The sequence below is a fragment of the Lottia gigantea genome (genome assembly GCF_000327385.1).
Source record: "Lottia gigantea unplaced genomic scaffold LOTGIsca_19, whole genome shotgun sequence".
NCBI classification, from domain to species: Eukaryota; Metazoa; Mollusca; class Gastropoda; family Lottiidae; genus Lottia; species Lottia gigantea.
Window position 1 is genome coordinate 1,463,414 of NW_008708358.1, and position 144,179 is coordinate 1,607,592.

A 144,179-nucleotide genomic window follows, 5' to 3' on the forward strand; every position below is an offset into this window, starting at 1 on the left:
ATTTATATGGTATTGAAGGTAACTTATAGACTGACAAAGACACATCACTAACCGCCTTTATATAAAAACATTATTACAATTTTTTTTTTTGCTTCACGGAAAGGACAATTAATTTTATCTGAGAAAAACGTCCAGTACATTTTCATTCATTTATAATTTGCCCGACTATATTTGGAAGTAAACGGAAATATAAAGGTCACGACGAGATTTACAAAACTTTATTTTGTTTTAGCAGATCTCTTTATTTGTTACATCGGCCTGTGCTTTACATAGGAGTTTATATAATCTCACTCTTAATACAAATACTGTCATTATTGGTTTAGATTCTAGCCTTGGTCTCTATTAAAAAGCAAAAAATGACTTTATGATATTGAAAATTGCAGAAGACTTAAATTGGTTTTGTTGTTAGTTCCATGTCATATACAGTGGTCTACTATTGTTCATCAAAGCTTTTTAAAATCTTCAAAAATAATATTTTGTTCATACGAAATGACGTTGTTCTTCCTAGGAAATATATACTGGATTCTGTGCGTTTTTTTTGTTTTTTTTGTTTTTGTTTTTGTATGACGATTTGTTAACACTAAATTTGATATACTGCACTTCCGGTTTAGGTACGTTTTGGCTTGAGACATCACGGCCCCATAGATCTTATAACGTCAAAAAGAAACACGTAGCTCATGACTTTTAAGTCTTTAAGGTCTTCAATGATTCAATGATCTGACATTTATCTGGCTTTAAGGGATGATAGCGATCATTCAAATACATTGTTTTCTTACATTAAAAAAGAATACTATGGTATTTATTAGATTTATTGTAGATTACCGGTCTAGATTTTTATGTTCAAAACTAAGTACTAACTATGATATCTCCGCCATATTTCTTTTGCATGAACACATTTTCACATTGTCACATTAGGAAAGTTTCGATCATTTTCTATAGATTCAGCCATTCCACTGCCCTAATATACTGATATATTGAAAAATTATAAAGTTACATAATGAATCTGTTATAGTCAGCAGCTATTGAAAGTTGCTGTGATAAATATTAAATGTTCGACGAATGTAACAATTTGTTCTGAAGCCCGAGGAATGGAGAGAAGATCAAATCTAGAAATGATTAAAAATTAATTCAAACTAGAGAGATTAATGGTATGATAGCACGTGAACAATAGATAATATATACTAATATATATTTAGTTGACTGTCGGTATATAGGTTTATAGGATTGAATCATTTTTTTATAATTCGATTATCATGATATGTCGTATTATGCATCAAAAATAATTCAATTACATATTCTGTCGTGTCAGGTTTTTTTCTGAATATAACTTTTATACGAGGCAACATAGTAATGCTTACAGTTTTTGAACCAATTACAGTTATTTACAGAATCTACTCTTTGGTCTCGTTCATTTCCAAAATCTTTTCGAGGATAAAATCCTTTCGGACGCTCCATACGCCTATGCACTTCCCCCTCCATTCAGTCAGCCTGCTCTCAATATGTCTTGGGAGGCTGACGCCGCCACTGCTAACAGACCCGGAAGAGTTATGTGTTAAAGCGGATAATCAGACAACTTTATCTCTTTAAAGAAGGATTACTTTAGACTGTTCTAATGAGGGAAAGGTGTTTTTATTAACTCAACACTTGAGGTTAGAGAACACCTTGAAATTATCGTACAAAACAGACTTCCGTTTCAAATACGACAGACGGTGAACAGACGTTACCGGATATCTCACGTGCGCATCCTGTCTATTACGTAATTAATTCTTGTGTTCTCTGTATGCATCTGTGTGTTTTCGTCACTGTTTCCTGTGCTGTATAAATTGACCAGTTGTTTGAAGATGTTTGAGGAAGTTGGCTCGGGTTGGTCTATTTTATTGACACGGGGTGAAGGATGAGAGCGATCTTGAGATTGAAGATGATGATATAACATAGAAAAGGTCGATGGAGGTCTATTACAGAATTGATGAATCTCACCCACAAAGAATACTTAATACTCCACTTCTAGTGAAGCGTGGTCGCCATTTTCATTCAAGTTTCTCAGCTGACTATTGACTAGTCTTTGATGAAGTTTATGCTCTGATAATGATTAAATGAAAGATGTTTAGCCAAGACATCAAAGAGAATGAATGAATTTTGAATCAAATATAATTTAGCTTATCGCATACGATCTGTAGATCCTTGGGAATTTTAATGAAAAATTTAGTGATTGTATGTAAAGACGCAATGACTTTCAGTCAAAATGAACCTTTGAATTAGGTTTGGATACCAATTAACGTTGTGTTCTGAACATTTAATTTGATGGATAATAGAAACGTGAATGAATATAGGAAGTTCTACCATTGTTCATATAGGATATACGTTCTAAGCTGTTTTTATCAATTAGCTTATGAGCCTTAATTGAAGTACCAATGTCCTGTATAACGTTGAAAATTCCAACTGGAAAACGAGTCGTATGTCATGTTTTTTCCAATGTACACTCTGTATTGTTTGCTTTCGAGAGATCAATTAGTAAAAAGCCACAGGAACGTGTAGATGAAAGACTCTTATACAGTTGATGTCGGTTTGAAGTAGAATGTAGAAAGAGTCATTATGGACTTAAGATTGGAACGTGTAGGCGAGATTTTCTTTGAAAGACCCAGATGTCCTTATTCTGAACAATGAAGATTCTAGCCCTATTAGTCTGCGAAATAATACCTTTATTCTCGTTAAGTGCTGAAAAACGAGGCGTAAAATCCGTTTTAATTTCATTAATGAATACAATGTATGAATCTGCTTGCTACAACAAACTAATTAAAATTAGACAAAAACTTTCATTCTGTATTCTTATTACCTTTTAATAATTCCAAAATTAAAACCAATTAAATAGCATTATTTTTAGTGGACCTGATAAACTAGTCAAATGCTACTTGAAAACGACCACTTGTTCGCGTTCCATAATCTCATTTGATTGGCTGGTTGTTATGAATCAGACTGAAATTTATATGGAGAAATTTTAAGACCTACATGGAACGATTCATTAGAACAAACGAAAAAGACTGAACGAAAGGTTAGCCTAGATTTATTAAGATTGTTTGCTACACGCATCATCAGTAAGATATATGGCGTCAGGTACGTAAGTATAAGGGGAAACGGCCCCGAAAAAATGGTTTGCCCCTGAAATGATTCTGACAACGGACCAATTCCATAACTACAACAACACACCATGCACCATTGCCCCTCATGATATATTACTTGCCGCATCGAATCATCAAGTCTGGCTACGGGTCTGTTGATATGTTTGCTATAAATATTCACATATATCGCACATAATATGTATGGTCTATATTAAACAGGATATTATAAATTATAACATCATGCTGTTTTGTTATAATTTGTTGTGTGAAATTAAATATGTTCATATCCGCTGTTTAATTGTCCAATCAGCTTCGTTTCTGACAGTTTAAACATAAAACAACGGAAATTATCCTAATTCTTGACGTGATTCTAATGTTCACTGTAATTGGCTGGTTAATTTTAAATACCGGAAGTGCAATCAACCAATGTTAGTGGGTGGTATTCTACACATTGGCAATATTAACTTTTCAACATTGTATTTTATTCATTGAAAGGAACCATGCCGGACTGATACTCTATCGTCTTCTCCACTTTTTCAGATGGGTGATGTAACAGAAGCTTCGAGGATAGGCATAGTTTCAGCAAAAATAAAGAACCCAGAGCTTGTAGCTTACTGCAAGCATCTCAATATGGCGTCTTAAAGCACCATATATGATATTACTTCGATGAGACACTTTTCAAATTGTTCATTGGTGCTTGAAAAATACATGTATTTCATAATATGTAATTTGTATAAAAGCATACTTGATCTAATCGATATTATCACCATGCATTGTAGAAGGCGAAACATAATTATAGAGATTTACTATTTTTGAAAACTCATCTTTCTTCATCATTCTTAAGTCAAGCATAATTCTGGCTATATTGCTGCCAGTGTAACAAGGTCTTATATCATATTTGTACTTGTGGATGTGAAATCCAAGCTGGAAGCTGTGGCTGATTGGTAATGATAAGAACGGTCTAAATAAACTGACCACAGCCCATTTATCAACATAAACCATAGGAGCTCATTAACAGTTCAACACAAAAACTCCATTAACAGCGTCTAAAATTACATACTGGCCTTCTCAATGAAAACATGTATGTTGTACGCATGAGCGGTTATATTTCTATCAATGAAATTCAACGTATTTCAACTTTCAGTGAACCCAATTGGACGATTTTATTCATTAATAAATTTTATGAATGGATTAATTATACACAGCTGTAACACGTGAAAAGTTCTTGACATTTAAAGCCACACTATGACGCATTCTTTGAGATTCATACTTGTGCATCTGTCTACTTACTGCCTACCTGTCAATGACATAGACCTGCTATATATTGGGCATGCTCCAAAACTGTATTCCAGTCGCTATTTGGCAGGATGGTGGCTGGTCTACACCATCTGACAACTGTCAAAATATCCATCAGCGGATGGAATAGAGACAAATGTTTCGGTCTAGCTCATTTCAGGAACACCTGATGTCAATCTACTATACAATTGGTCAACTCTGCATGCCTTTCGAAGCGTCCGCATTGCTGATTCTGTTTATTTGGTTATTTATTGGGAATGACCCAATGTGGCTTTAAATAGTAATCATTGTATTGTTATTTCCACTAGAAGGTAATATAGAGGTTATTTACATTAATGTGTAGGCGGAGATGGAATTTCTACCAACGTGTCGAAACGTATCAGTCGACGGAAGTGGTCATATCTCATACAGTGCCGACTCTCAATAGTATTGTCCGTGGCATTTTTCTTATCACGGTTTTGAAATATTCATTATTATAATCCAGATTTATATACAGATATATGGATATTTGTGCGCATTCGGAAGCGATTCGAATCAAAAACATGAAAAATCTTTTAAGGTAACTAAGCTTCAAAATAGTAGGCAACTAGGCTTCGAGATATTAGGCAACCAAGCTTCTAAATGTTAGGCACACACGCCTAGAGGTATTACTCTATCAATTTTGATTACAATAATAGACAACTCGGCTTGCAAATATTAGGCAAACAAACTTCAAAATATTAGCCAATCTTGCTGTTGAACTGGCCAATCTGGCCACATATTCTCGAAACGATCTTAGCACTGGGATGTCCTAGAATCGATGTTAGAAGAGAAAAACCTAGAACATCCTAGCGCTAAGATCGTTTCAGGAATACGTGGCCTGGATCCCGATCGCTCATAATTAAACTGGCTACCATAGTAACCTATTAGTAAATAATTAAAGCATTTAAAAAGTCAGACACACCCTGAACAGCTGACAGTAATGAATTAAATCAAATTAATTTATATGTCATTATTACAACTCACATATAGATGCCATATAAAATTCACAAATTATATTTAATTTTCATATTCAATTTGTGAAATATTCCGTGGTATGATATTATGATATAATCATTATAACATGATAAAAAACATTATTTGATGAGTATTATAAGTAATAAGCTGCGTCTATTATGGAGATTATTACACTCAATCGGCCTCCTACACAATCCGATTGTACAATATTAATCCCGGCTTAATAGCAGGGAGGCTTGATGTCGTATTTACGAACTAATGGACGCGATGATTTCTTATGTTATTTATCCAGTATTTTGAGTCAAATCATTCAAGATTATAATTTATCACAATATTTTTATTTCAATAATAGCTAAAATACGGTGGCTTGTTTAGGACATGTTAAAAATAAATATGATGATTTAATTTCAATAATCCTCTTTTTTTTAATAAAATATTAAATAAAATTATATCAAAATTAAAGAAAATATAAGCATGTCCTAAACAAACTATTGTTCCTTATCATTATTGGAAAAAAAAAATTGAAATTATTGTCCTAAACAAACCGCCGTAATTAAGAAATTATTTGGTTCGTATATATGATGTAAAACTCAATGCTAATTATATACTTAAGCAGATGTTTTGTCAAATGGTATAAAAATGTGACCATCTGTTTGATTTTATTTAACCCTTGGTGTCGCGCACCACAAAATAAAATGGCGTTATTGGAAGTTATCAGTATCCCAGATGTAAAAAAAAACGTAAAAAGCTTCCATGTAATACCCCGAAATTTGAAAACAAGGGATGCCGGGTGTACGTTTAAGCTTTGTGGTGGTTTTTGGTTGTTTCATGTTCTAAACGATGTAGAATATTTCACAATCTGTCCAACTTTTTGTAATCAAGGAATTACAGATGTTGATACACAAGTAGAACAGGAACCTTTTGGATCTCGTTAAAACTTAACAGCTTAAAGCTTAACAAGTAGGCCTATAAGGCCCTTTAGTGACTGTTCTATGGTCTACATGATGTTCAATAAAAACAATATAATGTATTTTATAATGAATAGCATGTAAAAAAAATGAACTATTGTGAAAATAAGATAAAATCTTCTGTTTTATTAATTATTTATAATGTTCATTCATTGGAACTTGACGAATAATGAACGAAACTTCTACATTTCTAAAAGCTAACAAAAGAGTTAAACTGGTTGTTTTACTGTTTTAAGTACAGAGCATTTATATAAACGTTTTCAGCAAAGGGATTTTTAGGGAAAAGTAATGCTTAAGTGATCCTTATAAACTATTGGAGAAAATTGGGTTCCTTAAAAAAATTTACCAGCACTATTTCGTGAAATGAATTCTATCGTGTCTAGATATTTAGATTATCATTGACTAAGTAGTACTAAACTCTGGGAGATAGACTCATTTACGAGACTATCTCTTGTGCGAACCAGTAAATTTTTTCTCTTTTGATTCTATTCAAACACCTACTCCATTAATAATGTTTACAATCTAGCAGCTAGTACTACATATATTACTAGTGCCAAATAAGAAGAGATATACCTTTGGACAAGTCATTTACAAGACCAACCCTTATACTTTCAATATTCTCTTTTCAATATTCTCTCTTGGGATTCCATACAACCACCTCCTCCTCCCATGTATATTAATAATGCTTACAATCTAGCAGCTGTCATATATGAAATATTCAAGGATGGGAGGTTGCGGTTGAAATAGCATGAATATTTAAGCACAATCAATATTATGAGTGGGCCAAAACTGGTCGTCATCTTTTCATCTATGGTGGGATGCAAGTTTCAGCCAATGGGATAGCACCACGAAGTATCTATCCATTTGAAACGAAAGAATATGAATTAATTTAAGACAGAATTTCTTTCTTTGTCTAATTGAATAACATTTTAACGTTTTATATCTGTAACCAATTCCTGCCCACGAAGTTAAGAACTAAATGCTCTGCCTACAGCTACTTAACTGCTTCACAAGGCCTGATCTACTGGGCAAGGTTAAAGATTAAACATAATCTCTCTTTTATTCTTCCTCTTCCATAAAACCACGACAACTCGTCTATATAATCCAATCAAAACTTCATTCAAGAGGGATTAACGATTAATACACTTGAAACGATTTAGATAAAATTGGGATTAGGACAGCTTAAGATGCATTTGCAGGGTAAAGGGATGTTTTCGCCTAAGGTTCGGCTTAACCAGCTGATAAAGTCCTCAGCTATCCATTTCACTTTTCAAAATCAAAATCTGACTTCCGGTTCCTCTTTAAAGGTTCGATTCTCGTCGCTTATCGAGCGTCATTTACATTTATATGCAATTAACAACGATCTTAAAGTGACCATAGTGTTAACTTCCACGGAAAGCTTTTGTAATATAATGTTAAATAGGAACGGAAGGCTAGGTTATAATTCTAAAAGGCACTACGGATAGCCGAAATTGCTTAATCAGTTGATCAAGGCCAGATTTTTAGGACAATATCCTTTAAAGTCATGTTTTGATTCTCAAAAAATGCCGTGGGTGGCCGCAATTCATTTCTAGCATAATGCAGTAAGTAGCATAAGTACACGATTATATTTCTTTTTAAGAATTGTACAATAAGAAACAGTTTCTGAAAGCGATTAAATCCTGGAATTACGAGACCACAAGTCCACGAAATGTTTTAGAATTATATTAGCTATTGAATATTGATACGTGGCAAGTAGGTGGAAACTCAATGGAAGTACTTCATTATAATTGGTGACAGATTTAAAAAAAAATATACGAAAAACTATCGATGAATGAATAAAAAAAAGTCATGCATAATATATATTTTTTTATAATTTTAGTCAATAAAGCCTACACGTTTATAAAAATCAATGTAAAATATATGATAGCAAAATGAGGAAAGGGTATTCGTTTCATTCACTTTGGTTTCTAGGGAGGGGGAGAGGGGGGGGGGGGGGGTGGAGGTGAGACTGTAATGTTGATTTTAACTGTAAATTTCTGTTAATGTAAATAATATTCCTTATAACCCACAGAGTCATGCAAAACATATTACACTTTTACTTGGGCATGGTATTCCGCTTAACAAAAGTGCTTGAAAATCTCAAATAAAACGAAAATCACTTGCTGAAACGATAAAAAAAATTCAAATATTATTTTTTAAACAAATAAATAAATAAAAATAAAATTGATCTTTTCACTAGTTTAGTACTTAATAACTATAGATCGATCAAAAAAATTTTCTCAAACTAAGTTATTGTGACGTCTTTTCAGGATAGGTTCAAAACAAACGATTTAATACGATATAATAACTTTCTATATTTAATAATGCTTTTTTAAGCCCAAAAATAAAGAATAAAATCTAACTACATGATGGATTGGAGGCGCAAAAGCTGCTTTAAAAATGCATGATGATATTTTGAGCATTCATTGATAATATAAGAGGCGGTGTAAAAAACTTCCTCAATTATTTTCTAATTTTAAAATTGACATCTAAAGAGGTAAATGGCATGAATTGTTAATGTATCTTTAAATATCACCTATTCCATAAACAAGTCCCTGTCAAAACCTTCAAAAAAACTAAATAGAAATTAAGTTAAAGGACAACGTTCGTACGTAGGCCTAATATGATTATGCTTCTAATTCTGAAATTAAAAATATTTTTCAGAAAATCATAACCTGGTCACATTTTTCAAACCTGATGGTACCTCTCTTCTGAGGAGTCCAGTACTATACAACTTTTATTCTCGATTTTGCCATTCATTGGACTAGATTTTGATTAACGGTTTTGTCTTGCTTGTACGAACTTTTATTCTAGAATCATCTCTGTTTTATCTTCTGTTCTGCACAGACCTTAATTACAATGAGACATAACAGTGCTAATTATAAACTCTCGAGCCACACCTGTAGCCTACATTCATCTATAACCGGAAGTGACGTGTCGGATACTGTAGGTGTTAGTTACTATTCTTAATAGAAAACTGTCATACCGGTCTGTTACTGTAAGAGGAAAAGCTACAAAACAGTTTGCGTGCACAATAGAGAAAAACAACAATAACCAAAATCCACTCTACCTTTTTACGTGTCAATTTCAATAAAACGAAAACAACAGCAACAACATTAGTTTGTGGTGTTGGACAAGACTAATTCCGCAGTCATTTCGTTGCTATCTATCTAGTATTTGCTTTAAATTGATTTAAAATATTTATTTATTTTTGTAGTAGGCAATATTCTTTCTGAATCGTTTTATCTACCTTGTTTTTAATTTATTGATTCAAATAAATCATTTCTTTCACTTTATGGTGGCTCGTGTATCTTATTCAGTTTTTCAATAAACATAAAATAGACATAAATATTGAATATCTATTGCTCTATTATATTATTTAAAAATACATTTCATTTATTGCTAGTTAGAAACCCACGAGGACAGGAAATATACAATTCATAAATCTCTTAAAACGAGAATATAAAGGTATTCCTAGTTATGAATATATTACCATATATGGATATAAATATTAATAAAAATCACTGTGTTTTTAATTTTATTTATTCATGGTAACAGGTAGACAGTTGATGCAATATACGAGAAACGATCCCTGACAGCTTCTCAGATGGATGATCTTTCTGAAACATGAATCTGAAAATATGCTACTTGTGTTGACATGAATTCTTAATCAATACGGATTTGCCTCATCAATGGATGATTGACCTTGAAACAGTTCGATAAGAGGGACCCAAGTCGGCCATTCTAAAAGCACGTGTTAGGATTTTCACCTTAACGACTTCTAGCAACTAACAGCAACTAAGAGAATCTGATAAATCGTAGTACGATCTGAGCACCCTGACGATATATTTAGTTGCCGCTTACTATCAATTGTTTTCATGTTGAAAAACTTGGAATTTGTATAATATCTAGCTCGGAATATATAACCATCCGTATGATTGATATGAGCGTGTCTCTCCTGTAGACTGCAATGGATCCCATACATCAGGTATTTTTGATCTACGACCAAAACCTACGATTATGTAATCGCATTGGTTAGTCATTTTCCGATATTAGAGAATCGATTAATGATATGATTTCAATCTTAATAAGAATCGAAGTTGTTCATTAAGTTTTTGATACGAGCGTTTCGATTCATAAAATTATTTCAAATGCATTTTCACAGTAGGTTACAAAGGTGTACGGCGTAAATCTCTATTTCATTATATTAATTAAATGACAAGATATGGGTAAAGAAACTATAATCATGTGGTCTACAGATCAATGGGAGATGATAATTGATAAAAACATGTTTTATATTTTGATTGATTGCCTCACTTCATCTCATTCATAAAACCCAAGTCGACAATTTAATTACCATGACTTTCACGTGACCTTTTCCATTCATTACCAATTTTGGTATCGGATGAATATTTTTAAACACTTTAGTTTTCATGAGCTGCGATGATAACTTGTTAATTTGATAAAAAATGATAGAGCAGCTGGTCTTTGAAAAAGATCGCGTTCAATTACCCCTTTACATCAGCAATCTAATAAAATTATCACAATTTTTCAAAAGGAACTATTTTCTATGATGCGCAAAAAGACGCCACGATAAAACCGCAAATTAGTGATGTTCTTGTTTCTGATTGGTTGAGAAATAACAACAAACAAAGATAGGGGTTAAAGGTTAACATTGACAGGCAGGATACGGGATTGTGAATGAATAGACGGCGCGTGCTACAATCGATCGTACGGCGAGTAGAAATAGGTCGATTATCTCTGGCCGAGTAGTAGTGGTGGAGAGGTCTCGCGTTCTTCCTTCATTAGTTCTAACATAGCAGATCAACATGGAACCGTTATTCATATCTCCTCTTGGATTGGAAAAAATTCTGGAAACTGAAACAGCTTTAGTTCAACTCGTAGATTGTAGATCATTTATTCACTTTAACAGAAGTCGAATTTTAACATCCGTGAACGTGTTCTGTACACCATTGGTGAAAAAACGGAATCCGAGATGTCTTCCATTAGATGTTATTATGTCCAAAGAAGCAAAGTGTTGTTTATCCAGACCGAATTTAACCACTGTGATATTGTATGATCAGGATTCCGACCAGTTAACCGCGTCGAATGGAAGCACAGACTTAAATCTTATGTATAAAAGTATGGTTCGATATTTTGGAAATAAGAAAATTCTGATCTTAACAGGTTTGTGGCATTTTATTTATAGATTTTTAATATAACAGGTCTCTATAATCATTTTAACGTCTCAAAGTGCCTTTGCTGGCAAAATATGATTTGCATATTTTAATACCTTATTTTGCTAATCACGACTGCCAGGATCGAATCTGTCAACTCAACATCCCTTTTGGAGAGTTTACATAACTTAATTATATTTTCTGATACATTTATTGGCAGAAGTAATATTTATAAAACAGAATATAAGATCTGTCCAAATAAACGCTTATTGCCAAATAATACATACGCATGCATTTGATTTAAATAGAATTCAAACAATATTTTTACATCAATTGCCAACAAATGGAAATTGATTTTGGCAGTTGGCCCTACTTTTTGGGCCTTCGGCTGCATTCGATATAGCTCACTTCAATCACATCTCCTTTAAAGGAGACTAAAGTATTTAAAAAAAAAGATTTTACACTGTAAAATATTCCGCAATATCTTGGTATTGCCCCATATTCTGACCAACAAAATACGGCAATGTACTCCTATACGATTGTGTTTGTTCTTTGTAGTGTCTTAATATCGGTCAATTTCCTCATTGATTGTTCCTGTGGTCAAATAGGACCAGGGGGTAGCCTAACATCCATCCAATCGACCCTTTGTCAAATATAATTCACCTTAATTCATTCAACCATCCGGTTTATTTGTTTTGGCTTGAACAAGTCGGTCAATGGCCCATTTTGACCAGTATTTGTTCTTGTGGTCAATAGAAAAAATATCAACATAACTTATCGTTGTTTGACCATAAAACTAGACGTATAGTTCACAAGCTCGTGTTCATCAGAAATCTCATAAACCACAAATTTTGCCTCCAGTCAAATATCTTCCTTTTCTTTCCCCAATTACCACCAAATTTTTCTTCATACATCATTATTTGCCTCCAGGCTGCGTTTTCTTATTCATAATTGCTAGGATCTACAAGCGGAAGGGCTGGTTTATTAGTTAGATATGATGAGAAATTGGAAGCTAGTTTTTTTTTCGCACTGAATGCCGCTCAATTTCTTTATGATATATTGAATATTTTTTAAACCGAAAGATATGGTCTATATTAGTTCGTTTCCGCTTGACACTGTTCACAAAACCTGAAGGTGCTTCAATCGGAAACGTAAATAACGTCAAAGGTTCAATCCTTACATATTACCTATTTTTAAATTTTCTACATCTTTTCGCCCCTCCCCCCTTTTTTATATCCTATGGGTCAGTTGAACAAAAACCAGGGCCGTTTCAAATTTTAAACCAAAGATACGATCGAGATACCAATCAAATAACTCGAACTTTAAGTTAATTTTTAGCCTCGCTGATAATTTAATAACAGATATGATGGTATGATAACAAAATATCTAAATATTCATACTAAAAGTATTTGCGTCGGACCCGTGGTTGTAGCATTGGGTAACAGGTATGTGGCTATGTAACCCCTCATCAGGATGGTATTAATATACTGATTGATAAATTCATAATCGGGATTGTTATAATCGTTTAAACTCATTGAGAACCGATTGGGAGAAACTTTATCTATATATATATTTAAGGTGCAGAAAAGGAAGACGTAAAACTCTTCAATTTACTTCAGTTGAAAAAAAAGATAATTTGGAATGTTAACAAATATTTCGACATGTTACATTTTATACATAGTAATAATAATAGTAATAGTATTAAAATTCGGCAAATCGACAAATATCATATTTGAGGGTTGTTAGAAAAACGATAAAATTCCACATTTTGAAAGAGATTAGAACTTGTTATAAATATAGCTTGTAGTATCAGTCTCCCACGTTAACTATACAGAATAGATAAAGTCTACTATTTACGTAGGTATAGATAGATACTAAGTACTGGTTATAACTCTATACATACTGATATACACCTACACGAATATTTCAACTATTTTATTTTTACGTTTCATCTGTCAAGCTTTTAAACAATATTTCATCCGCTTGATATGGTTTTTAATAATAATATCAATTGAAAGAGTTTTATGTGGACTTTCCTGAAAGGGGGGATATAGGGATGCCCATTTGACGAACACAATCAGACGGGGCTTTGTGTGGAAGGGAGAGAATTCAATTTTCAATTTTAGAAGGCTTTCAATTCAGGATATTTTCCTTTTCCGGACGTTAAGATTTAGGAATGCTTATCCTTAAGGAACACGTATCTACTCTACTCGTCGTGATTCGACATTCTTGTACCGTATGTTTTCAAGGATGCATACAAAAATGCGAACATCAATAATTAGGGAGTGTTAAGGATGGTGGGGGTTATTTTAATTAGTTTCATCGACTTGAAAATTATGTGGGATTTCTTATTTAAAAAATTACTTGGCAAATACCACGATCAATTTAAAATCTTTTTTCACTAAACTAATATTGTGAAATATACTTTGAATATGCAGTGATATGATTAGAGAATATTTTTTATTATTAGAATAAATGACGCTAAATTGTTGGACATTACCTGACAATGAGGCAAAAAAAAATCCGCGAAAAATTCCATTTAATTCTTAATATATAACAAATGACATACGCCCGTCCTCTGTGACCGTACACGCATGTGCCACGTCTGTAAGAATATTTAGAGGACTGTGCCCCTTTCATTATAGATTAATATTTTATAATAATACAGTAAAATATAATAGTATACATCAAATTTATATAATGTATAGAATTATTGATTGAAAATGATGTTAAAGATGGAGATTCTACACTCCAATCCTGGCAGACGTGACAATAGAGTTATATATGTATCAAGGTAGATGGCCTACTCCTTCCAGTCATATCGACTCGAAATACAATATCTAGATAAATTATAACTTATATTCAGTACAATTACAGTCTTTTTATTATAATCACTGGTCAAATTTATAAGGCATCTTTGAATTTCAACATAATGAAGAGGTTGCGTACAATTGTTTTATTCTTAAACAAAATCCGATGAAACAATTGAGTGTTTTTTTAGTTTCAGAATTTGCAAATGAAATGTTAAATTGTGTACTCAAATAAACCCACCGAATTAGTATCTTGGACGTACAGAGAGCTGAAAATATTGCTGACAAAACTGGAATTTCAATTGACGGTATTTTCACGCGGTTGGCTTCTGATTAACAATGTTATTATTTGGTGCACATGAATGTAAAATGTTTAAAAAATATATCAGTTAATAACTCAGAATAATTCACATATTTTAAATCGACTATCAATTACAGCAGGCTAATGAATATATTATTCTATATATTATTATACAGTTTCATAGATACCTATAATGTACTACACAATGAAATAATGAAGTTATCTATTGTACTGAACAGCTGTTATAGATCTTAGTCGTAGTCTATCCCTTCTGTCAATTTCTGAATTTTCTCACGTAAAATCTCTATATCGAATAAATTCTCGATCTCGATCGAGCACACTTTACACAACGTATGTTCTTATATCAGATGTACAAAAGTCATTGCTTTAAGAACTCTTTTCGCCAGGGTTAAGATCTATGCTATAGGTGTGCCTTTTTTGATGCAAACCTTACGTTGCAGCATATGAAATGGACCCCGGATTGTTGTCTAGTTTCAAGTCCCATCGAACACCATGTGAAAACAGGACCGGCAGAACAACAACCATCTAAAAGTCACATAGTAAGCAAACAAGAAAAGAAAACAACGGGTTTGAAAGATAAAAGAAACCGTTGATGACAGGTATCAACAAGATATAAAGCCGCTTTGAAGATACCGACTCTCTACGATAATCCCATGGATTGAAAAACAACCGGATTATCGTTAATCCACTAGTCTGGGAATCTGACCTAGACAGGAAACACTTCCTGAGAAAAAACGATAGAAAGCCCAATCTTCCTTCCGGTGTTGGGTATGTTTCCGGTAACAGTATCTGATCTCTTGACCTTCACCTCACGTGAAGAGCACGCGAACGGAAATGACTTGTAAAACCACTCGACAAGAAAATTAAACAATACACTGTGTTTGTAATGTTTAGAAATCTGCACTTCAAGATCGTATTCAATTTCTACTACAAATTAAGTTTCTTTTAAATATTGTGTCTATACCCGCTTCCTCTACTGTTCAGCCAAATTTCTATGAGGCGAGACCATACTAAAATTATACAAAAATAGGACTCAGTAAACGCACGACATTTGACCATATAGAGGGAAAAAAACAAATGATCCGGGGCAAAATTGCTCCATGTTACACTTCCTTTCGTGTTAAAAAAAAATTTGGTTTAAATTCCTGTTATTTTCCATCGCCATTGGAAACATTTCGGTGTATGGCTTCCAACTATCTCTTAAGATTTTACAGATTAACAACGTCCGGCATGCAGCTTCCGTTTTTCATTTGAATTGCTACTATTTTCTCTTGACATTGAATGACTTTTAACTACTATTTTAGATTTTAAAACAGATAACAACGATCTAATAACACTCTTTCCTTGTATCTTTCAGGTGGATTCACGAGATTTAAACAAGAATGTCCAGACCTGTGCACACCTCATCCGTCTCCTTTGGGAAGTCTATCACACACCTCTAATCTCGGAGGGTTAACTTTAAAACTGTGTCGAAGTCTCCCAGATAATTTCAATGACAGACAAGTAAAAAGAGCTAGAATGACGGTAAGTGTCCTCATTAAATCATACTTGGTTGAGTGTCCGAAATGTGCGCGATGCAATTAAATTTAGCAATCTGAGTATATGGCTTGGATTCCTACCGATATTGTTTGTGTTTGAACTTAGATCACCCGTAGGAATGCGGTTTCTTACAGCTTACAGCTGTAAAAGGTTTTCAGAACAGATAGAATACCTTTCTGGACTAAGCGCAATAAACCTAATATATATGAACATATTTGATATATCAGTAATCAGTCCAATTACCTTTAGATATAGTCCGAAAAAAGACGCTCGTACTATCAAATTGGCTCAATCAAAATATAAAAATCAAGGTTATTCTTTTTGCTCTTACAATGATTCTTGAGCATTGATCTCTGAGCAATCTGATTTGTTGTGGCAACTATCTAATGAACCAATCAGCGTTCGTGATATTTTCTTCCTGATACACCAAATGTTTCACAATCGCAACTCTGGAGTCTGTTCGACGTGTCCTGACTATTAGTTCGGACTCTTTCGGGCTCATTTTAAATGACAAAGATCGTGTTCAAAGCCTTTATGTTTGATACTACAATCACGATATTGATCCTTTTGTCCCTGGGGCTTAAAGTTGTTTATTTATTTTTGGACAAGTTTACCTTAGTTACCTAGTGTTGTCAACATTAAAGTTGCAGTATGCACAATTTTCATTATTAAAAACGTTGAAAATTTTACGTGAAAAGATTTCCCAAATAATATACTATTTTCTTCTATGTATCTACTTGGTCAACTTGAAATCTTTTTTAAATGGGTGATTAAAATCAGAGTGGACTAATTGTTAAGCTAGCAGTTTAAACTAATTTTGGTGTTAGACCTTTTACTAATATTGTTTTGCATTATCATTAAACAATCATGTTAAAGTACTATTTTGAATTTTGATAACACCAATAGTTATCCAGTGTTGCCGGCATAAACTATTAGCCATAAATATGATTAAACTGTTGTTACTAGTTTAAAAAAAATCCTATGCCAATAACCTCCATGAGAGATAATGGCCATTGTTTATTGAAAATCGATCCGGTTTTTCATTAAAGTTAAATATAGTGCTGATAGAACATTACACTATAAACTAGTTAGAAAGAATTTACATTATACTTTATATATCATACTTCTACTTCTCATGCGTTTTAATCATGCATATATCATTATCACTTGAAAGTTCAGCCATTGCGATAAGAATACAGATCTGATAAGATTGTTCATGTTAGGTCTGACTTAGGTTCACCTTTGACCTTATTATGTCATTAATTATTTAACCTATCAAATTAAAGTCATTGTCCGAAACTGAACTCTCTGTCATTCCCATGTAACAATAAGTATTAGGATAGGTTCCGTTTAAAGGGAACGTTCCTTCTTGTCATGCTTTTAAACTAAGTAAGACGCGGACGTAAGAGAAGACACGAAATTGAGGCTAATGCTCAATCATCAGAACCACTCTCTCAGAGACAGAGTTATCGGATCTTGCAGTATCTAAAGGGTAAAGGAACCGCAAGGACCGACAACTGTGTATGAGAGAATGCCACAGAACACGACCACCTTTAATTTGTTTAGTTGAATTCGTACTCCAAGGATTTCTCATTTTCATAATTGAATTTCATTTCACACGTCACATTAAACAAAATCGCCTCATCAACAGACATTTTGAAAGTATTTTTAAATCGATGACATGTCGACAGGCGTTTCGTAATGAATTTCACATTTTGTTTTTATTTAGAGTAAAAACATTCATCATCATCTTTTTCTTTCATTCGACACTCTCATTTCTCTTGTTACATGTGTACAAGCTGTCGACTGTAAATGGAGGTGTATACGGGCTGACAAGATGTGACTATCGTAAAAAAATTTCTAATTAAAGGGGGGGGGGGGGGGAGGTGTGTACCCACTTTATAAAAAAAAGTACGGTCTCCATTTAGCCAGTAATATCTTACTTTGTATTAAATAAGCCAACACAATTCTATGGTTTACTACTCCTTAGTTTTATTGTACACAATGTTTCAACAAATCTACATCGTCATCAGCCCGTTATTTAATGTGATCTCTACCCGTAAATGTCGCTTAAAGGATTAATTTGTATTAATATTGTGAAATGATTGTGGTCTTTGTATTAAATAAATGTCATCAGAAGGAGTAAGGCATGCTGTGGGAATCCAATTTTCAAAACTTTATAAAAGATTTTGAAAATGTTGTTTCACCATAACATTCAGTTTGAACTTTGCTTTTAGACTATAATATAGATATGTAAAAATACACTATTTAAATCGGAGCATACGCGTACTTTAAGTTATTGTAAGAGATGATATTTCTGTTAATTTTAAAAACTTTGAATATTAGATTGTTATTACCCGAGTTAAAGTGGTCAACTGTCAATAGATCGGAAAGAGTTTTACTATTACTGGAAATTTTGTCCATTTAAACACGGAAAGGTGATGAGTCGGTACACTTTCGAATATCCGTTTCCGGGCAGATGTCAGGATTTCTTTCAAACAATACTGACGTTTACATGCGTATACATACATTGTTGCACGTGGAAAACTTTACGCATTTCATATTTTCTCACCCTGAAGGGTTCATAAATTGGGAGAACACAATGCACTGTAGGGGGGATTGAATCGATGAAGCAACGACAAAGCGTTGCTATTCTGCTTCCAATTACATAAAAAGTTTCAAACCGATAGACTAGACGTTTCTCTTATACAATTCTTCCAGACCTGCTTGTCTGACAAGTTGAAGCCGAGTTTGATAGATAGGCCAAGGACCGGATTTAATCGAACCTACTGATCGTGATATCACTAAGGAAAAGAGAAATACTCTGGTTTATTTTATTGATTGGTTAGAAGGTGTGTTTTTGTAGTAGTTTATTTGTGTACTGGTATTGACAACTTGGTCGGATTTGTTTGTTTTTGAGTAGAAGAGAGCAAGTGTTTACTTATTTTATCAATTTTGACTCGAATTTAAACAGAAATTGGTGAACAGAAACACATGATCTAACCACAATCTGGGTCAAATGAGGAAAAATAAACAACTTTTAACCTCTTATTGACCGCAATGTCTTTATATTATTTTTACAAAATGTTGTTTGGTTTTATTATGCTATTATATAACATCACATTGTGACATATTAAAAATATTCCTTAAAAATATTATTATCGATCACAAGAAGCATTTGGTTTAATGCCATGGCATGGTTTTGACATTTAAACACCTGATGTCACTCTGTTTGTAGAATCGTCGATTCTCTCTTTCAAACTACGGGTATCACACCCTACTCCCAACATCTTACGATGAATATTCCATGTATCAGGATATGAATGAACTATTATCATTATTTCGTTTCATTATACGGACATAGAGATCATACCTGTAACGGTTTAAAATTTTATAACGCCTTCAGCAATTCTAACTGTAACTATGTAACAAGCTGTGGTCAATGAATCAGTGATCACAGCTTTTAACCGATCCTTAATACACAGTTTGAAAGTTGTAGTAGGATATCATAAAGCCACGTGTTTCAGTTACTAATCTATAATACCAAGGTGAGGTTTTCATTTCAAATATGTTTCCATGTTTACGTGAAATCTCACCTACGCTTTAGTAGGGAACGTGCATCTACGGAAGTTGATTGCATCTCAAATACTTGTGGTCATTTCCGGCTATTTCCGTTCGATTGTCGTTCTGTCTCCAACCCTATAAGGTTTTCATCTTTAGTGTCAAAATGTGTCACAGTTTTCACCATAGCTCTCACCTAAGCTCAGTGGATCATGATAAATACAATGCATTTTTTATATTTACACTGCTCATCAACTTCAAATAAGTGTCGTCATTTCCGGCTTTGTTCGATTTGCTTCCTTCCCATTAAAACCATTTACACAGTAAACAAACTTGTTACAAATAATGGTAGCGTTCAATCAATGATTTATAGGACCTATATTTAATCTTCATCAATATAAATGAATGAACATTATTACTTATCCTATCCCAGTTGACTGTTCAAATCTAACGTAATCGAATACAGCCGAACCTTATATCCTCCTCTTTAATGTTACAAATTTTTACACCTCCGAGTTTGCCGTGGGAAGTTGTAGCATATTTGACTCTTCTAATAATGAACGACGTTGGTAGTGGTTTTTCAAAGGCCAGTTTCACGTTTTACACGTTCGAGAATGTTCGTCAGTCACCTATAACATAAGCGTAGGAAGAAAACAAAAGTATCTTGCTCATAATGCTTGCTGTAGGAAGTTGAAGCATACTGGACACCACTGCATGATGATAGACGACGCTGGTGATGGTTTTGTGATGGCTGGTTTCTGGATTTTTACACTGTCGAGATTGAGTGGCCGCCATGCACGACATACGCGTAGGAAGATGTTTTAAATTAAAGCATCCGAATGCATCAATATTAACGTGCTGTAGGAAGACAAGACGTACTTGACAGATGTTGTTGATGGATTGTGTGAGGGCTGTATCAGTATTCAAATAATGTAAGGTTCATTTCGCCAACTGATGTTTCCGTTGTTTTCTGACTTGCGTTTTAATGATTACAAGTAACGTTTGGCAATCGACTGACAGGTTTCGTAATGTGCCGGGTGTGTGCTTCACTAACTTGATGGTGAATTGTCAACTCAGCTTTTCCATATTGTTGAATATGAACTATGCAAGATACATTGTTAAGGGGGCAAAGACCAGACCAGGGTACGGGGGGTTTTTACGCATAATTTCTCATTAGAAAGTTGAAGATGAAGATGAGTAAAACACAAAATTTTATTTCTCATTTTTCAAGTAGGAGTTTATCGGTTTTGGTTACAAATCAGTTTCAAATTTCACAATAAACAACACAAGAGACGGCAAGACATTTATTGGGAAGGTCATTGACTTTATCACATGCCTGTCACCCATTGACTAAATGTTAGATGTAACACGGCCTTGGACAACCTTGAACGTCAGGCGCTGAGTCCGGTATATCACTTAATACAGACCTAAATCGTGTTCGTGTTCGGTTATTACGTGTAAAAGTCCAGTATAGCAGTCAATACAGACCTAAATCTGAAATATTCTGTTAACACGTGTAAAAGTCCTGTGTACCAGTCTATACTGACCTCGATTTGAAATGTTCGGTAATCACGTGTTAGAGAGTAGTTAATTCCATGACTTTTATAATAATGAGTACATTTGTCCAGACTATTTTTTTTATGAAATATATAGTCTCCAAGTTATACCTTGTATAGAATTTCACTTCTGTTTTAATTTTTCATGTACATTTCTCACTTTATTGAAGAGTTTCACTTTTTCCTGGGGATTACTTGTCTCTTTAAATGTTGATTTTTAAGATAAAAGAATTTCAATGTTTCAATTGATCAATGAAAAAGTTTCGATGTTTCAGTGAAAAAGTTCACATTTCCATGTTGTCAGTTCGATTATACAAAGTTTGTGATGAAGTGTGCTAAAGGTCAGTTTTCCATGAAAATGTGATTTCATCATAATATGAATAATACATCAATTTAGTTAATCATTTTGTAATCGGAAAATCAATTCCTCAAGGAATAATGCCAGTTGTTAGGATGATTATAAACAAAACAACTCCATTGCCTTAAACCTGTGTCATTCTTCTCTTTCATTGATTTGAATATAAATATTTAAACATCCTTGACAAGCCTAGTTCAATCCCTCTTTCTACCATTATCTGTTTTCTATTGTTTTATATATCTTGATAATCTATTGTCTCAATCCGTCTTCTCTCGAATGAATGTACATTGAATTTGCACTCTGAGATGCCGTTAACAAGTACATTAGAGCAATTTCCATTGAAAAATGAAGATATAAATGCTCTTCAATACCCACGTAATCTTTCTGGGGCCAGGGGGGTTTTGGAATTATCCACATAAGTTTGTTTGAATGTACTTTTTGTAAGTTCACCGAAAAGATCTCGTCATTTATTTTGAAATCTGGTATGGATTACTTAGTAGATTTAAATATTCTTGTGTGGTCTAACAGTCTTGACGTGGAAACAAAACTCTTGAGTTCCACAAAATCGTGATGAAACACTAGTCGTTTTAGTTTTAGTAATATATCAGTGTTCTCGAAGGTCCACAATTGTACACTGTATGTTCTTGCTCTTTCGATTAGCTTCTTCTTCCCATGCTGCCACAGCCATTTAGATACTCCATTTCTACCCAGTGGTATTGCTTGTCAATTTACATTGTAAACGGCCAGACCGAGACAGTAGTATGTAGGTATTCGACTAATTTCCCGACTGAACTTGTATTTTTATTAATGTGAACAAGGTGTTGGACTTATATATTGAAGGGACATATAATGTTTTTTTTTTAAATACAAATATAAAATGGTGACATTGAGACCAAGTGGGTGGCAGGAACGATTGTTGAAGGTACCTTGTGACAGCTCGAAAGTTCCCTGAAAGCATTAGTGGTAATACCTCATGATCTGTTCCCTAATCCTCCATTGTGTTTAATACAAGATTTCAGGTTCATTTCAGTGTAAAACATTGAACTTGGTTATCATGACAAAGAAGGAATTTTACTCAAAATAAAATCATATATGTATAGACAGAATGCTTTTCTACGGCTTTTATTTTTTCATTGGAAAGTTAATAAATACCACTGTTTTATTAAGAAATCTGGAAAACAAAGTCATAATATTATCAAATTACATAAACAAGAGAATCTAGTGGTTAACACCTGTTTGTTTTGAACTTAAAATAGTATCCAGTAATTACCTTGCGGAAGAATTATAAGGTATTCTCAGATATATTGGTCTGTAATTTTAGTAACGGGATGATACAGCTGTGAAATATAAATAGATATATAAATTAGTAAATAATAAGTCAATAAATAATTCGATAAGTAAGTCAAGATAGAAACAAATATAAAAGTCAATATAGTTAAATTGGTTATAAAAAACAAAAACAAAACAAAAACAAAGTAGCAACTGCTGTTCCCTTTCGAAAAGCGAAAAGAGTAGATTGTATATTGAATCTTAAAGCAATAGTATTTTACTCAAAATAATGGGAAATCCTTGTATAGTCGAAAACAACAGTGTTGAACACAAACTCAAAGACCACTTCTTTTCTATTTTCAGACGCAGCCAGTTGAATTGATGCCTTATCTCTTTCTTGGAGACGCTTTACACTCAACGATGAAAGATCAACTTCTCGATCTTGGTATAACCGCCATTTTGAATGTCTCTACTTCCTGTGCAAACCATTTTCCCCAGGACTTCCGGTATAAGATTATTCCAGTAGAGGACACTGCCAGTGCAGATCTGCACTTCTGGTTCAAAGACGCCATTCAATTCATAGGTAATTCTACTATTCTGATGTTAATTATTGCATTTTTTTTTAAGTGAAATTAAAGCGAAATAATTATCTACGTAACTCGGTGAAGACACTCTAACATAACTGACAGAAAACAGGTTTTGATTGTGTTTCTGGACAAAGGAGCACTTGTTATTTATTTTTTAAATTGTTTGTGACAATCGACTCGAGTATAAATGGACAGAAATAAAAACTATTGCTTCAGTTGTTGGACACGGAAGCTCTTGTACATCAATTGTTATTTACTTGTTTGTTCTATTTTCTATTTGTAGAAGAAGAAAAGAAAGATGGCGGAAAGATTCTGGTTCATTGTAAAGGAGGTGTTAGCCGATCGGCTACCGTCTGTCTTGCCTATATCATGTACACCCGATGTGTAGGACTTGAAGACGCTTTTGACTTTATCAAATCACGTCGTGACAGCATCTCACCCAATGCGAATTTCATGATGCAGCTTTACGACTACGAGAAATTGGTTGTGTCTCATTCCAGTTCATCCCCCTTATCTCCTTGTAGACTTTATAACCCAGTCTTATCTAGTTCATCAGATAGCAATAGTTCTTCTCGCGAGAGTAGTGACGACAACGAGAACGGAAGTGACATCGAATTATCTAGTGTTCCAGCACTGAGAATTATGGGCAAAAAGTGTGTTTCCACTTGAAGAGTTGTGAGTTGATAGAAGTACTGGTATAATACAGACTAATTTCCTAGTAGACTAGAATGACCAGTACAATATTAACATTATGCAGTATAGGGCAAACGGTTATTATGTGAATTAGGATTACTAGAGATGATATCAATGTGGTATGAATGTGAATTAGTGTGAATCAGCTTAAACCATGGACCCATTATAGTCATTGCATATCGCAATAGAAACACCTGGCATTACTTAGCTGAAGGTCGAAAACCGAAGGCCTATTTCACAATTTGTTAACCTAAGCATCTTTTCATCTGATTGGTCAGTCACTAAATCCAATCAGACTTCTTAAGATATTTAAATCTTTCATCTTAGGTAAAATCTTGTGAAATATATCACCAATAGAACAACCGTACATTGTTTGTCTTTAGATTTTTCCTTTTGCAAATAGTTTTGAAACTTTTATGGGTGTCTCCCTGTAAATCCCATAATTTATATGGTAAACATTTTTGGTAAAATTCCACATTCAGACAAGAAGGTTTTTTCCTCTAACTTCAAACTTCTGATTTCACAGTCACCGTAATTAATTTACATTCTTAATTTAGTGACCTTTGCCTGACTTGTTTTCATAAACATGTTCTATCGATCTGTTCTTGATTATATTGTTAATTAAAATATCGAATTTATCAAAACAAAGTAATTATTCATACTATTGAAACCTATCTCGTTATTCTATTAAGTAAATACGGTAATTAAATCGTACATATTCTATCTCGATTTAGATTCCTATTATGTAATAAAACGAAAATTTAAAATTGAGGAAGAAACAAACAAGGATATTTTGCAATGATGAAAACTTGAGAGCTTGTCTATCAGCTCGTCCTTGGCCAAGTCTCTTGGCTTGACGGTTTAACAGTTGGTTCCCCGACATTAATAAAACCGTACTTCGCATAGACACAGACAATGAGAGAGTGCAGTAGTAAGAGTGTGCCATAGGATTTATATGTTTTGTTAACTTTGTTATTGTCATATTTGTATGAAAGTTGTTATATCTTTTATAACATACAGTCGAATTTTGTATTTCTACTGCGTTTGAAGAACGATATATGTAGGAGCATAGTCTGATTTATTCGTTATGAAATGCTTCTACACTGGCAACAGTTTGGATATTATGATTAAATGGTTTTTTCTTTTTATATAAGGACAAGGACAAAGGCGCGTACGTAAATGTAGTGTGGCATTATCTGGAACACAATGCAGATGGACCAATTACGACCATGTCCACATAACTTAATTCATTTCACCTATATAAATAATTGCAACATATCTCCTTACTGTGTCATTCCCTACTTTATACAAAACACTATAATTGGCATTGTCTCTATAGAATTTGGACTGGATAATAGTGAAATTACATTAATAACTAACTTATGTTTCTTTATTAAATATCGATATCGGACAAAGGCGCGTACGTAAATGTAGTGTGGCATTATCTGGAACACAATGCAGATGGACCAATTACGACCATGTCCACATAACTTAATTCATTTCACCTATATAAATAATTGCAACATATCTCCTTACTGTGTCATTTCCTACTTTATACAAAACACTATAATTGGCATTGTCTCTATAGAATTTAGACTGGATAATAGTGAAATTACATTGACTGGATAATAGTGAAATTACATTAATAACTAACTTATGTTTCTGTATTAAATATCGATATTATAATAATCAAATGTCATTTTCCTCAAATTGGTATGATCAAAATTGCTCAAATATTGCGAAATACCGCCAGACTAATTCTATTGAGAAACTTTACCAATAATTGAATCTTGTTGAATATGATAGATGATCCACTTCCGGTAAACTGTAGTCAAGATATTCCATATCCGGTTTTAAGTGTAGTCTTTAACATCAAGTACTTTAATTACTCTACTTTCAGTTTGCCATCATATGACATCGGAATTGATCTTGCGTGATTAACATTTTCAGATAGACAATTCTGAAGGCAGGATAGAGTGAATGTCATAGTTTGATGATGAACTGTCCCACACAAAATAATTATGTTTACCTCTAAAGAAATGTATGACTGCAGTGTGTTGATTTTCTGAGGTAAAGATGACAACAATGTAAATTATCGAAACGTTTTGTTATAATCACATTTAAGACGTTATAAAGTTACACATACCATTAAAATGTTGTTATCTAACAGAATTAAAAGAATGCATGTATTAATAAAGCCAGTAATCTAATGTAAATTGTCGAAACGTTGTGTATAAATACATTATAGAAGTGCTACTAGTGACAGTATAAAATGACAGAATTAAAGAAGTATTTAGGCAATAATGTTAATCGTCGAAACGTTGTGTATAAGTAGAAGTGACGGTATGAAAGTACAGACTGGATGATGTGTAATATTAATGTATGTTTGTATAGTTTTATTTATTTTTTACTGTTGTGTTAAATTGTACAACAACTTCAGGGACTTGTTGAATAATTGTTGAAATATTGTAACCTTTAAAACAGTTTCCATGGCAACTATTTCATATTTTGTTAATTCCATGTGATGTAATAAAGGTTGAAATATAATAATTCTCTTTGTTGTAATTAGTATCGTATATTGCCTCAAGCGGAAGACCTGGTAGGACTATTGCTTTAAAGCTGAGATCGTCCTTGAAAGTTTCTGGAAGTGTACTTCTCACTAGATATTTGCAATCACTATACTGTTCATAAACTTACAGAATATCTTCATTGTTGTTGTTTTTTGAGAAACAACCGGATACTAAGCTCATCGTATTGAAATTATTAAAATTGAGGTTTCGTTTGTGCAGGTGACCAAAACGGGAATATCACGTTGGACACCAAAACAATGCTGACACGAATCAACTGAAGATTCATGGTGTCACAAACAATCCTTGGATCGACCGCTTAACCAAACCACCCATCGATTCAATTCCCCCAAAACACACCAGAATGTTGCTGTTATATACCTATATTTGCTATTAGAATAATACGTGCACCATGCGGGCTAATGAAGAAGATCAACGCCATGCAGGGTGCAATGAGGGAAATTTTGCCAGTTCTGCTCTTTTTCGATTTCCAACTGCCGAGGGATCTTTGTCGTGCACAGTCTGTAGCATACTGGGTAATAACATTGTGGATTTGTGGATCAAATATACTGTTGAGCGAACATACCCAAGGCAAACATGAACAATGACGAGCGTGTTGTAGGGTGAACGGCCTCCAATTCTCCACGATGTGTACTTCTTCTGATGTTTAAAATATGACTAATTATAATAAAGGTTAAACCCAGCTATGGAAAATGTCAGGGGTACAGTGATCGGAGATTAGAATCTTGTTATTGTTCTTTAGTCTCCTTGAAAATATCTCCAGCAGTTTGCCTCATTATCTAATTGATCCGACTGGAGGAAATATGTCTACCACAACATCATTTGTTTTACTCTGAATATTAACAGCAATGTGCTAAACTCGAACTTGCTACGAAACGTACAGCTGTTGCACTATGATTTAACATTACCAATAATCGCTACGCTCGTATGCTGTAAAACCAATAGATAATGAAAACAGAAAGCACGATGCAGTGTGTCATGAGGGAAATTTTACCAGAACAGTAGCCTTCTATTTGTCGATTTGAATTAGTTCAACAAATGATGCTTCTATTGAGAATTCCTAATTCTAACACAGGTTGGTTCAATCATCTTATTACTATTTTTACTTATTATTATTAGAATATTACCAAAGCTATGATTTCTATTAAACAAAGAAGGCTGACAACTACAAAAAGCTACGAAGTGGGGAAGAACAGATAGTATAGCCGTCGCGGTACTAGGACTCATATTTATATTATATTCGATTGAGTGTAAAAATCTCGCAAAATTCCTCCACAAAACCTTTTAAAATTTGGACAGAAAGAAAGTGTCGAACAAAAGAAGATGCATGAAAGACTTAATGAACATGACAACTCGCCATTATTCTTGTCTACGGTATTATAACATTACTAGAACGTGGGCGAAGCAAGATAGACAATGATAAACCTATTCCAACCATTTCAAACAAAAAAGCTTTGAAGAACGTAACTGTACTTGGGTGGAAGTAATTTGTCACTAAGTACTTTGTTTGAGCAGCAATTTCTATGTTAATGAGAATATAACGAAATAAAATTAAACGTCCTGCCTTTCTGTATATAACGAATTTAAACGTGTTTTATACTGCCGGCCTATCAAAACGATTTGCCCATATGCCCCACCCCTAAAATGTGTAAAGGTGCCATGAGAGTTGCTTAATTATGACCCTAATTCTTATCCGCAACGATGCTACCCCTGCCGAAATGCAATCATTGACTTCTACTTCTTCGCAGAGATACATTCCCGTATTTATCTTCATCTGTTCATCTGTTCATCTGTGAATTCAGCAGGTCCACAGCCAGACTTGATTGTTCTGGGGGAGGGGCAGATAATATATCCAGAGAGGCAGTGGGGTATGGTGTTTAGTTGCAGTAATGGAATTGGTCGGTTACCGGCACGAAATTCAGCTTCCCTCACGACAGTTGGACGTATTATTTTCGCTATGCAAAGTTAAAAGTTGGTCATTGGATAGATCTCGTCGCGAGGTCATGCTTTAACAAGAAATAGATTCTCTTGATTAAGATTTCAGTCGTAAGAGATCATATATATATATGAATAATATTAATCTCATATAGAAAAACAGAAACCGAACAATGGTCCAGGAAAAATCCAACAATAGATACGAATGACAATATTATTCACAGAGAGAGGGATCATATGAACATTTGCAGTTTTCAGAATTCAAAACAAAATAATTAAATTTTGACAATAAAAATATGTTTACCAAGAGGAACATTAGATATCACACAAACACCAGCAGAATCAGAACATCGTGGAAGTTTATCTAACCATTTGAAAGAGTGGTTCCTTAAAAAGAAATCCAAAGTGACATATAACTGTAAATTGACCCTAAAATGGACTTTTAATAGTTTGTCTAAATTTGTATGTCCAATCAGACGTCTGTGGTTCCTGCAAATCACCTTAATATAAGTGATCGCGAAGACCTTATGTGATACAAGCATACTTTGCGATAAGTGACGTCATCAAATGTGGTGGAATTGCAGGAACTACAGCCTATTCTAATAAAACAAAGCAAGTACAAAACATACAAACAGCAAAACGAAACCTGAAATCCAAAAAAAAACAGCTTGGCGATAGTAGCTAATGAACTTTTCACATGAGGAAAGAAACCTATTCAAACCTTCTAGTCAAACCCAGAAACAACGTGGTAACTTGGAATGACGGAATATCCAGAATTATTCATGATACCTCTATGATATTGCCTGCATGGAGACTTTGCCTACTTTGTTGCAAGTCGGTTGTGGGGTACTAGTAAGTATATGTCAGTGTTTGTTTTGCAGGGGTTGGGAATAACAGACTCACGGCGCCGGGCAGATCATCATCATCTAATGTTCTCGCTAATTACTTTGGCTATTAGATTCTTCCATTAGCCTGCCATTTCCAATACTTTTGCCATCGGGTATTTCATTTGATTTTCTTGTTTACTTTCTCGGTATTGAAATGAAACTGACAGAACTGTGTGTGTTCAATGGTAACTAGGAGTATTGGTAAATATCCTGCTGTTTTTAATCTGTACAAAGATTGACAGGGAGTAGGTTGTCGAAGGTTGACATGGACTTTTAGCATGACGTTAATGTCTATCTCAAAATCAGCTGGTATACGGAGAGCTAGTGCGTGTATATCCACAAATCCACAACATAAGATGCACTCATATCAATTAGATCTGGGGTCCCACTCTCCAAAAATTACCTAAATTAAATCCAGATTTTAAGAAATACAGTTATCTGATTGGATAACAAAACAAAATTTAAAATCGATTTTACTGATTGACCAATCAGAACACTGAAATCATCTCAAGTTAGGTTTTTGAATAAGGCCCCTGTTAGAATGGTACAACTGAGATATCGAGGATCCTTTCTACCAGCTAGTCCGTGGAAGAACCTATATGACCTATGAACCTGTTAAAGGTTTTTACCCGACTTTGGTCACCCTGTCACAGCAGGGTCTTTAGAGATTATGAGTTAGTGTCCGTTAAGTGATTGTCTGAATAAAATCTTGTGGTGGAATCCTACTACCAGCTATTTCTCAGCAGAACCACATTCCCCAAGGCTTTTTCCACCCTTTCACAACAAGTTCTATTGGGGTATAGTCCTTTACGGTTCTTTGACGTTTCATTTGCTCATCAATCACATCTGAAGATGATTTGTCTCCTATAAAATGATTCAAGATGCACTAAGAAAGTGATGCAAGCTGACTTACATGGACCGATTGTTGTAGGCTATGTATGTTAATGTGATTGAGAAGCATTGCACTCGAAACATTTCTCCAGGCAATAAAGAGTACAAGAAGTACTATTAATGTAATTCGGAAGGTCTCTGTTCACTGTTTAATGTCAATGTTGGTTGTATTTTAATAGTGGATCTATGAGCGGGGGTGATCTGAAACTTTCCTACAATATACATCCTACTCACTATTATTTTCTATTGTCTGAAGATGCTAAATAAATGGCTTGTAGAAAGTTGAATAATAATGTTGTTTACCAAGGTTTTTGAGTCCCACAAGGTGTTGTTTTTAAATACGAAATGAGCAAGAGATAGGTTATGCCTAGTTCACACCAACGGCGAATGCCGCGCTTTAAATCGGCGAGCAAAGCGCAATCATTTTTCGTTTACTTTTCCAAAAATAAAAAAGTAATGTTACGCTCTGATAAGCTCTGATACGAATTGGTTACGCTTTGGGGACGAATTATTTCCCGATTTGATCAGGCCTTGTTACGCTTTAAATCACGCTATGATTAGCTTTATTAAGCTTTGATGCGGTTATGACGCTTTAAATCACGCTCTAATACGATTATCAAGCTCTGTTATGAATTGTTAAGCTCTGTTACGCATTGGAAAATTTCGAGATCGCCGATTTCATGCCGCTTTTGATCAAGTGGTGACAGACCGTGAAGACTGGGGTCCCCGCTTTGAATAAAGATCTGTTAAGCTTTCCTACGCTTTGAGTCAAGCTTTGCTGAACTTTGTTACGCTTTGTTAAGCTTTGATACGTTCTCGGCGCTTTAATCAATTCGTGACAGTTTAACAGTTTAAAATTTTTTGGCACTCTTGCCGGAAATCCAGCTTTGCTCAAAGCTTTCCAACGATCTATTACGACCCTGGCGCTTTAGTCGAGCTTTGTTACGCTTTGGTACCGTTTTGTACGCCGCTTTAAAGCGCCATCAAAGCGCCGTTGGTGTGAACTGAGCATTAAAGGGACAGAGATAAAACTACTTCTGGTTCCTCTCTATTGAACAAAAAAAAAAAAAATAACAAATCTTCAAGGCCTGATATATACCAATGTTTTACCAATGTTTGGATTTCAGATTCCGGTTTGCGGTTATGATCGTTAGCACTTTATTTCTTTATTTATGCATTTTGAAATATAAGAGCTAAATGCCAAGTTGTAATGCCATCAAAAATAAATGCAGAACGTTGACGGAATTGGGCTCTATCTACTAAATCAAATACATGCCTTACTATTTAGACGACTATTTTCCGTTAAAGATAATAGCTATAACGATATAACTTCGTGTACTACTATCGTATCGCTCTTTGGAATGAAACTCTGACCAATTTACAGAACAAAGAAATACTTTAATATTCTGATTTATTGCATATATCCTATTTCTTCTATATTTATTTCAGAAAGGCAATTAACATTTTTTGGGAAAAAGTGGAGTTAAAGTAGTAGCAAGTTCAGCTCTTAATATTTTCTCAGGTGTGCAGATAAATTACAATCCAAATGAAACAAGTAATTTTTAATTTTAAAAGCAGCAGGTGTTTGCTGGAAAACAGATGCACATGATATCCTTTAAAAAGGTGTTTTTGATACATTCTAGAAATGATGAGAATTCCAGAAGAATACAACAGAATAATACTTGTCAGTGAATTGTGAATTTCATTTGTATCGCCCAATTTTTGACTTAATTATCACTGAATCGTCCTCATTTCGTATGCATTAACTTTGATAAAAAGTAAAAAATGGCCTGACCACTGAGTTGTAGTGGCAAAAGGTTCTTACTAATCATGGGAGGAAGTGATTCATCACGCTAGACAGCTGCCCCCCCCCCCCCCCACCCCTCCAATCCCCTCTTCCTCTCTCTACCCTTATTTGTAGATCAGAAAAGAATACACTTATGATTGTCATGAAGGAAGAATTGCGACACCATGATCTTGAATAGTGAAACCTCTCTAATATCTTTCAATAACCTGTCTTATAAAGGCTTCACCATGGCGTTTGTACATTTACTCGGTGTGACAAGAAACACTTGTCGTTTGATTGTGTCAGTAAATTTTGTCAACTCCGATAGATTGATGTGCCGCCCCCGTTCTTATAAGAAAAGTTAATTGTTTAAAGGAATTCAAGAAAGGTTTTTTCGTCTTTACAGGTCTGTAAGTTGTGTATCCACTGTTTTATTAAAACTCTGCTCAGATTGGAGACATATTTAATGACATACACTGCATGACCCTTACGTTACACCCCACCATCTGCATCAAAAATCAGAAACTATGCATCCACTATATCTCGTGTCAAAGACAACCGATAATTTTTTCAATTTCAAAAAAGAGGCACTGACTGGGAAAAGGCTATATGTAAACCATTTTAAAAAGAACACTATTTTAATGATATACAAGAGATTCTATTTGTATTTTGGCCCCATACTGTGGTCTGTAAGAAGAATAAGCGAAGAATAACAAAGATTATGGAGAAATTATCTGATTCTATTCGAAGGAAAAAACCAGGTTAACAAACGTCAGAGAGATTTAGAACAAGATGCGTAGGAGAAATGAAATGTAATAAAAACACACTTTTCTCTACTACACGATACACATTGTCTACTAATACTCCCTAGAATACAGAGAAATACGCTGTTCCAATAGTCCAATAATCTTGGTGATAGCGTCAAACCTCGGAAGCACCGGCCGTTGCATCGGAATTTTCGGATCTTGAGGAGGGTTCAACTCAGGGCACCGAATCAGTAGACTTGTTACCAACTGAGCTATTGCTCTTGGTTTGTTATTTAGACTTTGCTAGCCAGGGCATAGAGCAACCATATTTGCAATCTTTTCAACACTTCTTAATTTATCACACTGCAAAATTTGCAAAATATAGTATCAGATTCTCAACCAAATATACAAATAAAAATTTAATCAAGTTTTAAGACGATTTTCCGAAACTGAAGGGTTTTGTATGATAAAAAGCATGCTTATCCTAATTGGCCAAATTAGCAGCATTATAGTATTAGGAAGTTGGTGTTCTGTAACCTTCTTAAAATGATCCTTTAAAGCATTCCCACTTGTTTCAATTTGATATTGACCATTTATATCGAAATTATCAAGTCAGAATACAATACCAGGTCCACCAGCTAGCGTTTTGTTCTTATTATAACCTTACTAGTCAGAATGTGTTTATACTTCCACAAACAAGTCTATAAGGAAATATTACGCCCTCTGAATATTTTGGCAACTATATTCTGTTCAGAAATTGTGACATTGCAACATGCGCTTGTCTTTCAAATTTATTGTTGTTTTTTTCTCGGTCCTAAATGATAGAATCGTAACCTTTGATGGAACTTAACAATTACCTTGACATTTAAAATCGGACAATTTTCATCATTTGATATCATTTACGTCTTGTCAACAAGTCTTTCATTTTAGTCGCAAGCTTTGATGTACACCATTAATTTAGTAAATAGGTAATTGTGGTAGGAACTAGGAAGATAAATAGAAGTTCTATAGGATATTGAAAATGTTAGTAAACTCTATGGTGAAACCTACAGTGAGATTCTATTGATCAAACCTTCTACTATTCAACACCGGAATTGATTTTTACAACATTCTATCGATATTCACCAAAATCAATGTGAAAGGAGGTGAAAACGCGCTAGTCTCGAGAAAGGATTCAAGTAATTTTCGCCCACATTCGTATGAGTCATCGCTAAATTTACTATGAGCGGATCAAAAGCTAGGCGGTTCATTAAAATGTTAACATTGGATATATTATATAAATTCTCTATAATAAAAGACTAGAACATTAGGGTAATATGATCGTAAAAATCAGGTTTAATAGAGCTTTCAGTAATTCTATTTACTATGTAGGTGATACAATGATCCGGTGCACCTATTTAGATATCCCGGGGAACTATAAATGGAAGTCCATATAGGTTAGAAAAAGGTTTATTCGGTCCACAGTGGTTTATTAAATTGATTGTAAAGAACCGATCACAATCATATGGTATACTACTACTGCAATGGTGATCATCATCTGATGATATTCCGTTATTCAATGTAAACTCTACTATATATTCGAGTAGGTATCAGTCCAAAAAAAGATTGTAAAGAAGTTTTCTTAAAATTTTATGTATATCGGGGACACCTGTTAGCATCAATTTGCACCATTCAAATTTTCAATCAGACGTTCCTGTAATTCCACTAAAACTATGTGTTTGATGACGTCACTAACCTTGAAAATTGGAATGATGCTAATTGATACTTACAGTGTCCCCTTTAACGGTAAAGCCAGTGACGCATTGGCCACAAACAGTGCCTTCCATGGCTGCAGTGATCAAGAGTGTCGTCATAAGTATATCTCTTAATAAATATATTACTGTTTCAGATGTAATGTCTTAAAAGGGGTATCTCTTTTAACTCAACTAAACGACTTAACATACTTTAACAATAAAGGAAACTGCTAATTCTATAGTTTATGCTAAACTAGGCTTAGTTAATGCTTAAATCCTTTCGGATATAAACTTTGCAACTGTGTCACTGTTAACCTTCAATAATCCCAGAGATATGTTCTTTTTGATCTGCAGGATCACCCCAGAGCAAAGCTGATATTACAAGAGTAGATATGTGTCAATCTATAGCTAAATATAAAGAAGTGAAATTAAGTTAGAGTCGTTGTCGGAACCTGTCGTAGGCGGAAAGATGATAATATTTTCTTTCGGGTGATTTGTTTTATATGGTCTCCTTAACGATTGGTTGAATGATTGCTCGTGGGTTAATCACTAAGATACTAATACCAATTTCCCAGCGTCTTTGTAGCAATACTTGCCTTTTTATACGGTTAAAAGACAAACATTTAATATGCTGTCCAAAATTTTAAGTATATTTAAGTATTGTTAAAAAATTCTCAATGATATGTAACATAGGTACCACAAATTTTCATTTTATTTTTTATCAAATCAGCAACAACTTTATAGTGTGTATATTGAATATATAGTCTTAACGAAGTGGATTGACAAAAACAGATTTCACATGAAATTGTAAACCCTTTAATTAGAATAAATTTATGTATTGAGCATTATTTCAACTCTGATATGAGAATTTGTTGTTATTATAGAATAAATTTCAAACATATATAGCGAAATATGTATGTTTTCAATGCCTTGACATTTAGAAAGCTACTGCAGTGATATGCTTTTATCATTAGCAGCTATCGTGACAGAGACTGTTAGACACAGTTCACTTTTTCTGTGCTCTCTAATGGACTTTGATAATGTTTGTTTTATGTCATGTAATAAGTAAATTTCATGTCAACTTGAATGTCCGATATTAAGTGCAAAGTGAAAAGCCTAAAGGTTTTGTAAACTTTGATATTTGATAACAGTGTGCGTTGATTCCGTGTCCCCGGGCTCGACAATATAATTATTAGGTAAATGAATATAAAAGTTCAACAAAAATATCAAAAAGTTATAACCTATGTATCAAAACAACCATATTAATGTTTTAACTTGTGTATCAAAACAACATTATCAAAACAACCATATTAAACTTTGAGCCAGTGTGTCAAAACAACCATATTAATATTTGCACTTTGGTATCAAAAACAACCATATTAACGTTTGAACCTGTGTATCAAAACAACCATATTAACACTTACACTTGTGTATCAAAACAACCGTATTAACGTTTGGACCTGTATTAAAAGTGGAGAATATTGCTCCCTTAACGATAGTGAGACAATAATAGCATTAACCGACATTCTGGTGATGTAAAATGAAATAAATGGTTTTTAGATTTTGTTGATGTGTTCGAGTTCGAATTTACAATGTACTTACATCTCGTTACATCTCAAATTTCTCGTTGGGAAAATTGAGGAAGATAAACAAACACTTTAATGCTAATCTGACATTATTTTTTAGTAAGGTTTTCTTAGATACTAAACACTTTATTTATTATTCTGTATTTACATTTTATTTTTATTTTTCTGCTAGTCTTTTGGTTTGATTGTGAATAATCAATCCGGAATGAAAATACAAGAAAGATATCAGCCATGTGGACCCTCCAATTCTGTCGCATCAGTGGTTACAGTTATGGGGTAAGAATGCCCTTATTGTCAGCGAAATAAGACACTAACGCTAACCAACCCCCCCCCCCCCCCCCCCCCCCCCCACCCCCTCCCCTTGCAATTATAGGAAAGAGTAAGGCTGGCAATAGTATGACAATGAGCAACCGCCTGCATCATAACCAAGAGTTAAGTTCAGCAGTAGGCAACTCCCAAAAGTCCATGGTTCAGTGATGCTCCATGGTTAAGTGATGCTTTGTGCAATCTGACAATAGTATAACAGTGTACCACTCTCTCCTACTAATCTAAATTTCCGTGATGCAGTCTGGTATTTTATTTTTATCCGACTTATATAGACCTACATATAGTTTAATCCCTTTAATCTTGAAGAATATTCATCCCAGACATTCAGCATTTCCCACCTAATTCTAGTCAGAATCATCATTTTTATAGATTAATTATCGCCATGGTAACCAAATCGATTTTCCTCGCCCACGCAAACGGTAATGAAAAGCGACTGGGAATAGGAATTTTATCCAAGGACGTTTGTGTAATATCGACTTTTCTCTGGCCATTCGCTATAAAACTGCTGAGTTATATTTAAAGCGAAAGTGTCAGAGATGGCAAACACAACACAAGAATGATCATTACGTTAAGTGTCCATACCAGAGATCCGTGTCCCTTTATATATTTGAACATGGTTTCAGTTATAAACTCTAGATTCGTGAATAGGCCTAACCTCCGCTCTGAAGTCTTGAATTTGTACGAGGCCTACTAGAAAGAGCAAACTATGCGTCTCTTCATCATGTTTAACACTCTAACACAGCACAATATTTCTACCATAGATATCCTACAATAGTCTATTATTGCATATCTATGATCTTTACCATGTTTATTATTCATCTACATACGACGATGAATAGAACGTATTCGTGATAGGACAAAATGACGGGACTGCACAAACTATATTGGTTTCATATTATATCCAAACACATAGTTCAAATGAAAGATTCTATCTAAATTCTAATTAAACATTAATAAAGAAAAAGCAATAGTGCTTTCTATGGGGCCTATAATATTGTTGTAGACTACATTAATGAGTTATTATAATATAAATTATTGGACTACATGCTGATAGTGTCTCCGAATAATTCGTGTACATGTAAAGGTAGATCATCGAATTTTAGCTTTGAATACAGACCACATTAATAATCTCATTTTAATCCCGCTTGGCCATAGAATTTGTCCGTTAAGAGTGGAAATGACAATTTCTTGGATTTTCGAAAGTAAAATCTGCAAATTAATTACACGGTAATTGAATTACAACAATCAATGGCTATAATCAACCTGTAATCTATCAAATTTCGACATAGTGTTTAATTTCTTTTCGATAGTAATTGTTCGTTTCCTGTTTTTAATCCAATTAAGAAAATTTAGTAGAGCCAAGGGGAAATAACTCTCAAGGTTTCCATTGGCAACGTTTGTAAATAATCGATAGTAAACATTTTGCCAATCAAACTGTCATTTTTGCTTTGTAGTTGCATCAAATCCATGAGAACTGAAAATATTTTGTTGTAATCATGTCTGAAGTAAGTATATGTGTAGACTGAAGATATTTCGAAAGGAATTAATGCTTTAGTATTGAATTATACTTGAAATTGAGAGTCGTGTATCGCAGGTTCTGATAGTAGTGCACTAGATGCAAAAAAGGTTGATAATTACGCTATTCAATAGGCTACATTTAGATCTACAGGACTTTGCCATTTTGTCCTGCTGACCTGATTAATTTTGACATATTGTGTTCCATTTCAAAGATAGTAAAATATGAGGTTCAAAATATATGGATGATAATCTCTGATGTTTTGATAATTAAATGATTCAAAAGCCTTTGATAAATCAACTCAACTGTTTAGACTTTACACAATACCAGTAGGCATCATTAATATGTTTCCTTGTCAGTGGTGTATACCACAATGTTTAACAGTAATCACTTAGTGAAAAAAAACCTACTAGCCTACCAAAAATGTAGATCTACTGGTATGAACAACTAATTGTTGCATGACCTTTTAATTACAGGAAAAGAAAGATGGGAAGGAAGGAAAGGTGTCTATTGATGACACGGCCTTCGAGGCATTGGAGAAAGATTTCTCGGAGGTAGGTCTTTATAATTGATTATCAAATACTTAGAAGCAAAGTTACATGAAAAATGAGAGCTTACATTTTCTGTTTTTTTTTTAATTCTATTGAGAAAGTTATAATATTGCTTACTATATACAACAAATTATCGGAGAAGCTTACCAACTAGTTCTTTATTGATGTAGTGAAGTTTTAGTTTAGCAAATGAAATAAGCTTATAAAATGTGCTATGTTTTTTCTTAAGGTTCTATCAGAGTTAATGGGAGATAGAAGTTTGGAGAAATTTAGAATTGAGTATGAAAAACTTCATAAAGCTTTAAAGAAATCACATGAGAGTGAAAAAAGATTGATGCAGAAATGTCGAGAGCTGAATTCAGAGATCGTTGCCAACTCAGCCAAAGTTTCTACAGCTTTAAAACTCTCTCAAGAAGATCAAACTACCATTGCTTCCTTGAAGAAGGTAAAAATTTGATTTTATTATTCTCTGGATCCTGTGATTAATATCTATATTAGAAATGGTGTAGTTCCATCGCTGGTTTAAACACTGTAATATGGTGTAAAACATTTCACATGTTTGATCTAATACTGTACAGATTTCGAACCATGATAATCCCTTAAACTGTCTGTAATAAACTGACCATAAAGTGTTTGTGAATAGCACAGTACTTAGAAAGGTCTGGTAATATCAGTTGGTATATTTCCATTTCAACAAAGTTTTGGTCTGAAATCACAAGTCATATGAAATCAAATGTATCTTTTATATTGGGCTGAATGAAAGTTATTCTGTTTGTATTGATAGGAAATAGAGAAAGCGTGGAAAATGGTTGACACGGCTCATGAGAAGGAAACTAGAGGAAGGGAGACAATTCAATCATTAAAGATGGAAATAGCTAATCTTAGTAAACTAGTAGAACAAGGAGCTGGATTAACTATGGGACAAGAACACAGGTTAGGACAGTTTCTTTTATATTAGATTCAGTATTATATTTTCCTTGAATAAGTCATTTTTTCTCATTAATTCAGTTTAAAAAGCTGCTTATGTATATACAGATAATCCAGGAATTTCATTGCCTGTTTTATTTAATCCAAATTGTTACCCACTTTCATAATGTAATGATGCATCCAAGTATTTTACAGATAGGTCAATTCTAATACTACATTTAAGAGTGTGACTGGGATTGAAAATGGACATTAACAATGGGGTATTTATTTATGTTTTTTGTCATTTTAGTGTGAATGAATTATTAAAAATTAAAGAAGATTTGACTAAAGAAAGAGATGAACAGTTGTCAGAGATCACTAAATTACGTGAAAAACTAGCTGACTCTAATCAACAACAACAGACTCTAGAAAAAAGCCAAGAAGAAGCAGAAAGCCAAATTGCTGAGGTAATTGAGTTTATATTAGTTAGCTTGTAATACTTGAACGAACTCCAACATTGAAGCTATATCATGATTTATTTTTTACACTATCACTTTTAATATTTTGCCAAATCTGAATCTTGTTGAATTTTGTTTCTCAAACATTAAAAATAAAATAGATTAAATTTATCACTCGTAATATTCAAATAAAATTTCAATGAATGACACAAGAAATCAACGTATATGTCGACGGCAAACTATGTTGTGTTGAAGTTACCTTACATAATTTATTTTTACATATTTTAATCTCTATATTTGATGTTCCTTGATTTTATTAATTTTTTTTGTTACGATATTTTCAGCTCAACCAAGATATTCAGAATAGAAACAATGAAGCTAATAGAGAATCTAGGAAGAAAGAGAAGATAGAGAGAGAACTAAAGGCAGCTAAAGCAGATCTTGATGCTAAAGTTTCTGAAATTAAATCAATGCAGAGTAATATTGATAGACAGAAACAGGAAAATACTAAACTAGAACAACAACTTAAAGAACAGCGGGTAAGATTCACATTAGTTTTATTTTTTTATTTTCAATAGTACTGAAGTCGCATTTTTGAATTTTCAAGAAATTGTAATTCTGTGTTTTTAAGAAAATTGTGAGGAGACTTCATATTTGTTATACTAGTATTTCTCTGTATATTATTGTCTTCCCTTTTGCATGTTTACTTGTAGGATCTACAGTTTTAACAATTTATATATAATAAATAATATATCATATAAGATTAATCTAGATAAGAATTTGGGTAGTTTGCTTCAATGAGAACAAAAGTAATTGCTGTGCCCTGCCCTGCTCTAAAATATGAAAATTTATCTTTTTTGCTTTCAACAATTTTAATACAAGATCAGTACGTGTAACATACATTGATTCTTATTTAGATATTGTCTAACAAGCTTAATTTGTAATTTCCAGGTATTAAATGAACGAGCTTTGAAAGATGGTGAGAGTTTAAACACCAGGTTACAGAAACTTCAGTCTGATAATGAACAACAGATTATGACTGCTGATGCTCTAGCCACTGAAAATCAGGCACGAGTTGCAGAATTAAAGGTGAGATCACTTTCTAATATTGTCACAAAAAGTCAAAGGTCAGTTACATTGAAGACATTAAATATACATCAGAAATGTATGTTAAGTTCTAAATATTTACCATATCATGCTATGAATAATGCGTCTGTTGGCACATCTGCTCTGGCAGATAATCAATTTAACAAAATAGAAATTGTAAGCTTATATTAGACTTAGAAGGGAAGAGGTGACTTCCTGGGAAATACCCTTCCGTATTTGATCCACAAGCTCAAAACTATGGCTCCATATCAATGAATCCATTTAGCTTCCCTACCATCACCAGCCAACTTTATTCTGTAAGCTTATATCTATTCATCAATTAAATCTTTATATTTTATCAACTAATTATTTTATAATCAATTTATATTTTAGCAAAAAGAAGAGGAGGTATTAGGACTGAAAGCTGAAACTCAACGTATTAATAAAATGAGAGACAATATCAACCGTAGATTACGTACTGTAGAGGAAAATAAATCAGAAATAGAACAACAGAAAGAATTATTAAAAGGAGAGATTCTAGGGTTGGAAAGAGGTAATTTTTTCATATGTTGAAATTTACACCATTAACCATAAAAAGATATTGGCTTGGTATACAGTTGGCTCTATTATAAATCTGGGTGTTCATATAATTTCTCTTCTACTCGTTTAAATCGTTAAAATATTGACCTCAGTTAGATGCTCTGATTCATACTCTAATGTCTCAATAAAATGCTTATGAAGAATGGACATGTATATTCACTTACTATATTGTTTCTTTTAGAGTTGGATTCAGCTAAGAAACAAGGTGAAATGGATCGTAAGGCTATAGATGATCTGGTTCGAGAAAGAGATATTCTAAATAAGGTAACTTTTTTCAATTTAGATAATCCATAAATTTGTCGAGTAAATTTAGATCACTGCAATAAAATTTTATCAAGACACATTTTATGATGCCATTTCCCTATGATTTGTTTTTAGTTAAAACACACAGAAAATATTCATGAATTAATAGGGTTTGATGTTTTGATTTCAGCACTTACTGAAAGCAATGAGTGGAACCCAGAAACAACTACATCTAGTAAAACTTCATGAACAATCTAAGAAGAATTTAGAACAAGAAATCTATCAGTATAAAGAAGAGGCTCAGAAACAGAGAAAGATTATTTATCAACTAGAGAAAGAAAGAGATAGATATATCAATGAAGCCAGCGATCTCACACAGAAGGTAAACTTTTATATCATACTGGAAAAATCACTACATCAAAATTATAATTCAGACTCCTTGTATATTGTATGAATATTGTTTAGATAAAAAGATTAAGTCAGTAAAGTCAATAGCTATGTGACATTTAAGCTGTGAATTGGAGTATTTATGTAAAATGTGATGTTTTGTAGGTATTACAACATATGGAAGATGTAAAAGTAAGAGAAATGCAGATCTTTGATTATAAAAAGAAGATAGCTGAGGCTGAGACAAAATTAAAACAACAACAGAATCTGTATGAGGCTGTTCGTAGTGACAGAAATCTTTACAGTAAAAATCTTATAGAATCTCAGGTAAGTCTGCCTGTATGTTAATTCATTACATGGAGTGGTATTGGCTCAATTGTTTCCCCATATGCTATGTTAGTAGAAAGTATAATAATCTGAGGTGCTATGTACTACAGGTTGTTCACGTTAAGGACCTCTCAGAAGTTGAAAATCTAAATAAGAAGGCTTATTGAGCTGTGCTGGTAAAACATCTCTCAAATTACACACTTTGTGGTATTACCCATCTTTAGTAGCCGAAGCTGTAGCAAGTGGAAAAAAACCTTTCATTTGACTTGTTTTGTAGGAGTGTTTTATTATTTCATTTCTTTATTTAAATACTTTAGGATGAGATCACTGAAATGAGACGTAAATTAAAGATAATGAACCATCAAATAGATCAACTGAAGGAAGAGATACAGGCTAAAGAGGCAGCCCTGGTGAAAGAACATCTGGAACATCAACGTGTTGATAAGGAGAAAGATACGCTGAAGGCTGAGTTACAGAAGATGAAGATACAAGCATCAGAGAGTAAAGCTTATATTGAAGCTCAGGAAGCTGAAGAGAGAAAATTGTTGAAGATTATTGCTGAAGCTGATGCTGAACGAGTCAGACAGAAGAAGGAACTTGATCAGGTAAGCATTTTATTCTTTTCTATCTTTCCTTAATGCCTCTTGAATTAGAGCACTCATTAGTCCAATCAGTGCAGAAAAGAGGGCAGAAAACTCCATTTCATTTCAACTTATAATCAACTCTGAATTTGTGCTAAATTTGATTAGCCTGAATTTGGGAAAATGACAAATAATTGTGAAAATTTAACACAATAACCTGAGGTATAAGTCATGTGATTATTATTCTAGGTTATAAGTGAAAGAGATATTCTAGGAACTCAACTAGTAAGACGTAATGATGAATTGGCTCTCTTGTATGAAAAGATTAAAATACAACAGTCTGTATTAAATAAAGGTGAAATACAGTATAATCAACGTATTGAAGATATTCGCGTTCTTAAATTAGAAATTAAGAAATTGAGAAGAGAGAAGGCTATCTTACAGAAGAGTGTTGCTAATGTTGAAGATTTAAGGTAAGAGTGGTCTTTAGATTTTATAACTCAGAACTCAACAAGTTGACAATCTTTCTATGTACAAATATGACCCTTAAGGTTGTTGACCATGTCAAAGTGTTAGTATGGCATGATAGTTGCCAAGAAAAATAGAAGGGAATAGATTACTTTGACCCATTGTGAAAATGATACCTTTCTGTATTTTATATCTGATGATATATTTAGGTTGTTTTTTAGCCCTTTAAAACATAATGTAATTCTTTTTCATTTTGCTGTTTGCTAATTGAGAGTCCCCATATATACAGAGTTTGCATTCAATTGTATTCAATTCACTATGAATGTTCCAAATAAAATTAAGGTGTATCGTTTTCAAGTTTTGTACCATATTAGAATTTTTATTTGATATTTCAGACGTGAAGTGTACCATATACAACGAGAGTTATTACGAGAAAGAACCAGGTGTAAGGCATTAGAGGAGGAATTAGAAAATCCCATGAATATTCATAGATGGAGGAAACTTGAGGTAAGCTGACTCTTTCTGGTATTTTGGGGAGAGGGGCTTTAGCCAGTTAGCCAAACCGGCGTTTATTTTCCAATAACTGTAGTTTGTCACATGACAATAAGGCGTATGAATACATCGAAAACGAAAACAAGGATTGACCCAAGCTTTTTTTTACCTAGAGTCTAATCTAATTTTACAATTTATTTAAATTTACAATTGTTGTTAATATTTCAATGGAATAATGAATATTTGATAATTCTATCATCCAAATAAGACTGTTGATTTATAGAACTATATTGTTACGGGCCGGTCGGTGAAATTGATTGACAGATATCGGTGAATTAAGCAACAACAGTTTCGGGTATTTTTACAATTAAAAAATAGAACATTTTAGGGTATTTTATCATAAAAGATAAACCAATGGAAATATAAGGAATGAATGTGGATCTTGTTATGGGGAAATAAATGCTCGTTTATCATGGGACAAGACAAATGACCCGGCGAAGATCCAAATTCATTCCTTAATTCTTTATGTCAATGGTTTTGGGGATTTTTTTATATCACATCTCTTATCTTAAAATCCTATGCTTGAATGATTTAACTTCTGCACTCAATATTTGACCTTAAGGAATGCTTTTATAGTCTACTTTGCTAATCAGTAAAACAATTTTAAACGTGTGAATTGTATTTACAATTTTTTTTATTCTGTTTGTAGGGAAGTGATCCAAGCACCTTTGAAATGATCCAGAAGATCCACACCTTACAGAAGAGATTGATCCAAAAAACAGAAGAGGTAGTTGAAAAGGAATTATTAATTCAAGAAAAAGAGAAATTATATTTAGAACTTAAACATATCTTGGCCAGACAGCCAGGACCAGAGGTAGCTGAACAACTTCAAATTTATCAACAAACATTGAAAGAAAAAACAAAACAAATGAAGGTAAGGTGCCTTTCGTGATTTATTGATTACCATTGTAGTATATATTGCTTTCTCTCAAGTTTTAGAGAAATTTTTATAAGCTGACAATATGGCTATACACTACCCTGTTGAATATATTAAAGATGATTAAGTAATAGTGTGGCGAGGAAGAAGAAGAGTAACTCCTCATATGCACTCAAATAGCTTATTAAAGGAAACAAACTATACCCCGCAATATATTTTCCTTGTACATGATTTTTATTTATTTTTTTTAAATATGATAAGATATTTATCTTCATGTGTCTTACGTTTGAAAAAATCACTTTCCTTTTTAAACCAATACCAATTTTCTCTTAACTTAAAGAGGATATTTATCTACAAGCAGTTTTTATTTACATTTTGTGTTAAATATTTTGTAGTTATTTATGTTCTTGCATATACTAAACACATTAATCTTATATTTCAGGCTATGGCATCTGAATTAAATATGTATGAATCCCAAGTAAATGAATATAAATATGAAATGGAAAGAATTGCCAGGGAGTTGCAGGAAGTTAAAAATAAATACTTTTTGCAGAAAAAGAAGGAACAACAGTCCAAGTGAGTAGAATTATTGTTTATCTTTTTGTGTCAAAATTTAACATCTTGTCATGTAATTATTTCTTTTTGTTCAAAACATGTATGTTATATTTTATAATATATTTTTTTTAATGATTTTTTCCAATAATTTTATGTTTTTCTTTTCAATTCCTGTAAAAATATTAACTTGTGTTTAAGAAAAATATGAAAGAAAATGTAAATGTCACTTAATTATTTCTAATGCATATATTTTGAAAAAAAAATATTCAAGTATGATTGTCGTGAGGCTAATTTCATTTCAAATTTTTTATTTCATGTGTTATTTCTTTCAGGGAGAGAGAAAGAGCTATAATGAATGCAGGAAATCCACCAATACAACCTCAGAGAACAGATGCACCACGTTTTACTGGCGGAGGCTTTAATCTAAAGACTGCAAAATCAGCTGCTTAATTTCTATTCTTTGTCTTCTTTCACACTTTCGACTCAATTTTCTCAGTAAAAGAAATATCAAAGGATTGTCATTTATATTTCCATAAAAGTGTATCTAAAATTTTCAAATTTTATTACTCCTGAAACCTTTCATTGATGTGTATTAACATTTTAAATATGGAAAGGAATTTGGACTGACTTAAAATGTCAAAAAACATGTAAAGAACTTGTGATTGGGACAAACATGGTTGGAAGTAAACAGTCATATGTCTTATCATATTTAAAGCAGACCATTTTTCTTTCATTTTAATGAGGAAAAATAAATATAGATAAATTCCTCGACTCACAGAGTTTGAAACATAACCTAATTCAATCAACCAAAATTATTGTTATAAGCAGTTAAAATCTTCCAGTCTGTCACTTCCATCTCGTTCTCACAGCATTCTAAAGTTTACTCCTATTTTATGTTTTTATTATATTGTATATTTGTATAAGGACCACTGTGATATCAAACTAGTTTGTAGAATTGTAAAGGCCTCGAAATGGCAGCCAATGACTTATTTATTCTGTGATTTGTTATAATAAATATTATTTATGTGGTAAAAATAGCTTCATATGAAATATTTTTGCCTCCTAATATCATCTCTAACCTATTTTTAGCGGATATATGTTGGCTTAGAACTACTGATTAAAGTGGTTATAAATTACAGGCTTCAGACAACATTTGCTAATATTGACTTCATTTAATGGAGTTGTCTCCCATTAACTCGTCTTATCGAGGTTGTGGTTGACTGATGATTACAGATTTTACTCTTTATGACATGTTGTCTTAAGTACCAAACAACTTTCTGTTCTTCCCAAAACTTCGAACGGTGTGATTCAGCGTTCTGCCGAGAATTGACAAAAGTCAAGACGCTATACACAATTTATTAATCATAAAGTATTTTATTTATTTAAAAACAATCAAATTTCAATATCACAAAGAAGGTTATAAATAAAAATAATAAATACATTTACGGGAAATTTATATGGTCGTTTGACTAGAATACTCTTGGGAACATTCGCGTTGTCATCTCAGTATTTTCCAAAAAAAAAATATATTTTTGAGAATAATGTTTTGGAAAATCAAGTTCTGTGAGTAGATTAAGGAAACGTTTCCATTTAAACTTTTACCATACCTCCCAATAGGTAAGCTCTTCAGTAACGTATCAAATCGATACCTTAGTGTCACAAAGTGTCCGTACGTTTCACATAGATAATTGCCTGAATCAGAATTTATCAATCAAGCCTGTCGGGAGAAATGTCCGAGAAGTCTTAACGGTGACGAAATTTCCATTATTGCACACTGGGTGGCGGATCGATTCGGGTGACGTAAAACTGCATTTCATTTAAATTAACTCATGGTCATCTTTGTCAAATTCACATTTTCCTACCACTGTTCAGAAACCCTGATGTCCTGACAGTTTCTCCACAACGTACTGCCACCTTATAAGCTCATTATCTCCAGAGAAGGAGTGCAGAATAACAACTGTGTGCCGAGATAAAAGTTTCACTTGAGAAACCTTAGTTAAAAGAATATGTTATATTGCTTCAATATCGATTTTAATATTAAAAAATCCGGTATAAAGTCTTTTGATATCATCTGGCTTATGTTACTTTCTATTCGCATCAGTTTGACAGAATATTCGCGTATTCCAAAACACTCTTACCACTAGCACTAGTCATTTTTCAAAGTCATACGTCGGTGAACCACTGTAGAGATATGCAAGCATTATACTCTTGGATCATTTTGTCAATGTGATATAACACTGAATGGCTGCCGAGCCAATCTGGAATATGAGTAACGCCAACAGAAACACCCAAAGAGTATCTGATAATAAGTTCCGGTGCAACGGAAGATCCAAAATGATGATTTTCACAGAGAATGATGATTTCCTATTGGTGGGTTTTTATATGGTTCGTCAATAGAAGTCTACTTTGATTGCCATAACAGATAGAGAAACGCCGAGATGGAACTCATTAATGTATGTCATCGAGACGGGCATTAGAAAAACATACCCAGAGTCTTAAACTGCGCCATGATAAATGTCAACAAGTATAGATCAAAATCCCCACTTCCTTGAATTTAGAAGAACATTGACGCTGAAGTAACCAATGTAACTGTTTATAATACTATTGAAATTGGTCAAGTTAGAGGAATTTCTTTTTTCTCTGGTTCCTCGTTTTGATCTTTCCTGAAAAAAACATGAAGCAAGGCATGAAATATTTGCCAAGTCAGCAGCCCTAATCCCAATGGCCTGGTGTCGACCTTCACCCTTAATACCCAATGTCGACGTTGGTGATAATATACTGCTCTACCAATAAACACTACACTACGATCCATGGTTGAATTTTCCGTCCGATGGTGAAATATAATTATTTAGTGTGCACTACTAGCGTGTAACTTGACTTTTCACTAAATTATTTAGTTTACTTAGAAGAAAAGGTCCATCAACCTACCTTTCTCTATTGTAAGCCACAAAATCATCGTTTAATTTCATAAGATGTTTCTGGATTTCGTCCATTTCCTGCATTACACAATTAACAGACACTCAACATAAAATACATATTGTAATACACGCTATGAAGTTTTGGAGAAAGGATTTCTCAACTACCGATGTTGTACGTGGCCAGACATGATACCATATGGGCTTTAACATTTTCTAAGCTACAGCACCCGCTTATTGCTTTTATTTAACACCATCAATGCGAACTGAAATACAATTGCATAACGAATTTGATTACTAACCGTAGAAGACTGAGACAGAAGCTCTCCGGCTCGTCTGGAATTCTGTTTCGCCAGTCGTTTCTTCTTTTTATGAAGGGGTTTGGTTTCAATGATCATTTCTTCTAGTTCATACGTAGGATCACAATTTAAATGCTCTTTCTGAAATAATAACATATTGAGAGCATTGCCTTCATGACCCGGATTACTGCCTGGCATTATATGTTCGTGTTAAAAATATTGGGCCCTACAATTTCCCGACAACGGCCAAAAACATATTATTGACTGGGGATACTTGAAACCTCCAATCATCCTCTGTTCCAATATCTTTGCGTGTTCAATGTACGCATGTGTGAGTTATCTGCATGCATTTTCAGAAAGTGCTTCGCCTTTTGACAGAGATAAAGTCATTAGTAAGATATTAGGACCCAGTGGTGCTTTTAGTTTTTGAAATCAAAGTCAAAGAAGTTTGATATAGTCCATTATTTGTGCATAATTCTCCTATCTTTGCATCTTAAGTAATAGTACAGCTGATATGAATAAACTTACTGAAGGCACAAAGGCTGGTTTAACTTCTTTATTTAAGACTTTATTAAAATCTAAACTCTCCATAAATGGATGATGTTTTAACTGAGCAAGCGATGAAATCCTGTTATCAGGATCTAATTCTAATAACTGAAATACATAAATAATTAACAACATCAAATGGAACGACCATAAATCCATAGAAAAAAGATAAGGGGGTAAAACTAATTAGAAGCAGTAAAAACTGAATTAAAGTTATGAGTCAGCCTTTCATGCGCTATGAAATGAGTCTTTGTGCTCGGAAATTAGTCCGACATCGTCCTTTGTGATCTGAAATGAGTTATGACAGCCTGTTGTGATCTGACTGAACAAGGCCATCCAATCTTCACTTATTTTGAATTGAAAAGCTCATACCAAAGGAAAAATTATCCATATGTAAATGTAAACAGGAGTTACCCAAGAGTTTCTATTTCGTTCAAAACTTTTGACTTAAAAGATCTTACCTGTTTGAGTAAATATCGGCAATTTTCTGATTGGGAAGATGAAAAATGAGGTTTAGTTGTGTTGAAAAGAATCTGAACTTCTTGTAATAATGTCGAGGAGTGAATGTCAAATGGCCTCTGAAAGAAAAAGGATAACAATTGAAGTGACATCTGCAATGTGACCCAACTACGTAACATAATAAGACGACTGTTCCATAACCAGCGGTGATAACTCCTGTATAAATACAAATAGCAGAAAAATGACTAGAAAAATTCCAAGTTTAAATCCACGAGGAATTCGTCTTATGTAACAATTTAAGAAAGAAATGCCAATAACATTCATAATCTATGAAGAATCTCTCCCAGAGCAGAAACAAAGATTCAACATTTCAATCACAGATGCAAGATGAAACAAATCTGTCAAATAACTTCCAGCGCACTTAGAAACAATTAGCAAAAAAAAAGATACGTCAAATACACAACTTTTCCAATTGGAGAATTCCGTTACGAAGAAATATGCTTTTCTGGCAATCAAGTCTCTGACTCTTAAATAATGATGGAGCATCGCGATAGTAAACAGCCAACACTGACCAAGTGGTGTCTTGTTTATATTTGAGTCTTGTAACGAATATACCATTAGCGGTATCTGGACTATCAAGAATGTACACCCAACTGCATTGTGGCATTGGGTGTTCTGGACAACCACCACATAACTTATCACAGTAGAATTAAAGTACAGTAAGGTATCATATCTGCTAGTGTCTATTTTAGACAGATATTGAAATACAAAATATAGTACATACCCTTCCTTTGAGTAACTCGTAAGCTGTTATACCTAACGACCACCAATCAACGGGATAACTGTATCCCAGGCACTCATTTAACGCACATGCAAACACTTCAGGCGCTGAAAAGTGGAATTTTGAGACGTCTATAATATATTTGTGAAATGAACATATTCACCTTATCTATACCAGAGCTTCTGGGGCCATATTCATGAAACGCTAAGATCTGTTTCACAGACATTCATCATATGGAACTGAGAAACTGTTCATCTCATGAAGGCTACTATTGTCGATCTTAATTTTTTCTGATGATGACTAAAAGCAAAAGAAAATATCCGACTCGGCATTTTAATCAAATTTGATCAAAAGAATATTTTCGAAAAAACTCCTCCAGTTTTCCAAGTTATATTAACTTTGTCCATATCCATATTTGCTTTTCATATCGGACAGATTTTTAATCTGTTATACATTCAATAGTCGTAATAAGTATTGTTCTTACCCATATAAGGCTTGGTACCAGACATTGAAGTAGCTAATTCTCCCGGATTGAGCACTGTGGCAATATTAAAATCTGTTATATGTACATGGCCTGAAATGGATACAGTTGTCTAAAATACCACACATTCGCCACAACATTGATGTTTGTATACCCCCCTTACACAACACCATTTTACTCATGTGAGCCTTATACACCCCCACCAACTAATAATTCATACATATTATGTCACTACGCAATAAAGGTAATTCTTTTAGTATGAATGGTCTGACCACTATATGAAATAACAACTCACCTCCTTCGTCTAGTAGAATATTATCAGGTTTGATATCTCTGTAATGAAAAAAAAAGAAGATGAATTCGACACATTTCTCTTTTTTCTTTCGCTTAAATTGGAACGCTGAAACCAAGAGACATCTGTGAATACATATTAGTGTAACAACAAAATCAAGAAAAGAAATAAATAGAACAGCCAGTAAAATCTGTATCAAGACCGAAAAACTTAGCCCGAATTTTCATCAACAAACACGACGTCAAAATGAATTATCTTGTCTTAGACAAACTATTACTCCTAGAATAGAGTTTTCACTTACAGACTTACGTGATTTTCAAGAAAATGGAAAATTGATAGAAGAGGAAATTCAATTTACCAAGAAGTTAATTCTTTATGTTGGGGGAAATTACTGGAGTATTTATTTACGCCCTCTCTCTACTGACATATTAACCCTTAGTTCTATACTAAAACTAGAACAGTGCAGCCATTTTGGGTTTTATTTGATTAGAAGTTTTTTGGCACAAGGTTCGAACTCAATCTATTCAGATAGCTTTGGTATATGTTATACTCTTTTTGTCTATTTGGGAAAATCAATAATGGTCTGAGAGAAATCTAAATAGGATCACTTCTACAGCAATATAACAATTCTTGTATCACCGACCCATGAAAGATTAACATCCTGAAAAACCTACAATTTTGCTCTGATAGATAGTTAAAGATGAGCTACTATACGCCATTACAGTCACAAAAGATTGACCTATACCTCTCAAGCACAAATAGATTAATCGCGTTAAGAACATGCCCTGAATGGATTGCGAAAATCTAATGTTCAAATGATCCACATCGACATTTACAGAAGCTAATAATGTTGCCATTTAACTGAGTAAATTAGTGAAAGATAATCTACTAAAATGGTCCAGACAAGAATTAATAGGTAATCAATAGAAGTGTATCCTGGATAATTCATTTAGATTTATCCTACTTTAACCTAACTTAATGTTAAATCAATCGAATTCAACTGGGCATTTTGGCATAGGGTCCTTTCGCCTGTCGTGTTGGGTAGGTTTGCAATATGGTCAGGCTCCGCTGGTCCCTTTAAATATTGTATGGAATATTAGAAATGTTTATTGATACCTGTAAATCTTGAAAAATGTCAAAGGACGAATGTCATCAAGGGCGAACTGATCTGTATTCGGTATTTTTATACGTGAAAAGCTTTGAAATTTATAGCTTGTTTGAGCAAAAGTTTTCAACCGAAGTAGAAGAAACTTATTAAATAACTGAAACGTATTTCCCCCCTGGATTCCTATGTCAGTGTTTCGGACTATCAATTAGACTAAATTGACAGAGTTAAAGAAAATGTGTCATAAAGAAAGGCTTAGATCAGATTAAAAATGTCTGGACCTTGTCCTTAATACTGTCATCTTTAATTCAACACTAGATCAATCATACTCGACAAGATCAAGGGAGTTCGATTGCTTCTTACTAATATTGGACTGCACAGGAAGTTCTTATTCATCAGCTTCTCTCATATAGACAGCAGTGTCTACATCGTTTTGCGGATGTACAAAATCATGGTAGAGAAGACCAAAGATTCCACTTTGTTTGAGGAGAGTTCGACGGCCTACAGACAGAAATCTGGATAGGATTGGAAATGAAGGGCTCTTACTCCCGGTTCTCTCACATCAAAATATTTTACAATTTGAGTTTCTCGGTTATAACTTTGAATACAGTAGAGTATATACAGCCTCTTACAGGAGGCAAGGGTATATAGGGTGGTTTGGATATAAATTGCTGACTAAATATAATAGAAAGGAAGCTAAGGGGTTCAGGAAGCTAGTCCACTTCCGGTTCCGTCCCACCTAGACAATAATGCAACGTTTTTTTCTCTTGATAGAAAAGACAAAGTGATTTGTAATAGATTCGATTGGAAGTTCTCACCCTTTTGATTTTTCCAGATTACGTGGCCCATGGAAGCATTTTTTCTGTGTCGAGAGACTTTGGTATTGATAGTGAAACAGTAACTGATGCTTTATAAATTGAAGTACTTCGAATGTTTTTGTTAACCGAGGTCCCGTGTGCTACCGGCAGTGCACGTTAAAAGATCCCTCGACAGTTGAAAATCGAAAAAGAGCAGGCTAATACCACTGTCCTGGCAAAGTTTCCCTCACGGCACCCTGCATGGCGTTGTCTGTCTTCATTAGCCCACATGGTCAGAAAAGTAGGACGTAAAACTCCATTCATTTCATTTTCGAATGTTTTTGTAATATATGTTTTATAGAAAGGTCGGTCGAAGAGTCGTATACTGGGTGTGACAGACATGTACCTGATGACTTAACCAAGAAGTAGGTTCACCTAGGATTCAAGGAGATTCCACACCCAGAAATTTATCACTTATTTATGACTTACTTATATTAAATGAAAAATCAATTCATTGTTGAAAACCGTTCTACTGTCACGAAGGTTTATAAGTGATTATCATAAATATAAGGCAATCCTTAACACATCTTCACAATGTCAAACTCATAAGAACTATATCTTATACTTTGACTGCAAAATCCACATTAATTGTATCACAGGAGTTTGTAAATGCAGCGATTTGATTGAATTGTACGCTAGCGAATACAGCCAATCGTAGCTGCTTTTTTCACGCGCAACAAAATTTTCTTTAATTCGATTGCTTTGATTGGCTTACAATCCAATCAAATCGCTGCGTTTACAAGTTCCCTGCTGCTATTGCAGCCAAGGTATAAGACGTTGTTCATAAAGATTTGACATTGTGAAGATGTCCTTTATAATGAACCTAACAAGATAGTCTCATTTTGTTCAAACGATTAATTGAAAATTATAGTTATTAAGTTATTGTGTCTAACAAATTAGTCATTTACAATTATATACTAATATTACTAAAATAGTACTTAATTGATATAAATTATAGATATATTACGGTCAATGAATTCAAACAATAAGTACAATAGTACTTTCGATCTAAGAATGGGTTCCTGTAATTTTTAAACACGAATACTTTTTCTCGTACAGTCAAGTCCTTTTACTTAGCATAGCCCGATCCAGAATAAACAAGAAAGAGGTAGGATTCATTTTCACTTGAAGCAGTCAAAGAAACAACATGCAGTATTTGGTGATTTGTTAAAAACTAGAACTGTGAAAAGAAAACTGTGTTCGGAATAATAACCAATATTTTTCTGAAGTTTATAAGGCTCTAGAGATTCATAAATCTTCTCTACATTCATTATAGCAATCTTTAAATTTCCACTAAAACATCGTAAATTATACCTGAAAATATTACTAAAGTATGCTGTTTATATCTATGTATCTCCTTGATCAAACTGAGTTTGTTTTAAAAGCGTTAATTAAAAAGAGAGTACTAATTGTTAATCAAGCAGTTTGAACTAGTTTTGGTGTTTGACTTTATAATGGAGACATATCTCTCTACAATTCACAACAATAATTGATTCCATAAATAATGAAACACGACAAGCCAACTTTAATATGACCATATATTATTTCGTTACAGTTACTTCAATTCACATAAATAAAATAATTAGAATCTTTGATTTCTAGAAAATTACATCTTGAAACAATTATCTAGTTACGTTATGTCGACCAAATCAATTCTACCAGAATCCTTAATTTTATAACCTACGTAACCTCAATTAAACTTGATGGATGTAGAACGTAACTGTTAAATTGCCGCCATTTCCGCCATTTTGTCTATTATTTAGGTCGGAGTCAGGCCATTAATGTAATAAAAAGTCCACGAATTATTTGTAACGTAGGCTATATTTCTCTTCAATTGTATAAAAACAGCGATGCCATTAGTTCACATTGTAAGAAATTTACTGATCAATCTATTCTTTTGTTCTGATTTTAATCCGAGACGCAAACCATGGAATGCCTTAAGTAAATTGCTGCCAGGTGACTGGTCATGTTTCGTGGTCCATTGAGTGAAATGAAACACATTCTACCTGTAGGCCTCATGATAAGGCAATGCTATCTCAGCGGATAAAGAGACGTGAAGTGTATATAATGTCGTTATAGTAAAGGTTCCCTCACACTATATCGATCAGCAGTTGCGTATGGTTTCCAATAAGAATAGCGATCAAACGTTTCAAACGCAAATCTCTTGCAACTGAGTTGTGAGTTGCTTTAGTATTTATGATCATTTTTATTATTCGCAACCATACGCGAATAATCGCCTCAAATAAACGCACGAAACTCAGCTACGTTTTCAACTTGGTATTTCTCTATGACAATTTAAATCACTCATGGTGTTTATCCGGCATATTATCTCATTATGCCATTTCCCAGTCAAACAAGGCTGGATAGCTATAAATTATGCAACAGGGGAAGTCATTTCAATGATATCGTCGATATCTCGCCAACTCGTTTCCGGTTCTCATTCCTTTTCCATGATCCTATTGTTAAACTAATCATATTCAAATCTCGTTTTAAAATATATATATTATAATATAGACATATCTATACACCTATATACACCAGTATCGGCACGCTTTAGACAAGACATAATGTCTCTGTGCTCGGTGCAGGTGCTTGGTACCACTATACAGTTGAGGAATAGTTTATGGATTTGTACAAGGAAGGTAAAAGCCTACCTCTTGGTCTATAACATATTAACGCAACATGCAGTACGAAAAAAATAATTGAAAAATGTTTTGTGATATCTTGGTTATAATGAATTTGACAACAACTGATCGATATATAAAACAAAAACTCCTAAGCTTAATGGTTTATGTTCTATTTTCATGTTGTAAACATGTTATTTATGTATTTTAATTAGAAAAGATCATGTATAGAATTCATTTAATTCTATTATACTACTATACATAAATTTGTTTCTGAAGACACATCATTAACCTCTTATTTTCAAAGGAGGTTTTCTAAACCTTTTATGTGTATGGGAGACATTAATTACTTCTAGTTACACTATTTCAAATTCCAGTCTGATGTCTGTGGTTTCTGTTATTTTTCAATGGCTTGTAAGACTGTGTGGTCATCAAATACATTGTTTCAGTGGAATTGTAAGACCCACAAAATTCTGACTGATGCATAAAACGTTTAGAAAATCTCTTTACGACCCCCTTAAAAGCCTTTTTTCTTTTGTCAGATCGTACATCTTTATCGCAGATAGGACACTAATACACAACAAAATGTAACCTCATCCATCCAGAGTAACCTCATACATCCGTGTAACCTCATCCATCCAATGTAACTTCAAGCATCCGTGTAACCTCGTTCATCCGTGTAACCTCATCCATCCAGTGTAACCTCATACATCCGTGTAACCTCATCCATCCAATGTAACTTCAAGCATCCGTGTAACCTCGTTCATCAGTGTAACCTCATCCATCCAGTGTAACCTCAAGCATCCGTGTAACCTCGTTCAGCCATGTAACCTCATCCATCCAGTGTAACCTCAAGTATCCGTGTAACCTTGTTCATCCGTGTAACCTCATCCATCCAATGCAACCTCAAGCATCCGTGTAACCTCGTCCATCCGTGTAACCTCATACATCCGTTTAACATCGTTCATCCGTGTAACCTCATCCATCCAGCGTAACCTCAAGCATCCGTGTAACCTCGTCAATCCAGCGTCTGAAATACGTTGCACTATATCCATAGAGAGTCTAAACTTATTTCATGTACATCGTGTACAAATCCTAACCTCACCGCATTCAGTGACATTCAAAACAAAACTGTGTTACTGTATCATTTCGATTGATATGAAAAAAAAAATCAAGATGATCACAGATTGGATATAATTGACATCATTTCCACACCAGTAACCATAATAGACATATAGATTGACATTTATAACCTTTACTACATCCTACTTCCTGGAATAGTCCAGACCGGATGTAAAAACCAAGATTTATGTCACATCCGAAGTTCTAATGTTATTTATCTCAGTACTTGAAGGGTAAATGCTCAGAAATGGCAATAAAAAGTATCAATTTGCAACCAGCAGAGTTATGCGTTGTGAAAAAGAAAGTGTTTTCTTTGACTATTGGACGAATTTGTATTAATGGCGCGTATATCTAGAAAACATTGCTGTTTTCAAGCGAATGTGAAATATTCGTTTGATTTCTTTTATTCACTGTCTTATATTCTATAACCTACGATCATCTCCATAGGGATTTCAGATCTGTGACTCAACAGACTGCTGCAAATGATTTTTGGTAATTGAAACCAGATCCCCATATAATTCATAATGTAGGCCAGAGCAACGTGTCATTAACATATGTATTGGAATTGGAATTGGAATGGTATTGGAATCCCAATACAGTTAACTTAAAAACACTCATGTCTTAACACAGCCCCTTGGGGATACTGTCATATACAGCTAACTATGATTCACTTTCTCCAGAGCATTGCATTGAATTCAACTGAAACGAAATGAATGGAATTTTACGTCCTACTTTTCTGCACTTTTTCTATTTCCAACTGTCGATGGATCTTTAACGTGGACAGCCTGCAGCACACGGGGCCTACGTTTATTGTCCCATCCGAGCGACTAGACGCCTTTTCTATGCCAGCCCTTCTTACCTGCATCAGCCGTTTAAAAGATCTGGTATAGATATTCAATCAGAATCTCAATCTTATTGAGGAAGTCTAGGGTTGTGTATAAAGAGTCAGTATGTCATTCGTGTTTGAGATCCTCTCACACTGGCTGTAGACCAAACTCCAAAGGTAATTCCTAGAAAAAGCAGTCAGAGATTCAAAATGTCATCTTTTGAGTTTTCAGATGACCCTAATTCCATGTTGTGTTAACCAAATAATGTATACCCTTAACATTGGCTCTTGTGTTATCAAATTGGTAACCGAAGGATGATCTCTGAGATGTACGATTTCGAATTTCGAAAAGATCAAAGTTTCAATATATTTATTTCAGAATTTAAAAGGGCAGCATGTTTTTTCTTATTCGATTCGAGTATTTGTTCCCGTGTAATAAACTCCAAAGATCAGTATGTCAACTTCGGGTTTCAGGTCACCCCAATACCAGCTTGTGTTTACCCAATAATGAAAGAGTTGTACGATTGGTCACAACCACCAGTTCCCCTATTGAGAAAAATTAATCAGTTTCCTAGACTATTTATCGACAAATCCCCAATCAAGGCCTTTCATTAAAAAACCATTACACTGAGTATAAGTCGGTGAATTGGCGCGTTCGATGACTGTAGCCTTGAGCAAACACATCTTTTCATATCCCGTTCATTTCAAATAATCTGTTGAGTAGATAATTATTGGTGGAATTGAAGTACGTGGAATCTCTTCAAAGTATACCCAGCCCCTCTTCTTTAACTGGGTATGTGTGCCAGCGACATTAAAACAGTCCAGTCTCCTACTCCTCATGACCAATGAAATATTACTGATTGTTCATTTTAAGAGGTAAATTCCGAATTCTGAATGTCAACAAGATCGGCGCATGCTAGTCAGTTCATCATATCAGATGGTATAGCCGAACAATTTTTTAAAACGTTTCTTCCTATTTACCTGTAGAAGACTTTTACTTATAATAAAACACCTATATATATGTTAAATAAAAGGAAAATACAAAAACCCATCAGTGAAGAATAAGATAAAAAAAAATTTAATCAATTTAGAAAAAAACACCAACTAAATTATAAACTATCTTTGATTTTTAAAATGTTATAAAAGATAAAGGTTAATAGATAATTAGTAATGTTCTATTAGAGATCAAGCCCTAGGGATATTCCCTTATGTTCTTACCAGTCAATCCATTAACATACAACATATCAACCATCTCTTCATAAAAACAACAACAATTCCATCGGGATCAGATACTTGCTATTCCTAAAATTATTTGTACAGCGAAGTAATTAGCTGATAACATTTTATCAGTTTCATTTACTATCGAAGCGAAAATAGTTTCCAACGAACAGAAAAACGAACGCAAAATTAGATGTTACATTACAAGTCCGAAACTTACTGATAGTTCCAATCTGTTGTTACTTGTTTCCGATACCATAGAATGCCTATATCACGTATTTATAGTTTTTAAATCTTGAATAAATATTGTTTAAATCATCTTCTGATAGATATATTTACTCTTATATGCCTATATACCATCTGATAATTATCAAAAATGCAGAGGCTAGTAAGGATTATCAAGTATCTGGCGTCGTGTGACAGACATTTGGTGAATAGGAATCGTAATTTATGTGAAATTTTAAGTGAAATTTTTGAAGTAATTTTCTCGTCAGCACAGTAGAAAAAAACAGATAAACAGTATCGATAAGTTAGAGACACCCCATTTATGAAATATTTTTCAAAAGAGCCCTTGGTTACAATCAACAGAGTCTTTATATGGCTTTCATGTAGTGACAAAATTAAAATCGCTAATGACATACCAAAATAAGAAATGCGGTTGTATTGAAATTATTAAAATTTAAAATCTTTTGAGAGCTTTTATCTCATAAACGCAGACAACCAAAGATAATTGACTATTGAATAATTCCCCCGAGATCGTATGGCTATAAATGAATAATACAAATATTCAAGTTGCCGTGAACCACAATCATACCCACTGAATAGATAATGTCGAATCACACCATGTAAGTATTTCTCTTATCTTATTTGTTCCACATTACAATTTTTATACTTTAGAGATTTACCATTTCACCAAGTTAATTCATCATAGAAATATTTCTTCATCGAAGCAATCATTACAGAGCAATGGAAATCATAAAACAATCGAACAAGGCTATTCTTTCAAAAAACAACAAAGGGCATAATATATCCTACATAGTGGGAACCCTAGCTTTTAAAAACCTGAAATTGAAATAATTGTAATGTGGAAGGTGTAATTACTCATGTTTTTCAGAATCAGAAAATATACTTTCCCCAAAGAGAATTCAAAAAAAGATTTTGCGAATAACCGAAATGGAGTTTTTATTTCCGAGTAAGTATTGACAGGATGTCAACAAATGAGATGAATTTTCTCCACAGAGAGTTTAGCAATCTGTTTGCAAGAACTCGAAAACAACATAATCTGTTCATATGTTTATCTACATGTGTGTTTCAAAAGGAAATTCAAAACCAACACTTTCCCCAGAGACTGTTCAAAAGAGTTTTGAAAGAGTCCGAAAATGATAATTTTTTTTTTTACCCAAAGGGAGTTTATAAATGTATTTTCAATGACTCGTAAATAGAATAAATTCCTTCAAAGTGAATTCAATAATATGTATTCAAAAACTCTGAATTGGAATAAATTGCCAAGGGAATATAAGAACGTGTTATCAAGAATTCGAAATATGTCCCTTGTCACAAACCAACATAGACTTTCAACAAAACAATAAAAGTTAATTCAAGCTATAACATATGCTGACCGATTCATATGTATAGCATTCTTCACCAGCCGTCTCAATCTTAATCCCATTAGATTTTCATGGTAGACCTTAACTCTCCAGAGTTTCTTTTGTAATCAATTTATTTACCGAATCATGTTCTCATATACTTGTTTATACCAAGATAACAATTTCTATTTCATTTTAAAAACCAAAAAAAAAAAAAATTCAGCCCTCAGACAAACTTCCATTTCCCATGAGTTGTTCGTTTGACATTATCTATCATTTTATATTTAGATAACACTTTTAGATCAAACAAATATTGCTTTTTGTTTCTAAAATGTAATCCATAAGAGGATTATGTTTAATTTTAATAGAAACCGAAGATAGACGTCACACGGATTCTTTCGAAGTTTCACTTTGAGGAAAAGATCATACTAAAGAAATCCGATAAAAACTGTGCATTTATAAAAAAAAAAAAAAAAGTATATTGAAAAAAAAACTGCATAATAAAAAGAAATAATTTAGTTAATTTAATATTCAACTTAATAACGGTTTGACTAGCCGATATCGATTAACAAAAAAAAAATGAATTATATTTGAATATATCGGTTGTTTTTCTTTTGTTTTGTAATTCATTTTCACAAAATAACAATACAGCGGATATTATCATTTTTTCCAAAAGAATATCATTAATCTAATATCAATATCCACAAACACTGAAATCAATGCCATAATTCTTTAAAAAACACGGTAGGAACGTTTGTCATTATATAACATCCTGAATGATCCAACTGAATGATAACTATTATAACCGCAGTATATTAATCAGATCAAAACTTTAACTTTCGATTGTAATTTGGCAGGTTTTAAAAATAGTTTGCGTGTTACTAAATTTATCGGGCACGAACTCTGTCCATTTTTATCATGCTTCGGGACAAAGACTAAAGGCACGCGGAGCTTACTACACGGCATTTTTAATTTCTATTTTAATGTAACCAGAAATCACGATTTCTTTGATAAAATGAAGGCTTAAGCTAATTGGTGGCTTTGTATCGGTGAAATAGTTCTCTAAACCACCAAACCGGCGTGCACAACCAAACACCGCACATCAACTAATAAAAATAAAAATCCGTTCAAGCAGGACAATTCCGTAAATCAAAAATCTCGTCCAAAGTATGGCAAAATCGAGAGTAAAAGTTGTATAGTAGTGGACTCCGCTAAAGAGAAGTACGATCAGGTGTTTCGAAAAGAGTAACCATGATCTCAGATATAAGGTATCTGCTCGCTGTATCAAAAATGTAAAAAGATACAAACCTGTGTAAAATATGATTTCTTTGTAAATAATCCAAGGCAAGTCCAATCTCACAAATATACAATTTAACTTGATCTTCAGAATATACCACATCTTGCTGCATATGATATCTTAAATCTCCCCCCAACAACAGATCTACTACTACAAACATATCTTCTTCATCTTGGAAAGTGAACCATAAATTAACTAAGAAAGGGTGATCCAACGTTTTTAAGATATCTACTTCTCTCATCACGTTTGTAACGGCGTCTTTTTTCACACACATTTGTTTATTCATATACTTCATAGCAAACATTTTCTTTGTATCCTTCTTCTGTACAATACATACCTGAAATAGCAAAATAACAAACTTATGGTGTAAGGTATTTATGGCAATCAATCTTCAATCCAGATTTAAAAAGACTAAATTTATTGCCGTTACAAGCTTTAGAATTTATCTGTATTATGAAAGTGATTTTAAGAGGGCAGTATTACATATGTAAGTACATAATTTTTGCGGCCATTTCACACTGTGAACGTTGACAATAAAGTAATTGGTAATGAAACTGCAATACGGCAAATCTTATCCAGTCAGCTTATAATGCGAGAGTATATTGTGTATGCCCTGATTGAAACCGGAAGTGCATTCGGGAACCACAGTTTTAAGAATAGGTGTGCGTAGCTTGATTGGTTGAAATATGTTTTGGATAATTTAAAAGCGATTTCGTTCATCGTTGACTATATAGGAATTTTACTCAACTACCACTTTCATAATGAAATCCAATGCCCCCTGCACAACCCGGCCCCCCACCCCCTCACTTATGTTACCATGTCATGTAAAGCAAATATTCAGACGACTATGTCCTTTATCCAGTTAACCAATGGCTTATGTTTCCTTTCCATTGCAAATCGGTATTCAAAGATTGTTTTTATGACAAAATGAGAATGATTCAGTTAAGATTGTGACTGGTCATTTACCAAAATAATGAATGTTTACTGTTATATAACCCACCTATTACTGTATCTGTAACATATTATTATTGTCATTTATACAGAAATATTCCGCTTCAAGCCACAATCCTTCTTTTTATAATCGATAGTGTTCAACAGTTGGTAATGAAGTATTTGTTCATTAAGATTTTACTGTTACTTTTTTTTAACGTAAAGAAATTGAAAGACAAATCACCCGTGTTTGATGCCTCATCGGAGTCAGGGCCACGTCTTTGATTATCTGATTCCCTCAGTACTGTAGTTCTGATGTTCAGAATTGCCATTAAAATGCATGCATATTGCATAGTGCTATTGAGCCTGCCAAATCTGGTCCCACCCGTTCCTTGGATATGATATACGTATGGGATATATCGCGCCGATATCCCATCCGTATATCACGTCTGAGGAACCGATAAGGTCAGATCTATCGGGCTAGGTTCTATTCATATTCTCACACGATTTATGATACAGAGTTAACAAAACGTAGCAAAACAAAAAACCTAATTTCGTTGCCCATCTGGAATGATGTTTTGGTTAGTGGTGTCGCCATTGTTTGCCTTTCTAATGGGGCTAATCCGGGAAAGATCAATTCCAAGAGGTTTGGCTAAGGACTAGGCCCGTATTCTAGACATGATCTTAGGGTTAGGATGTCCTAGATTCTCATCTTCTAACATTGATTCTAGGACATCCTAGCGCTAAGATCGTTTCGAGAATACGTGGCCAGGTGCTAGACAGGATCCTCGGGAACCGAAGTTGCTATCCTTGTAAACTATATTTCTTCAGATCATAATGCGCAATGATTGGCAAATTGAATAGAACGACAGTGACGGCTTGAATAAAAGGATCGAGATTTGACTCATTCAGGAGAATATGTCCAAGGGGATGTTGATGATATATATGCAATATAAACATGAAGTGTGAGGAGCATTTTGCTTTGAAAATCAACGTCTCAATGACTCTGTGCTTTGTTCAACATATGAATGGACTATGGGTTCATTAGTAGGGTTCTATAGAAAGACGGCGGTTGATCGAATGAAAATGATGAGATTTGTTTCATTCGATTATCGCGGTGTAATTATAAACTTATTCTATGTGGTTACACACTTCATCCGCTCCTAATAGTACATGGTTTCTCAATGAAAGAGCTCATCTGGCCCAAACCCTCTTCTCACGCGACCGTGTTTGTCAATAGATCAATATGGTTATTGGATCTCCCTGAAAGAAAAGATTGTAAGCCGATGAACGGAACGAATATAAAAGAAATTTCATGGAATTCTATTATATTTACAGCTCCATGTATTGGTATTTGCTCATTAGACCGCCTCACCTTTTTACAAAGCATTCAGAAGAGTAGAAACATGAAATAATTCGCCTTGCCGGATGTGAACTATCCCTTATCGAAAATTTCTTACATAACAACTGATATTCTGAGTCAAAAGAGGTTGTAAATGGAAGAGATTTATCGCAACAAATCCCCATCATTATCATTTCACGAGGGATGACCGACATTATAATTAAAATTCTTTTTTATTGAATTATTACTGATTTTATATGTAATTCTCAGCTTAAAGGGACCCCAGACGCTCGCCAGAATTACTGCCTTCTACATAACCTAAATTAATTTAAAAACCTATCCATCGCTGATATATCTTTGTATTGCTGCTGTAAGCTGTATATATTTCAGTGATTTATTGTGAACTGACTGACTGGTACAATAAGGTAAGTAGGTTTTTCAACCAAATGATTTATAGACTAATGTCTTCTACAGCACCTATTACCGAACTGATTTAATTATAATGCCACTGATGTATTACTTCAGAAACTCGTTGCTCAACACAAAAACAAGACCTTCAGGTGCCCTCACACCCTAGCGATTTCCAGCTGCGTATGGTTGCGAAAAATGAAAGCGACCATGAGTTCCGAAGGCAACTCACAACTAAGTTGCAAGAGAGTTGCATTCGAAACTTATCACCACTTTTTTCAACCATATGCAAATGGTGATCACTATGGTTTGAGAAATAATCAATAATGTCATATTGAGCATCATGAGGCTACCTGGAAAGCAGGACAACCTCAAATGGTATACCGTACTTGATTGTGCAAAAGATTCACAAGACATAATGTGACCAATTCAATATGAAATTTAATCAGAAAGACCAGTATATAGGTTCGGCGAATGGAAGAGACGTGATTATTATTGTGATCTAAGTTCAAGTCACTCCCCACTGGAATCGTATTACAATGTCATTGTGCCTACATACTGAAGTATCAAATGGAAGTATTAGCAAGTCTTGATGGAAAGAGGTGGTAAAATTATGGCCTAATTTGATGGGAATTGATGAGAATTAATAAAGATTCTTCACCATGTTTGACTGATTCCCTGAAGGATGTCTGGTTCTGGTTCCAGACACCACAATTTACACTCTGCTAAGTCAATTTGTTCCAACATATTCAATTGCTAGCGGAATTTAGATTTGGTTTTATTTTGGATTTGAACTTAAACGTAATGTCGTTGTAATGCTATTGTAGAAGACAGAGCTTTAATTTGTTTATATAAGAGATTGAATTGATATTTCGCCATCTGTTGTCCAACCTGATAACGAAAACCATGTTTCGGTCTATCCATACTGGATGCACAAGTCAATGCTGCACGAGGAAGGAGATGCTTTGAGGGTTTTTTTACCATGTAATTAAGAACGTTTCGTCAGAGAGCGGACGAAAATTAGACATGTCCGACATCCAATGGACAGACGACCAACATGAAAGAGTCGGCAGTACCGTGAGGATATAGTCAACATAATTATGTAAATTGTTGACAGTGGCCAGAAACGTTAAGGTTTGACAATGGTAATTTAAATGCATAAGGCAAGAAAGAGACGAACAGGTGCCCTCGAAGTCCTTCTATATCAATATAAACACCAGTCAACAACAAGCTCTAGTCGTATGGCCTTGATCAAACTGTTCAGCCTTCAAAGTTCTACAAGGAAACCTGTATAAAACTAGTAGGCTACTTCAAACATTGGCAAGTGTGATTTCTTGATAGGGTTTCTGTGGAACTGACGTGCATAAAAACTCTCCACGTACGAAGTTGCACAATAAGAGCCACTTGCAGTCACCTCTTCTTATTAATCTTCAAAGGATTCTGTAAAAGATAAACCTGCCCTCGGGCATGTTCAGCCTTCCAATAAGTCAATTTAAAGGAGAAGCCCCAATTAGATTTGATCTGAAAGGTTTCCTAATTTCAAACAAATTAAGCTTATGTAATTAAACACAGTGTAGAGTGTAGATATGTGTCAATCAGGCATCTTAAAGTGGTGATCCTGGAGAGATCGAATATCGGATCAACTATCGACGAAAACCTCTCTAAGTGAAGTATTATTTGTAGCAAAATTGTGTGAATTTTTGTGTAAAATTGAACAACAGTGGTGAGTGTGACACACAATAGGGGATGTTTACTCTCCAAGACACCTGAACCTACTTTTCATTATGGCATACTTCCTCATTTATGATTGATATACTTCTTCATATGAAACATTTATTGGCTGTTAACAATGTATTGCCAAACTGCTGTTTTGGATTCTGAGGTTCATTTTACAGTTTTGATCCTTAGTACTTGGGTAATATATTGTTACTTTTTCCATCTGAAGCTGCTCCTTTAATATCTCAAGATCTCTTAAACTTGAAGATAGAATTAGCTCTTGCAGCAATGACTCGTTAGAAAATAACATGCCTTATCTACGACGAGATCTATCAAACCCTCGCCGCCTGATTAACTTTTCAATAAACCTACTTTCTGCCTGTCAAGATTTTAATGAATACACGGGAAATTTGTGGGAGTAAATCCACTGAATATTCCCTGTTATTTATCAAAACACCTTCATTGTCACTGAATTATTCGAATATCCAGGATATTGCCTCTTCTTCTCTAATTTGTTAATTTATTTCACTTGATTTGGTTTCTTGGTGTTTGATAGATGAGCAATATGTTAAAGATTTTGTTAAGTATCTTGTGGGGGTGGCATATCATCAGCAAATTATCACTCTGGCAGAAATGAAATTAAAACTTGCTGGTCTTCAAAGCCCTAAGTCATACCCCTATTTCACCAAGAATAAAAGTTTTTTTTAATCGGCCCCACTTGGACTCCGTTGAAACATTTCTATGATCGGCCCGATTGTCATCTTGAATCGCTTCTAATCGTCCCCGCCTTTCGACCCGGTTGTGTCCCGACCAATGGATCACGATGGAGGGACGAATTGGTGGTTCTAAATTTTCTTATATGATCTTTTCTCCAAGGATTGTTTTGTTCCTGATAATACACGACGTTGATTTTAATCTTAAATTCGTTATTTGGTGTTGTAAAAGTTATTTTTAACAAAATCACTTTTTGATTTATTTCTGAATCACCAACGAAGGATTCAGTGATCAGAAACTCAGACTGTGGCGAGTGTTCAATACCCATGATTATCCAATGAAACACCGAGATTGTCAGTGTTATGGGAGAGGCGTGAGGTTAAATCATATAATTTTAGTTCATATCTGATCAGACCAGAGCAGTCTCTGATACCCAGTCTTCTACCTAGCTGTACGTAGACAGGCTGTATGATAGAGGCTACCAACAGAGGTTTCTTTCAGAAGACAATTGATTTTATATTAAAAATTAAAACAATAATTCAAACAGAATGATTGCACGAATGAAAGGTAGAGATAACACCTGGGTGAATCCGTATATCCGATCTAAATAAAATATATACTTTGTCACAAAAGGAATTCGCGATAGTGGGCGCCATCAAACACGAAATATCTGAGATTGCCTGAATTTCTAACTTACTTTGCCCAAAAAACTTGCTTTCGCCCCGCCCCTTTGGCTCCGCCACTGCCGAGCAGACTGTTTCAGATTTTTCGTTTAGTTATAACTAATATCATCATATCATTAACCCTTATTAAGCCTAGTTCTCTGATTTTGTGATTAGCAAAGCTTATATTCAATGATTTTTCTGCAAAAGTTGCAATATGTTCACAGTAAAGTTTAGCACATAAAACAAATTTAACTGATTGTAACAAATGTAATGCCTTAGCTCAATGGAATTTATTGAAGAAGTTAAGCATTGATTTTCCATCGAGGAAGAAGAAATCTTCAAAGTTTGATGTTTATAAAGAGAAGATACTTCAAATCACTTCAGATCGGGTCTTGACTTGTAGATCAAGTAGAAAATGATTTAATGGAATAGAAACGCTGGGTAAACAGTGGTTGTAAAACAGTTACTATCATTGTGGGAAAGGTCTTGAGAAATAGAAAAAAAATCTTGCAGGAACTAGAAAATAAAAAGAATGAACTTTAAAGATGGGTTCCCTTATTTTCATTTATGAAAATGAAAATGCTAATACTTGTATGAATAGAAAGTAGAGGTGTTCTAATGACTTGGAAAAATATCAGATTGTCTCACATGTTCATTTTGCTAAATTGGAAGAGAATAACCAGCAGAATTCCAATGAGTGACTGATCAAGAAAGGTCGAAAAGACTGTATATACATGGACATGATTCGTTAAAACTCTTAATTAAATGCAATAAGAACAGAATGATAAGATTCAGAATTCATTAGAAACACCAATGAATCAAATAGTTCAGCAACTAGAAGTATGTATTTAGATTTGGACGCGTACATAACAAAATAAAACAAAAGCTTAAACTATACGGCCTCTTCGAAAGGAAAGCAAAGTTGACAAGCTAGTTTCATCAAAGGTTATGGTATTGTTTATGGTTGGTGGTTGATAGACCAGTTTGCAGGTTTCTGTTTGATTTTGCAATCAAGATATATGTCCTTGTGGGAAATATTGCTTACCAATAGTAATCGAACGTATTAAATACATTGAGATGTTTTTTTGTAGTTGTGCATCTTGTAATTACGCTAATAGATTCACAAATTGATCTAGTGGTAATGCGCTAAGTAAATGAATGCAGTACAAGTCGATCTATATCAATGGTTCCCAACCTTTTTCAGCCTTCACATCCCGGGGGCAATCATCTGGACCATTCACACCCCAAAAAATTTGTTTCATCCGCACTTCCAGCATGTGATGATTTGAGGTGCTCTCTCAATTCAAAATAAATTCTTCTCTTACACCTGTTGGCCAATCCCCTGACACCCTAGTCCACACCCCCAGAGGGTGTCCAGGAGGTGGAAACAACCCAGGTTGGGAATCAGGTATTAAGAGTTAACTTAAGGTTAACTTAAGGATGCAAAAGAAGAAAATTGAAGACGACAAACGTGGCGTTGAGTGCCAACTATCCTGGGATTAGCTCGACACTGTATGGTAAAATAATGATAAAACACAGAAATATTATTAAGAATTGATTTTGTGAATTGCAGCGACTTATCTGGGTCAACAAAAGTCTTGATAACTTCGAATCATGTATTAATAGTGGCTAATCAATGGTAACCATTCAGAACTGGAAGCATTATGATATTGTGGAATCGTAAAAACTATAGCTGGGTTATCTTAAAGGATAAATCTTCAATCAACATAACATAAAGCTTAAAATCATTCACTTCACAAACATTTGGAAAGATTAAACCAACAAAAAAAAAGACATTTTCTAACATAAGTTATCTGTTGAAATTAAAATCGTTATTTGGTCATTATCAACGGCACCTTTAGACAGGCAATTCAAACATCTTAGGCTATATTTCAAATGAAATGAAATGAATGGAGTTTTACGTCCACTATGTGGACAGGCTTATTTCAGTCAGTGACTCAACTACCATAGGGACTGGTTGAACCAAGTCCACGGCTCCCCACCGCATCAAAAAATGCATGTGCACAAAAAAAGATATTTCTCGGTGGAGGGGCCCAACCCAGTTAAGTCCACGGGTACCAACCCATCGAGTTGAGCCACTGATTACAATTTATGAACTCTGTTAGCAAGGTAGCATATTGTTATTTGTGCTGTGGAACTATAGGTCTACGCACTACGCTTTTCTATCAGCAATAGTGACCGATTAAACATAATCCGTAAATAGGAAACAAGGGCAAAATATATTTGGAACTCAGACCGCCATTTGTCTGCATTTTAATACCAAAGTCTCTTTCAGGTGATGCACTCTGACCAGATAACAGTCATCGTGCCAAGCAAAAATTGATAACTTATTCGTCACGAAATTAAGATGAAGAGCATAATGACGTAAATTTAAATCCGTTAATTCCGTTTTGCACGATTATGTGATACTACCACAACTGCACTAAAAGACGCTTCAAGGTAGACTTACCTATATTGGACCGCATTGCCCTTTCAATCAATTAGTAGAAAGAAATTCACATTTACCTAGTGGCACTTTATTAATTATTAACGTGAATATAAGTACAAGATTTTATCAGATCAAAGCTTTTTAATGGCAGGATAACGGTACTCATTTAGGAGTTGACAGAGTTCAGAACGACAATTCTCTTTTATTCACGCACGAATTATCTAAAAAAAAATACTGCAGCTTAAGCATTAAAGAAGAGATATTGCAGATAGCTCCTGTTGTGTGTGGTAAGTTTGGGGTGATGATCCTTCGGAAATAAAGGTTATTGTGATGGGCCTTGGTTGTGATTTTCAGTATTCAGCAATTAAGTTGCGATATCTGGAATTATTCATGAATTGAGCTCTGGGAATTAAAATTGTAAATTTTAAGAACTTATAACGTCCCCTAACGATGTTCTGAAGTAGTTACTCCGATGTACAAGATATGTGCAAGGCAATCTCATACTAGAACTCCCTGACTAAGCAACAGAGGCAGCTACATCAGATCAAGCGTATTATCGTTGTACAACCATTGAGACCAGGTTTCTATTTGGTCCTTTGGTAATCTTTCAAATAAAAACAGACATGTCATGAATAACTCTTCGTGCTTCTAAGTGAATAATTATGATAGATAAGAGACTGGTTTGTCCTTACTTATCACAAAGAATATTGAAAATGGAACAAGCTAGTCTGAAACGAAGAGTCCCCTGACAATGAAATCTACTTATTGAAATATGGTTTTCGTTCTTTCTATTTGGAGATTAGAGATATCAGCTTGTGTAGACTGGAAATTCTAATCGTATGAAGGCTTTGGATGTTTTGATTCAGCTCGTCTACCGACCCTATTGTGATGCTAATAATACTGCAAGCTTATGTTTTTAATGAATTGAATTTTGGTACAAAAAGATTTCTAAGCCGAACAAGTGTATGATTATTTCTGTAAGTTTGTAACATCCCCACCTCCAAAAGCCCCTATATTGTGGAAAAAAGAGCACTCTTTCAAATTGCATTTAATGCACTTTATTTTCAAATGATTTCCGGGGCCGCTTTTAAATTCATTCAAAAAAAATTTGGAGGTGCCCCCCACCCCCCATTCCCATCCCCAATATAAAGTCCTGCAGCTGGCATTGCAACTAGAAACTTTCTCCATCTCAACCCCTCCAAACTGACAGTAACAGAGGGATACCGGGTTCCAAAATTCAAAGGTTTATCTCGACCTATGTCAAGATTAAACCCTGGATCTCTAGGTAAGCAACCCTAAGTTCGATTCAAAGCAAGGCGACACAGACGTAGATAATACAGTCTGAACGCAAGGTAGCTATTATTGTGTCATGTTTCAAAGATGTGATCGTTACAAAAGAAACCAGAGCAAGACAGAAGATGACATTTTGAACTGATATAAGATATCAACTGATCATGGAGGAAGTTGAACTCTCCAGTCACGAAACACAGAAAAGTAGCTCCATAAACAGCTTTTGTTATTGCACGTAATGTCTGGTATTTTTTACAAATTGCATGAAATTCTATATTTTAATTAGAATATAACGAAGCTTTATGCCAATCAAATGTTGTATGTGTCTAAGATAGAAGTTTTTAAATGATGGATGATGTTTGAAGAAAGAGATGTTGACATGCTCGACTGTTGTTTATTAGACAACGAGTTTCCTAATAGAGGCAGAATACTGGCTGTGTATTTACATCGAGAAGCAGTAAACAAAACTCTTGTGTTATAAAGGGTTGAAATTCAAAAGAATTCAGATACTTTAACATTTTTATTTCCATTTAGACCTTGTGAAAACGTAGGTTACAATATTTGAACGTTTTGGATCTCCCCATATCTCGCATTTTGGGCTAAATTGGCGACAATTACAGATGCATTTTAAAATGCAAGCAAAACAGTGTGTTCATTGTCTTTGCAGAGTTAAAAATCCTCAACATATCCGCTTTTAAAGCCAATAAAAGTTAGTTGCCCGCAATACTTTTCGTAAGTTCGATATCTGACATTTAGTCTTTTGTCTAAAAAGGCCCTGTTAGATCTTTATACAGCAATTTTTAATGTCAACTGACTCTCTGACATTGAAACCTTACTAAACCTCATGCCTATATCTACCTAGTCTGCGATATCAGCTTCTGCTGTAAGCTGGCGTCAACTTACCATCTGTTGGGAGTGGATGTAAACTTGTCTTTACCTAGAGATACATTGTCTGTGATAGCAACATCTTCCGAAAACGGAAGTTAACTTGGTATCTATTAACAACTACCTAGTCTGCGATATCAGCTTTTGTTAGAAACGGACGTTTACTTGTCTTTATCAAGAGCTACATAGTCTGTGAAAGCAGCATCTTCCGGAAGCGGAAGTTAAGTTGGTATCTACTAACAACTACCTAGTCTGCGATATCAACTTCTGTTAGAAACGGACGTTAATTTGTCATCTACAAACCAACAAACCATCCATATTCTAGTATATAATCCCTCATCTAAACGTATAATCCCTTAATCATACTATTTAGAACTGAAGTAATATATAAGGACACTTAAGTAGAATTAAACAAGATTCACTAATTCCAGATGAAAGTCAGCTAATGACTGGTAAAGTAAGTCCAGTACATTCACCTTGAGGGTTGTGGGTGGTAAAGACATAATATATAAAATGACCTTTGCGGTTCAATGCTCTCTGAAAACGATGTGGTATGCTTACCGATATAACACCTTTTGGGGTAGAGGGGTGTATAGTTATAATAAACACCATGCACGTGTTATCGTCGTGCTGGGGGATATAGTAAACATCATGTCTTCCATGCTTCTTCTACTTTCAAAACTATTTGGCCTGCCCCATTTGCACTGATCCGCTATTTCCCTTTTGAGCACTTTTAATACACACTTTACTTCAGCTCATTTGTCCATTTATTTGCCGAAGGGCGTACAATTTCTTATCATTTGTCGGCAATCATTGAATCGATAAGTTTTACTTGTCAACCTTTCCGCAGGATATCAGAGAAATGTCAATGCTATTTGTAATTAGTGATTAATTAGGCTGACTTCATTAGACCTCCATTATGGTGAATAGTAAATTACCATATTCCTCATTAACTGTGTACTATGATAACGGTCAATAATATAACATATTGGTAAAGGGCGTTTAGTTTGTTGGGAGATGGCGGAACCCAGAGTGCCATTTAACTGCTAAGAGCTAATTTTCACATCTGAAGTTCTCGAAGGTTTACATGATGAAAGAACGGTGAAAAAATTCCGATATAAGTTATACGTAAGCTTCACCACTTCAAATCTGTCTGAAATCCTGGTCCCTGCAGTATCTCACAATAGGTCTGGGACACGAGGGAAAATTTTACAATGAGAAATACTACGCTTATGGAACTAACTGGAGTGGCCCGAGAAGCATGGCATATACCTGGTATAAATATCAGAGTCCACATTAACTAGTGGATTTGGTGCTTCATTTCGTGATCATATTAAACGGTTTTCTGCTATATATTTGTATCTAAAACATATAAAGCCCTTCCAAACCAATGATATTTACGAACATTGATGCCATATTCTGGTCAAGGTTATCTTGTATTTCAAGAACCACAGAGGTTAGTCGGAACAGTGCTGTAAATGAACAAAATAACTACGTCCTAATACACTGAATAGACATATTAAGGCTTTGTAGAAAACGTTTTTTTGAATTCCATTAAGTCTATTGCATAACAAACTTATTTAAACCTAAAGGTCATCGTTTCCAACATCAACAAAAAACCACATTAGTGTTAAAATCTGCTTAAATTACAAGTCCCAAGGCTGGTTGAGTTTGCTATTTAAAATCGACAAAATCACAAATTACATTTAAATCACTACTTTGTCTATAGAAAAGAAACCGTTACATTCTCCTTGCCAGAAATTGTTTAAATTGCTTTTAACAGTTTTTTGTGCACATTACGCGTAAATTCAACCCTCCGTTAAGCCAAAGGAAATTGTCTAAATTGGTAAAGCGACAAATCACCATTTCCTAAGGAGTTTTTTGCCTTTTAATTCAAAAAAACTCCAATAAAGTTTTTGTCTCTTGTATTTTATTATCAAGTAGTTTCTATATATTGAAATATTTTGTCACTGCTGCTAAACTAATAAAGATTTTTCCTAAAATATTCTTGTGTATCGGGTGCACTGTTTGCATCGATGTGCACCATTTTACTTTTCAGCCAAACGTCTGTTGTTCCTGCAATTCCACGTCTTATAGGTGCGCGTGAGTAATTTCTTAAAAGATTTTACATTACAGGATTTATCTTCAGGAAGAAAGCTGATTCTTATGTTTTCAGAAATTTTACCAAGAGAAAAGGTACTCAAAAGATTATTCATTTCTAATTATCTTAACATGTAACTTTGATATAAATCTTTATTTCGTGACCCAGGCCAGTGCTTTCATGAGAATGTGTTCTCATCACCAACTGCCACCTTTCTTTGAGATTGTGACGTCATTTAACGCTTAGGTATTATCACAGAACCACAGACGTGAACAATGGAATGGAATGGTGCTAATCGATGCCATCAGTGTCCCTGAAACTCGTAAAGTTAAGAAACTTGACAATACCTTTAAGACTGTCTGTGGAATGAAATGTAGGTGATTTGTAAAAGATTGATAATAACTTTATATTGGAGTGTATTATTATGTCTAGTGTTCCAGATTATCGTATATTTATCTTGAAATTTTCTGTTTAAATTACTTTATTTCTGTTTCCATATCCATTATATGTCTCTCGGGGTAAAATTAATAGCAAATTCACTGATATAACGCCAGATACATTACAATCTTTTTCCATATTCTCACAAACATTTTAACAAATACCCCAATACAAATCAATCTGGAGTTTCGAAAACTTAACTGAGATCAAATCCAGATTTTAATAACTGAAGTTACCGAATTGTATAATACAACAAGACTTAAAATTGATTTTAGTGATATATCGAGTTTCAGGGACACTGATGGCATCGATTATCAACACTCCATTCCATTGTTCACGTCTGTGGTTCTGTGCTAATACCTAAGCGTTAAATGACGTCACAGTCTCAAAGAAAGGTGGCAGGTTCAAAAGGCTCGTAATCAGAAGTACTTTGGTGTATGAAGTTGGCACAAGTCGCTGTTGCCCGCATTCACCCCTCAGACACTTACTAGGGCAGGAATTGCCCTTCAAAATCATGCATTGGAAAGCAATAAAATTGAAAGTTGATCGAAATCGGAATTTGGTATCATGGAGGGTGTTTAAATTCCATTTCCATTCAAAATCTCTGGTGAATCAGAAAGTCGGCCTGGTTCTCGCCTTTCAGGACGAATTCTTTACCAAATTATTCCCTCTGGCTCTATTCCATGTAAACAATCACATTCTGTTTTAAATCGAGATTATTCAATCAGCGCCAGACAGTTTAACATTTGAAATTCAAATTTCCTTTAAATGTTACAAATGGTAAACACTGAACATGTAAACGGAATAAAACTGATTTACCTTGCCAAAACTTCCTTTACCAATTGCTCTTAAGATCTGGAAATGGTCGAAATTCACTGAAAAGATAAACAAATTACCGTGAATTTGGGTTAAAATAAAAGTAAGTGTAAACAGAAAGAATTGATTTTAATAAGCCAGATATATATTTACAATAACACAACTTATAACAAAATGGAGTTTACTTTAACGATTATGGCAATTTAATGGCGTACCACATTTTAACAGGAAGCGAAGTTTGGTGCAGGACGCAATTAACTTTATGTTATTGCTAAATTTCAGCTGGAACTCTTCTTTTGCGGAGGAGTGAAACGTCTGTTCAAAGTTAAAACATACAGCTTTTTTTCTACAGACAAAGATTTACACAATCGTTTTTCAAATAATCAAGTGTCGAAATAGTAAATTGGGCGCAGATGTTTTCACTGGACGATTAAAGTTTAATTGGAATCAGAAGGTTAATAGGACAACTTAAATTCTGAAAAGAATAAGTACCAATAATTTGACCAAGTGATCTACATCTTGAAGATCATTAACGCTGGTTTCCGACTCGGTGGCGCACTACTTCCGGTTGTAGCACGCTTGTAATTTACGCGAACCCCGTTGGAGGAACTGAGTAGGACCAGGCTGCGTGAAACCCTCGCTTTGTAAACTTCCGTCTTGATCGAGAATTGTGTACTTGATCTTTCCAAGGAAATCATGCAAGGAAAACATATTAAAATAGAGATCTGAAATTTGTAAAAGTGTTCAGCACCATCTAATTTGCACACAGGCGTAATGTGTTTACAGCTGTTCTGAACTAAATCTAAAAAGTTTATTCGGGTGCAATGTTGTAGTTGTAGCCTGATCCGCTTAAGGTCTGAAATTACAACGCAATTGAGGCAGAGAATTAATGAATCTGCACTGTGAGGGGTGGTACATATACTTTATTTAGAAATTTGAAGGGGAGTTGACTTCAGACGCAATCTGTTCTGGGTTCTGCAATGATTCGACCCCAATAAACACAATAACAGAAACGCAGACGGCATAAAACTCGATTTATTTACCAAGGTATAAAACCAGAGTGCAATGATGGTGGTTAATAGCCGATAAGCTAATAAAAGTGTTTATAATGATTCCCTCGGTAGATATTACAACACTACGTCTTCTCGACCAGAACTCTTTTCAAATAAACTGTCTCTTAGAAACACAAGCAGCTATGAATAGACCTATGCCGCGTCTGTAAACAATAAGCGTCTTTATGGTTGAAATTACCCGAATTGCAAGAAAAGTCCGGAAAAAATTTCGTGTCTATTTGGATTGAGGATCTGATTGGCAGGTGGCTATTATAATCTTATTATGGAGCTCAAGAAACTGTGATCGCTCATAAGTACCATAATACTGAGGACTGGCCGCCATGATGTAATCATAAATCATTCGTAGGAATCACAGTATTCGACTACACGAGGTTTCATCAGAGAAGAACGTCGCCTCCCTTCGCTGACGAAACTTCATGTAGTCGAGTACTGTGAGTTCTGCTGTTATTATACCATAGTAGTTATTGTACAACTACTGATCACTGATGGAACCTCATGTACAGTGTAGTCGAGATCTATTCCATATTATGTGATGCACAAACCGCATACTTTAGTAGTACTTTAGACTGTTATTCCTGTTGTTAATAACCGAAAATCGTCTTTAAAGTATGGCATTATAGAACTGTGAACTGTTCCCCCCTTTTTTAATCCAGTTTTACCCCCCTGTTTTTGCCATTACGACCATAACATTTTTTACTTTAAACCCCCTTCATCCCCCCCCCCCCCCTCTTTCTCATTTCATTGCTGGAATCTCATGTCGCCTCGTACTATACTGTAGACTCTAATCCAGTCTTACACGGTTATTACTGTCTTATTAGCGTCTCTAATGAAAATAGACGTGTTTTGTCCGCTCTATCTTGATCTATTACATCGATTTTTATCATACAACCTTCAACTTTCATCAAGAAATCAATCCACGTTCCTTTATCGCATTTCCTTGGAATAGTAACTGACAATAGGACCATTCTGGGCTTGAGTAGGACAGGCCACCTAAAGATGCATTCGAGCGAAGTTAAGCATAAAGTGCAACCAGAGAGAACATTTGAACAACTTTTTATAGAGATCAACAATAGGGCACATGGTAGAACATTTATTGTCTTAAGCATGGAGACCAGCAAGAATGAACATTTGAAGGCCTTGTCATGATGATATAATAACAATAAGGCACGTGAAGATATTGACCTAAGTTTTATCCTGTCATAGATGAACACTTAAGAAGAATAACATTGATACATGTATTCAACACAATAACTTAATACTGACTTAATCAGCTGATAGAACTCTAGTTTTCAACATGAAATTCAGGCACCTTTAACCTTATCAAAGTGTCCCAACTATTTTATTTCCAAGCTAAAGGAATGTAAGTGCATCTTTTATATGTTGTTTATATTCTAGTAAAAGTAAATTTGATATATTGATAGCCATGTTTCACTTACGTACAGGCATGTATATGTCAATTTCCAGACAACCATTCTTTCTGCCTTCTGATATTTCTGATTTTGACATTTTAATATGTAGAATTTTGACAGATTGTGCGTGATCGTTAATGAACATTCAGATTTGACAGCCGACTATCAGATGTATGAGCTCTTCAGATAGTTGGTGTTACAGAACATCTAAAACTTTGATAAGCTTGAAAGCAGACGTGTTATTCTAAAGATAACAGACAGAGTGTCAGAATGCGATCAAAGAACTGTGATTTTCAAATAAGTCTTGATTTGAGTACATGTAATCTCTTTGTGTTAGAAGGCAACTATACAAAATTTCGACTTCAATGATCACAGCAGTGAGTTATCTGATAGTTCAATCACTCACGTTTGAAATTAGGTTTGCGTAACCATTTTAATTGCATTATTTTATTCAATGTGAATTATATCTCAATTAAGTTGCTCTCGTGAGAGGATATCTGAGTTTCGTGACTATAAGATATATAAAAAGATATTTCCCTTTACACAGAATAACGTGTTACGAAAAAGCAGAAAGTGGGCGTGGCAAATTACAAACTTAATTATAGGCAATAAAGAATTAGTAGAATAAAAATATAGTTTAAATAAATATGATTTTGGAACTTTGGAGATTACGTCTATTTAGAAAGGGGGCATTTCACCATTTTAAAAACTTTGTGAAGAGGGATACCCAAACAGATCATCAGTCTGGACATGCAACGTAATAAAGCTGATCTCAAATATAGACAGAAAAAGTTTTCCGGACTAATGGCAAGAACTGTAATGTATTGCATTTTTTCTAGTGACCTGCCAGAGCTTTGCAATCTATATTCAGGATAACAGAAACAGCCGATTCTGACAGTTGCCCAATGTAAATTTGATCCCCAATACATTTACGTCCTTTAAAAAAAATAAACTGGTAGTACAGAAATAACAGAATGATACGATGCAATCTGCAGGCAAATTAATCGTCAAAAAAGTTGTTGACATAAATCGCGTGTACGAAATAACCTTTGGTCTCTGTAGACACTTTCTCATTTGCACACTTAAAAAACGGCAGAATAAGAATTTTAAAAACGACATGAATAAAAAATTAATTGGATGTATTTGATTGGAGTGAGAAGTATAATGCCCTGTAATATTGGTCGTGTTTGAATAGTTATAGTTGTATAAAATTGGTAATTAGCTGTTGCCATAAAAACGTGAGATTTCTTCCAATATAGAGATAGATACGTGACGAGAATGAGAGTTCGATTGGCGACATGACTTCCGCTTGATCTTATCGTTTTATCTGGAAACAATACACTGGGACTATCTCGATATCGGCTTGATCGATTCTTAGTTAGGTCATTTACACTAGAACATATTTCTAGAACTTTCTTGGGACATGACATGGAATTGTTTTCTAAAGAACTTTCGTGAGATATGAAATGGACTTGTTTTTCTAGAACTGTAATGGGACATGAAATAAATTGTGTAATGGAAAAGAATGTCGAGAATGTCCTGAGACAATAGCTTTAGCTCGCTTATTTTCTATTTCCAACTGTCGAATGGCCTTAAACGTCTTTCGATATTATTTAGCATATATACTTTAACGCATCATGTTTGTTGATTATCCAAACGATTAAACCCAAGTTTCGTGAATCTCATGAGATGCAAAAGGTAAAATTTCTGGTTTTATTTCAGGATCCTTGAAAGATATGAATGTCTCTTTCTACAGTAAGAAGAAATGTCTTCATCCTTTCTACCATAAGAAGAAAGACAAGATCTGGCGTCAATAAAACTGAAAGGAATAATCAGTAACACCACCTCAATGAGCTCAACCTGTCAAACTAATAAAACCGTCAACCCTGTATGGTTTATGTCAACTGTCACATTATCAGCAGTTTTTCTTAACTCCTGTCATACATATTGATACATTGAGATGTGCCAGTCTTCACTTATAAGCTCATCGCGATCCTGAAATTAATTGGAATTAAAGGTCTATTCAGAATGCGTTGATTCAAAGATCTTTTTTTATTATCCAGTGTAATATCACCGCTTGGTAGTATCCGACTCTTGGTTTTTTATACTCTTATAACAAAATAAGACAATCTATTCTCATTTTAAAGTACAAAATGAGGATATACAAATATAAAATGGGGGACGATGATCTGTCAAAACAATATCATTCCCAGTTGATGTAGTTTGAACGTGATTGAGTTTCAAAATGTGTAGCACTCTGGCACTTGCAAAAAACGGATGGGAAAGAGCTTCTGTGTGTGTAGAGGAGATGGGGGGGGGGGGGGGGGGGCAACGTTCTCAATATTAGATATCTATAGGTCAATTATGGGTGATTTCGCAGTGACACCCACACCAAACCCTACACAACCTATTTTAGGAAATATTAGGCCTATAACAAATATCTTCACGTCGCTTTAATGGAATTTGCAATTCTCTTTCAAAAACTACAGATGCTGCATCTTTTCCATTAGTTGTCATAATAACATTAGGCCAGCAAAAAAATCAAATGAAAGTAATTGTGACTGTCAGGGATTTTAACACAGCTATAATTTCTGTCAAAGAATCGATAAGAATTTCTTTCAAATGTTAGTTCATTGAAAGGAAAAATGGTTTTAAATGTAGAGTTTGCACTACTGTCGGTATATCTGAAATATGGAAAATGTTGATACACTATGTTTATTGAAGTGGGAGTTAGACTAGAGCGGATTAACTTTGTATATATTCTTAAATTATATGCCTTAAGCACATTATCAAATGAAAATGATGGAAAAACAGAAAATTAGACTTCGTGTAGTTTATGAAAATGTTTTAAGCAAATAAAATTCTGATGATCTCTTCCTGTATTGATATTGAAAGACAAAACGATAATGCTATCCACAGAAATTAGTAAATCTGTTTCCATAGCGAGACTTGAGTTTTAAACATTTCTTGTTATTTGAAACTAATCCATCCCTTACTGGTGAAGGTAATATCGATATTATGCCCTTAACTCATAGCCTAATAGTCACCTCTTTTGCACCCAGGAACTACCCGTTACTTGAAAATGTGATATACGGATGTGATATCATCATGTCGACAAGGCAAATTTTTGATGGTTGCTCATATTCATGTCGATTTACATTTCATCATGTTTTATTTCCTATTGGTGCGTTTTATAATATCATATTTATATCCTGCAGTCATGTTATTGTCTTCTAAATCACTTTAAATCAAATCATTGAAGGTAAATATTAACAAGCACCTGTCAAGTCGTGTATGATATGTTATTATAAAAATTATAGTCTATTAATTATCTCTATATAATTTTATAATCTAAATTCGACATTGAGCTCAATAGTCAATAAATAATAATGTACTTGTTAGAAATTAAAGATGAAGTAGCATCTAAAGATCATTCTGTTCATCCTCGGAGTTATTATCCCTCTGTTAATCAATTCCAACACCATTGCCTCTCTGTGGACTTCAAATAGAGTGTATAGATACGGATAGATGGGGTATGGGGTTTCGAATCCATAGAAAATAGAAGCATGTCATGTCCGTTTCCATTTCCGGTGTCGTTAACAACACAGCTCCCTGCAGCATCCCTCTCCCAACACCATAAACCAAAATTTGTATATGGCCGACCGATTTGCTTGCTGTGCTGCTGTTCAGGTATTGATGTACTTTTTCGTAATTGTGCATTCATCCACTGAAATATTTAAAATTCCAATCCACCAGCCCTGTAGAGAAAAGAAGAGTATTAATTTCACACTGATTGAATTTTATGCAAAACCAATTTGTTCATTTCATATTTGATCGTCTTATTATTTGGCTTCTGTTAGAGAAATATCTATGGTTATCGGCAATGTTCATCATATGGTTTGATTACTTTCTTCACGTAATAATAAATTGTTTATATGAACTCAAGTTGCTCAAGGCTTGTACAACTTCTCTGTGGTCTCAGATGACTTCAATTTTATCGACTTTTCACTATTGCCATTTTTAATTATCTCCTGTAGGTCTTTGCATTGTTCTAAAAGCTTTTAACCTGATTCGATGTGCTGATTCTATGGATCAGATGATAAGGAAATCGCTCTTTCTGTCTTATGAAATACTATTAGCAATTCCAAAAACTCAGAACACGTGGTTTGAGCATTAAAAGTATAAGATTAGAAATGACATGAAAGAGAGAGCTAGAGACATTTTGCTAGGACAGCAGCATTAATATAATCTGACCAGCTTTCCATCATTAATGCCTCTAAGCACACGTCTTTATAGAAACGATTCAAACTCTTGAAATGTGGACACGAGAATAAGCCCTACTTGTCAGTCCAACTTCAGTAGGGACGCAGGCTGAAATAGGTCAGTTGTTTCAAATCGCCTAGCTTGAAACTCTGAGTAACATGTGTTTATAGGTTCTGTTTTAATATTTCTATTCTTCAATATATATTGAAAACAAAAGTACAATTCCAAAAGCATCTTTTAATTAATAGGTTCGTGGCCCTTCGTGCTTCTTCATTGTATTTATGACTTATGTTTTGGGCAAAATTCTCCAATAAATGGACACTGAAATGGCAGACTGTAATTCATCAGAAGTATATCTCGAAGCGTAATTGAATTTATAGTATGACGAGTTTTTGATGTCTTTTATATGTACATGTATTCATTGATATAATCGATGATATACGACCTCTTGACGATATCTTGTTCAATGTTTAACTTTCAAATTTCTATTTTATCCCCCTTTTATTTCTTTGAAAACCTATTTAAAGATTTAATTGGCGTGTATTTCACCTATAATATTGTCTATATTGTAATATTTTCATGTATGTAATTGATCAAGCTTCCATTTATACACATTTTCATCGTTTCCTTTCGTTTTAATGTGCCATAGTTTTATCTGATCGTCTGGGATTCACAAAGGAGCGGTATCACCAGCGATACCCCAGTCTGGTATATAAAGACAGTAATATCATTATTCGAGTGTAAAATATTCTTTATAGTGTATGTTGTTGAATTTTTAATGTATTATCGATGATGGATCGACAAGCAAGTTGAGCCTTTAAATTCTTCTGACTTCTTCTATATACATGACACTCTTTCCTGCCATTGTTGATTGTTAAGTCAGAAGAAACAGGCAAGGGTAAAAACGGCCAGGTTGACATCAAATGCCATTTAATTCACATGATATTCCATCAAGCACTTTTTTCTGCCATGTCTAAGAATGTTCAATCCTTTGTATTTTTGTATCGAAAAATTACAGAAATCATGCGTTCTTTGGGAAAACAGGAGGTTACAGCTTGTCGAACTTTTAAACAATCTCTTTAACAATATAACACCATCAATTTATTGGTTTTTCAGTGTGTATCATGTGTTATATTTCATCTGATTTGTTGCGAGCCGACAGAAGAACTTCTCTTGGTGTAAATCAATACATGTTACAACTGCATATTACTTTTCCTTCTTTTTCTAGTCAGATCTATCAGTGCATGGACAATCCGCCTTCTGTCGGCTTCCAATATTTCCTTTGATCGTATGTCGTTTGTTTCCCTGTCTTCCAGAGATGAACGTTTGAAGTCAACCTTGACACTGTAAATGTATTTTCCATCAAACTAAACACAATTTCTATTTTTCTGTCATCCAACAATACTTTGATCTTTTGTTACTGCTTTTTAGTAAAATCTGCGTATGTTTCATGCATTGTTAATTAGTATCATTTTTATCTGATTCAATCCATTAAATTGTATCGAGACAAAAGAAAAGATAAAATGATTACATTAGTGCTGCACTGCATTTTTTCCAATACGATTCAATTTAACATCAGATATCCTTTAAATGTCATTTGACTTCACATACAATGATACAGTTCTATTCATATCGTGGTTAAGGTTAGTAGAGGTTATTTTTATGCATACATTGCCATAACTCATTCTGAAAATTAGTTTGGTAAAATGTAATTTTAGATTGCACCGTCAGCTGATGGAATAGCTTGAAAAAGTCGGTAGAACTAGACTTATGGTTACTTTACCTTCTATCGCTCATGATCAATAAAAAGAACAATTTTATTGCATGTTTTCATTCCCGTGGGATACATTGTGTTAATGTGCTGGATAACAAAGCATTGATTGACTTGATAACGATGTCTACGGAACTATTAAACGATGTTATGGGGTTAGTTGCAGGAAGGTTAATAACCTGGGATAAGGAAAAGTAAGATGTTTGTTATACTGATGCTGTGATTATCGTTCTCTCGTGTCATAGAATAACAATTATGATGGGTTTTTTAACTTTTTAATGCGACAAAGGCTGTTAATTATGCAGAGACTGACAATTAAAGTTTTTGCACCATATACTATATTCCATAATATACTGAATTACTGCCTTCTCCATAAATATTTTACGACTCAGAGCACATATTCTCGAAACAATCCTAGCACCAATCCAAGAACCTAGAACATCCTAGCGCTAAGATCGTTTGCAGAATACAGGGCCTGGTTGTTAAGAGTCCAATCGCCTCGGATACGATAGCTTGAACTTTTATTTCAGATTTCTTACAATACACACATGACATAACTGTCATTAATTGTAAACATAAACACAATAAGATTGTGAACTACCAGCTATGACTCTGACAGAGGGTGGTATTGTGTATTCCAGTGTTTGACAACCAGTGGACATTCAGAAAAGGACTTTAGACCTAGAACATTAAGACGTTAGCAATTTCTACACAGAAGGCAAACAAATTGACTTTATGCGGCTTTCAAAGAACAGAAGAACATCCCTACAGTATATAGTATCATGGTTTTATATGGCTTCTGTTTTCTCCACTACACTCCCGAGGACAATCATTTATAGACAGTTTGACCTTAGCTGTTCATTTTATTCCAGCTAATTACTGTCAGTTATTCACCCTAGGGCCATCGTACATGATGGAGAAAAAGTAAACAGTATAACTTTCTGGTGGAATTCTGAGTTTCTTTTCCTGCTTAGTGAAATGACCTTGAGTTTCTCTTCCTGCTTAGTGAAATGACCTTGAGTTTTATCCCTCCTGCTAATCTGAATACTGTATCTCAAAAGATTCCCAGTGAAGTACTGAATTTCTTTATCTGTTTCTTACCGAGTGAAATTTGTGTTTAAGTTTTGAGTAGGATTCTATTGTCCTTCAAAAGCTTCATAGGGACAACACGGGGCTTATGTTGCTCATTTAATGAGTAAACCCGGTAGAATATTAGTCTATAGCCTAAGAGAATTAATTATTGCTGTATGAAAGCTGGAAGTAGCCTGGAGTTTTCTGGTTATTTACCGACTTAATCCTAATAAGCTACGTTTGATTACATATCCTATCTTTCTCTCTCTAGACTGATGGAATAGATAATAATCTCGATAATAATAGATATCTCGATTAATGTCGTATTTAACACTGATATGGGACAATTCAAATAAGATAAAGTGAGTTTTACGTTCACCTCCTTCTCCTAATTGGCTTATAAAAATATAAAAATATAAAATCATGCATTGACATGAAGTGTGCAGTTATGAAAATGTTGCCAGGATATATTTCTTTTCTGGCAACACCAAATGAAATACTACCGTAATCTCACTCATATTATCGAGAGAATAATTCAATCATTTCATATCTTATTTCTTTATTAAATTCATCCATACCATAAATTGGCGTAACTAATTCAATTGTTGATAAACTAGTTCTTCCCATTAAAGGTTGGATATTATGACCTTTTCAAGAACAAACTAATAAACTAGTTCATAAAATAAAGTTCAGAAAGGAATTGTGCACCACGGCGCAAACTCAAACTCAAAAGCAAAGTGCACTGCGCATTGAAAATGTAATTCAATTCAAAGTATTTTAAAAACAAGACAAGAAAGGTTTCATCACAACTTACAAGCAACTATCATGACCATTATTGTCATTTCATTGGTGTCACTCACGTCGGAAGTATTGTTAAGCAAGTGTTACTTGCCACGCCCACTTAATGCTTTTTCTCTTGCAAACTGATCATATGATTACCACATAGAGTTCTTGCTAAGCATGAATAGTTTTTGATACCAACAAGCAGGGGGAGTATGAGGGTTAAGCGAAAAGTGGGACATAAAACAGAAATAATACACATATAGTGCTTATTAAAGAACCATCACTGTGTAAAATTAACTAAAATTGTAATCGCTTCATTAGCATGTCATTGTACAAACGGTAGGATGCAAAATTGCCTTATATCAGAAATATTACTAATAGTGCTTTTTCTAGAACAATACCTATAGATATTATTAACTAGAGTCCTATTCGCTTCATTAGCAAGTCAATGTATGTAAAACAACTTTAAATATCAGAATTAATAGACTAAAAGTGCTTCTTCGTGAACAATACACAAACAAGGTATTATTTACTCGGATCCTGCTAGTTCCATTAGCAAGTCAATGTACACAACAATAAATATTGACATGTTCTAATGTTTTGTGTTTTAAATCAGAGAAAACAAACAATTCACCTCGAATCAAATATTGTCATAATTTTTTCAATAAAATACATAATACGATGCAATGATGCGTAAATATGTCAAAGATGTATTAAAATATATTAACAATGTTATTTTTTCTAATTATATGTCAATTAATAGTAACTTATAATGGCAATATAAAAAACCGCGAGAATTCCATAATAGCTTTGTCCTTGCTGGCTTTAGAATTCAGTATTAGCTCTAAGTGCTTTGTATTTCTCATTTACACTGCACATTCGATCTTGCATAAATAAAATGCATGAAAAGCTATACTCACAATGTATAGTGATCACTTACTCAAAACGTCTTAATTATGCCCAATATAAAACAATGAATTAATATTGGTGTCAATTAAAGATGTTACCGACCACGCCCACTTATTGCTTTTTACAATTGTAACGCGTTTACTGGATACCTACTGATTCAAGCAGGTATATCAAACTAAGCAGAAAACTAGACAGTGTTACAACATTTAAGCATACTACATAATGCTTAAATCGAACAATATTTTCCACGTAGAGCTATGATATATAAAATGAGTATAGAAATTTGAACCACAATGGCATCCAGGAAGCAAAAACAGCCAAATGAATAGGTAGTGACTGATGATAATGATAGATTGATGTGTTCCGGATATCGCGATATCGTGTTCTACTGTTATTATTTTTGTAAATCTCTACGTATTTTAGCCAATGACGAATGTTAACATTGCGTTCTAAAATCAAATCGAATACATCCCGTATCAATCAGAGCCTGATGGCTTCCTAAAAAATCTTAAATCTCTATATGAATACGGCAACAACATTAGATGATTGTCACGCAAGATATAAGAATTCAATTTAATTTTTATTTAAAGTGATGTGATCTGAATTTCAAATAATGAGAATGGAAATCTAACTGAATCATCAACTTTTAAAAGGATATGGTATTCTCATCATTCCCCCAACCTGGGTATCACTAACTCAATTACAGATATAAGAGCTAAAAGTCTATGTCACTTTGAAGGGTGAATTGCAGATTTTCTATTTCCATTCGGAGTATACGATTAGGAATCTATCTGTCTTTAATGGTATCCAGTCTTCCATCGTCGTTGAAACCTAGCCTCTTAAAGAATATAACAGTTTCTTACGTGTTGAAGAGACGATGACAGTCTTCTAACTACATATTTATTACCTTCTTATTACATATTTGGCTGATTAAATGACTTTTAGTTGATTTCAAGTGGGCATATTAAGCGCGATCTATCACGTTATCAAGAGAATATTGCATAGTATTAACACAGCATGATTGATGTTGAAGACCAGAAAACTGTATAAAGTTATAAAGACACAATACAAACCAAGTCTAGACCTAATAATTTTCCAGCAGTGAAGAAGATTGATATAAAATCATATCGTAAACTTGCCCCGGCACCATTTACTGTCAATTTTATTAAAGAAGAATCAATATAAGGTCAATATAATATTCATTGCCTGTCTGGGCCATATTTGTTTGGTTTTGTTTGTTTGGTGTCAGAAGATATAGTTTACTTTAAGGCAAGCACACAGATAAATTAACATCCTCAAACTAGGTAGACTTATCCAATATGGCCTTTATCATTTTGTCCACAGACTTGATATTTGACTATCTTCCAACAAAATTGATTTTTGTTTTCAATTTTTTTTCAGTTAACTATGTACTGTTTAAAATCACTTTCGCAATAAATCGTCTTGAACACTGATTGTTTTTTTTTCTCCCGTCCTTAAAGTTCCAGTTTGTTACAACATCAGTTTAGTCGAAATATCTAAATCTGTGTCGCTATTGCTTGAAGAAATGATATATTAGAAATGGAAGAACCCTTGCAAACCAAAACCTAGCACCTACAAACTCTACTACCCAATTCCTCAGACGTGATATACAGATATATCCTCACTGTGTGAACATTCTCAAAACCTAGTGACAAATATGGGTCGGGATGACCTCTCATGAAATTCGACAGTTGATGCAGGGCTCTAAACACAAATCCAGATAACAAGTCTGAGGGTAAGGCCAGAGTTTTGTCAGACTAACCTTAAACCTATTAGCTTGCGTGCCGCATGATCACCGTTTATTTTTCACTCAATAATAATATTGTTTTAACTTCTGAATGATATGGATTAAAGCATTCTTTTAAAAATAGACAATTGTTTATAAGTTGTCTGGGATGGAAGCTCGGTTATTATTTTAACATTTCAAAACAATCTTGAAACAATGGAAAGCCTGAATATTATTGAGAGAAAAATAAATACAGTCTCTACAGGTCGACCTATAATGCCATGTCAATATGACGTCAACGTGATTTTCCCTGAGAATTAGCTTGCCACATGTTTTGGATAAATGATCCAACCTTTTTAAAAATACATGTAAAACTTTCCGCATTTATTATCATATAAAGGTGGTGCTCGATTGGGGAGTTCTGAACAGGTTGTCTGTTCCAATTCTACCCTCAATCGAAAGATACGGAAGTGGAATAGGACCCACTCAAAATCTTCACATCTTTCCTTCTCCGCCATTTTGAATTTTGTCTGCGCCGTTCAGAACTCTGTTCCAACTTGTTTTGTTGAACGTCCGGTTGATTTCAAGAATTCCGAACGTGTAGAATTCTCCAATCGAGCGCCACCATAGAAGTAATAAAGTGGTGGATCGATTCTGTTTTCAAAGTACATGTGCTTTTTACAAAATCTGCTCGACATATTTGTGGACAATTTAAATGCAAAAGTCGTAAATGGGTACGGCCCACTCGGTAAATATGAAAGCCAAGCCGTTTGGTTTAGTTATCATCAGTAAGAACTGTAAGACAAGATCCTTCAAGTAAAAAACCCTCAAAATGTATCTAGTGAATTATGTTACATTCTGTAATATCTTGTTTCTAAAATTCTACAAGTAATACTCGGTTTAAATTTTATTGAAAAGCCAAAATACCACGTGAAGAACTGAGATTACCCACGCACATCTCTATGTCAAGCTATTCTAAGTCTACTGTGTATTTATAAAGCTAATCTGATATACTAATGCTGAAAGTAATTGTGTTTGTAGAAAAAATTGAAAATCTGCGGTTTATGTAAATATACAGAGCTTTGAAGCGATGATTGATATAGTTAAATAAAGTTATATTGATGTAAACAGTGATTGAATTTCATTTATATTGGTTACAAGAGTTAATAAGTTTTAGATTAAGCACATTTATGTGGACTCTCTGAAAGTCTAATAGGGAAATCCTGATCAAAGGGTACATGCAAGACAATAGCATAGGTTCTGAAATTTCAATCATGTTGACTTTACTACAGTCTAACAATTGCATATTAAAGTTCAGATTTAGCACAATTATGTTGACCCTCCTAAACTCTGTCAGAGTGGTGCTCTGGGGTAAACAAGACGATTAGTTTTCAAGAAGTTCATAGCTCTAAAAGTTTCTGTTTTCTCAAATTTGCCAATTCAAAATAAGATATATTTTCAAGTCCAACTATTATAGGACTATCGATTGTGGTGAATATGTTATTATCTTCATCCGCTTTCAGTAATATCGTTTTTCGATTAACGTCAGGTATCCGGACGGTTCCAAATCAGATCGTTTTTAAGATGATCCATACATGTACATAAAATGGCCAAAATAATGACATTAATAATAATGAAATCGAAAGAATGAACCTCACTAAAGTAAGAAACACAAAAACAACAATTTTGTGTACAAGGCTGTTTTACAACTATAAAAAACAAATACACGGTGCAGTGCTTTGATATTGATCGATGATATCAAAGAGAATCAAAAGAATAGATTCAATCAAAAACTATAACGAATCGAATGCAAAATTCATCAGTAGAACTACTATGTGGTACACTAATTACCTGCTTTAAGATACATGATAGAAAGGTATCTATTGCATTCAATATTTGATTTCCATTGACTGATATAGTCCGCCATGAATTATGACAGAAAGCACCGAAGGCAATGTAAAGATATATTTTTAAGTTCTACTTGGACTATTGATTCTGATGAATATGTTATTATCTATCTGCTTTCAGCAATATCTTTTTTCGATAAAATCAATAAAAATTATTAAAAAATAAAAACAAAGCTCGGTATCCTCCAAGCGGGGCGTCCATCATTAGATTCCTGGTCAGACAGACTTTTTCAATAAAATCGAAGCTCAATAAAAATAGAAATTCTTTTAATGGTGAATACCATCTGTAAAACTATTTTGCATGAAATCACACTAATTACAAACAGTTACAATAACTGGTCAGCCAAATCAAATCAATTCACTAAGGAATGGTCGCCTGTGGTATTGGCATTTGCTTACTCAGAATTACATACATGTACATCAATATAATTCCCAAAGCATCAGGACTTTAGGAATTCTGAGACTTACTGTGTCACCCATCAGAATTAAGCACCATTGTAGATCTGATTTGTGTGCGTTAAAGTAAAAAAGTGGTCTGAAAAGCATCAATCTCAGAAATATCTGGCTTAATATTTCAATTACGCCCATTCAATTCAGCGGACCTTTTCAGAAATATCATAGAAAATTAGCTCTATACAATCGAAGCTTACATCATGTCGGCGCTTCCTTCAGAGAATTAAGGCGCGATTCTTATACTGAATTTGGCAATTTGGATTTTAAAAATTAATGCTGCATAGAAAAATGATCAAAAATGAATTACTAGCTCATAATATTCTCATTAGGTTCATTGCTTAATAATCAATATATAATGAGATTGGTTATTATTGAAAATTATGTACATTGTACATTTATCTATTCTCCTCAGAGCATATGCAACACAGAAAGAAAAAAATAAGTGAAAAAGACTTACCTTCACCGTTGGCATCGAACGAATCTCTCCTAGCCGAATGTCCTGTACCCATACTTAATGAATGGTGAACTAGTCTTATATCCTTATAGTTAGAATACGACCGTTTTATTGTCACATTTCATTTGGTGGAAAAACAGTTTAGTCTGGTTCCAATCCGATTTCGCTAAGAAAAAATGTAATGAGTCGAAAGGGAATTCTATATTCCACCTTTACAGACAACCTTATATCTGAACATCTTCAAAGTCGTTTTTAATTACTAACTCCGCATCATGTCTTAATTAGCTATGATAACAAATTTCTTTGTAAGATGCGATCAACACTTTTGTGGAACAGAAAGTATTTGCGATGTATCAACTTTTATATACTTGATTCACTTTACTTTTAGTCTTCAAAGTTCTTAGTGGGTTTCGTGCATTTCTATTTCAAAGCAGTGCTTAGGTTCCCATTTGTCTGAGTTAACTTCTGAAGACTTCCTGTATTGATGAGCGAACGCATGCTTTGTGTATTGTCATCGACTTCAAACTCCAAGAAACGTACAGAACTTTGTTTTAAGTCTATGCAAGTACAAAACTCGAATTTCATATAAGTTCACAATTCACATAAGTACCAAATTCATGTCAGCGATTCAAAATAAATTCATATTGACAACAACCCGGAAGACAAACTAGTAAATTGTGGCGGTTTTTAACCCAGAAACTTAATGCATCGCACTTCAAATTAACACGGTTTCAAGTCCACTTGAAAATCTATTTATAAGCATAGTGTTGTTCTAGTCATTGATTTCAATATTAATTGTCAGTCCATTCTAACTCGGAAGAACAAGCTAACTACTAGGCCATATAAAGTCAGTTAGTACAGGAATCTACTCTAAAAGACTTAGAAAAAAAATCGACTAATCCAATTCCCTGGATTTTTTTTTCACACATCTGATCCTATTATATGGAATGATAATAGTCTTTCCACTAAGTAGGCCATACACAATGACAGTCCAAGTCAAAACAACATGCGAGATTTCACACGCTAACACTGACTAATAACAGTTTTATACTCGCTAGTTTCATTGACAGCCACTAGCTTTCAGGAATCAGGCTGTATCACGTGATATCTATTTTTAGATCATGTCAATATTGATATCACGTGACATATAATGTGATTTATAGCCAATGGGAAAATTGCAATCAGTCTGCATAAAATAATGGCGCCAACTGTGCACAACATCCATGACAGTCAGGCTTCTTGGCAAACCTAAGCAGGAATTGAAGGAATTTCTAAGTTGATCGTCTGATGTGCTCATAGACTATTTTTTAATGTATACGCCATCGTTTGAAAAGAAGAGGATAAAGGGAGAGAACTACTAGCCTACAGCGAACATAGTTGGTTTCTCCTTCGTTTGTTTGGTTGTACTTCAATTAGTCTACTAATGTACAGTTTGCCTGAATAATAAATAAAATATACCAAAATAAAGCATATTAACTAGGTCTTCAAAGGGATGCCCACTGAGTTGACCTACCATTTTCAGATTAACACCTAGTCTCTGTCTGGGTAAGGCCAGATTTTTCGGGCTAGCTTCCGGAGTAAGTTTGCGTTATGCTTATGCAGAAAGTCCAGAAACCATAAAGATGCCCAACAATAAATTATTCTCCTACAACTGCCATACCCCAGACACACCCCTTATTTCCACACTCCTATGCGGTGAAAACACCTCAGGTTGGGAACCAGGTATTAAGAGTTATCTTAAGGTGTCACCTCTAACATCTAAAACCTGCCCCACCCAAACTTTGACGTTTTATTCCACGACCCTGAACATTATCTCCCGGCGGGTCAATAGCCGTAACGTCATCTGATCTAAACCGCGTCACGTACGATGAAAATGCAATAATAATAGTGATAAATGAATTATCTAAATATTGATAAAATCAGGGATGACTAGTTATTACTGGTGGACTGATTAGATTTTTCTATTTATATAGTCCGGTTATTTTGACATTTCTTGGGCAATTTCTAGGATACCTCTATTGTTGGAAATCAAAAAAGATTAAAAATTAATGTCGTCTATAGTATGTGATTCGGATTGTGAAAATCTGTGTAGTTGTTTTTGAGTTTTTCTGTTGGTATTCGAGGATCAAAATGTCGAATATCATCTTCGTGTAGAGACAAACAACAACTTAACCAAGGACAACTGATAAAAGCATGTGAAAAGTTCATTTTCATTCCTGTGTCCTGTGAATATTGGGTTGTGAATATCTGAGTTAATAAGTTACCGGTATAAGGAGCTCTGTACGGATTGAAAAAACTGTGTTGGTCGATTGTTCTTCAGTTTTGAGATATTTCAATCAAACACTTAAATACGTCTTAGCCGTGGATCATAGCTCAGCCAGTTGCTTATGGATTATCACAATAACGTGACATGCGTTGTGAAGAATTGATACTATCACATACACATAGAACATCATTGGCGAGTTGATTTTTAGTGCATATGTTCTTATATAATGGAGTCGGGCCAGGAAATTAAAATCAACCATAAAGAAGGTTATAAATCTATTGTCGATACGTATATACTAACAATCGTTCTGGGAGTAACGGGAGCCCATCATTTCTATCTAGGAAGACCTTGGTTTTTATTCGCTTATTTCGTTTCCTTCGGACTCCTTGGTGTTGGATGGTTTTTGGATATCTTGCGAGTGCCGTGGTTGGTGAAAGAAGCCAATGATAGAATCAGCAATCCTAGTCTGGAAAACCACAAGCATCTCCGTGATGCCTATATATTATGGTTTCCTTGTGGTATATTTGGTACGTATTATTACAAGCTTATCTGAGTTCTGGTTCTCTTCATTAGCCTAGCCCTAGCCTAGGCGCAGAAAATTAGGACGTAAAGCTCCATTCATTCATGCTCTGAATTGACTATATCATCCATGTCAACCTACTGATTCTGTATAACGAAAAGACACCCATCTCAAATACAGAATGTGAAGATTTGAAAATGTTCTTCTTTTCTTTCAGGGTTCCATCTCTTCTATCTCAGACGGCCATTCCTAGGAGTGCTGTATTTTTTCACTTTCGGAATGTTCGGATTCGGTTGGATTATGGATGGATTCCGGATGCCGTCCATGGTAAGAGAGGAGAACGAAAAACCCTTTGGAGAGACTGAACGCACGAAACACACTCCAGTGGCATATTGTTTTGCTCTATCACCAGTGGGACTTTTTGGGGCTCATTATTACTACTTGAACCAGCCATGGTGGGGCATTCTGTACACATTTACAACGGGCTTGTTTGGTTGGGGTTGGATCGTAGATTGGTTCCGTTGTTATTTCTTAGTGGAAAGAGCCAGATTAATAAAAACGAAACAAATACATCCCAATACTAAATTCCTGGATGACATTGCACTTTTGTGGTTTCCGTTTGGAATTTTTGGTTTACACCATTTCTATTTGGGTCGACATGGCTGGGGTCTGTTATATTTCAGTACCCTTGGACTTCTAGGAATTGGTTGGTTCGTGGATCTCTTCCGACTGAATTCCTTTATTAATGATCACAACATGAGGATTAATTCTTGTTTAATAAACGGCAAAGGCAGTAGAAACTACACCGATGCTGCTAAAGAGACTCCTGAAGATCACCTATACAACGATTCGGGAAATTATCAACACAATCATAATGGTATTTATCAATTTACCTTTCCATCTGCAATCACTGTTGATTTCAAAAGAATTATGTTTCCACGTATTCACTTGAACTTGTATCGTTGTATCTTAGGCTACTGGGTGCTGGGTACTGGGTCTGTGATACTTTTACTGCAAAGGTAGCTCATGGTGCCCCAGAATCATCCTCTGTTTCGTTCAACACTGCGATGTAGAAATCTGGCAATGTAAATAGATGTTTTTATTTTTTCAGGAATATTGCCACCTTCATATGAAGAAGCAACAAGGACAAAATGAATTCGAAAATGACAATGAAATTTCCAAAAGTGGTGAAATTGTGCACTGTCTTTTAAAATACGAATAAAAGACCAGAGTGAAGTGCAGTGGCAGGTTCTTACCAAGGAAGAGATCCACTCTTGATTCATTTATTTTCAGCTCTTGAAACTTGGTTAACAATCAAAATATATTATAAGTTGTTGCTAAAAACACTCAGAAAACCTCAATAGAGATGTATTTTTATGGTGAATGTAGAATACTTTATTGTCATATATCAAGAATAAAAAAATAATCTAATCCACTAAAACCGGCGATAGCTCCCCCTTCCACGACATCAGCCAATTTACTTATTACAATATACCCAGTTTCAGTATTCAACACCTCGTTTCCTTTGTTTCTGGAAATTTAAAAAAAAATTAAGTTATAAATTAAACCGTCACATGAATACATTATTAAGGCCAAGCTGGAAACGAATTTCTATGGTATCTTTGGTGTTATGTTTTCAAATTTGTAAAAACATTATAATGATAAAATAATTACAAATGTCCGAAATTACAAAACTGAGCTTGAGAATGTACGTTTTGGTGGCTTAAAACCCAAGAACGTAACAGCTTATAGTTTACTCCGTTCTCATTGAAAAAAACATTTCAGAACGCAATTCAATCTTTTCAATCTGTTTGAATTTCCCTACGCTTCAATAGACCAAATAGAATATAGACCAAAATACAAGAAAAGTTCTTTTCATCCAATAAAAAAGCCAAATATTCCTAGCTCTGTTATAATAACTGACCGAGACCAGATACATAGAGACAGACAGCTATAGACTAACCTAGACCATCTCCAGTCATAATAACTGACTGACTGAGACCAGATATATAGAGTCAACTATGTACAGACTAACCTAGACCACATCCAGTCATAATAACTGTCCGATACCAGATATATAGAGTCAGCTACCTACAGACTAACCTAGACTACCTCCAGTCATAATAACTGTCTGAGACCAGATATATAGAGTCAGCTACGTACAGACTAACCTAGACCACATCCAGTCATAATAACTGTCCGATACCAGATATATAGAGTCAGCTACGTACAGGCTAACCTAGACCACATTCAGTCATAATAAACTGTCCGATACCAGATATATAGAGTCAGCTACGTACAGACTAACCTAGACCACATCCAGTCATAATAACTGTCCGACACCAGATATATAGAGTCAGCTACGTACAGACTAACCTAGACCACATCCAGTCATAATAACTGTCCGATACCAGATATATAGAGTCAGCTACGTACAAGCTAACCTAGACCACATCCAGTCATAATAACTGCCTGAATCCAGATATATAGAGTCAGCTACCTACAGACTAACCTAGACTACCTCCAGTCAAAATAACTGTCCGATACCAGATTCATAGAGTCAACTACCTACAGACTAATCTAGACTACATCTAGTCATAATAACTGTCCAGATAACCAGATATATAGTCAGTCAGCTACAGGCTAACCTAGACCACATCCAGTCATAATAACTGTCCGATACCAGATTCATAGAGTCAACTACCTACAGACTAATCTAGACTACATCTAGTCATAATAACTGTCTGATACCAGATATATACAGACTAGCCTAGACTTCATCCAGTCATAATAACTGACAGAGACCAGATATATAGAGTCAGCTTCCTACAGACTTACCTAGACTACCTCCAGTCATAATAACAGAGACCAGATATATAGAGTCAACTACCTACAGACTAACCTAGACTACATCTAGTCATAATAACTGTCCGATACCAGATATATACATACTAGCTTAGACTACATCCAGGCATAATAAATGACCAGATAGATAGAATCAGCCAGCTACAGACTAACTTAGACCGTCTCCAGTTAATTAAGGTAAGAGACCAGATATGTAACAGGTTTCAGATCTATTTTAACACGGAAAATATTACAAAAATAACAGCACAAATACATTACAAAATATTTAATAGATAGGATATAAAACTTAAATTCATTTCAGAGATAAACAATAAAAAAATAACTAACAAGCTCATGGCCCCAAGTTCAAAAGGACTAAATGATAATCTGGTGTAAGGCCGGTATCTAGTTTTTTTTTTTTCTTTCCTATTTTTTTGAATAATAGTCCAGTTTTCAAATACCATTTTGTTCAGTTGGTAAAATCGAAAAACCATTCACATCAATAAAGTAAAATATTTCGTTGCCAAAGTAGTACATCTCACAATCCATTTACATTTGATAATCATTTTGTTGGAGTCCTTAAGTGTAAACTAAGTGCGGCGTTTCATCTTTTCTCTCAACCAAGATAAAGCTCTTCGAAATACTAAAATGAAAATAAAACTATGAAAGATATCATTCTCTGTAGGTTTATAGCATCTACAGTAGGATACATAATAGTTGCAAATGGAGTTCCGATTTAAGCTCCCTGTACAAGATACCGATATATGAAGCTTCTATCATCTAGTCCCTCTTTGTCTTCATGCAGTTTCGACGAAAGACGACTGGATGCTTACGATCTTTGTAATTAACCGAATCTACAGTGGTTATTGAATCTGATGGGTTGTAAAACCACATCCGTTTTGGTGAAAAAAAATTCAGTTACTATGACAATGTCCTCGAATTTTAATTCTTTGCTCGAAAAAATCGATAAATATAACATCTGCGGATAAAAATATTAAATATAAACCGACAAACTTGTGGGGTTTGCCAATTTGTTTCGGTTGTTTCGGTTTGAGACTTGTAGATTCAATGAAAACTCCAAGACTGTATCCTTGTCGTAGACAGGTATATTCTGGGCGTCAGGGATACACTATATGTATATATGATAAATTGTTGTTACTACTTACAAGATGGTGGTGGACTATCCCCAATAGCACTTTCCCCCTTCTGTTGTTGGTTCGTTAGTAGCATTGGTCCCTTCTGTTCTTGGTTCGCAAGTAGCTCTGGTCCTTTCTGTTCTTGCTGTTCTTGGTTCACTGGCAGCGCTGGCCCCTTCTGTTCTTGGTTCGTTAGTAGCACTGGTCCCTTCTGTTCTTGGTTCGCAAGTAGCACTGGTCCTTCTGTTCTTGGTTCGTTAGTAGCACTGGTCCCTTCAGTTCTTGCTTCGCTAGTAGTACTGGTTCCTTCTGTTCTTGGTTCGTTAGTAACTCTGGTCCTTTCTGTTCTTGGTTCGCTAGTAGCACTGGTCCCTTCTGTTCTTGGTTCGTTAGTAGTACTGGTTCCTTCTGTTCTTGGTTTGCTAGTAGCACTGGTCCCTTCTGTTCTTGGTTCTTTAGTAGCACTGGTCCCTTCTGTTCCTGGCTCGTTAGTAGCACTGGTCCCTTCTGTTCTTAGTTCGTTAGTAGTACTGGTCCCTTCTGTTCTTGGTTCGTTAGTAGCACTGGTCCCTTCTGTTCTTAGTTCGTTAGTAGTACTTGTCCCTCCTGTTCTTGATTCGTTAGTAGAACTGATCCCTTCGACTGTTCTTGGTTTGCAAGTAGCTCTGGTCCTTTCTGTTCTTGATTCGTTAGTAGCACTGGTCCCTTTTGTTCTTGGTTCGCTAGTAGTACTGGCCCCTTCTGTTCTTGGTTCGCTAGTAGTACTGGCCCCTTCTGTTCTTGGTTCGCTAGTAGTACTGGCCCCTTCTGTTCCTGGTTCGTTAATAGCACTGGCCCCTTCTGTTCTTGGTTATTTAGTAGCACTAGTCTCTTCTGTTCTTGGTTCGTTAGTAGCACTGGCCCCTTCTGTTCTTGGTTCGCTAGTAGAACTGGTCCCTTCTGTTCTTGGTTCGTTAGTAGTACTTGCCCCTTCTGTTCTTGGTTCGCTACTACTGTTGGTCCCTTCTGTGCTTGGATCGCTAGTAGTACTGGCCCCTTCTGAATATCAGATGATGGTACCAATTGCCTTATCTTTATTCATTTCATATCTTCTGGAACCTGCTCTATTGCATTTGTGTCCACTATGTATAAATAAGAAGGCCTATAATAATAATAATAATAAAAACTTTTTTAGACACCCCGTTGTACAAGACAATCTTCCCTGGGATAAGCTTTCTGTTGAGGTTATAGTGCGGAGCATGCTCACATCAATTTGATCAATTTGAAAAATCAAATTAAATCAAAATACTATTAAATATTTGCGTGTTGTATACATTTTGTATATTAATTCTCATTACGGTGATTAGTCATACCAACTTGTCACGTGATATTAGCACTTTTACTGTTTTCACAACATTAAAGAGTTCAAAATGCCATGTGAAATGTGAACGGATTTCTATTTATTTTATGGTTTAATTTGATGCAAATTGTTTATTGATTTCCATTTATTTCAGTAGTTGCCATATTGTGACATCTAAAGAATCGGCTGTGTAAATTGAAACTGATGATTATCTCGTGACCTATTTTATTCCTGTCCTATTTATGCAATTGTTCGTGTATAGTTCTTGTGTAGTGTAGTTTATAATAGTCTATTAAAATACTGCCCTGTCATTGTGAGTGTAAAGTTACACTGGATTAAGACAGCTATTGGACAATGTATGGAATTTTTTACTTTTTCTCCATTTGACACTTTCTGGTTTCAAGCAGTTTATGACTACTCAACCCTGCTGAGATTTATATTTTATTTATTAGTTTTTGCACTTTTGTCAGTAGCCTATTTAATGATAACTTTTTTGGAGAATTTGAAGATCAGTTTCTGAATAGTACTGATAGACTAAGACGTACTGACATGTGCCGAAGACCTTACTCATAGAAATGGTCTGCATTGATGAAATGAACAGAATGTTGGTTTATGCATGCTCTTGCCTCAGTTACACTTCTATGACTATTTTTCATTTTGAATGATATTTTATTTCAGAAATAAAATGGAATCCTGTTTAGAAAGAAAGATATCAGATGCTGAGTTAGAAGAACTCAAGATTAATGCTATAGATTGGGCATTAGCACATGGTGAGTCTTCTTTTTAAGGTTATACTGAAAAAGAGCTGATAACATGAATGTAGGCCTACCCTGGGCATTCCTTTATGCTTAAAATCACAATTACAGACATATCTTTTTAAACTATCTTACGGTGTTTAACCTGTGATAATTGATTTAATTAATGCTTTGTATTTCTTTTTTATCCATTTGCCCGTCTTTTTAAATAGTTTTTAATCGTTTGATCTTCTAGATTTTTATCATTTTTACATTTTTAGATGTCTTCAATGATTTTATTCTATGTAAAGCGATTTAGGGTATTTAAGATAGGGCGCTATATAGATATGTGTATTTTATTGTATTATATTGTAAGTTTAAGTCTTTACGTGTTAGATGTATATGCTATTCTGCACATCTAGACACTTTTTCCATGTCAGCACCTCCGACCTGCATCACTGACAGGGAAAACCAGGTAAAAAATCCAAAGGTATTGTCTGGATATTTTGTTTGAACATATTTCTATTGAAGGTATCGGAATGAGACCAAGTGTGGATGATTCTGATCAAGATAAACTTGTCCATGCTCCATTTACTCTCTTTCCAACACCAGTACCACAATATATCATTCAACAAGCTACACAGTCTATGGCATATTTTAATAGATTGATGCATAGAGTGGCAATGGATCATCAGTTTCTCGTAGAATCATTTAAAAGGTAGGCTACTTTTCATTTTGATATTTTATATCATATTAAAAACTTTAGAACTTAAATTAATTTATATCATTGTATATTCAGAAAATAGAGTATATGATAGTTTATAAAGCTGTCATTAAAGAGTATATTATTAGTATTTTAAAAGTTGTTATTAAGAAACTAATGTATTAAACTATTGAGAATTTCTAAGTATTATATATATACACATGTCTCTCTCTCTAGTGTGATACAAACTGATGATTTTACCCGGAATCTGTGGAATATTTATATGAAAGTACATGATGATGAGAAAGCACAGGTAATCATCATATTTTGTATATTCATTATGTTCATAATTACTGATTTAATCCCATTTTTGGGGGGTCCTATAGGTTTTAGTATCTCCTAGCAGGTGATTTTTAAGCTGTTTAGAAATTTTGATTTTCATTCATTCTTATGACTTGTATTTCTTTTAGAAATTGTGTCTTGGTTTATTTCGGAATGATTTTATGTTGGATAAGGTCAAAGAAAGCAATGATGGCCGTAAATTTGAAATAAAGCAGATTGAATTTAACTCAATAGCTTCTAGTTTTGGTGGATTAACAGCAGAACTAATACCATTACACAGGTAATAGTATCTAATGTATTCTGACAAAATGATAGTGGTTATGGGGAAACTGGCCCACTCCTTGTTTGATGGTACGGATAGTGAGATATCCATGTTAGAATTAAATAACTATATTGACTATATTTTTGATATTTAATATTCTTCTACTTGACTGTAGGTACGTGTTAGATTTAGTTGGCCAGAATTATACAGATAAACAGGTAAATTTATTCTTAGTTTATCACAGATAGAAAGCTTTCTTTGTTCAAAGATATCAATCTTGGTGGCAAATCATAAATATTGTCCCTGCTTTTTTAAACTGCTCCCATTTTGGCTTAGTTACATCTGTATCACTCAACTTTGGATAACCATCAAGATTAAGACTATTTATTGCTGTTAAGAGTTGACATGCGTTGGCTCTTAATTCCAACCATCACTTTAATGTTATTCAATATATTGTCTAGGTACCAGATAACAGACCAATAGAAGGTCTAGCAGGTGGTTTAGTTAGAGCCTGGGAACTTTATGATAATAAACAGTAAGTCAAATACTTCATACTTATGAGGGCGGGGATGGGCTTATGTTTTAAGTTGTATCAATAACTTTCAGATTCTATCATTGTATTTCCCCTGTCAGTGATGCAGCTAAGAGGGACTGACATGGAAAAACATGTAGTTGTTCGTATAGGAATATATACCGAGACCCCAAGTGCTACAGGCTGTGAACGATAGAATGATCTATCGAATTTAATTCTACTGATAAATCCGACATTGTATTACTGTTCCAGTGTATGTCGGCTTACACAGGGTATACTGTATATACGTTTCATGCAAACACAATATGTTGATAGCTGGTTCTGGAAAATGTAACATCTGTTTCTAGCTTTCGATATCATTTTGTGATTTATAGATTGCAAAAAATATTTATAGTGCCGTTGTATTATTTGTGGTGGGTGTCAACGAGATGAACATCATGGATCAGAGGTTTTTGGACTATGAGATCTACAAACAGAATAAACAGATCAAAGTCATCAGAAAAACCTTTAATGATTTATTAAAATATGGAAAACTGAATGAAGATAGAAAATACATCATGTAGGTACAGAGTTGAGTTTGTAAATTTTCCCCACAATCTATTTAGTACTGACTTGTCAATGGATCTAGTAGTCATTTGTCAAAAAAAGAATGAAGTCAATGAGAGGAGGAATATCTAATATGAAGGCATCTTATGGTCCCAGAAGACTTTAGAGTTTCCGTAGTTAAAAGCCAATGTTAAAAAGTTAAAAGTTAAAAAAGGTGTTACTGGTAAATACAGTAAAATTGACAGTACTGAAAAGACCAGTCACTATTAATGATCAAATGGAAATGGATATTTTATATTTGTAGAAGTGAAGATGAAGTGGGTGTTGTGTATTACAGAGCAGGATATAGTCCTACCAGTTATAATGAGAAGGTAAAGTCTCTGCATGATCCACGTTTGATTATCAAAACGACCGACTAGAGATTTTTGGTCAGCGAAAATCATGACAAGACTCCAATAAGTGACAAAAATCGCCGACCAAGACACTTCGCAGGCCCGCACCGTAAAGTAATTGACATAGTTCAAATTCTGCTATCTGTATCAAGAATTAAAATCAGACGCATGATTCTCCTGCAGTTGCGAAAAAAACATACCATTAATGACTAGACTGTCCTCACTCTCAGGCCATCAATAAGTTATGACTTTATACTAGTAATATCTTCATGTAAAAATGTAAATAACTTTCTGAAAAGGATGAAAGTGATGATTTGGCTATTGTGTTATTTCCAAATTGTAGATATGGCAAGTAAGATTGGAACTGGAACAAGGAAGTTGTATAAAATGTCCACCAATAAATTATCAACTAGTAGGAGCCAAGAAAATCCAACAAATTTTAGCTGAACCAGGCGTACTAGATAGATTTATTAAAGATCCTGTAGTTTTTGATATGATTAAATCAACATTTGCTGGACAATATAGTCTTGATATAGTGAGTGATCATTTCTTAACAATTGATTTCATTTAAGTGACTTAGTATTGCAAATTAACATGCTTTGCCAGTCCACTTTTAACATTGTAGCATAAATCATTATTGTGATGTTATTGGGACAAGTTTTATCTGAACTTGATATGAAGAAGATTTTGCTCAGATCATGGATAGCAAGTGTATACACAGAATATATACTCAGAATTTTGGGAGGGTGATTAGGGTTGCATTGAAGCCCAAAATACTATCATGAATTTTTACTTTTACTTTATTACTTTCAAGGTTCCCGCTTTTAATTTTGGAAGCAAAATCGATGATTTACTTGATTATTAAAAGAATATATCCAGTATTGCCCTTGGTCGTAGTATAATGTAGTCTGAATAGAACACTGATTTTATAATTTGATGTTTAACTGTCTTTATTTTAGGGTAAAGAAGGGGATAAAAACCTGAAAATGGCTGTGAAATCTCCCAATAACTATGTTTTAAAACCACAAAGAGAAGGCGGAGGTAAAGCTCTCTATTTGACATTATAACAGCTGATAATATTTGCATATGCTAAAAAGGCAATTAACCTCAGATTCTATGATTTAAATCATTATATAGCTATGATTATCATGTACATTTTATATTGAAGATTCTAAATCATGGCATCTTGTAAGAAAATTTGCAACTTCTGAGATTTGATTGCTCAGTATTATAACTACTATAACATCAACCAATTGGACCTAGTGGACTTTGTACTAGTTATAATGATTTTGACAAGGATTGAACTCTCCAACACGTTCCCAGTCAAATTCAGTTACATTTTGATGAATCATTAGGTTGAGGAACTGAGTAGGGGCCATTAGATTATCAAAGTGTGCAAAAAGCACCAGGCATTTAAAAAATCAATGATAAAAAATTTCAAACTGAAAGGGCTAAATCTGGGCCAGCCTCATTTCTTGAAATGCCTTTTGTATAAGTTTAGCCATGGTTTCAGGTCACAATATGTATGATGATGAACTGGTAGAGTTTTTAAAACAACATGAGAATTCTGCTGAGAGAGCAGGATATATTTTGATGGAGAAGATCCGACCCCAGACTCAAACTAATTATCTTATTAAAGCTGGTACTCCATTGGTGAAATCTAAATGTATATCTGAGTTAGGTATTTATGGCTGTTACATTGGGTGAGTAACTTTGATATTTGAAAAGATTCAAATATATGTAGCTAATATTGAAGAACAGAATATCCATTGGTTGAACCAATAGTTAATAATTATGCATTATTCATTATTCTGTATGAATGATAGAGGTCATTTTAGTAGCTCTAATAAACCTTTATCTCCTTCAGAATGACAAGAATCATCTTATTTTTAACCGTATTATCATCACTATCATCCTCATTATTATTATAATTATTCCCATTATCATCCTCATTATGATTATTATTATTAATCATCTGTATTATTATCATCATTATTCATTCATTATCATCCTCAACATTACTATTATTATCATTATTATCCCCATTATCTTCATTATTATTATTATTATTATTATTCATCTGTATTATTATCATCATTATTCATTCTTTATCATCCTCAACATTGCTATTATTATTATTATTATCCCCATTATCTTCATCATTATTATTATTATTATTATTCATCTGTATTATTATCATCAATATTAATCAGTATTATCATCATCAGCTTTTTTCATGATCATGCTCTTTATGATGTTCAATGTAATATTTCAGCAATGAAAAAGAAGAGTTATATAATACAGTATGTGGGCATTTATTACGAACTAAAACAGCTGATACAAATGAAGGTGGGGTGTGTGCTGGTTTCTCAGGCATTGATTCTCCTTTTATTATTCAATAAACAATGTGATAACTTTCCTTATCGACAACAATAATCTGATTACTTTATACCTATTAGATAATTCCAAAATGATTTGTATATCTTGTACAATTTATTGTATAGTGCCTTTGAGGTACTGAAATGAAATGATTTTTTGTCTCAATGTTTGTCACAAAGTTAGAAGTGGAGATCACAAAGTTAGAAGTGGAGATCACAAAGTTAGAAGTGGAGTTCACAAAGTTAGAAGTGGAGTTCACAAAGTTAGAAGTGGAGTTAAATGTTCTATTGGATTATTGAAATGAAATGAAGTGCTGTGTGTTACTGTTCTGCACATTATTAGAAGTGTTCTAAACCTTGTTGGTCTAATGAAATAAAATGGTCTTGAAATGAATATTTCAAAATGCATCTGATTTAGGAAATTGCATTTTATATGCAAAATGGATATATTTATGTTTGTTGTAACTTATATTTTTTAACTCCTTTCATACAAAAAGCTTTCAACATTTCTTTCATTCTAAACTGGCTTATATTAGAGCTGCCAGTCTTGGAAACTGGTCATGTTCCTTTGTATAATCTGGGACTGATTGAAACATTAGCTATTTATATTACAGGTTCTTTATTCTGAGATAGTCTTCTCTTCATCAGTCTTGCTATACTCCTTATAAACTTGGACTTGGTCATAATTCCATACATCAAATGTATAACATTATAGTTGTTTATATAGTGAAGTTCCTGATTATATTCACAGTGAACATTCACCATTATTGTTTTTGTATCGTAACTTTTTATATTCGTCAAACTTTTTAAAAAAGAAATTGAATAAGTAATTGTTACTGTATCACTGATACATTATATAGCATATAACAAATATAAAACAGTGCTGATATTTATTTAACTTATAAATCCTAGTTTGCATTCTGTTGTTAGAACTCCTGTAATTGTTTTTATTATAAATAAATAAAGCATAGTAAAGGTAGCATGTTATTTTATTTTGGTCACTTATTTATTATTTTGACACAATTTAACAGGGACATACATAATTATGCTGTCAAAACGCTCAGTGTATTATACAAGGACTATTATTTGTTGTCAGTATTTTATAAACAAACATGTGCTGTCAAGGACAAGGGAGCACATCAGATGGTCATTGGTGCAAACAGTATTTCCAGTAAAAGAGAGATATTGGTGTAGAAAACCACACTAAGCATTTAGGCAATCACAACTTAGCTTCTAATACTGTCCACTGTCATTACTAAAACATTTTTGGCATTTTCATCAATGTGTTTCATACAATAAAAGTCAATGATTTCAGCTAGCTTTTATTGGATAATGGACGGGTAAATAAATACATAACAATTTACAAAACAACAACCACATAAATAACAAACACTTTATTAAGGGGAGTACGGTTTTCCATTTAGCACCTTTCACCAGCGATCAATTACAGAATGGGAAACCTTTGGTGAAAATCACAAATATTTCAAAAAAATTTACCCCATTGACCTTTTGGCAATCTTCAAAAGTGTTTTTGGCAATTAGATGATAATGAATTCTTAATAAAATAAATCATCACTACATTTATGGACGGTTAGCTAAAAAATAATGCTGCAATGGCAATATATCCATATAAAGCATGCTGTTTACCCCATCACCCACTACAAACGTTTCAAAACAATTTTTTTTTGACTATTCGAGTATTATTTTAAAATTGGGTAAAAACTTTTTAAAAAAATCATATTCCTGCTTTTACAATCTGATAAAATCGAAGTTATGCTATGCTTTTAGATATGAAATAGCATAATGTTATGTTAATTCATAAAGCATTTTTTTAAAAGGCAATTCTACATATAAAACAATACTAATTTGCACACATTTAATTTTACCCATAACCGTAAAGTTCAGGTCCTTCAACCCTAAGAATTAAAACCTTTACAGCATTTTAATATATCATGCCTCTATTAATACCCAATTTTTTCTGTAAATCAACAGCATTCTGTTTAAATCTATTTTCCATGTCATTAATGGTCTTTACTTCCTCTGCGAAAGTATCTATATCTCGTGGTCTTTGAGTAGCTGATTTGATTCTGGATTTCAGTTCAGATTTGGCTTTTTCTTGTTGAATGAGCAAGGATTCGTCAGCAATGCTGTTTCTGTTCTGTCTAGTGTCCTGTAGAGAACCTCGTCTATCAGGGGTTGTTTTAGCACTAGGTTTCCCCGAAACAGGTCTGGTTACTTCATATTTTATTGAACGCTCACTTTTACCAGACTTTAATCCTAAATAAAGATCAAAGAAAAAATTTAATAGCAACTTTCTGCTTTATTATTATATAGTAATATTATTTAACATCATATCAATATTTCCAAGTCAAAACACATTGGCTTCATGATGAAACTAGTGATATCTAATTGCTGCAAAATTCAATCAAAAGTTCTTGAGAGAACTACAAATTCTTTTATCCATCTAAATAAAGCCACCTACCTGTTATTGCACTTTTAGGTCTGGAACGTAGCTTGTCTTTCTCACGAAGTTCACTAGCACTACATGGACGTTTTTTCTTCTGGAAAGCTTTGGAACCAAAAGCATCTTTAGTGTCAAACAGATTGGTCTGAAAATAACAAAAAAACTTACTTGAATTAAACATAAAATTTAGTAAGAATTTGTAAAATAAATCCCATCTTTTATTGGACTAGGGCTCGTTTCCTGCTGACAACACATGTTACAGATATTAATGAGGATTACTAGGTTTTGGAAATGGGGGGTTGTGTTTCGATTAGAATCAATAATATCATGATAGATATGAAACTTACTTTAGAATATCTTTGAGAATCATCATATTGTCCATTAGATTTCTCTTCATTCTGGATACATTCACTTATTGATCCTCTTTTCTGAAAACAAAAATTAAGTCTGGTATTTCTCTTTTAAATAGTTCTATCAATATCTGTTTTATCAGATGACAGAACTCAGGTTTAGCTACCTTTAACACTTTTCAAAATTTAAATATGGATAAAATATTAATCTAGAAAATAGTCTCTGTTCAGTTATATATGCCTAATGTCCAATTTTGTTAAATTAACCCCTGTTTCCAATGAACATGTCCTGATGATGATTGTTTATCATAAACACGTGTCAACTATCACTCTTAAAGATTTATGCAACATTTCAACCCTTTCTCCCAACGTCATCTGGCACATTAGAATAATAGCACCTAAATAAAGGTAATATAACTCACATGATAGTCTGCTGTGTTTTGTTGACGAGACACTGATTCAGGATTACCAGTAAATAATAAATTACCCAGTCCAATATCAACTTTATCAACAATATCTTCTGCTATTTTACCTGGTCTTTTAGCTGCTGATGGACATTTCCTTATTTTACCTGTTGGTGGTCGACTGTTAGGCTGAAATTATATTAGGAATGTTCATACACTAAATGCATAGGATTAAAAGAGTATTTTCCTATTAAATATTATTGGTTAGGTAATTCCATGTGATGATTAAGATTCCAACCTGTGGAAGAAGGCTAATAACTCAAAATTGAGATTGTTTTAACTGCTTAAAAATAAGAAATACTCTTCAGAACAATGCAAACATTTTTTTTTGTGCTAAAATTGCATGTTGAATGCTGATGCTTTTTTTACATATATATTATTAACATACCTTAAAACTTTTCATAAATTGTTTATCTACATTTTGTAAAGAATTGGTGGAGTTTTTATGTAGAGTTAACTGAGCCATCTGTTCTTGATGAGAGTTGAGTATTTCATCCATGTAGACCTCTCTATAGTTTATATAATGTTGTTGACGTTCTTTTATTTCTTCTTGTACTGCCTGATATTCTCTATCTAATAAACGTAATGACAGTCTCTCCCAATTCATCTTGGCTCTAGTCTACAATCAACAATAATAACACTTTAAATAAACACAGGACTAGTAGCTTTTCTGCTCTTTATACAGCTAATAATGAAAAAACTATTCAGGGCACCATTTGGAAGAATCAACTTAATCTTTTCAAATGTGCAGATATTTAATTTATATCCATTAATAAAAAGTTTAAAATCTACAGCTAGGTCCACTTGACATTTTGGATCTCAGTCAAATCAGCAGTAATAACACATACCTGTGGGTTGTTTTGATCTTCAATTTCTTGTGCTTCAGCTGGGACTGGCATTCCTACAAATAAAATGGAAGAAATGAAATTCACTGTATCTCTTAATACTGCTATCAATCGAAATAGAAGCTTAATGTACTAATTGCTTTAAAATTTTTAATTGACAATTGTAATCACCAATTTAGTTAATCAATGCCACTCAATGAATTAAATGGATCAGTCAGTTCAATAATCATTCTCATGTATCATTGAACTAACTGAGTTGAGGTTTATCTTCCATTTAAAACTACTGATTTACCTATATTATTTAATATGAAAGAACATTTAAATTAAGAGAACTTATGGCTTACCTATGATGTTTGCTACATGAAACAGAGCTACATTATCACCCATCCATGATCTACAATATACAAATCATATCAAATAAAATATAATTACAATGTTATTTCATAAGTTCTAAAACAGATTTTTTTGGCTCTTAAAAGCATCAAGTTATATGACAGACTTTTTGAATAATTTCAATTCCGTTTCAACGAAAGTTTCATAAGATTACACTGTTCATTAACATTGCTTATTTAGCTTCAAAGACAGCAGAATAGAGAATATATGACTGCTTCTTTGACAAATTTCAATATAGATAGCACAGGATAATAACTTGTATTTACCTTTTAACAAGTGAAATAAGACATGACAGTTGATTAGCTATTTGATTTTTTTCATCTCGTGTGTGGTTGAGATCTTGTTTTAAAACTTGTATAGTTTGTAACAGGCCAGTGGTGGTGTTATTATTCACAAGGGTAGTGTTATCTTTTAAATTTGATGAGGTACTAGGCATGGTGGCATACTGAAAATGAGAAAAGCAACATTATATTACCTCAGGCCTAGTCTGCATAAGCTTACATATGAATTTTAAGTCAATTAAGGAATAGTAATTATTGCTTGAGTTTAATATGTGGTAAACAAAGGTCACATAGTTTTATATTGAAAGATCAAAGATCACACTGCTGAACACAGAAAAATGTCCCCATAGAAAATACATTAGAGATGACCGATAAAATTAAAAGATAACCACTGCCAGTCAGTTTGAAGAAATCAAAACAAAGTTATATTTCTATTAGCTGTCCCAGACTCCAATTAAATGTGAAATTACCTTTAGATATTTCTACTCCAAACTATGTCCAAAAAAGTAAAAGTATGGGAAAGTTCCAAAAGCATACAAATTAAAATTTTCGTTATTTTACATTTTTTTACAAATTTTGGCAGCCATGTTGTTTACAAATTGTTGTCAAGTACAATGACGTCTGCGGAAAGAAAACGAATAAACATTCACACCTTCAAGGTGCACTCAAGCTCATACCCATGCGGTAACTTTTCGAAATTTTTGAGAATAAAAATGAATATAACATAAATCAAAACTTCAATTATAAAAGGGATAAATATCAATTATTCGGTTTTATTTTTTAATTTGCACGGAACCTTATTTCGATTATCCAGCTGTACAAATATGACTGGATAACGTCGACTTTAGTTGTGGTTGTGGATGCAGTGCCCTTGATCTTCAGGATGGCAGCTTCCTTGCTCAGAAGAAAAGCAGGGAGTTTATTCAGATTGTCCATAGAATCTGTTTCGAAAAGGGTAATGACATGTACCATTAGTCTTCTGGCTTGACCTTGACAAAAATTACCCCGCCCTCATGCTCCAAAATTTGGCCATTCACTTTACAAACGGAGCCGGTTTAGGCCTATGTCATACCAATCATAATGATCATATCACTGACAGGCAGTGACACTGACAGTATTATTATGACTATATACAGGCAGAGAGTATCTTTACTAAAGTATTGATCAAACTGTTCACTCTGATAGGCTTATTAATAATAAGATAGTAAAGCATGCCACTTAGTTTTAGAGGGGTAAGCGTACTAGAGGCTTACACTACAGTGGTTTCCCCCCTGCTTTACAAATTCCTCCCCTAGTGATTTCCTCCCTTTTCATTTTCCACCCAAGTGGTTTCCCCACAGAAGCTTAGCTTTTAACTCCATGTGCCAGGTAAATTCCTTGTAATGATATTCAATAAAGTGTAATTGCTGCAGTCTGCTATATTCAGTGACTTAGATGAAAGTACTTGCTTCAATATGAAGGTGTGATATGAGTTGAAATATATATTGATGTAGAGGTAAACTACTTATTTTGTAGAATTATGGTAGATTAGGAGTGAAGGGAGGATATTTAGAGAAAATATTATTAGAACCTAGCTATATAGGAAGAACAAGATGTCTATCAACTGTAGTTGACGTTAAACCTACAGATAAACATTTAAAGAAGAATGAAGATGGTGGAGTTGTCGTGGCACCAGAAGAAAATCTGCCTAATGAAGAAGATTTATACAAGTAAGAAAGTTATATATTTTGAATAAGATAATGCTGAATATGGTATCAATATTTGATGACTCTAGGTTAAACTATATGCAGATTAATATAATATATTAATAGGTACAAAGTACAAGTATATTAGGTATGTAAAATGTCCTGTGACAGGCTGTCACTTGCTGATTAAGTTGGACCACCTATTTTGTAGTTTTTATACAAAGTTTGCTATTATATGCAATTGATAGTAATGATAGTAGAAGTTTATTGTCGTTTTTGGTCTCTTGTAGTAAGTTTCAAATGATTCATAAATTCTCTTTGACTATAAAAATTACCGTACTTAAGATGTGTTTGAACTTGGTAAACTGACTTACTTTCACCAAGACTACCAAGTCCATTCTTATAATCACTTGTAAAATAAATTTATTTTATTAATATGTTTTGTAGAGAAAGATATATTCCTATAACAAGGCGTTCTATAATCAGACGTCTGGTAGAAAAAGAACAGTTTCTAAATGACGAGGAGAAAAGGAAATTTACAGATTTAGCACTGGCTTTAGATAGTGCTATTGTTAACAAATATCATGGAATTCTTCAAGAATTAAAGGTAGGAAGGGAATGATAAGTTCTTCTTCAATAAAACTGAAAGTTGTCGAATCTGTCTCTTTATAGTAATGGACAAGTGAATTCAGCTAATTGTGTATAATTATTTGAATGTAGTCCTTCCTCAAAGACTATTTATGCCTATTTCTAAACCTGTTTTTGAATGATATCTGATAACAGAGCCTATTGCCTTCCTTCCTATTTCTAGAATCTGTTTGACCCAATCAATCCAGATAAAGATACCATCAAAACGAGAACACTGTCTCGTAGAGAGAAGCTAGATAATGAATTTTGGTTGTTAGAGAAACTGGCTGATATAATGGAGAAGGCCAACTTTCATGAACTATCCGACAGTACAGTAAAATGGAGTCTAGCTGAACATGAAGCTAGGGAAGGTGTCCGGGTATGAATTCATATTTTACTTCTTTTTATTTAATTGAAGGGATTGTAAGGAGGTTTGCTAAACTTTTTATGTGTATTGGGGACGCTGATTGCATTGATTCGCACCATTCCAAAATTTACTAAGTAACACAACTATTAACTATTGGACCATGTGATTGAAGACTTGTTTCTTTTAAGAAATTAATTTGAAGAATACATATCAATTCACCTTAAAAATCTTAGAAACAACTTTTCTAAACTGCCTAGGACATGATAATAATGTCTGTAAAGGCTGCAATGACATGAATTTTTACATATTTTTCAACCTAATTTAAAATATCAATTTAATATCTATTATAGGTCAGTGTCAACCCAACTAAATATGATGTTTTAAGATACTGGGCATTAGGAAAAGAGAAACCTGAGAAGGAGATCAGTTTCATGGAAAAATTACGCAGTAAAATTCTACGTCAACCTCCGAGGAGACCTCTAGAATATTATAAAAGAGTTGTCGTGGCTATACGGTTGAAAAAGGACATGAAATTAATGTTAAAAGCATTCAAAGAAGTTCCAGTTAATGCGTTAGAAATGTTATTACCAGATGGAACTATTAAAATGAACACTACTGATAAAGGTATCCTAGTAACGTCTGGAGTAATCGCCGGGGTAGGCATTATAGCTAAATTAGTCACTGTTTTAGCTGATTTAAATGTTGATTGGATGTTAATTTTTACTGCTGTAATGGGAACGATTGGTGTACGATCGTGGACTGTGTATAAAAATCGTAGAAATGCTTATTTAGTGGATGTATCTAGGACTTTATATTTTAAAAATATAGCCAATAACAGAGGATTGCTGACATTACTAGTAGATAGAGCAGAAGATGAGAGTTTTAAGGAAGCCTTACTGACCTATACTTTCTTACTAACACAAAGATCAGCACTTACTAACCTTAGAGAAAGCAAACTTCAAAGTTCTGCAGATCTTGGTGAGTGATTTATTATTATAGATACTTGAATATATCTTGGTGAGTGATTTATTATTAGACACTTGAATATTGTTGGTTGATAAAAAAAATTCCCCAAATTTGACATTTCAAACTTAGTTGATGTATGTCCGAGTGGATAATTGTATGGAAGAAAGTCTGAGCCTCTATGTAATTAATTAAAGGTTTAAAAACTTATTGCTACCAGTGCTCTGTCATAATTCACCACAATGCACACTTCATGGTAATTATTTACCTAATAAACAGAACTCACTATTCCAGTTACGCTCTCTATATATTTCAAGCTTGTGCTGATCAATCACATTCAAATCATAAGGCTATTTGTAAAATATAATTCGAAATAATTTCAGGTGGACTAACTACATTACAATTGGAAAAGATGGTAGAAAATTGGATTGAGACCACAACTGGTGTAAAACTAGAATTTGATTCAACAGAGGCTATCACATTATTAAAACAGTTTGGTTTACTTCATGAAAGGGGAGATAAACTCCATGTCCAGTCCATTCATTCAGCATTGAGTTATCTGCCCCTGTCACCTCAGACTATCGTTGCCCGAGCACGAGAGGCTGATATAGGAGAAGGTTATGACCGAGATATTTATCTTGAAACAGAAGAAGAGTACAAGGAAGAAGATAAGAAAAGTAAATCAATCGGCTGGTTTTAATGAAAGTTTGATGTCTAAAATTTGGTAGTGAAAAGACTTTCTTTTGCAATAACAGATCATGTTATCAGCTAGAGCCAACATGATGTGTGGCATAGTGAACTACAACAATAAAATGATTGAATTTGTATGTAAATGTGAAGTAACATATCACCTTAAATATAGTTATTTCCCTTGAATTGTTAGCCCACCTTGGCTAAGGATTTGTTGTATTGAAGAGTAGAAAGTAAATTTTCTCTGATCTCTAAATATTAACTATATGGCCCTTTTGTTTTGATTTTGCCTTTGCCTTAGACATTAATTCTGCAGAGAATGTCATGATATTAGAGATTTAGTTTAAAAAAATTATGGAGGAATGATTTGTTTTATAAGAAATCTTTGTTTTCTGAAATGTCCTAGATATTAAGATTAAGCTATGAAATTATCTCTAATGATTCTCAGGTAAATTCATTTTAAAACCAATCAAATTTGAAGAGAGAAAAAACTATATCATGAAATTTTGTGTAAAAAAAATCAGACATTGTTTTGTGAAATAGAAAAGGTTTGAGCACTAGTGTTATAAAGTAATAATAAATTTTGCAATGAATTCATAGTTAATTGTATATCCTAGATAACTTTTAGGCATTGCATATTTTATAGGAAGTTAAGAAGTATTTATGAAATTAGAATTAAGCAATATATTTGTTTATCATTCATGTCCAACTGGCAACCATAAATGACTTTTTATTAATGGATATCTGGACAACTTGAATTAAATTTTTTCAAAAATCCAAAGGTCAAAAGGGAAATATAGAAGTTTATGAAGGTATTCTTGGCTTTACTTGAAAATAGAAAGATGACAGCAAACTCTATGATTGATACAGAAATGTTAATATTTTGCCTGATAACGATTATGGTATGTAAATTTGTGATATAGTGCTTTCTTAGTTACTGATGTGTTATATATTTATTCTAGAATATATATAATATGCAATAAAAATAATTATCAATCAATATTTTCCTGTGATCTAGAGACAACAAGTGGTTTCAACATACATTTTTAACCCCCCAATCTGTGGACCGCTCAATTGTTAAGTTTTGCACGGAACGAAACCTGTTTAGAACTCACCAATCAAATGCCACTGAAATTTCCCATGAAATTGGTAAACAAACAATTTCTTTTGACAAATAAAGACAGACAACACCATGCAGTGTGCAATGATGGAAAAATTTTGCCAGGTCAGAAGCACAAGTCTAACATGCATAGCTAGTATCAACCCCTTTTGTCATGTAACCTTCTCCGACCTACATCACTGAATTGGGAACTAGGTTGAAAAAGTGAACTCGATTGAACCCTGAACATTGAGATTAGTGAGCAATGTCTAATTCTCTAAGCCACCACTTCTCCTGATATATAAAGAAGGAAAAGGTCTAATAATATTAACTAAATGATTTATTTCCTGATTCTACCATATTAAAGCAGTTTATAATAATACAATTCTCTACTCATACACTATATTTCACAGTAGAATATATTAGTTTAATACAATTATCTCAGCAAATATATCTAGTTAAAGAAACCTTCTACTTGCTATATAAAAGATAATTGAACATGATCATACTACTGATAATAATGTAAATTGTTGAAACGTTGTCTACAATAAAACTCAAAGTTGAATACCATTATACTGTGTTCTGAAATTTAAAGTGATTTCTACCCCTAGACGTAGCATTAAGATTATGATGTGATACTCAAAAGTCATGAAATTTACATAAAAGATGACTAATTTATTTTCTACTCTTAATTAAAACAGATACAAATATAATGATACTTGAGCTTACAATACATCAAAATGAGTGTTTAGGTGATGCATGCAATGCTGCTTCTTAATCAGAATTTTGATGTTGAAAATGGAATAAGAAGATATAATATAAATTATATGTTGAAGTGAGTTGCAGAGGTAAAGTAAAATTTTGAAGTATGGTGAAATATCTGAGAATAGCTGACTGGAATGTAACAAAATTTACAAGTATTAAGCTAATAAATCTAATTAATTAAGAATTTTAATTCTCTTTTGGCAGTGAATATGAGTATAATATATATATTAACATGGTGTATTGTGACTCCTATAATACTACTCTCCTACTAGCATAACTAGTACATGAAGTTCCAACACTTCATTTGAAAATTATAATTTGAATAATTCATGCTGCAGTTGATAGCAAAAGTCATAGCTTGATTGCAATGCTACTAATGTTAATAAATGAAAATAGAGATGCTCTCAGTAAATTTCAAAAACAGTTTTGAGGGAACATTGCAATGCCCATTTTCACCATGGAAAAGTGTACTGCCCCTGTGATTTCAAAATGGCCTTTTTTTATTTTACAAAAAGTCATTCAATACTAACGCCAAATGAATTTTGTTTCAAGTGAATTCATAGAATGAGCAATATTTCATGGAATCGACTGCAGCATGGATTAAACATAACTCCTATTAATAATAAATACCAGTATATACAGATAATAAATATATCAACAATGATGTCTAATATAGCCTACCTATTATAATAAAATACATATCAAGGCTACTTTCAATTTATATAATTCAAATCTTCACTAGATATTTTACTTGATTTTTCCTCATAAGTGATGTGTGTTAAAATAATGCCCATTTATTGACGGATGAATACTCGTCATTGCTGTACAAAGAATGTGCACGTTTGAGTTTCTTCTGACTTTAAAGGGGCCACTTGAATGATAACTTCTGCACATTCGGAATTTTTGCTATCAACAGAACATTCAATAAAACAAGTTGGAACGGAGTTCAGAACGTGTTGCACGTTTGCCGAATAGAAAGTAGGTGCAGACAGAATTCAATATGGTGGAGAATTGGAACAGAACCTGTCGGGAACTCTCTAATCAAGCTCCACCCATGATACATGATAGAACTAACACATACGTCCAATTATAATTTTATACAATAGCAATACATTAAGTTTGTTAACTTTGAATGGGCATACTATTTTGAATTCTAACTGTTTTGATTCTAGCCTAATAAATATACATGAATATATAATGAAGTATATGAAATCATGTTGAAGTTATATATATCACATAATGATTCTATCATTATCATCTCACTAACAATAAATTATAAATATAACCAATTATTTATTACTATAGTCAAGTACAGATATTGGTGGATGTCTGGTGACTATTCAAAACATAGCCTACATGTATATATGGTAAAATCAATGATTCATTAGGTTGAGGGTCCTAGAGGGGCCACAGTATTGTCAAGGGAGGCATAACTGTCCACTTTATTCTAAGATAGTGTAAATACCATATTCACAGAACAATCCCATTCAGACTTGTATGGTATTCATGTATTTAACCTCAATAAAACTATATCAACTGCTAATATATATGTTTTGAATCATACCAGAGTGCACAAATATCTTTGCTTGACCATAGTTCTATTGGTCATGGAATGTCATCATTATATACAAATATTTTATCCTCCATCCCATAATATTATATATAATTATTATACAATTGGTATAATAGTAAGACTATTGCATTATCTCTAAAAAAAAAATAAAACCCTATGATTATTCAATGTTTTAAGGAGCCATGTGCACCCTGTATGGCCTAACTTCTAAATCAGGCCACATAGTGCAGAAAAGTAGGATGTCAAACTCCAATTATTTCATTTCTGTAATGTTACAATTACATTTTTTTTCCACCTAAAAATAAGTGGACTGTACAAATATCTTGACTTGACTATGATAGACATGACATCATATCAATAATCATGATAAAATATCGATAATCATGACAAAATATCGATAATCATGACAAAATATCGATAATCATGACAAAATTTTAATAACAAGAATCATGACATAATATCGGTAATCATGACATAATATCGATAATCATGACATAATATCAATAATCATGACATAATATCGATAATCATGACATAATATCGATAATCATGACATAATATCGATAATCATGACATAACATCGATAATCATGACATAATATCAATAATCATGACATAATATCAATAATCATGACATAATATCGGTAATCATGACATAATATCGGTAATCATGACAAAATACCGGTAATCATGACATAATATCAGTAATCATGACATAATATCAATAATCATGACATAATATCGATAATCATGACATAATATTGATAATCATGACATAATATTGATAATCATGACATAACATCAATAATCATGACATAATATCGATAATCATGACATAATATCAATAATCATGACATAATATCAATATCGATGACTTATATACTCAAAGTAATATATTAATTGTTTATAATAGAATTAATTGCATTATCATTGTAACTACAGCAGATTTCCCCTATCATACATCTATTATTTACATTGCTATATTTACATATCAACCATCAAGGTCAAACTTAATATCATTAATTGATGGATTCTCGTTATCAACTCATTAATCTCTAATTAATTAAGCATCAATTTGTTATTCTAGGTCTACAATTGTCTAGTGAATTGACATCCTTCTCTGAATAAAATTGCATCAAGCGTTTGTGACCTTCAAATCTTGTAACTATCCTTAAGCAGTCTTCATGAATCTAACTACTAGTAATTAAAAATGGCCTAACTCTAATTATGTGAAATAAAGACCCAAATCAATCCCCATAATTGCCGACTGTTCCCCTTTAAGACAATTCGTTTATGCAGTTGAATATAAGAAAGAAAGATTCTCTATCTAAATCATCTAATAGAATATTCTTAAAGATTCAACCCTCACTCTCACCTTTATTAAGATTGGCAATGATAGCCTGTTTCCTTAGAAACTCCATACATAATTCACGGCTCAAACCAAATGCTCTCATATTACATGTAAATGTTCTGTAATAGACAATAGATAGGAATTAAACACATTGGAATAAATCCATCACAATAGACATACCTTCTTACATACTAAATCTTTCAATTTCAAACTTGTCAATCTACTGTCCTAGGTTACTATCTAGCAAGTCTGACTGTAGGGTAATGGCGGCAATTTCTTTTTAAATGACAACCAAACATTAGAGGTTTTGTATATTGTTTTTAATCTAAATTCATTCAAACACCCCTTTAGTCTCATTTGGTGACCCTTTGTTTCTGGCAAACTGGAATAACAAATGTTCAAAAGAGCACATGTTGCACAGTTTAAAAAATTCAGTAAAGTCTTGCTTTTCAAACTTGTCCAGTTTATATCATAAGACAGAACCCTCACATAACATGAAAGAACGAGCAGTGAAAATTGTTTTCGATGAAATAATGTACCAGGAAAATATTGAAATAAAACAAGTCCCATAGTTTTGGAATCCTAAAAACATGCAATACATCTAGCATTTAACTGCACATTACATGTAAGAAGGAAGACAAGAGTACAAATTGTAAGTTGGTTTACATGTAATATGGAAAGAAAATTGTGAATTCAATGTAGACATACTCAACCAGTCCTTAGAGTATTCATGAAATTTACAGTAAATTTCCATTAAGTAGATCTAATTAAGTTCTAAACAAATAGATAAAATCTAAATTATTGATCATGTTTATCCAATCTTTTCTCCTTTAGGGCAGTATTCTATCATAATTCTATTAATGAGAGTATAAATATTTCTACCGTGTTTAACTTTAGTAAGAGGTTAACCTGATATAAGAGACTGAGGATAATTGATAAGGGAGTTTGGTTTAAAGAAGATGGCAATAAATTTATAGGATAAATCTGCTCAGAAAAGTAGTTTGGACTTAAATGAAATATCAGTTTTTTGACTATTGTGATGAAGTTTAATTCACTGACTGAAGAGAAGTGTTCTTTTAGTAAAGATTTATACCAATCTAAACTTGATAACAATATGTACAGGGCCTAATCAGAGTTAAAATAAATTCACAAAATAATCAAAAGAAGATGGATCTTTAATGATATTCCAGTAGAATTACTAGGTATTATTACTAACGATGTTTAAAGGATTTAAAATACATGTTTAAACTAAGGAATAATCAATATTCTTCAACTATTCCTTATAATCAGCTTTCTATCTGACTCTTACTATACTCTTTTTATACACTTCGCATTGTGCACTTTTCAGTTTGGTTGAAATGACATGGAGTTTTACATCTTATAGACTTTCGCTCTCCAGCCCATAACAACAATGATTCAAAGCAGTATGCAATGAGGTAAATTCTGTACTATTTTTCAGTTTCAAAATGTCTTAATAACAAGTTATTTATATCGGGTGTCCCCAAAAAAAATATCCCAAAGTTCAACGGGTAGTATCTCAGCTGTTGGTCAACTGATCTCTTTCAAAATTCTCACAGATATACTTCCAGATGTCATTATCAATCCCTAAAAATATGAATGTCATCGAATAAAAATTGTACAAGTACTGCCCCGAATGAAATAGCATGTCAAAAAATACAATATCACTATTTCAACTTGTGTCAATATGACCTCCATCTTCTTTGACCACCAATAGCAAACGTTTTTTCCATTCCAAGATGCCATCAAGACGGGGTTAACAACAGCTAAGATACTACCCATCGCACTAAGGGACACCCGATATATTTATATATGCGTAACAATACCAGTTTCTATCGCACTTGAAAAATCTTCAACTACTTCAATGGATCTAAGATGCCGACAAGTCTCGGTTCATTTTGTTTTGGAATCAATGATAGCAGAATGAAACCAACAAGAAAATAGGATCATACAAATGAATAAGAAAGCAAAATTCAGGTATTATAAAATCCTCGAAAGTGTGAAATATATTCTATCATTGTAATTCCATTTATCAATAAGAGACAACTGAATGGAATATTTCTAGCTTGCGGCATTATGTGTAGATAAACCATTTGATTTGTTCAATGACAAGTCTAATACCAGTCTATCAATAGAAGTTAAATATTCTAAACTCAAGTGAAAGAGAGAAGTCATGAATACATGTTTAGTTCAGGGACCTTTTTCTCGAAAACTTAACGACGATAAAATCCAGGTTTTAATCAATACAACAATCTGATTGGATAATAAAACTTTATTTAAAAATCAATTTTAGTCATGGACTTGTCAGATGACATGAACAATAAAATCATAGTAGAGGAAGTATTGAATAAAACCCCCGAGGATCCAATCTATCAGCTGGTCTTGAGCCAAACGTCCTGGTAATGGTATTTCCAACAATAGCTGAGAACAAGGAAGAAAATAATCTCAAGTACTGGCATCAATTTAGCTACTACTGACAATACAGCCTATGACATCATGAGACAGCACTCTAAATTACTGAGCTACAGCCTTCCCCATGTCAGTCCAACCAGCAGGAAACAAGATGCAATGAAAATTACTGACAGGATGGGAAATAAATTGCTCAATAAGAATGAGATTAACCTTTCTTCATGATAGTTAAATACAACTGTTTTATATCAAATCTTTAATTCTCCTTTTCTACCTCATCTTACTGCTATTTTCAAATCAATAGTATTTTATTTATCAAACTTTGTTGTTAATGATAACCCCCTTGCCATGTTTCTCTGAAAACTATTGGCTATTTTCATCTAATGACCTTCCATTACCGTATGTTAGGTTGAATATGTTACTGCTCGCAAATCAATAGTAAAGGGACTGGGTCAAACATATTATCCTCCTGAGAACTCTTGATACTGATAGAACAATTACCTTGTTTCTCTGACAATATCAGGGATATTTCCATGTAATAGCTTTCTATTTGGAAACATCTATGCTTAGTGATTTCTTATCATGGATTTTTCGAAAAGGGGTTCATATTAAGCACGAAACAAATTTCAAGACCTATATGTAGTCTTTCCTTTCCAGGTTGATTCAGTTAATTTTGAAAAAACGGATGCCTTTTGTCAAGGATAAGCAAGTGAAAAAAATCCTCAAGAACCTCTGTTGTTATCCTTCAAACTATGGATGTTTCTTTTTGGTGAAGTGTTTATTTTTACTTACCCTAATTGTCCAAAAGTAATATTTTCTTGAAACTGCTTATCATCACTTCTTATATCTGTTTCTTCATTACTAAAAATAGATATATTACAAGATTTACTACAAACATCATATTTAATACTTTAAGAAAAGAGCTCTATGTTAAATGATTTACTACAAACATCATATTTAACACTTTAAGAAAAGAGCTCTATGTTAAATGATTTACTACAAACATCATATTTAACACTTTAAGAAAAGAGCTCTATGTTAAATGATTTACTACAAACATCATATTTAACACTTTAAGAAAAGAGCTCTATGTTAAATGATTTACTACAATCATCAGTTATAAGTATGTTCTAGGAGGGAAATCTGAAAGCAATTTAAAAAATACATTAAAGCATTATCGAGATATGATTAAAACTGTAGTCAACCATTGGATTAATATCTTTAGCTCATAGACTTAATCAAACATCTTCAATTATGAACTCATCCAAAACACAAAACACCTAAGAATTCAAACTAAAAAAAAAAAACGTTTTTACATTTCTGTTAAATATTTACAAGCAAATATGATGATAAAAAAAACATTGTCAAAATATTCAAAAAATGTAATTATTTCATCTAAAACATCTTCAACCATACAATTTGTTTAAACACATTCATGAAAAGAACATTAATTCTACCTAACAAGTTACAGTGTGATCATTTATATCCTTCCACTCAAACTTAATGTGTCTGCTTTCTTTTAAATGTCTTTTCAAATCACAAATCAAATTGCTTCAGGAAAACTTTTGAGTTGACATTTTGATAAATGAATTGCAGCAGATAACAAACTTCAGACAGCAATTACGTAAGAGAGAGTTACTGAATTCTGGCTCCTCATCCTTCTAGTTTGACAATTCTCTGGGTTATTGGTTCCAGATATTAGTACCCAATCCACTTTTTCATCCAATCAGCATTGGCTAACAAATGGCTCACTTAATGGTTTTAGAAAACATAATCATGTGACATTTTGTAAGTAAAATAGATCATATCAAGTATTTTTGTTGTTAAGAAGTAGGCGTAGAGACCTATACATAAAATCATATCTAGAAATAAATTGTCCATATAAAAGGAGCTTGATTTAAGATTTAAGACTGAAGAAAAATATTAGTATTGGTTGCTAAGTTAACTAAAGAAGCCAAAACAATTAAAATAAAATTACAGATGCTGTACAAAATAATATCAAAAAAATTCATTAGACCCAACCCAATTTTTGCTGAAAATGACTGAAAACAGAGAATTGACATCTTCAACACCCTAGATAAATGGTGTATATGTTCAGAGACAATTCAAGATGTAATTTAGATTAAACAAATTACTATTGAAAACGCTAACTTTTATTTTAACGTATTTTTACACTTCAAAGTAAATTTGATTAAAAACTCGAGAAAAGTTGTCTTGACAACAAGGGAAAGTAATTAATCTCTTTTAATGAAGCGGAAAACATTTCTTTACTCGCTTTGTTTCTTTAAAAAAACAGAAAAATCTATCAGTCAATGTTGTACATCAGATCAATCACCTTAGATGATGTTTTGGAAATATTGTAAAAAATTGTCGTTTCTATTAATGATCGTGTAGAAGGCTGTAGGAGGGACTACTAAATTGTTTTGGTGGGGCTGACAGTAGAAGACATTTAAGAACGTGACGATACCAAATTTGAGAGAATGGGGGGATGGTGATCATGGCTCTCTTTGGCTGCCCAGAAGAAATGCCACTGATCAAAATTACAATTTGTTCAGAGACTCTCGATGACATTAATTTTATTCTCATTCTCTCATTCGCCAGAACATCTGATGCTAAGAATGAAAGTAATGAAACAACCATTCTTTATCAGGATAACAACTTAGGTTCACACAGATCATATTATGTACCAGCTAGTACTCGGCCAAACCTCATGGCTTTGATCTTTCCTAGATTATCTGTGCCCTTTAACAGCTGGGTTGATTGTTAATGGTAGGCGTACAAATAATCTAGGCAAAAGGATCAGTCAAAAGACTAGCTTCTAGACAAGATCATTGAAAACCTTCCTTGTTTCTTTCCATAATATATTATACAATGTATTAGACGAATATTAGTTTAAGATGCTAAATTGTGTCAGAATAATTCATAGTAACTAATTCTATACATCTATACAGACATGACAGACTCCATTATTTCTAGAACCGTTACACCCAGACTTTGTACTAGCAAGTAAACAAGTTTTAATGGTTCCTAATACATTATTCCATTGATTTTAACACTTCAAAGAAAATTTCAAATAATAGATTCCTTCATCTATTGTTTTTATTTTTTAAATCACATTTTTTTAATCGATATTTTTCTTTTTTTTTTCTTTTTTTTTCCTTTTTACTGTATTGATACTAGTTTGAACAAGTTTTTAATGACAACATACATTCTATAATAGCTTGTTTTATCCATATTTTTTCCAATTTTTCATTTTTACTTTATTGATACAAATTTTACTTTTAATGGTATTACTTTTAATATGCCTTTGTTTCAAGAACATATTCGAGAAATATTGAAATAAATAAAATGTACTTTGATAATTTCTACAGCGTTTTCCTGGTATTATGACAGAAAATACAATTCTGATTCAGAGAAAATAAATATACCAATAAAGTTGGTGTGTGAACTCAACATAAGAGAGATGCTGAATTGCGAAACCCAGGTGTTCCAGTAGAGTTAGTATGATGTCGTTCTATGCTAGTGATACAAACATATAAATATTAAGAGCTCAAATAAAATGATGCATTTGACCCAATAATAAATATATCATGTGAACAATATGCTATGTTAACTCTCCAAAAGGGATGCCGAGTTGACAAACCAAGTCCTATAGTGGCCTCATGTGTTTCAGTAGAGTAAGCAATTTCCTGCCTCTCTCTAGCCAATCCAGACACTATACATATTTTAGTGGAGCTCAAATTTAGTATTGTTTTTGGACTTGATTGCTGAATAATACAATACCAAAAATAAAACAATATTGGCTATCTGGACTCTCGCAGAGTCGCATCAGGTGTTCCAGTAGAATGAGTCTGTCTTGAATCACTAACGACACTTGCAAGAGTACTTATCACTACTAGTCACAATAAGATTATGCGTGACACAGTGCAGTCTGTACCCAGTAAATAAAAATAGTCCAGACTAGCTAAATAAATCTTTTCCTCATCATCCTACAGTCAATACAAGCTATAATAACTGTATCATTAATGCACTGCCATGAGCAAAACCAATAACATAATCTTCATTATAAAGTTAATCACTTTAGTCTTGGTCATCATGACATTACATACTGCTTTCATTATACACACCTTGTTGTCCAGACACATTTTATGTTTGATGTCGGTACTTATTTGACCATTATTAATAAATCTGCTCATGGCCGTAGCATAATGGAGGCAAATGAAACAATGTTCAAACTTTAGAAGTGACCTTTTTCATTATTTTGTATTTTCAATCCACTCAGATCTCTTTTGCCTGATTTTCACATGGATAGCGCTACCTCTTTGCTGCTTACAAGACAGCATGCTCTAACTCCAACGATGAAAAAAACAGTTCAGTTTAGCCTCTTATTTATTAGATTGACAACAACTGTATAACTTAGGCCCTACTCGTTTACAACCAATCTGAAATTGGATTCCGAATCCGTGTCACTCGTTTAAAACGATTTGCCCTGAATCCAAATCCGGATTTCGAAACCGTGAATCTGCCTGCTAGGTGTCATTCATAGGGCACTTATAGTTTTAAATTAGTCTTGCTTTTCGAATCTGTTTCACTCATTTACAACACAAATCTGATGTACCAAACCGGTTTTCAGATTTTTTGTAATGGAGTAGGGCCTAACTGATTAAATTGAACTAAATCAGTATTGATTATTGATCAGTTATAAACTGATTGAATCATTGTCCATTAGTTATAATATAATTGGAACTGCAGTAATTTAACTGTCATATAAATAGACTCTCCGGTAATTTCATGTCATTATACCTCTTTATGTTTTAAACTATAAATAACATTTTAAATTCGTTGTGTAATGATAAAAAACAGGTTTAACGTGCAGTTAATATTGATCATAATAGAACTACATTCAATTCAATTTGTCACTTTGTTTGTAATAAATAGAAAAGAAAACTCCATTAGTTTTAAATCCATTAATGGAACATGGTAGTTGGTGTATTGGGTAATCTCCAACAGAGTTCCATTGTTTCTTGTAATTTCATTTCTTAGCCTGTTGTAGGCTGCTCAAATTATCAACTGATGCTCCCTAAGGCCCAGTTAGAATTGGTAGGTTTAAAAAGGTTAGAGGTCTACTTCACAATGTCAAGCTGTTATGAACTTCCATCTTATACCTTGACTGTAATGGCCACTATTCTTGTATCATGGAATGCAGCAATTTGATTGCATTTTACAACAGCGAATAGAGACAATCAGAGCCCTCAACAGAAAGGCTGTAAACATTATGGCTTTGTGATCACATACTTTTTGTCCAGGCTTGATTGGCTGTATTAGATAGCGTACAATCCAATCAAATCGCTTCATTTACAAACTTTCATGATAGAAGAAAGATGACTATTGCAGTCAAGTTTGTGATAACTATCCTAAATCGTGCTATATCAAATAAAGCATTTTTATTTGTATTTGTAACTTGACATTGTGAAGATGGTATCTAGGTATGTTTTATGGGTTTATGGAATTATATCAATTATAAGCTTATATATTACATCCAATGTTTAATCACCCAATTCATTATATTGTGCATGATATCTCCCTATTAAATGATAACACGGAAATTACTTGGCCTCGTACCATGTCTAAGTATCAGGAAAATAAAAGTTCCTTCCTGGTTATCATGTGAATGAAATGACTGATAGCTAAACGGTTTGGATAATAAATCTGTCATGAGTTTTCCCTCTAGTTATATTAGAACTATAGAAGTTATTGACTGTTAAGATTATAGTTGACACAGCTTACTATGATAATAGTTGACCTATGAACTTTGATATTTACATATTCTCTGTAATCTAATGTTCTTCGGAATCTTTGACCTCTTTTATATGATTGGAAGATGTCAAAAAGTTATTGACAGAAGGAAATTTGATTTAAGTGAGAATTCACAACATAGGCAGAAGTCTTTGAATGGCATTTAGCAATTGAAACGTTGCATTAAACTTTAACCAGTCATTGTTGTTCAACGAAAGCACATATAAAACTAAAAACAAAAGGTTATTTTGAAATGTCAGCAATATACGACCTATTAACATTAAAAACAAGTGCACATATTACAGTATACAGTATAGCAGAATATATGCATTTGTTATTATTGTTAACAGGTTAGGTTATACTGTATGTATAATAATTGGAATATCAAGAAACGTTTAAACATAACATGAGTTCAAATGTACCGAAGACTTTCTAAACCTCAGGCGTGATCTAATTACATAAAACTAAATCAAAATTTCCAACTAGACTTGTTAACAGTATAAAAAGCTTCAATAATGGCCATTAGAGGGAATCAAACATTGATGGAAAGAGCTAGAAATACACACAATGTGAGTTGATGCCAAATCTGTTTCATCTTTAGTTAATGACTTTGATAGAGCAAGTCAAACGTTAAAGAGACACAAACATTGTGTTGGCTTCTTCTATTTATTGTACCTTTAATAGAGAAGAGCAAGGAAAGGACAATAACTGAAAATCTGTACAATTAAAGAACATAACCAGGTATCATGAAAATCTAATGAAAACTGTAGTTTCTATCGTGTTCAAGTGTTCAACCTAAAAGGGACATAAATATTATGTTGGCTTCTTCTATTTATTGTACCTTTAATAGAGAAGAGCAAGAAAGGGCAATAACTCAAATTCTGTTGATTGAAAAACTAAACATCTTACTCACTCAAAACTTTATATGGTGTTCACAAGCTTAAACCATTTTTGGCAATAACAAATAAAAAACTTTGAAATTCAATTTTCTCAGAGATCATATACATGTCTTAACATTACCACTTTAAATCACAATATAACACCAAATTGTAATCTGTATCACATTCAATTGCAGACAGGGCGAGGGCAATATACTTTAACATTCCAATTTGGGAAATATGAAAAGACTTACTTCTTTGGAACTGGTTTCCGAGATCTTTCACCTTGTATTGCGTCAAAGAAAGCAGCATTCCAGAATCTGAGAGACTGCCAGACAGGTTGGTCTCGTAAATAGCTGTAGAGAAAATGTTTATATGTTCCTCCATTAGGATGCTGATCTGAAAAAATAATAAAACTATACGACCAAGAAGTGGAGTGGAAATTTGGCTCCTGAAAGCACTGGCATGGGCATCAGAAACAGCAGATGACAGTCTAAGTATATCAAGTAGATCATATTCATAAGTAATAAACTATGTGGACTCTCAAAATGGTATCTTGATTTGATGAACCATGATACTTGGCAGAATCAAGTGTACTAGAAGGGTAAGCAGCCCTGTCTAAGCTAGTTAGCCGTGTCTTTCTGAAGACTACAAGAGTATCTGTTATTTCAAAAGGTCTTGCTCTGACACAGGGTATATTGAATAGTGGAGCTGAAACTCAAAGAAACAAAATAATATAGGACAAAGGTAGCTTTCTGTAATTTAATCAAAATTTATGTGTATTAAACAGAGTAAACAGTGTAATCTGAGCTCCTTAATCAAAAATCAAAGCTTTTCTGTAAACAAATCTTCCTGACAAAAATCAACTGCAGAAATCTAATCCCTGGTAATATTGCGAATGATAAAAAATTTTCCTTTTAAGTCTTTTTTAATTCTCTCTTATACATGATTGGCACCATTAAAAAAAATATGGTGTCATTAAATCGCGGCCAATGAGAAGATTGCTTTTATACTGCATCATTACCAGATCTATTCCAACCCCACTGAGTTTTATTTTCGCAATACTTTGATGGAATGGGTTAAAGTTAAGTGGTTCAAAGACAATCTCAACCTGCCTCCGGAACTATTTATTGTGGAAGATTTCATGATGGTAATAGAACTCTCTATACAGTGATATCTTCAAGCATCTTAAGACATTAGATGTTAAAAGATAATGATATATATTATAAGAAATTTTCTCTAAAATTTTAATAATGTATAGAAAAGATTTCTTGCAAGGATGTTGGCAATATCCCATTTGAAAAGATTAGTGTCGAAAAAACAATCAAAAAGGATTACAATATAATGTCTCATTCAAAATACAAGATGATTTTCCCATGTCAGTCCCTCTGACCTGCATCACTGAGTAAGAAACCGAAAAATTCCCACATAAGAGAGCAAGGTCAGTCCAACTTAGCGAACGCAGACAGAATTCTTAGATAATGTAATTTTGATATTTATATCACAGTAAATGCTTACCTTGTAAATAGAATGTAAAACACATATTCATCAGAGTTTTGGCGGGAGAATAATCTTCTGCTTCATTACATTCAAATAAGCAGACGGAGAAATACTGCACTAATCTAAAAAATATCTGTTCATCCACCTTCTTACTGTTCACTCTCTGAAATTATATGGTATTATCAAATATTAAAACAGAACTTGAAATATGTTGTCGATAGGTTCCTATATTATAATTGTTTTGGGTTGAACGTATTTTTAAGCAAAATATACAGCTAGTTTTTTCATATTTTCAAAATAACATCTATCCAGATATTAGAGTCAGTGCTAATCAATGCTTATTAACTTTTTCTTGGTAATTATTCTAGTAAGGTATCATTTATGAAAAAGATATCAAACAAAATGCACAATATAACTGTAGGGTATAATAGAAAAAAGAAAAATACAGTCTTTACTGGCATTTGAAGGAAAGCTAAGTAAAACTCTAGCAAGTACTTATTCTTCTTTAGTGCCCTATCAGTAATTTGCTCTCTGTACATTATTACAAAACTCAACTTCAGTATTTTCCAAGTAAAACCAATCATATCTGTACTTGAAGTAGGTCATGGACTATTATTACTAAAGAAGATTGGTAGAATATCAACGTTTCCGAAGAATAATACTTTCCTAAGCAGATTATTTCTGTTCATTAGAAAAAAAAACAGTCAATAAATTTCACGCACTTTACTATAGGAAAGAGACTATTGATAAATAGACGGAAACATTTCTCAAACTACCAGAGTTTTGACATATTTAGAAACAGAAGCTATAAATGGATGAATGAAATATTTTCTACATGAAGCAGTTAAAATCAATGTTCTACCATTAGTTAGAGAAAGGGAAGGGCTTTAACAATAATTGATATATTAGTTAGTCTGAAACACTGGACGTTGGAGTTGGAGTTCGAGAAGCCGGGTCAGCCTCATTTCTGGGGGAGCCATGGCTCTCTTGGCCTCCCTGTAGAAGCTCTGTCAGCCCTGTGTCGGCTTTCACCCCTATTCACATTAATATATATACTCTATTATTTTAGAATTATTTAATTTATAATAAGTATTACTTTATAATTGAATTTCATTACTTTATAAAAATCACGTTGATGTAGCTGAATTTTCACCTCGGCATGTGCTTTCGTAACTTCAATTTTATATTGTTGTTACAACCACTCTTCCCTATCTGATAGTATCACCAAGTGAATCAAATACACAAACCTTTTTTAGCATTGAGTAAAGCAAGACAGTCATGGTGCATCATGGGACAGTGTTTCTGACTATACTATAATTGTTAAAGAGATGATTTATCAACATTAGTACAGAGTTTTGGACTATAATTATTAAAGAGTGATCTATAGAGAATATGACTAGAAAACTAGTTATAATTATTAGTTTTTATCTCTACTCTATATTTACTCTAATGTAGGAGTAATGGAGCCAATAATTTCTAACATGCTCCATAAATTAACTGATAACTCTTCAGAATGAACAAACCTTACAGAAATATATGAATTCAATACAATACAACATTTTTCAAGTTCTGTTTTAATATTTCTTAATCCAATTTATTATAATTTTAACAAAAATTTAGTCCATAACCCTTATCCTTATGCATTGTGCAAGTAAAGGAGCCAATTATTTCTAAAGAGGTCCATAAATTTATTGAATTTCCTCAGAATGAATAGAATGCAGAATCGAAAAAAAAGGCAGGCACCAACAAGAGAGAAAGAAATGTGAAGAAGGTTTCAAAAAGATGTATGTAAATTTGCTTGTGTATTCTATCTTTCCTCAATGTTCTTCCGATCTTTTTTACAGTAATAACCCTTTAGATTAGAACTATGTACAGCTAGAGTAGTATATGCTGATGGATAATAGTCAGTACCCAATGATAGACTGCAACAAATACTCATATCTGTAACTTATTAAGGCTGCCTTATGTATCTGAGGGTAGAGTTTAGGACTACCAATAGATAGCTGAAGTATAATATATGGAGGAGATATCATGTTATCTGAGATGAAATTAGTAATAAGAGTCATAAATACAGAGTAGAATAAGAGCCTATATAATATCAGTGCTGGTATAATATTGATATGACTCATATATCTATAAATCTCATTTCCTCTCCAAACCTTCACCATTTATCAGTTATTTCATTCAGAATCTCCCAGTACTAAAATCTCTATATTAGTATGCTTGGTTGAATATTGACTTTAGACAAGATAGTACTAGACACCCACGCACATGGTCAGGAGATCAGATGTTTCTCTAACAATGAAAGGGAGTCACGAGAGAGTGTATCTAATTTGTCAGATGTGATGCTTCCTATAATAGTGTTCGGATGAAACCAGATCGCCATTATTATAGAAACTTGGCCTTGGGTCACAGAAGACAGATTGTTGGCTGCTCTGTTGGTTTACTTTCCTCAAAAGATTTAGTAGGCACATTCTAAATCAGAAGTCTTATAACTACTAAAGGAGTGAAAGTTAACGTTTTTATTTCACTAAAATATAACAAATATACATATAACAAATATGAAAACATAGCCACTGGCTTCAGAGAGAGAGTTATCTAGCCTTTCATGAAGTTGTATTATGATTTAGTTTCTTTTTTTCTTTCTCAGTAATCATGGACATTGAGTAATGAGCGACTAGTTTCCCTGCAGAAACTTTGGATCAAAAATAACTCCTTGAATTCCACTAAATGGCGTCTGACAATTAACTGTGTGACAATGTCAGTCCAACATTGCAATTAATTGACATTACACAGAAAGTGTTGACATGGTCCACTGGGGACTGTATTAATAGAATGATGGAATACTGGTAGTAAATGGTTCTGACAGTGACAAAGTTTTCAATCAGTCCTATTAACACATAACATGGTTAATGGTATTGATAAACAGAAATATAATGTGTCAATTTTGTTTCAGCACCTTATTGTACCTAATTCTCCTTATGGATGGAGTTGGTGGTCTTGTCTGGCTAATATTTATTTTATTAACTTATAACAAGATACTGGTGTTAACTATCAATTATTACACCATTCTAATAAACAGAACAACAAGCTACTAATTTTGTTTCAGAACCTTACTGAGCCTAATTATCTTTCAGGACGGGGTTGGTGGTCTTATCTAGCATATAACAAGGTAATGGTGTAAAATATCTATCAGTTATTACACTGCTGACAAACAGGAATTTGAGGTGTCATTTTAATTTAGCATCTTATTTGGCAAGATTTGTGGTTCCATATCTCTTGGACATTTTATCCCATGATGGTATTCGATGTACCAAAACTTACTGTATGTTTGAATGTATAATGTGCAGTTTGGCCATGATAGGGTTTGCCAAACTAGAGGTAGGTAAAGATAGTGACTTTTTGAAATATTCTTTAAAAGATTCATGACATTTACTATTTGAAATGTGGCTCATATTTTGAAAATACCACACGATAACGTTCCAATTAACTTTTGACATTTACTCTCTATTATCATTTCTTACCAATCAATGTTTCTTTTTCAAATAACCTGATAATATCTGAATGAATATTTAATGTCTATTTCTATCTCTAGTTTATCTCTTTAGTCAATCACAAATATTTAATAAGAAAAAAATATCTTGTCTTTTTCAAAGATTAATACTGTTCAATACATTTTACAGATACCTTAATGAGATTGTTGAATTACAGAAGGATAAATTAAGGAAAACTTCATTGCTAAAGAAACTTTACATCCTCAAAATAGGCTTCCATATTGAGATACAAAATGTTGCATTTCTTGTTACAGTTTCATACTTTAGAAACTTAACTTAAACAAAGATTTTAAGAAATGCAGTCATCTCATCAAGAATTTAAAATTGATTTTGTGATTGGCCAATTAGATAACTACTACACTAAAATCATTGAGAGCTAAGATTTTTGTGAAATAAGCCCCTAGCTCTTATTTGTGCCGTAACAGCGCATGAGGTTGGATGTGCTTACTACAATGCTTACTCGAAAAAGAGCAGGCTAATGCCGCTGTCCTGGCAAAATTTCCCTCATCGTACCCTGAATGGCGTTGCCCGTCTTCATTAGCCCACATGGTGCAGAAAAGTAGGACGTAAAACTCCATTCATTTCATTTCATTTACAATGCTTACTTTCTTAGTTTCCCTTTGTGATTTTAATCCTCAAAAGCAATTTGTTTTCACATTATCTCGAAGTCTAATATCTTATCAGACAAATTATTCTCTTCAAAATATTTCATAAGAATAAATAAAATAAAAAAAACTTTCGAGACATTTTTAATCTAAATGTGGAACCTCTTGGCATTTACTTTGTTCCATTTACAATAAATACAAGTTTAAGATTTCTTATCTCTGTACAGAATTTTGTATTGGCAGGTGCCCTTTATGTTCTCATAGAAACCAACAGCCTTCATTTATTCTTATCTATCTCATCTTGTACATGTCAGCTAATGACAGACTTACCAGAGATGAGAGGTGAAATGGAAAGAAATCTTTCTTCCAGAAGGAAAACAACTTGATAAAGAGGTCAGAGAATGTATGCAGCTGACATATTTGTACAGAGATTAAGATTTTGAACCAGAATTTCTTGGAAATGGATTAAATGCCAGACAACCTGCAACACCATTCATCTAAAACGGATGACCATTTTTTTGTGGTCAAAATTGCTAGGTTGTGGACAAATCTCACATTTGCAAAATCACTAGCCATGCGACTTCGACTTCAGCAACTTTCATAAAACAACACACTAGCCATTCACAAACACACTAACTCATAGTCAGGAAATAAGCATTTATACAGAGAGCAAAAGAAAAAGCATCGATAAACTATGCAGCTACCATGATCTTGATGGTGCCAGATTTCATCCCCTCAGAGAACAGAAAACATTTTAACTCCATCTTAACTGTCTGTAAATCATCAACAATCAATGTAAGATATTCTTCTTAATAATAAAATATTTATACCTAGTCTTGACATCTAACATAGTCTTATACTATAAAATACAGACTGAGAAAGTTAGATGATTACTCTTGGGATATGGCAACAAGATCAACAGCTCAGTTGTTAGCTGTATGGATAGTTAGTTATCTGTTGTTGTCAGGTGCTTTATGATTTAACTCCATTACGGCACAGAAATATTATAAATAAACCAAGTACTAACAATCCAAACCACAGAACTAAACCCATAATCCAAACAACATATTGGCGAAACATTGGTAGCATCTAATATGGGCTTTTGACATAAGGAAGTATATCAATCATGAATTAGTGAAAAGTGGTATCAGGTGTCTAGAAGAGACTATTTGAGACCATAGATGTGTTTTTGAAAATTGATATCATGTTGGCTTTTAATTCATCCTAAAAAAAACATCACAAGCTTAACCAATTTTAAGTCCTTTGGGTCAAATGAATAGCTCTGAATTTTTAAGTCCAATGATACATCTTTCATACACTTCAAGTATTATTGAACCCTAGATTGAGAAATAAAGGTCCTTGATCAGCATGAATTCTGCCAATACTGGTATTTAAATCAATTGAAATTCTTCTGATCAAGAACTTCATTGGCTTTCAGGACATTTAGCAAAAGATGAACATACAAATCAAAATTAAACCTAGGGCAGGGTAACTCAACTCCTGTTTGAGAACTGAGGTCTCTGATTATCAGAAACATGATTAAAACTGGAATTTAAAACAATTGAATCATTTCCTGTTAATATCTTAATGTGGTTTTGGGATGTACCTTGTTACAAACCCTGGGGGTGGAGTTTGAGCTGTTGGAGAACTGAGGTCTCTGATTAGCAGGAAGACTACCAATACTGGTATTTAAATAACCGGCACCGACTGATGCTATAAATAGATTCTCTCCATCAATAAATAGGTTGAAGGCGTAAGAGAATTGATTTTTCGATTGAAAACTCCCAGAGAATGATTTACAATGAAATAATACCCGACCAAAACTAGCTTCAGTCTTATTCTTAATGTAAATCAATATTCTGAATAGAATCCTTCAATTTTCACCCAGGATGGGTGGCTAGAACATGACTAATACTGCTTTAGATTGCGCACATAGGCCACAGCTATATCAGAGTTCTTGCGTAGGTTGAGAGCAGGGTTGTAATTGACAATCATGTCTAGCTTAACCCCTAAAAATTACTGTAAATCAATATTTTGACAAGATTCTTTTTATATTCGCTGAGTATGGGTTGCTAGAACAGGGCTAACACTGTCTCTGATTGTACAGAATATTCTCTCAGTTTCACAGCTAAATGTCCATTTGGTTACATTAGCCGGTCATGTCTGTCTAAGCCCTCTATAAATTCTATATTTCAGAGTCTTCCTCACTGTAGATAAATATTTCAACAAGATTGTTTCAATATTTGCTGAGTGTGGTGGCTAGAGAATGACTAATACTTTTTCTGATACAGAATATTATCTCTCTTATAGCTGAATGTCCATTTGGCTGTGTTAGCTAAGCATGTCAGATCTAGCTTAAAATCGCTGGGATATTGCCGGAAGATATTATAAAGTTAGTCTTGCTAAGTTTTAAGAATAACTGTCTCTGACATTGCTGGGAGCTATTATGAAGACTGTCTTGTAAATCTATAATAGTAGGTTACTCAGGATGGATTTAGTGCCATCAAGATTTGATTAAATTACCACCAGTTAGTCTTGGTTTCAGAGGATATTGACAGTTTGTCTGATCTAATCAGACGTGTCTAGCTGAAGTCTGTCGTTTCCACTTCTATCACTTTTTATATGGCCTTCATGGTTTCAATTCCTTTAAATGATAGTCTAGCAGAGGGGGTTGGGGGACATGTAATGTTCATTTATAAGATTACCAGAAAAATTCTTACATTGTCTCTGTGGTTGGAATTCCTTTAAGCTTATGGACAGGTTGGTAGTCATGTCTAGTTGATGCCTGTCTCCTGGTTGCTACTGGTATCATAGGGAACAAATGTGGTGTTACCATGCATTGATAAAGTCTCACCTAAAAATGCTGATTTATATGACAGTGCACCAGTTATTTTTTTTGTGAAAATTAGAAGTTGGTAGAGTCATTAGTAAAGATGTCTTTTAGAGGATGGCAGATAAGAGGTGGAGAGATATATTCAAAAGTTAATAATCAGAGTCATAGAGTTCCGTCTTGGTCCTTTAACTGAGTTGGATGGTCATTAGCATCAGTCCAACCTATGTGTTGATCATATTGTTTAGAGATAACTTACCTGTGAATTCACGTATCTAGCAAACCATAATCTTCCTGGGGAATACTGTAATAGACAAATATGACATTTAATTAACCTGTCACTTTCCAGTACAGTATCATAAACAAACAAGATTGTTGCTACCTTATATCAAGCTATTACGTCATGCTTATAACTTGACTGCAGAGCCAACTTTCTTGTATCACAGAAGTTAGTTAATGAAGAAATTAAATTGGACTGTATGCTACCAAATACAGCTAATCAGAGGCCTGGACAGAAAGTCTGTGAACACAAAGCCACAATGTTTACAGCCTTTCTTTCAAGAGATCTGTGTGGCTGTATTCACTGGCACATAATCCAATCATTCTGTGATACATAAATAGTGGCTATTGCAGTCAAGGTATAAGTATGAAGTTTATAATAGCTTGATATTGTGAAGATGGTTGCTAAGGAATTAAAGTTCTACTGAGATCAAATCGCCAGACTCTTCAAACTGAAAACTTTTAATTCTAAAAAGCTTGTGACATTTCCTTAAACTGTTAAATTTCATTATACCGTCATTATTACTTAATTTTAACATTTCAAATAAACACATGCGTTAACAGTTTCACTCTTTTTTCATCTACTAGTTTCAATTTCAACATTTCTAGATAGATTTTCCCGCATTGGATTTACTTCTTCATCTTTTACTTTTCTTTCTTGACAAATTTTGCCTATTTTTGGCTTCAATAACTAAATATTTTTCCTCCGTTTTATTTACCAACCTCTATCAAACCTATTCTTTTAATTTCTTTCCTGGCATTTTTTTTAAAACATTTCAACATAGATGTCATAACATTTTAGTTTAAAATAGTAAATTGAAGGAGACATCTCAGACATTTTCTAAAAATTAATCTCATTTGGCTGTCAATTATTGAATAAAATTGGTTATTTATGTCAAAATGGTTGCAGGAGGTAGTTTGAGATAATTTGTCAGAATGGGTAAACGTGTAGGATTATTTGTTATATCATTTATTATCATTTCTCATCATTTATCACAACTGACAACATAAATACTGTCTAATAAGAGTCATTAACTTATAACTATAATAATTCATATTATATATTATAATAGTCTTATATTAATATTATATATATATATAGTCTGCCCCTATTTGTACCCCGGTTTGATGAAGCAGTCTACTTACAATATTAAAACAATGCTTACCTGGCACAATTCTCCAAATTTAGCTTTTTCTGTTTGTGTGACATCATCACTGGAAAAAAAGCAATAAATAACATTAATTATTCATCTAGAGCCATTCTGGAAAATCAATGATTCATAGAATATACGGAAATTAAAAAGAGAAAAAAATAATCCACACTTTCAAATCTTGGATTATTTTTGATTAAATGCAATCAGCCGGAAAACCACATGTTCACAGTCTTAAGGGAGCAAACCAGATATAAGCTGAAAAAACACATGTTCTTAGGTTTAAAGGTACAAACCAGATATCAACTGGAAAACCACATGTTCATATTCTTAAAGGAGCAAACCCAGATATCACCTAGTAATTGCAGGTCATAATCTTAAATGAGCAAACCAAGATATTAACTGAAAACCACATGTTCTTAATCTTAAAGGAGCAAACATAGATATCAACTGGAAAAACACATGTTCTTAGGTTTAAAGGAGCAAACATAGATATCAACTGGAAAACCACATGCTCATATTCTTATAGGACCAAACTCAAATATCAGCTGATAAACCACATTCTAAATCTTAAAGGAGCAAATCCAGATACCAACTAGAAAACCACATATTTTGTGAATGATACAAGCCAAAGCTGTTGATTTGGCTGCATTTTCAGGACATGACCAGCTATCAGCTCAAATGCTTGGTAACACATTTTTCTCTCTGATATAGCTATGTGATAAATACAATCATAAACCCTAATGATGTGTGTTGAAATATGGGGGCATTAAACACCCTAAAATGAGTGAAAGACAGATCTTGGTGGATTGTGTTAAAGGGGGTATTGGATTTTATAGAAGTACTAATAGAGGTTGTTTGAGGTAATCTGAATACATTGTATCTAAGTGGTCAAAATGGTCTTGTTCTTGAATGTTCCAAAGAGCTACAGCCAGACTTAACTGAGAAATGCTGCTTTTTCAACACCCCAAGTGTTCAAGTGATAACATAGTACATAGTCATGCTAGCTCTCATCGTCTTCTCACCAAGATTGGTCATAAATGTGTCCATAAAAAAGTCACAAAAAGCATTATGATATCCAATCATTTGGGGTTTGAACCATACATGACTGGCAAATAAGCTGAATCAACAACCATGATGGTTTACAGATTGACATAGACAGTAATGGCAGGTTAAAATGAGAATTAAGATAAAAATAGAGTTTCCACATGAGTGGGCTCATTACCATATAATGTGGATAATGGAATTGAGAAACATCAGACTTCAGAGATTAATATGATAAAAAAATGATTTTAGATTTAAGTACAGAATGCGATAAAGATAAACTGATATAACAGGCTGGAATGGAGGAAGCACATTTACATCTAGTTGGACAGATATCACTCTACTAAGTTCCTCAGACCTGGTTAATGAATGTGATTTTGCTAACCACAGGACCAGACATCTAATGTAGCTTTTTTCATTCCAAGTTCATTCAGATCAGTTGTTGGTTGCTAGTTTTTAAGAATTTTCATCATGACAAAAGTTAGTATCTTTACAAAGCTATCAAGATATTCCTATGTCCTTATGCCCTACAAGGAATTTAATATGTTTATCACTGGTGAGGAACCAGGTAAGGCCATTTTTGTTGGCTTCTTTACATCAAAATATTCTATATAAAAAAAAGGGTAAAATGTGGCACAGTTGAAAGCAAATCAATGATTGTCAACTATGAGCTATGCACCATTACCTTAATGGTCAATCATTACCATAATGAAACTTACTTTACAAATTTGATCTCACTTTTGGAGAGTTCACATAGTTGAAGATGCCTTATTTCTCAGTATTGTTCATCTTCATTGGGTCTACCATGAGCAGTAAAGTAGGAAGTAAAACTCTAATTGGACATCAAACAAAGGTTAATTTGGACTGCCAATTGGCATGGTCCAACCTGAGACACTCTTCCATGACATGTGGGTCAGTTGTGCCATTGAACTGTTTTGGATCAGTTCCAGAATTTGTGGAAACCATTCCGTCAACTTTTTCTATTGGAATGAAAATTTGAATAGAGATTAGAAAAGAGAGGAAGTTCTATAGACATTATTAAACACTGGCTTGGTAAATCAATGGTTATAAGGAAATAACAAATACATCTAGGTTAGAATTACAGCCTTCTGTAAACTAGAGATAAATTCAATGGAAATTAACTGCACTCAATGTCACCCAATCTAAATGCTTTTTGCTTCACTTTAAGAGATGTCAATGAAGTAAGAATGTTTTTCTTGTGTGTCTCAAAAAATGAAATGAATGGAGTTTTACGTCCTAGTTTTCTGTAGCATGTGGGCTAATGAAGACGAGCTACACCATGCAGGGTGCAATGAGGGAAATTTATCAGCCCTCACGACCTGCATCACTGACAGGGGGAAACCAGGTTGAAAAATCTGACAACCTCTGCCAGGTAGTAACAGAGCCACCATGGCCAAAATCTTAAACAAAGGTGTTGTAATATCAAAAATGAACTTGAGGACATTTCAAACCAAACAGAACTGAAATCAAATACCTGACTGATAAACACAGAAAAATATCAGTATCTAACTAAAATATGGCAGCAATCTACATGCACTTAGCATTATTGTAATTACAGAATGGCTTAGTTCTGAAAATAATTCCAACAGACTCCAAGAGGACATAAATGGAGATTTAAAAAGAAATTAGAATGACATGGCAGGAAGTACATTGTCTGGTAATTAGGTATGTGATGGGCTTTAGAATCAGCTAAGGAGATAGTTCAGTCAGTGACAAGCTGCATAATATTCAGATGTCTGCAATTCACAGAATACACTGTACACAGAAATTAGTTGGCTCTATCTTTCAGAGTAATGACCTCCAGTCAATACAAGATGGCTGCAATCAGACGAAATCAGAAATCAATGGTTCACTTGTTTATTCTAGATTCTATAGTACATATTGATCAGTTGATAGGTATTTAGTACAGGCACTTCCTCTGCTCTGTTATTTTTACACCATCTTTATTTAAACATCAAAAGCCTTGTTCTTGAAAATGATGATTTTAGTGTTCTAGCCAGCAGGGCTCTATTTGCCTGATGATATGACTGGCAGGGCAGCTCAAATGACAGTCATCTGATTGGTCATTCACAACAATTATTTTAAATTAAGTTTATTTTCTAATCTGAATATTGTATTTCTTAAAATGTGTATTTTATCTCACTTAATTTTTCAGGAATTTGTCGGTTGAAAACTAAAACATTGTTACATGTTCAAAGTTTTGTTAGCAGCACACATTTCCATCAAGCTTCAGCTATCTAAAAAGAAGACATAGACTGATTGTGTCCTGAATTGTTTACGATTTAACCCTACATTCCTTTGCTTTCGTAGCATAACTTAACTGCAATGTTACAACCTAAAATTCTTATATTGATACAAAGCTAGTAATATTCAAATTAAGAGTTATTCTGTTATTGATTAACTATCAAGTATTACATGTTTTCTTTGACAGACAGAATCTTCCATCGGCCATGAAAAAGGAAATTACGAAGACCACAACCTTACTATTCTATCAGTCTTAAATTTCTTCTTTTTCCCAATTTTGTTTCTTAATTTATTGATTTGCTTCTCTATGATTATAATATCAATTTTGCTTGGAAATAGATATTTCTTTCAACTGTTTTAGACTTCTAATAAATTTTGTTTTGTTCTACAATTGCTAAAACGAAAATAATATTACTTGATACATACTTTGTTTTGTTCTACAATTGCTAAAACGAAAATAATATTACTTGATACATACTGCAAGGTGTTCAGGATAGGATAGGCCAAGATTTGTTATGAGAACTATCTGTAGTTATTCTTAATATCAATGAAGATTCTCTGAGATTTTTGTTTTGTTATCCATCAAAGAATAAATATTAGTTGAAGTTTTGTTATCCATCAAAGATTAGATGAAGTTTTGTTATCCAAAAATTAGATGAAGTTTTGTTATCCATCAAAGATTAGATGAAGTTTTGTTATCCATCATAGATTAGACAAATTTTTGTTATCCATCAAAGATTAGATGAAGTTTTGTTATTCATCAAAGATTAATTGAAGTTTTGTTATCCATCATAGATTAGAAAAATTTTTGTTATCCATCAAAGATTATATGAAGTTTTGTTATCCATCAAAGATTATATGAAGTTTTGTTATCCATCAAAGATCAGATGAAGTTTTGTTATCCATCAAAGATTATATGAAGTTTTGTTATCCATCAAAGATCAGATGAAGTTTTGTTATCCAAAGATTATTTGAAGTTTCGTTATCCAAAGATTAGATGAAGTTTTGTTATCCAAAGATTATTTGAAGTTTTGTTATCCAAAGATTATTTGAAGTTTTGTTAAAGATTATTTGAAGTTTTGTTATCCATCAAAGACTAGATGCAGTTATTGTTATGCATAAGGACTATGAAGTTTATCTGAAACGATTGTTTTTCATAATTTAGTTCTAGGCCTTTCTTTAATCATTGAGAAGAAAATATCAAACAGAAACATGAAATGGTTGAATTCAAATCAAGATTTTATGAAGTGTTGACAAGATGCAGATGTTCCTCTGAAGACATGGCATCAGGTGTCCTTAACACAAGGAAGTTGTTTGCCATTTGTATCTTGGGAACAAATAACAAAGGTAATATCAACCTGTAAGAACTGAGCTCACAATAGGTCCAATCTTTTCAAATTCCCTCAGGGATCCATCATGTTGTTCAATCAATCTCAGTACTAAAATACGGAAGAAAAGACGTGGGTAGTAAAAATACTGTAGTAGGATTGAGATTAATTAATTAAGCAAATTAAATATACTCAACTCAATAATCATACATGCCTACGGTTGTTGGAGAAATTCTCTCAGATCAATAGGCTTACAGAATATGAAGAGTCAACTGCAGAAGACAAAAAAATGGCTTTTTCTGAAATATTATGCACATTAATACCATTTATAAAGCCTCAACATAATAACTTATGGTCACTTTTCCAGGGTACAGAACTGGAGGACTGTAAACATGGTATTTTTGTACAAATGTCAATGGGTATAATTTGTGATTATCTCATAGATCATGGCTATAGAGGTGAATCGAAACTGGCAATGATACTTTACCGATTATCTCCCCTTGGAGAGTGTCTGAATGACTACTGCTATACAAGAGTGTCTGAAGGTCAAACACAAGTGAATTCCAGACGCCTACTTGAACAACATACAATTACCTTGATGGAAATAAACCAGGCTTCCGTCAAAGTGATCAACAACCTACACTGACTGCAATTGGTGACCTTCATAACCCAAGGTCAAAGGTTATACATTTCCTTTTTAAAGCAAACCACTGCAAATGTCTACTAGCCTTTAGTTTAAGATTATCTAACCAAAC

General features: G+C 33.5%; 8 protein-coding genes across 8 annotated transcripts in view; 4 read left to right on the forward strand and 4 right to left on the reverse strand.

Annotated features, from left to right (window-relative positions):
• Positions 1-11,217: 11,217 nt before the first annotated feature.
• Positions 11,218-24,245, forward strand: LOTGIDRAFT_114339 (hypothetical protein; the record flags this gene model as incomplete). The annotated part of the gene is made up of 5 exons (XM_009052755.1): positions 11,218-11,584; positions 16,064-16,129; positions 20,343-20,403; positions 23,331-23,572; positions 23,860-24,245. Coding segments are annotated over 5 exons (1,122 nt in total), but the record flags the coding sequence as incomplete, so codon positions are not given.
• A 24,857-nt stretch (positions 24,246-49,102) lies between these two features.
• On the reverse strand, positions 49,103-76,077 carry LOTGIDRAFT_91944 (hypothetical protein; the record flags this gene model as incomplete). Its single annotated transcript, XM_009052631.1, has 8 exons — positions 49,103-49,210; positions 49,598-49,723; positions 50,077-50,193; positions 50,859-50,962; positions 51,340-51,429; positions 51,632-51,669; positions 62,275-62,600; positions 76,021-76,077. Coding segments are annotated over 8 exons (966 nt in total), but the record flags the coding sequence as incomplete, so codon positions are not given.
• An 18,272-nt stretch (positions 76,078-94,349) lies between these two features.
• Positions 94,350-95,798, forward strand: LOTGIDRAFT_159102 (hypothetical protein; the record flags this gene model as incomplete). The annotated part of the gene is made up of 3 exons (XM_009052756.1): positions 94,350-94,650; positions 94,861-95,520; positions 95,755-95,798. The coding sequence occupies 3 exons, from the start codon at positions 94,350-94,352 to the stop codon at positions 95,796-95,798; spliced, it is 1,005 nt and encodes a 334-aa protein (XP_009051004.1).
• A 4,849-nt stretch (positions 95,799-100,647) lies between these two features.
• Positions 100,648-105,875, forward strand: LOTGIDRAFT_213923 (hypothetical protein; the record flags this gene model as incomplete). Its single annotated transcript, XM_009052757.1, has 12 exons — positions 100,648-100,732; positions 101,228-101,414; positions 101,637-101,712; positions 101,870-102,021; positions 102,179-102,221; positions 102,465-102,538; positions 102,930-103,094; positions 103,386-103,452; positions 103,817-104,008; positions 104,433-104,514; positions 104,987-105,176; positions 105,749-105,875. 12 exons carry the CDS (start codon positions 100,648-100,650, stop codon positions 105,873-105,875), a joined length of 1,440 nt encoding a protein of 479 aa, XP_009051005.1.
• Positions 105,876-107,793: 1,918 nt separating this feature from the next.
• Positions 107,794-111,226, reverse strand: LOTGIDRAFT_231384 (hypothetical protein; the record flags this gene model as incomplete). The annotated part of the gene is made up of 9 exons (XM_009052758.1): positions 111,119-111,226; positions 110,634-110,812; positions 110,319-110,368; positions 109,978-110,030; positions 109,518-109,748; positions 109,088-109,258; positions 108,663-108,743; positions 108,334-108,460; positions 107,794-108,128 (listed from the first exon to the last, which is right to left on the reverse strand). Exons 2-9 carry the CDS (start codon positions 110,801-110,803, stop codon positions 107,794-107,796), a joined length of 1,218 nt encoding a protein of 405 aa, XP_009051006.1. The 5' UTR covers positions 110,804-110,812; positions 111,119-111,226.
• A 287-nt stretch (positions 111,227-111,513) lies between these two features.
• Positions 111,514-114,990, forward strand: LOTGIDRAFT_231385 (hypothetical protein; the record flags this gene model as incomplete). The annotated part of the gene is made up of 6 exons (XM_009052759.1): positions 111,514-111,603; positions 112,164-112,357; positions 112,781-112,940; positions 113,145-113,339; positions 113,678-114,305; positions 114,674-114,990. Exons 1-6 carry the CDS (start codon positions 111,532-111,534, stop codon positions 114,988-114,990), a joined length of 1,566 nt encoding a protein of 521 aa, XP_009051007.1. The 5' UTR covers positions 111,514-111,531.
• A 3,548-nt stretch (positions 114,991-118,538) lies between these two features.
• On the reverse strand, positions 118,539-131,648 carry LOTGIDRAFT_159106 (hypothetical protein; the record flags this gene model as incomplete). The annotated part of the gene is made up of 6 exons (XM_009052760.1): positions 118,539-118,552; positions 119,792-119,886; positions 122,987-123,055; positions 129,123-129,267; positions 130,387-130,531; positions 131,616-131,648. The coding sequence occupies 6 exons, from the start codon at positions 131,646-131,648 to the stop codon at positions 118,539-118,541; spliced, it is 501 nt and encodes a 166-aa protein (XP_009051008.1).
• Positions 131,649-135,219: 3,571 nt separating this feature from the next.
• LOTGIDRAFT_159107 (hypothetical protein) overlaps positions 135,220-144,179 on the reverse strand; it is a gene marked incomplete at both ends in the record, with an annotated part of 11,459 nt that continues 2,499 nt past the window's right edge. Inside the window, 3 exons of the mRNA XM_009052761.1 lie at positions 135,220-135,300; positions 137,617-137,661; positions 138,803-138,851. Of these exons, the coding sequence (XP_009051009.1) occupies positions 135,220-135,300; positions 137,617-137,661; positions 138,803-138,851 (175 nt within the window). The remainder of the gene's footprint in view (positions 135,301-137,616; positions 137,662-138,802; positions 138,852-144,179) is intronic.